General features: G+C 39.0%; 2 protein-coding genes across 3 annotated transcripts in view; one reads left to right on the top strand and one right to left on the bottom strand.

Moving 5' to 3' along the window:
• The window catches only part of LOC143036393 (uncharacterized), a 38,837-nt gene extending 2,077 nt beyond the window's left edge, over window positions 1-36,760 (top strand). The window contains exons 2-3 of one of the 2 annotated variants that reach the window (XM_076203693.1): window positions 12,916-12,957; window positions 33,863-36,760. In XM_076203693.1, coding sequence (XP_076059808.1) covers window positions 12,916-12,957; window positions 33,863-35,910 — 2,090 coding nt within the window. In that variant the 3' untranslated portion in view covers window positions 35,911-36,760. The remainder of the gene's footprint in view (window positions 1-12,915; window positions 12,958-33,862) is intronic. The other variant, XM_076203694.1, reaches the window with a different exon arrangement.
• Window positions 36,761-53,319: 16,559 nt separating this feature from the next.
• EMC5 (ER membrane protein complex subunit 5) lies at window positions 53,320-126,527 on the bottom strand. Its single transcript, XM_076203705.1, has 4 exons — window positions 126,375-126,527; window positions 116,206-116,258; window positions 62,784-62,887; window positions 53,320-54,653 (listed from the first exon to the last, which is right to left on the bottom strand). The coding sequence occupies exons 1-4, from the start codon at window positions 126,451-126,453 to the stop codon at window positions 54,524-54,526; spliced, it is 366 nt and encodes a 121-aa protein (XP_076059820.1). The 5' UTR covers window positions 126,454-126,527; the 3' UTR covers window positions 53,320-54,523.
• Window positions 126,528-142,500: the final 15,973 nt, after the last annotated feature.

Raw genomic sequence — 142,500 nt, 5'->3', positions numbered from 1 at the left:
GGTATGTTTTGTTTATGATTAGATATCCAAATTTAGATAAATCTTGTATTGGTCTTACTTTGCATTTAATTAGTAGAATTACATTGACTGGACAAAGCTGAACTGTTTCCAAACAGCTCTACTCTTGGGTCTTGGAGGAGATTTCTATTACCAGTGGGATAGCTTGGCATTGGTGGCTGGTCTGGTACTGGTGACAGTCATTTGTTCATTTGGTACTTGAATATTTTTGGTGATATACCAGTTAGGTTTCTTATTCTTGGATGCACTATATTGAACAGACAAGATGAAACATAGGTGGTGCTGTGGTGGATAATGCTCCTCACCCCTGGAGATACACCTGCTCTCTTGATGAACCATAGCCTGCTTCATCTTGGGGGGTGGTGCTCTGTGAGGACAACATTTGGTACTTAAGGATCTTCCATATAGATGATGATGTCCTGGCACTGCGGTACAGAGTACAAATAGATTGTGAAGCCTCTCCCAGTAGTTGGGGTGTTCCACACATTCAATTCAGCTCATAAATGTTCTTTGTACTGCTTCTATCCATGATATGTCTCTCACTCAATGTGGTAACCACAGGAGTACCCTAGCCTAGGGAGAACCAGGTATTTCCATAGTGTTAGCACACAGTCCTGCTTCCTGGGTCTGAAAGTTGAAAGTATCCCACCAGTGAGTCTTTACACTGTGTCTGTTATATTTTCATAGTGTAATGTGAAGATATCATCACTTGTATATACTTAGAGGTCCATGACATGGTATTTGGCCTCGAATGTTATGCTGGTTGCAAAGGAAGCTTATTGTGGTCTTCAGTCCCTGCATTTGGCCATATCTGATTAACTCAGATTTATCACTTTTTAGTTGCATGTTGTTGTTTACTGCTCATTCAAGCACTGTGACTAGATCTGTTTGAAGTTGTAATGTTATCATGAAACATGTGCTTTATGAAACTTGTGTCATCGGCAAAGGATGTGGCCTGGGAATGCTGGAGGTCTTGATCTATCTCTTCTTTCATTATTAACAACAGAAGTGGTTCCACCAGTGAGCCTTGAGGAACACATTATACCAGGCTTGGTTTGGATATATTGCCCTGGACTGACACCCACTGAAAATGATTTGAAAGGAAATTGTGGAGGATCCATATCCCCAACTTTCCATAGACAACATAGACTTTAAGTCAATGTAGCAGCAGCCCATGGTCCACTTTATTGAAAGCTTTGGCAAAAGCTAAGTAGATTATGACTGCATTCTTTCCCTCCTTTATTGCCTCCAGTATTTCTTGGTGGTGCTCCAATAACTTCAAGTGACAGGTGTGAATTGTGGACACACCTGGAGGCAGTTGCTGATTACCTGAAGGCTGGGGGGTCTTCTGCAAGAGAGACCAGGGAACAACAGAATAATATTTTATCATAGGTGGAGTAGGAGCCATATTGTAATGAATACAAATATGAAATCCTGTGAATATTGTGTAGCATAATGTGAGCCTTATTCTTCCTGTGTCTTCACAAGTACCATAGGTGTAGGAGTTTAATTACAGCATTGCATTCTTACTTTTGTAATTAAATCAATCTGTTAATTTGCATACATAATGACTTACAGAGAAATTTCTCCAATAGAATTTTTAGTTCCATATATTTGGAGTTTACATCTAGGTTTTGTACACACACACATCTCAACAACAAGGGAGTACCTTTGTTGTATTAATAGGGAAGGGGAAGCTCGTGGTGTAGTGGGAAGGTGAAGAAAAAGGAGGAAGAGAGGGATTACTGAGGAAAATGGAAGGAAATGAGGAAGGGGACGAACGGGCCTCGGATTTTAGAAGGGGTGTAAACAAAAGAGGTGCAGAACACACAGACGAGGAAGAACAAGGAAGCAGAAGTGTCAAAAGCAGAAATATAGATAATAACAACTCAATGGAAAGAGAAGATAGCTGCTTTTATTCATTTAATGAGAGAGGAGGTGACAACCTCCCCCGACTAATTAATCTAGAGGAGAAACTAAAAAAAATTAATGAAGAACGGGAGGTTAGGTTTAACCAGTTAACACTAGTTACCCAAAGAGTTGATAAACTGGAAGAACTAAAGAAGGAGAATCAGCTAACTAAAGAAATAGAAAAATTAAAAAGACAGTTAAAAGAAGTAAAAGATGAGAATGAGGAATTAAAGAACAATAAGAAAGAGAATAAAGGGTTCATAGCAAAAGAAGCACAGGGTTGGAGAAAAGTCAAAGAGAACAACAAAATCATATCTAGAGATATAGTAACACAATATATGAAAGAAACTAAGGACACAGTGATTAAAGTGATGAGAAAAAAAGAGAATATAGTAAGAGACTTAACAGACAAAAAGAAATGTATAATTATATTAGGGATGGAAGAAAAGCATAATCCAAATAGAACCACAAGAGTAAAAGAGGAGAAGGAAAAGGTAAACAAGATATTAGTAGTTCAAGAGGATGAACAAGAAACAGGGAAAGAAATTGAAGAAATATATAGGCTAGAGAAATGCAATACAGATAAGACCAGACCACTTAAGATCAAATTCAGGTCACAAAAGACAGCAGAGAATATCTTAGCAAAAACAGGGAAACTAGCAGACAATGATCAATATAAACAGGTATGGATAAAAAGAGAAATGAATAAAGAAGAAAGAGGATGAGAAAAAGACTAGAAGCTAAGGGAAAAAATGAGAAAAGAACAGTCCGACAAAGAGAAATTATATTGGAGAGTAGTGGATATGAAAGGAAATGGTTCATAGCAGAGAAAAATGGAAAGGAAACAGAAAACACAATGGAAGTAGCAGAAAATTAAAAGTGTCTTACACAAACATAAATGGCTTAATAACAGGCTTGAACGAACTGAATGATTACCTGAAGGAAAAAGAACCAGACATAATGGGAATTGTAGAGACAAAATTGAAAGGTCCACTACCACCCAACAGTGTAGGACATGGTGCATATAATTATTGGATTATAAACAGAGAGTTAACAAAGGGGTGGAGTTATGTTCCCGACTAAGAAGGATATAAATGTGAGGAATGTCACAAATAGAAAAAATAGAGATGATTATGAAAGTGGAGGACAGGGATAGGAAGAGCAGGAAGTTTGTGATAAATTATGTGCCTCCTAAAACGGCTTTGTGGGAAGAGAGAGAACACAAAAATATGTTAGAAGACACAAGGATAACACTAAATAAGATAATGGAAGATAGAGGAAGAATAGTTAAAATGGGTGACTTTGATTGTAAAGAAATCTGCTGGGAAGAGATGACAGTGAAGGATGGAGATGACCTATGGGGAAATGTACTACTTGATATGATTATAGAACATACAATGATGCAATGGATACAAGAGAATACTAGGTATAGAAATGAGGAAGAACCATCGAGACTGGACCTAATAATCACATCAGAACCAAAAATAGAGGACAAGATTGAATATAAGATGCCAATAAGTAAAAGTGACCACATATTGATTGAACTGGAACTAAATGAGGAAAAACACATGGAAAAAAACAAACAATATAGAAAGGGAAGATTGATGTATGAATTTTTTTTTTTTTTAATAGAATAAGAGAATTCTTTCAAAAAAGCAGACTGGGAAAGGATACACAAGGAGTAAACAACAGTAGAAGAGAAATGGAATATTTGGACAAAAATTGATAAAGGAGTGGAAAAGCATGTTCCAAGACAAAAACAAGAAAAAAGATATGTAAAGTGTTGGTACAACTAAAGATGTAGGGAGTTAAAAGACAAAAGGGATAAAGCTTGGATAAAATGAAAAAAAAAAAAAAAAGACAAAAGACCTGAAAAATAGAAAATATATACTGGTTATAGAAATGAATATGTACAAGTGTGCAGGGGAGAAAAGAGAAAATGTGATAAGGATGTCATAGAAAAATGTAAAGATCAACCAAAACTATTTAAAAGATTTGCAAACAACAAACTGAAAAACAAACAAGAATTAAGGAAACTATGACAAGGAGTTGAATGCACAGAGGAAATAGAAATGGCAGAAATTATGAACAAGCATTTTAAATTGGTGTTTACGAGGGAGAACATACACCTAGAGATATCGAGCGGGAGGAGAAAGTCCCCCCTATGAAAGAGATAGAAGTAACAAGGAATGAAATAATGAATCACTTGAGTAATCTCAATCTCAATGTCAGAAAATTGCATGGACCAGATGAAATGGCAAACTGGATTTTGAGAGAATGCAGGAATGAACTAACAGACAAAATACATAGACTAATAAGCAGTTCATTGAAAGAAGGAAAAGTTCCAGAAGATTGGAAAAGAGCAAATATAGTACCAATATATAAAGGGGGAAACAAGGAAGACCATAGTAACTATAGACCGGTCTCTCTTACAAGTACGATAGCTAAAATTTGTGAAAGAATGATCAAAATTAGATGGGTAAGGCATTTGGAAAAAAACCACGTACTAAATCCAAGGCAATTTGGATTTAGACAAGGACGATCATGCGTCACAAACTTAATGTGTTTCTATTCAAGACTAATAGATATAATACAAGAAAGAGATGGATGGGCTGATTGTGCATTTCTAGACCTTAAAAAAGCTTTTGATAAGGTGCCACATAAATTGCTAAAGAAATAAGAAACTAAGAAACTACAGGAGGAATATAGGGCAAACTGCTGAAGTGGATGGAAGACTTCTTGCATGAAAGAAAAATGAGGGTGGTGATAAGAGACAAACACTCAAATTGTGATGAAGTGATGAGTGGATTTTCACAAGGAACAGTTTTGGCCCCAATAATGTTTACTATATATATTAATGATATGGATAAAGAAATTGAAAGTTATATGAGCTTCTTTGCAGATGATGGAAAATTGTTGAAAAAAGTGAACTCTGTAGAAGATAGTGAGTCACTACAGAGTGATCTCAATAAGGTATGGGAATGGAGTAGGAAGTGGGAGATAGAATTCAATCTTAAGAAGTGTAGTATAATGGAATTTGGAAGAAGCAAAAAAAGAATAGTGGGATCATATAAATTGGGAGAGGAAGAAATTAAAAAAGTACGAAATGAGAAGGACCTGGGAGTCATTATTATGAATAATATGTCCCCTGATAAACATATAAATAAATTGTTTAGAGAAACTTATAATTTAGTAAAAACAATCAAAGTTGCATTTATATACCTGGATGAAGAAATGGTGAAGAAAATTCTGATCACATTGATAAGACCAAGATCGGAGTATGCAGCAATGACGTGGTCACCAAGTACAAAAAAAATGTATAACAAAACTTGAAAGAATACAAAGAGCAATTACGAAATTGGCACCAACACTCTCAGAACTATCATATGAAGAGAGGCCAGCAAAACTAGAGCTACAGACAGAGCAAAGAAGAGAAAGAGGAGACCTGATAACTATTTACAAAATCATGAAAGGTGATACACGAATTTAAAAACGATACATGAATTTAAAAACAGTCTAGATAAAACGAGATATGAAGATGGGACACCACGAGCATAATTCCCCTTCCTGTAAAATACAACTAGGTAAATACACACAACATAGAGTGAGAGATTCGATGGTGCAGTTGGTAGAGTTCCCAGATGCCACTACGGGGGTCTGGGTTCGTATCCCACCCAGGGCTGAAATAATTTCAGTATCGCTGTGCTGCGAATAGCTACTCCAACTCCTGTGGGTGGAGAGTTGGGGGTGTGTGGGTAGAAGGTAACAGCATTACTCATAGATCAATCATAAATAAGCTCTGAGCTCTCATCTGGGAGAGAAGTAGCTGTCAATCATGAGTCCCACACATGATCCAAGACCATGAAGAAATCACACACACACACAGAAAGAAGATAATTTACTTAGTTGTATTTTGCAGGAAGGGGAGCTACGCTCGTGGTGTCCTGCCTTTGTATATCGCAGTGTCTAGTTTGCTTTTAAACTCATGAATGGTTTTTGCACACACTATTTCCTTGTCCAGTTTGTTCCAAGTGTCTACCACTCTGTGGAAAACTGTTTTTCTTCAGATCTCTTCTGTAACTATGTTTTTTGATTTTCTTTCCATGTCCTCTTGTGCTTCTCCTGTCCCAGTTAAACAAGTCCTCTCCATCAAGTATTTCTGTGCCTTTCATGATTCTGTAGATGGTCAGTAGGTCACCTTTCTCTCTTCTTTGCTCCAGAGTTGGTAAATCTAGTATAGCCAATCTCTCCTCATATGACAAGTTTGCAAGTGCAGGTGCCATTTTTGTTGCTGCTCTCTAGATTCTTTCTATTTTCTTTATATTAATTTTGGTACTGGGTGACCACAATGTCGCTGCGTATTCTAGTCTAGGCCTTATCAGTGTGACCAATATTTTTTCAATTATTTCTTCATCCAAATATGGTACTTTGTCAAAAGCTTTTTTGTAAATCCAGGAAGGCACAGTTAGCCCATCCATTCCTTTCTTGTACTATGTCTATTAATCTTGAGTAGAAACATATTAAGATTGTGTTGCATGATTTTCCTTGTCTGAACCCAAATTGTCTTGGGTTTATCATATTGTTGTCTTCCAGGTGTTTTACCCATCTATTCTTGATGATTTTCTCACAAATTTTGGCAATAGTGCTTGTTAATGAGACTGGCCTATAGTTAGTTGGTTCTTCCTTGTTTCCTCTTTTATGTATTGGTACAGTGTTAGCATTTTATCCAGTCTTTTGCTATTTTTCCTTCTTTGAGTGAGCAATTTATTATGTTATGTATTTTGTCCGTTAGTTCTTCTTTGTATTTTTTTAGAATCCAATTTGCAATTCCATCCGGGCCATGTGATTTCATGACGTCAAGGTTTGATAGGTGTTCTAATATTTCATTTTGTGCTATTGTTATGTCGCTCATGGGGGAGATTGTCTTTCATTACCTTCGTTCCAATATTGTGTTTTCTCTCAAGTGAAGACAGAATTAAAGTGATTTTTCATGATTTCGGCCATTTCTAAATCTTCTGTGTATTCTATATTTCCTTGGCATAGTTTCACCATTTCTTGCTTGTTTTTAAGTTTACCATTCACGTATCGATAGAATAGTTTGGGTTGCTCTTTGCATTTATCTATAATATCATTTTCATGGTTCCTTTTTTCCTCTCTTCTCACTTTAACATACTCATTTCTATAGTTTATAGACTTGCCATTTTCCATTTTTTTTTTCTTTTTTTCCACCTTTTCTAAGCTCTGTCCCTTCTGTCTTTTGCCTCACTGCATCTCTTGTTGAACCAGCATTTAATGTACACTCTCTCTTGCTTCTGTCTTGGTACGTGTTTATTTACCCCTTCATTGTAATTATCCATCGAGATATTCCATTTCTCTTCCATTTTTGTCTCTTCCATGTAAAATTTTTCCCAGTTTGCATTCTGGAAGAATTTCTTTAGTTTTGCAAAGTCCGTTTTGTTGTACATCAAACTTCCTTTCCTGTGCTTTTCATTTCTCCATGTATATTTCTTCCTTTAGCTCAGTTTCAATGAGTATATTGTGATATATTGGACGGTGTCTTCAGTTTATCATTCAGGTCGGACAATCATGTAATTAAAATCATGTAATTAAAATCTGCCAAACAACATCTGCTGGCAGATACTGTTTTGGCAACTCTGCCCCTCACTGCACAGTCTATAATCCTGCCACTGCCAGAGCAACCAGCGGTCAGTGTCTGTTAGACTTTCATAATGAAGCAAGGTACGTAAGCTTTTTGGTCAGTACAGATTCCCGTGGAAGACGCCCCTGCCTCCCTGCAGATGGAGTTAGTGGACCTGCAGTGCAACGATGAAATGAAGGCGAAGTTCCACACCTCTTCTCTGTTGTCCTTCTGTGGCATCGTCCTCCCTTCTAACAATTTTCAAAAATACATTGCGCATGTTCAACACATTGTAGCCATGTTCAGCAGCACCTACTTTTGCGAACAGCTCTTCTCTAATATGAAGTACATGAAGTCTCACCTTTGCTCCCAACTCTCAGACCACCACCTCAATGACATTCTGTTGTCCTCAACCATAGAGCCAGACATGGAAATACCTCTTCATGGCAAACAGCACCAGCAGTTTCATTGATTTGTAGTGTTTACAATGCAATTCTTGTATAATTTATTCATTGTATTCTATGTATTGTATAAAATAGAGCAATTCTGGGGATTTTGTTTTTCACTATGGCCCGCGGCCTCCTTCCAAAAGTCTCATTTGGTCCTCACTCTGAAAAGGTTGCCTGCCCCTGATCTATAGAATCATGAAAGGCACAGAAATATTTGATAGAGAGGACTTACTAAATTGGGACAAGAGAAACACAAGAGGACATGGAAAGAAACTCAAAAAGGATAGTTAAAGAAGAGATCTGAAGAAAAATTATATGCAAAAACCATACACAAATTAAAGAGCAAACTAGAGACTGCGAGATACAAAGGCAGGACACAATAAGTGTAGCTCCCCTTCCCATAAGATACAACTAGGTAAATTCGTGGCTCCTCCTGGATGACGTGTAATCCCTGCATCTCGTCCACTGCCCTGGGTCAGAAGTAGTGTAGCAAGACACATCATGTCCACAATTAGGCTGCTTCAAAATTTGTAATGCCCTTAATAATTCACCATTCAAAGACAAGCTCGTTTTCGTTTCTTCCTTCCACTAATCCTCAGCTCATCTTTGTTCATTCTTAGTTGTAGATGAAAAAAAAAAATCCTCTTAGTTGTGGTGACATTCTTAAATTCTTTCCAGTCCGGTTCTTCATTTGCCTCACCTTTCAATTGAAATTCAAGTGTTACATGGTCACTTTCTCATAGGGCAAATGTATTTCAATGAGCCAGTGGTATCTAGTTCTTGGGAAGTAGTAAGTCCAGCCATGTAGTAGTGTCATTCCATCTTATGTGAATCACTTCTTCACCCATGGGGTCATGTGCATTTCCACAACAGAATATTACAATTGACTCCTGCCTATTTGTGGTTCACCATTCACGGACTTGACTATTCATGGATTTTTCAGATCCCACTTTCTTTACTTCCTTTGTACCAATTTTATATTGTCCTAATATGCTTTTTTTCCCTCTTATTCCATTATGCTACATTTCCCACCTCTGACTCTATTTCCAAACCTTGTTCAGATATTTCTGAAGTGATTCACAGTCAGTTTCAGTATTCACTTTCCTCAGCAATTTTGTGTCATTTGCAAAGAAGCTCATGTAACATTCCACATCTTCACCCATGTCATTCACATAAATAGCAAACATTATTGGAGCCAATACTGATCCCTGTGGAACTCCACTAATCACCTCTTCCCAAGTTGAACTCTTATCTTTGAGCACTACCCTCATTTTCCTTCCATGCAAGAAATCCTCCATCTAGTTCAGTAGTTTGCCTTGTATCCCTATGGTTTCCAGTTTTAATAATTTTTATATGGTACTATGTTGAAAGCTTTTTGTAAGTCTAGGAAAACACAATCAGCCCATCTGTCCCTTTCTTGTATTATAACTAGTCTTGAGTAGAAACAGATCAAATTTGTGGCACATGATCTTCCCTGTTTAAATCCAAATTGTCTCAGGCTTAGTATATTGTTTTTTTTCCAGATGTATTTTCCATCTATTCTTAATAACCTTTTCACAATTTTTGGCTAATGTGCTTGTAAGGGAAACCAGTATAACTTGTTGGGTGTTCCTTGTTTACTCCTTTATATATTAGTACAATATTGGCATTTTTCCAGTCTGGTATTTTTCATTCTTTGAGTGAGCAACATATATATTTTGTCCATTTGTTCTTCTAACCATTCTTTTAGTATCCAATTTGCAATTCCATCTGGGCCATGTGATTTCCTGACATCAAGGTTCGTTAATTGATCCATTATTTCTTTTTGTATTATTTCCCTCATGGGGGGGATCCCACTTCACACCCTTCATCCCAATGCCATTTCTAAATCTGTGTATTCTATATTTCCATGATGTAGTTTCACCATTTCCTGTTTGTTTTTAAGTTTGATATTCACATATCTTTAGAATAGTTTAGATTGGTCTTTATATTTTTCTATTATGTCTTTTTCATAGTTTGATTTTTCCTCTATAGGCACTTTTACGTATTCCTTTGATTTATGTATATTTGCCACTTTTCGGGTTTATCTTTTTCCATCTTTTTCAAACTTTATCTTTTCTATCTTTCACCTCACTGCACCTTCTGGTAAATCAGCACTTGATATACATTTTTTTCTGTTTCTGTCTTGGTACATATTTATCCACTCCATCAAAATCATTAATTTTTCTTCCATTTGTGTTTCTTCATTATAGAAATTGTCCCAACTCACATTATGAAAAAAAAATCTTAGGTTTCCCAAAGTCCATTTTATCACACATCAGTCTTTTCTATATTTCTAATTTCTCTCTGTATTTCCTCCTTTAGTTCAAACTCTATTAATATGTGACCACTCTTCCCAAGTGATGTCTTGTATTCAATTTTATCCACAATTTCTGGTTCTGATGTAATGTTGAATCTAGTCATGATGGCTCTTCATTATTTCTATATCTGGTATTTTTTTTTTTTTTTTTTACCTATTGTGTCATTGTATGTTTTATAGTCATGTCAATACATTTCCCCATTGATCCTCTCCACCTTTCACTGTCATCTCTTCCCAACAGATTTCTTTTGCAGTTAAAATCTCCCATAAGTACCAGGTTTCTTCCATCCTTCAGCATCTCATTTAATGAATGCCTTGTATCTTCTAACATTTTAGAATACTCACCCTCTCTCCAAGAGCCCGTTTTTGGGGGCACATAAATCACCACAAACTTTCTACTTTTCATGTCACTATCTTCAATTTATCATGATCATTTCCACACTGTTTTTACCATCTGTAACCATTGTCACATTTAAGTTTTTCATAGCCAAAAACATGACTCCTTCACCCTGTTTCTTGTCTCTATTTTTAATCCATTTATTATAATCCATGTCCAACATTATTTGGTGGTGTTGGACCCCTTAATTTCGTCTCCACAATTACCATTATGTCTGGTTTTTCTTCTGACAGGTAATCATTTAGTTCACTTAATCCTGAGATCAGTCCATCTAAGTATAAGCCACTTTTGATTTTTTTCTCTCACCATCTTGTTTTTTATTCCTTTTTTTTTTTCCTTACCTGAATATACCATTTTCTCAGCCTCATGTCTAACACACTCCAGTAGCACTCATTTTTTTTTTATCTATATTTTTTCTTGTTTTTTTCTTTAGCTTTACCTCTTAGTGTCTTCTCTCATTCCTCAACCTTCGTGTCTCTCTTTATCCATATGTTGTGGTAGTGTTGACTCTTTGCTAACTTTCTTGATTTTGCTAATATGTCTTCTACCAGTTGTGACCTTAATTTTCTTTAGATGTCAATTTCTTTTGTGTATTGTCTCATTCTGTACACTTCTATTTCCTTTTCTATTTCTTGATTTCCATATTGTACTTTTAGAAGTGTTCTTGCCATTTCTTTTCCTTTTTCTCTCAAGTACCTAACCAGGCCATGTTTTTTCTTTAGTCTATATACTACAATACACTTTTTTTATCCATTGTATCTCTAACCCAATTTGCTTTTTCTTAGATTACTTGAATAATTGTGTCCTTTGCATTCTACTGCATTAGTTGTACTATTTCTTTAAAAGCTATCTTTTCACTTTCTTGATTTTGTTTCCATTCTTTTCTAATCCTTTGCAAATTTTCCTCTCCTATATTTTCCTCAGTTTTTTCAAACATTGCCTGTATTTGATCATTTACTGTTTTTAAAGTCGCATTATTGGTATTGTTTTTCATCCTTTCATTTTCACATTTTACCTCAATTATTTAATTCACTTAGCTCATAATTATTTCAGCATTCTTTTTCTTTAAATCACACACCTCTTTGTTTATTTTGAGGTAGTCCTTTCTTAGATTCATAATCTCTTTACATCCATGATTTCTCTATCCCATGAACTCTTGCTAAAACTCATCTCTTTTTCTATGTCTATGATTCTACTCAAGTTTTTTCTCTCGTTCACCAAATCCAGAAAAAGGTTCATCTTCATTTAACTTTTGAAGTTGCCATAGTGTTTCAAGACCTTTGTTTACATTAAGCTTTGGTTTTGTGCTGCTAGAGTACTCTGCACTTGTGTTGACGTTTGGCTCAATCTTGCTGCCATTTTTCCATGTGCCGCCCTGATTCTTGCTGCCATTTTTCCATGTTCCACCCTGATTCCCATCCATTTTCTCTCAATAGCCACAAATAGCACTGCACTAGACCATCTCGGGCAACCACAAGAATTCCCCTTCCCACTCAATACAACCCAGGCCTCCTGTTCTCCTTGCACTATTGAGAAATTTCATCTTATGGATGCAGCCTACAGGAGCACTTGTTGACAGCTCAGTGTGTGAGGGGGACCATGTGATCTGGGCTATTGTATGGGTGGGTGTGATGGTTACTGACTGGCTCTGTATCTGAGTGATAGCTTTGTCCATGTCAAAGAATTTTCTGGAGAATTCCCCTAGTGTACCTAGTGTGAATGGAATTGTGCTAGCTTTCTGAAGTGTGTCTGGGTGTAATTGGTAGAGTAGTTGAAAGTATGCCATGAGTGAGACTATGTGTTCCAATGGTATTTTGTTTGTGAGACCCAGTCTGAGTTTTGAGGCTTTCACTGAATTCACTTTTAAGTGTTGAAGTTATTTTGACTGCTTTTTCTTTTGTGTTGTGTGGACCATGATTGTAAGTTTTTGCCAAAGAGTATATAGGGGAAAATGCTCCAAGTGGCTCAAATGCAGCAGAGAATTTTTTATATTATACAAATTCCTAATATTCGTAGGTTTCCTCAAATCAGACTGATTTCCTCAAATCAGACTGAACAACATAACCAGCTAATGTATTATTCTCATCTATTTTGGATGTTATTATGGATATTTTTGTCTTGTCATTTGTAGCATTTCTTCATGTTATCTCTGATTCAATTTCAGAGAGGAAATTGTGCACAGGAATGTTCTTGCCATTGAAGAGAGGTAATGTTGTCTCATCCTTGACTATGTTTTTCTGTTGTCATGGTGTTTTGAGTAGCAGGTGAATTTTCTGAAGAGTTGTTACCAGAAGGAGGGGACATATTTGGTGTATTTGAATTGAGTATAGAGTGGCTTTGTGTATGGTGTCTGTATGTTGAGTCAAAGAGGACATGTTCATTGAGTAATTTATAAGAAAAATGGGTTATGACCATGCTACTCCTTGGTGATAATGAGAACGGAAAAATATCTTACCCAAGATGATGTCTTAGTGTTAGTGGATGAAGGTGATGCAGTGGCGTTAATTGGTGGTAAGGTGCACTGCTGGAAATGGGAAGTAATTAGTATAGTGTATTTAGCTGGAGAGGATAAATTCGGGATAAGTTTGATACTTTTTCAGAAAGGAAAGGAAAATGTCATATCTTGGCCAAAAATTTTTGTATTCTCTAAATTCAAAGTGCATCTCTTAGAAGATCTTTTGCCAAATACAGCTCCTTCAAAGAAGCCACCCTGAGCCTCCACCACGGCCTCCAGGTGGGACCTGAATTTGCAGCATACAGCCTTCACAATGTCCTTCAAGAGATGCCTGAACAGCAGTTTGATCCTGGCTGTCAGTTTGTTCTCTTGGTGTTGCAGTATGATTGGTGTCTTTTTCAACTGTGCCTCACACATAATAGTCCATGGAGTTGCAATTAGGCGAGTTGGGGAGCCAGATGTTGGGACCGGTGAAGTGGTAGAGGTTCTCAGACAGCCACTTCTGTGTTTTCCTGGAGGTGTGACACAGAGCTGAGTCCTGCTGCCACACATATGGTCTTCCCGCACCCACCCTCTCCACCCAGCACTTGACAGCAGTGGACAGCAACTCAACATAGCCATCAGAAGTGAGTCTTGAGTCCATCTTCAAAGGTGTGGGGCACCATGATGTGGCCTTTGCTGGAAACACACACAAAGACCATCACAGTTTAAGGGAACTTGGTCTTCATGAAGCATGGGACTTAGTGTGGACTGTAGGTTAGCCACCTGTTCAGCACATTGTGCAACTGGTCCTGGCAGAAGTTCTTCTCATCTTGTTGAGGAGATTTTGGCTTTCGTAAGGTGGTTCACTTGGGCCTTGTGCCTCTTGTATGAGGAGTAGCGAAGATCCTCGTTCAGTGCTTTCTTCATAGTCACCACTCCCATCTCTCTCGTCAAGGTCCTTATTGCTTTGCCTCAATCTTGCTACACTTTTATTTATTTATTTTATTTTATTTATTTATTTTTTTAAGCTTCTCAACAAATTTCAGTGTGCAGACAGAGTCAGAACACCTGCTATGATCCTTCTGGCTAGACACTGCTTCCACATCTCCGTCACAATTCTCCAGCTCACATCTCACGGCCTTCACGGTATTCAAGGAGCACTGAGCTCCAGCTAAGATTTCTGAATTTTTTAATCTGGCACATCCATGCTCTCTAGCTGTGACACCCACCAGTAGTACACAGAATCAGCTATCCTTTGCACTTTACCACTATTAAAGCCTTCAAATGGTTCTGAAATGACAAAAGATAAAATAATAATCAAATTTATCTCAAACACCCTGTGTGTATATATATATATATATATATATATATATGTGTGTGTGTATTTACCTAGTTGTATTTACCTAGTTGTATTTTACGGTAAGGGGAGCTATGCTCGTGGGGTCCCGTCTTCATATCTCATTTTATCTAAACTATTTTTAAATTCATGTATTGTTTTTGCACACACCACTTTCTCATCTAACTTGTTCCAACTGTCTATTACTCTGTGAGGAAAGCTGTTCTTTTTCAAGTCTCTTCTATAGCTGTCTTTTTTTGTTTTCATTCCGTGTCCTCTTGTATTTCTGTCATCCCATTTTATCAGATTCTCTCTATCAGTAATTTCTATGCCTTTCATGATTCTGTAAATAGCTATCAAATCTCCTCTCTCTCTTCTTTGCTCTAGTGTCTGTAGTTCAAGTTTTTCTAGTCTCTCTTCATATGATAGTTTTGAGAGTGTTGGTGCCAGTTTTGTAATTGCTCTTTGTATTCTTTCAAGTTTTTTTATACATTTTTTTGTACTTGGTGACCATATCGTTGCTGCATATTCCAATCTTGGTCTTATCAGGGTGATTAGGATTTTCTTCACCATTTCTTCATCCAGGTATGTAAATGCAACTTTGATTGTTCTTATTAGATTATAAGTTTCTCCAAAAATCTTATTTATATGTTTCTCAGGTGACATATTATTCATAACAATGACTCCCAGGTCCTTCTCATTTTCTACTTTTTTTATTCCTTCTTCTCCCAGTTTATATGCTCCTGTTATTCTGTTTTTGCTTTTTCCAAATTCCATTATACTACACTTTTTTTTTTATTGAACTCCATCTCCCACTTCCTACTCCATTCCTGTACTATATTTAGATCTCTCTGTAGTGATTCACAATCTTCTTCAGTTTTCACTCTTTTCAGTAGTTTTGCATCATCTGCAAAGAAGCTCATATAGCTTTCAATTCCTTCATCCATATCATTAATATATATAGCAAACATTATTGGGGCCAGAACTGTTCCTTGCGGAACACCGCTTCTTACTTCATCCCATTCTGAGTGCTGGTTTCTTATCACTACTCTCATTTTTCTTTCTTGCAAAAAGTCTTCCATCCAATTTAGTAGTTTTCCCTGTAGTCCTCCTTGAGTTTCTAATTTGTTAAGCAACTTCTTATGTGGTACTTTGTCAAAAGCTTTCTTTAGGTCTAGAAATGCACAGTCCGCCCATCCATCTCTTTCTTGTATTATATCTATTAGCCTTGAATAGAAACATATTAAATTGGTGACGCATGATCGTCCTTGTCTGAATCCAAATTGCCTTGGATTTAACACTTTGTTTTTTTCTAAATATTTTACCCATCTACTTTTGATAATTCTTTCACAAATTTTTGCTATTGTACTTGTTAGAGAGACTGGTCTATAGTTTGTAGGGTCTTCTTTATTTCCTCCTTTATATATAGGTACTATATTTGCTTTTTTCCAATCTTCTGGAACTTTTCCTTCTTTCAAGGAACTGATTAGTATGTTATGTATTTTGTCTGCCAGTTCATTCCTGCATTCTTTCAGAATCCAGTTTGCTATATCATCTGGTCCATGTGATTTTCTGACATCAAGATTACTCAAGTGTGTCAATATTTCATTCTTTGTTACTTCTATTTCTTCCATAGGGGGGGACTTTCTCTTTCCATTCAATCTCTTCAGGTTGTATGTTCTCCCTTGTAAACACTGATTTAAAATGTTTGTTCATAATTTCCGCCATTTCTACTTCCTCAGTGTATTCAACTCCCTCTTGTCTTAATTTCTCCAAGTCTTGTTTATTTTTCAGTTTATTGTTTACAAATCTGTAGAATAGTTTTGGATGATCTTTACACTTTTCTATGACATCTTTTTCATATTTTCTCTTTTCCTCTCTGCACATTTGTACATATTCATTTCTATAACCGGTATATATTTTCCATTTTTCAGGTCTTCTGTCTTTTTTCCATCTGGTCCAGGCTTTGTCTCTTTTGTCTTTTAACTCCCTACAAATTTTGTTGTACCAGCATTTTACAAATTCTTTTGTTTTTGTCTTGGGACATACTTTTCCACTCCTTTTTTGTAAATTGTTGTCAAAATATTCCATTTCTCTTCCACTGTTGTTTCTTCTTTGTATATTTCTTCCCAGTTTTCTTGTTGAAAGAATTCTCTTATTTTATCAAAGTTTGTTTTTTCATACATCATTCTTCCTTTTCTATATTGCTCATTTCTTTTCATATATTTTTCTTCATTAAGTTCCAGTTCAATCAATATGTGGTCACTTTTACTTATTGGTGTTTTATATTCAATCTTGTCCACTATTCTAGGTTCAGATGTAATTATTAGGTCTAGTCTCGATGGTTCTTCATTTCTATACCTGGTGTTCTCCTGTATCCATTGTGTCATTGTGTGGTCAGTAATCATCTCAAGTAGAGCATTTCCCCATGAGCCGTCTCCACCCTTTACTGTCATTTCTTCCCAGCAGATTTCTTTGCAATTAAAGTCGCCCATTATAACTATTCTTCCTCCATCTTCCATTATTTTATTTAATGTTATCTTTGTGTCCTCTAACATACTTTTATGTTCACTCTCCTCCCATGAGGTTGTTTTCGGTGGCACATAATTTATCACAAATTTTCTGCTCTTCTTATCTCTGTCTCCCACTTCTATCATAATCATCTCTATTGTATTCTTTCCATATATGACACCCTTCACGTTTATATCCTTCTTAGTCAGGAACATAACTCCACCCCCTTGTTTTTTCTCTCTGTTTTTAATCCAATGATTATATGCTTTATGTCCTATACTGTTGGGTGGTAGTGGGCCTTTTAATTTTGTTTCTACAATTCCCATTATGTCCGGTTCTTTTTCTTTCAAATAATCATTCAGCTCATTCAATCCTGTTATTAATCCATCTATATTTGTGTAAGACACTCTTAGTTTTCTGTCACTTCCATTGTGTTCTCTGTTTCCCTTTTGTTTTTCTCTTGTATGTCGAACTGCCTTAGTTTCATATTCACTACTCTCCAATAGAATCTCTCTTTCTCTGACTCCGTTCTGCTCTCGTTTTTTTTCTTAGCTTCAAGTCTTTAATGCTTTTCTTCCTCTCTTTCCTCTTTATTCATTTCCCTTTTTATCCATACCTTTTTATATTGTTCACTTGTTGCTAGTTTCCCTGTTTTGGATAAGATATTCTCTGCCGTCGTTTGTGACCTGAATTTGATCTTAATTGGTCTGGTCTTATCCGTACTATACTTTCCGAGCCTGAATTTTTCCTCAATTTCCTTCATAATTTCTGGTTCATCTTCCTGAACTCATTTTAGTAAACTGCTTACTTTTTCATTTTCCTCATTGGTTCTTGAGGTTCTATCTGGGTTATGTTTCTCTTCCATTCTTAATATAATTATACATTTCTTTTTGTCAGCTAAGTCTCTTACTATATTCTCCTTCTGTCTCATCACTTTAATAACTGAGTCTTCAGTTTGTTCTCTCATTTGCTGTTTAATTATATCAGTAAATGCAACTTTACTGTTTTCTTTTATCGACTTCCATCCCTCTCTGTTTTCTTTACTATTTCTCTTCAATTCCTCATTCTCCACCTTTCTTTTAACTGTCTTTTCAGGTTTTCTATTTCATCAGTTAAGTTTTTGTTCGCCTTCTCTAGTTCTTCCAATTTTTCAACTCTTTGTAGAATGTTGTTAACATGACCGAACCTATGCTCCAAGTCCTCGATCATCTTATCGACCTTCTCTTCTAGTCTTGTCAGTCGGGGGGTGTGTGTGTCCCCCCCACCCTCTTTAAATCCCTGGAAAATATTCTCATCACTTTCTACTGTATTGCTCTTATCTATACTTCTAATCTTTACATTTTTATTAGACATTTCATCGTCGTCGGGGGGCCGTTTGTTTACCTTTCGCCTGTCTGCCTGGGCCAAGTCCTCTCCTTCCTCATTTCCTTCCATTTCCCTCAGTAATCCCTCCCCTTCTCCTCTTTCCCTACTTTCCTACTACCCCACGAGCAATTTCCCCCACCCAGTAAATACAATAGGCACTTCTCTTTGCATTGGGATCCACAAACTTCAGTTTTCTTCAGAACGTCTTCTAAGCCGTCCGTTCGTTGAAGTATGTGTGTGTGTGTGTGTATTTACCTAGTTGTATTATACAGGAATTAAACCACTAATAGAAACTTGCTTGGCTCATCTGTTCATCCTCATAGGCCTTCTTTTAACATTCCATAAGCTTCTTGTTTGGTTTTCTTAAGTTTAACACAAAATTTGATGGCGTAACGTTGCTCCATGTTTCCCGGCACCCTTGACAAGTGTTCACAGATCAGGAAATTGAATCAGACTGGTTCCACCACATTCACCGCTGCACTCAGACCTACAAATATAGAAAGTTGCCAGTTAGTCATTTTATAGAATATATGTATGTATACTTCACCATGAAAGAGTATTTTCATCAAATCATATTTAATGTCTCGCCTGACATTTTCTCATTACTTATTGAACATACCTTGTATAGTAAATATTATCGGAGCTAGTACTGACCCCTGTGGGACGCCACTACACATTTCTTCCCATTCTGAATATTTGTCTCCGAGCACCACTCATTTTTCTTCCATGTAGGAAGTCCTCCATCCAATTCAATAGTTTTCCATGTATGCCTCCTATTCTTTCCAGTTTATATAGTAATTTTCTGTGTGGTACTTTATCAAATGCCTTTTGTAGGTCTAGGAATGCACAGTCTGCCCAGCCATCCTTTTCTTGCAATATATCAATCTTGAATAGAAACAAATTAAATAAGTGGTACATGATCTTCCTTGTCTGAATCCAAATTGCCTTGGGTTCAGTATATTATTCTCCTCCAGATATTTTGTCCATCTATCTTTGATGATTCTCTCGCAAATTTTGACTTGACTATCATACTTGTTAGGGACACTGGTCTATAATTTGTTGGGTCTTCCTCATTTCCCCCTTTATACATCGGCACTATATTGGCATTTGTTCAGTCTCCTGGTAGTTTTCCTTCTTTGACAGAGCATTCTATTATTTTGTATATTTTTCCTGTTAGTTCATCTATACATTCCTTTAGTATCCAGTTTGCAACAACGTCTAGTCCATGTGACTTGTTAACGTTGAGCTTTAGTATTTGATTCCTTATTTCATTTTGAGTAATGTTTATTTTCTTCAGTGGAGGAAATCTTACTTCAATTTTTTGATCACAGTTTTGTAGATTTTTTTCTTCTTTGGTGAATACAGATTTGAAATATTTGTTCATAATATCTGCCATTTCTATATCTTCTGTGTATTTTGTGTATTTCCTGTTTATTTTTTAGCTTGCTGTTTACATATCTATAAAATAGTTTGGGTTGATCTTTACATTTATCTATTATGTCCTTTTCATAATTTCTTTTTTCTTCTCTATGTAATTTTACATATTCATTTCTTAGTTTGGTATATATTTTCCATTTCTCAGTTTTTTTTCCTTCCATCTTTTCCAGGCTTTATCTCTTCTGTATTTTGCCTCACTGCACTTTTTATTATACCAGTATTTTATATATACCCTTCCATGTTTTTGTCTAGGCACATACTTATTCACACCCTCATTATAAATTTCCTTCCAAATTGTCCATTTCTCTTCCACCTTTGTTTCTTCATTATTAAAATTCCTCCAATTTGCTTCTCGAAAGAATTTTCCAAGTTTCTCAAAATCTGTTTTGTGTTTTCTGTGTTTTTCATTAATTTCTGTATTTGTTTTTTTCATTTAATTCTAGTTCCATTATTATGTGATCACTTTTTCCAATTGGTGTCTTACATAAGAACATAGGAATGAAGGAGACTGCAAGAGACCACAAGGCCTACACAAGACAGCTCCGTATCCATCACCACCTGTCATCCCCATCCTTAAAGTTGTCTAATAGTTTCTTAAAACAACTGATAGTTTCAGCACTTACTACATGGTTACTAAGTTTATTCCATTCGTCAGCCACCCTATTAGTAAACCAATTCTTGCCTATTTCCTTTTTAAATCTAAATTTGTCCAGTTTATATCCATTACTGCAAGTCCTGCCCTGCCCTGTTGTTTTAATATGATGAACTTGTTTGCATCACCCTTAAAGCCTTTGATCCACTTGAACACCATTATTAGATCACCCCGCACTCTGCATCTTTCCAGAGAGTGTTAGTTAATCACTTCCATACGGTGACGCCTATGTAGGCGGCATGAGGAGCAAGTGGGTACTCGATGATGCCGACGTCGCCATCTTGATTATATTTATTGTAGTCATACCTATGTAATTTCCATTCTCTCTAAACTGGCTTCATCAATTTTCTAGGGTTATCAAAATACACGGGTGAAAGAGAACGAACGATTGAGCACTGACTTTATTTTTTATAATGCGATTATTATGACGCAACATCGCATGACGGGCAGCTAATGCTGCCAGACGTGCGATGTGCCCCTGAGTGAAGAGGTTAAGATGCGTAAGCCTCTCTTTGTAAGGCAAGTTTCTGAGTCCATGTATCATTTTGGTCATTCTTCTCTACTGATTCTAGTGAATTGATGTCCATTGTGTAGGACGGAAACCAAAACTGTACCACATAGTCAAGGATGGGGCTATCGCTAGAGTTTAATAATAACCTCTGCACTTCTATTCGTTACCGTCCTAACAATGAAACCTAATGCTCTGTTAGCTTTATTTCTGGCACTAATGCACTGTTTCCTGGTTTTAAGGTCTGGACTCACTAGAACTCCCAAGTCTCTCTCGCACTCAGCTTTCTCTAAAAGTGTGTTATCTAAACTGTATAGCCCTATGTTTAACTCGCTACACTTAGAGATATTGAAGTTCATTTCCCATTTCACCGACCATGTGAACAATTTGTTAAGATCATCATGCAGAATCTCTGCGTTGTCTCCTTATCTAATTAGGCGTCCTATTTTAGTGTCGTCTGCAAACTAACATCACTATCCCGTCATCTAAGTCGTTTATGTACATAATGAACAACAAGGGACCCAAAACCGAGCCCTGGGGGACCCCACTAGTAACATTGCCCCACCTAGATTTTACTCCATTTATGGTGACCCACTGTTTTCTGTTACTAATCAAAGCTCTAAACCATTCTAACACTTTTCCTCCTATGCCATGGGGTTTGATTTTATTTAGTAGTCTCTGGTGTGGCACCTTGTTGAACACTTTGCTAAAGTCAAGGTTAACATCGTAATTATCATTGTTATCTGACCCCTTATATACTTTAGTGTAAAAGGATAGAAGATTAGTCACACATGACTTACCTTTGGAGAAACCATGCTGTAAATCATGAATTAAATTATGTCTTTCGATGTGTTCTCTGAGTCTATTTACTATTACTGATTCAAGCATTTTTCCTATAACCGATGTCAAACTTATTGGCCTGTAGTTGCATATAGACGATTTATCTCCCTTCTTAAAAACAGGAACAACATTTGCCTGCCTCCAAGCAGTAGGCACAAAACCAGTGTCTACTGATTTATTAAATATTTCAGTTAACTGGTCACAGATTTCAAATTTACTCTCCTTTAGCATTCTTGGAAAATATTTGTCTGGACCCGGGGATTTTGTAGGTCTTTCAATCTGCTTGACTACTTCTACTTAACTATTGCTGATATTAGATAGACTACTTTCTTCATCCCCTCTGAAAATTGGATCGCAGTGAGGTACTTTATCTAACCTCTCATTAGTAAACACCAGTAGAAAATAATTGTTAAACTCCTCACTCATTTTTTCCTCTGATTCTATCATGACATTTTCATCATTTTTAATTGGTCCTATTCTTTATTTTTTGTTCTGTGGAGATGAAAGAAACCCTTTGGGTTGGATCTTGCTTGACTAGCAACCTTAATTTCATAATTATGTTTTGCTGTATGTGTATTCTTTTTAACCAGCTTCTCCATTTCGTTATATCTTGATCTAAGGTGTGTTTCCCCGTTTTTTATTTTTATGGAAAGTCCTCTTTTCATTCTGATCTAATGTTTCAATCTGTTATCCATTTGGGAGTATTACTATTTCTCCGTATTGGCTTCAGGGGGATAAATGTATTTTGTGCATTAATAATTAAATCCGATTGCTATACATTTTATCCAAATCGTTGACCTGTCTGTTGAGCCCTTGCCCCCAAATAACCTGACCCAAGGTATGCATATTACCCTCCATGACCTGACCCCTGGTCATGACCTGAACCCCGGTCACACATCAAGACTCTACAATGTCTGAAACATCTGCAACGTCCGCATGACATTTCATATTCAATTTCAAATAGGTTTTATATTGTCAAAGTTTGCTCTCCTGAAGTTTGGTACTTGGACGTTATTCGTACTTTTTAATTCTCCCCAAATAATGTTAAATCTTATTTCTTGATGATCGCTAGAGCCTAGACTATCTCCCACTTTTACATTACTCATTAGGTGCTCATTATTAGTTAAAACTAAGTCCAGAGTATTTTCTCCCCTCGTATGATAAGCAGTTGCTTGTTTTAGGAAATTATCCAGCACCACATCTAGGAATTTCTTTGTTTCCTGATCTATTAAAGTTTCCCAGTCAGTGTTTCTATTATTAAAATCTCCCATGATCACAATGTTTTTGTACTGGAACGCTCTGTGAATTTCATGAATTAGGGAATCAGTCTGCTCAATGCTGAGGTTAGGAGGTCTATACAAGACGCCAATAATAACTTTCTTATTCTTGCCTATAATCTCTACCCAAATGGATTCTGTACAGTCCTCTTCCTTAATCGAATTGTTGATAATACAGTTTATTGTATTTTTAATGAAAAGTGCCACACCTCCCCCTCTCCTGCCAACCCTATTCTTGTGAAAAAACTTATATCCTTCTATTTCGATTTCCGGAAGGAAATGTTTATCAGCCATGTTGATCCAGGACTCCGTAATAGCTATAATATCGAAATTCTCTATGTATGCTTTACCTCACAGCAAATCAATTTTGTTAGTTATGCTTCTGCTATTTGTATAGTAAACTTTAATTTTATCTTCCCTCCACCTGCTTTGGTGATTCTTTTCACAGTCCCTCTCTAAGTTGTTTCTATTGCCTAAACTATATTCCGATACTTCCCCCCCTACTCCCATGTAATCTACCTGAAAAAAACCTGTAGGATGCCTACTTCTCCCTCAAGGGATTCAGCAAGGAGCCGAAATCCTCTGGGCAACAAGTGCACCCCACCCCTTTTATATAGATGATTCCTACTGTAAAACTGGTCCCAGTTGTCAACAAATGCCCATCCATTGGCCTTACAATGTTTTGCCAGCCTGCAATTCATTGCAATAGCCCTGGAATATCACATGACTCCAACTCTACGCCTTGGAAGGATTCCACATACAACAGGAACACCTCTCCTATTTCTAATCTTGTCTAGTGCTTCCTGGAACCATGCAAACAATTCCTCACTCCCTAACTTATCTATATCATTGCCCCTGGCACTTAAGCAAACTACAGGGTCCTTACCTTCCCCTATTAAACACTCTTCAATCCTATCTCTAACATCTCCTATCCTCGCGCTGGGGAAACACACCTGCATCCTATGTTTCCTGTCTTTATCGTAGAAAGCCCTGTCTAAGTACCTCACTTGACTGTCTCTTACAACCAAAATCTTACCTGTGGGCAGGGATCCAGCGTCTGCCCTTCCCTTCTTCACTTGAATTTCATTTGTTTCTTCTTCCTGCAGATTTGCTAGTACTTGAAACGAGTTCTTGCAATCAAGTGGGGCTGGTGAGGACTTTTTTCCTTTATTCCACTTCTTAATATTTGCTGTTTTCCATCCAAGCTCATAGCTAGTTTTGTCTTCCATATTTTGGGCCTTCGAGCAGAGAACTCGATTCTCCTCTTTAAGACACTTTACAGCATTCTCCAAGGCTTCAATTCTACTAAGTAGAGATTGTACTTCACTGAACACGGTAACTCAACCACTTGCCATATCACTAATTGAAGCAGCTACCTGGTAGACCTGACCTGAGTGACGACTACTGCACAACTGTCTTGTATTCAATTTTATCGACTATTTCAGGTTCTGATGTGAATATCAAATCCAATCTTGAGGGTTCATTGTTATTTCTATATCTGGTGTTTTCTTTGACCCATTTCTTTGGTCATTTCCAGTAATATGTTTCCCCAGTGATCATCTTCACCTTTCACAGTCATCTCATCCCAGTATATTTCTTTCAAGTTGAAATCACCCATAATTATCAGATTTTCTTCTTTAGTATTTCATTTAGTGTATTTCTTGTGTCTTCCAGCATTTTAGAGTGTTCACTTTCATTCCATGCGTGAGTTTTGGGTGGGACATAAATCACTGCATATTTTCTATTTTTCATATCTCTATCCTCAACTCTTATCATAATCAATTCCACATTGTTCTCTCCTTCTGTAATTTTTGTCACATTTAGGCCTTTCTTGGTTAATAACATCACTGCTCCACCCTGCTTTCTCTATTTCTGTACCAACAATTATATACTCCTTGTCCTACACTATTTGGTGGTAATGATCCTTTCAATTTTGTCTCTACAATCCCCATTATATCTGTGTATTTACCTAGTTGTATTTTACGGGAAAGGGAGCTATGCTCGTGAGGTCCCATCTTTATATCTTGTTTTATCTAGACTGTTTTTAAATTCCTGTATCATTTTTGCACACACCACATTTTCATCTAACTTGTTCCAAACATCTATTATCCACTTGGGAAGGCTGTTCTTTTTCAGGTCTCTTCTATAATTGTCTTTTATTTTCTTTCCATGTCCTCTTGTATCTCTACTATCCCATAGATCCTCTCTATCAATAATTTATATGCCTTTCATGATTCTATAGTTATCAAGTCTCCTCTCTTTCTTCTTTCCTCTAATGTCTGTAGCTCAGTTTTTGCCAGTCTCTCCTCATATGATAGTTCTGAGAGTGTTGGTGCCAATTTCGTAATTGCTCTTTGTATTCTTTCAAGTTTTGTTATACATTTTTTTGTACTTGGTGACCACATTGTCGCTGCATACTCCAATCTTGGTCTTACTCAAAGTGACTGGTATTTTCTTTAACATTTCTTCATCCAGGTATGTAAATGCCACTTTGATTGTTCTTATTAGATTATAAGTTTCTCCAAAAATCTTGTTTATGTTTCTCGGGGGACATATTATTCATAATAATGACTCCCAGGTCCTCATTTTCCAATTCTTTAATTTCTTCCTCTCCCAATTTATATGATCCCACTATTCTTTTTTTGCTTCTTCCAAATTCCATTATACTACACTTCTTAAGATTGAATTCAATCTCCCATTTCCTACTCCATAACCATACTTTATTGAGATCACTCTGCAGCGACTCACAATCTTCTACAGTATTCACTTTTTTCAGCAGTTTTGTATCATCTGCAAAGAAGCTCATATAACTTTCAATTTTTTTTATCCATATCATTAATATATATAGCAAACATTATTGGGGCCAAAACTGTTCCTTGTGGAACTCTACTAATCACTTCATCCCAATTAGAATGTTTCTCTCTTATCACGACTCTCATTTTTCTTTCATGCAAGAAGTCTTCCATCCATTTCAGCAGTTTGTCCTGTATTCCTCCTGCAGTTTCTAATTTCTTTAGCAATTTCTTTTGTGGCACCTTATCAAAAGCTTTTTTAAGGTCTAGAAATGCACAATCAGCCCATCCATCTCTTTCTTCTATTACATCTATTAGTCTTGAATAGAAATACATCAAGTTTGTGACACATGATCTTCCTTGTCTAAATCCAAATTGCCTTGGATTTAGTACATTGTTGTTGTTTTTTTCCAAAAGCCTTACCCATCCACTTTTGATAATTCCCTCACAAATTTTAGCTACCGGACTTGTAAGAGAGACCTGTCTATAGTTAGTAGGGTCTTGTTTCCCTCTTTATATATTGGTACTATATTTTCTATTTTCCAATCTTCTGGAACTTTTCCTTCTTTCAATGAACTGGTTATTAGACTATGTATTTTGTCTGTCAGTTCATTCCCGCATTCTCTCAAAATCCAGTTTGCCATTTCATCTGGTCCATGCGATTTTCTAACATTGAGATTACTCAAGTGATTCATTATTTCATTCCTTGTTACTATTATCTCTTTCATAGGGGGGACTTTCTCCTCCCATTCGACATCTCTAAGTTGTATGTTCTCCCTCGTAAACACTGAGTTAAAATGCTTGTTCATGATTTCTGCCATTCTTATTTCCTGTGTTTTCAACTCCTCCTTGTCATAGTTTCCCTAATTCTTGTTTGTTTTTCAGTTTGTCGTTTACAAATGTATAAAATAGTTTTGGTTGATCTTTACATTTTTCTATGACATCCTTTTCGTATTTTCTCTTTTCTTCTCTCCGCACTTGTACATATTGATTTCTATAACTAGTATATATTTTCCATTTTTCAAGTCTTTTGTCTTTTTTCCATTTTATCCAAGCTTTATCCCTTTTGTCTTTTAACTCGCTACATCCTTTGTTGTACCAACATTTTACATAACCTTTTTCTTGTTTTGGTCTTGGAACATACTTTTCCACTCCTTTATCAATTTTTGTGAAAATATTCCATTTCTCTTCTACTGTGGTTTCCTCCTTGTATATCCTTTCCCACTTTTTTTTTTTTTTTTAATTCTCTTATTTTATCAAAATTTGTTTTTCCATATATCAATCTTCCCTTTCTATATTGTTTGTTTTTTTCCCATATATTTTTCCTCATTTAGTTCCAGTTTGATATGTGGTCACTTTTACTTAGTGGTGTCTTATATTCAATCTTGTCCACTATTTTAGGTTCTGATGTGATTATTAGGTCCTGTCTCGATGGTTCTTCCTCATTTGTATATCTAGTATTCTCTTGTATCCATTGTGTCATTGTTCTATAATATAATCATATCAAATAGTACATTTCCCCATAGGTCATCTCCACCCTTCAATATCATCTCTTCCCAGCAGATGTCTTTACAATTAAAGTCACCCATTATAACTATTCTTCCTCCATCTTCCATTATCTTATTTAGTGTTATCCTTGTGTCTTCTAACATATTTTTGTGTTCTCTCTCTTCCCACAAAGCTGTTTCAGGAGGCACATAATTTACCACAAACTTCCTGCTCTTCTTGTCCCTGTCCTCTATTTCCATCATAATCATCTCCACTCTGTTCTTTCCATATGTAACATTCCTCACATTTATATCCTTCTTAGTCAGGAACATAACTCCACCCCCTTTTTTACTTCTGTTTCTAATCAAATAGTTATATGCACCATGTCCTACACTGTTGGGTGGTAATAGACCTTTCAATTTTGTCTCTACAATTCCCATTATGTCTGGTTCTTTTTCCTTTCGGTAATCATTCAGTTCATTCAAGCATATTATTAAGACACAAAGGATTTACAAAGGATTACAAAGGCGGAGCATACCGACAGGTGACCTTTTGATCCATATCTAGGTCGGATGCGAAAAAAAAAAATCATATTAATAATAAAATAATATATAAAAACTATAATAATGTAAATAACAAATAAAATACATAAATAGATGCATAGGTATAGTTAAATAACAAACAAACAGGTAAATAGTAAATAATAATAAATTGACATATAACTAATAATAAATGAAAATCAGACAGACAAAAGATAACAAAACAAAAACAAATAGTATAAGATAAATTATAATCATTACAGCATCTTACTTAGGTATTTATCTAAATGATTCTTAAAGCTTCGAACTGAGCTACAATGCACTACCTGTGCAGGAAGTTTATTCCATTAATTAATTACACGGTTGGCAAAGTTGTTTCTACCCACTTCCAAATTGAATCTATTTCCTGACAGTTTGAGACCATTGTTTCTTGTCTGATTCTCATTCAATGTGAAAATTTGGTCACTTTTGATGTCAATTCCCTTTAAAATCTTAAAGACCTGTATCAAGTCACCTCTGAGTCTATGCTTTTTTAGGGAAAACATATTCATACGTTTTAGTCGATTTTCGTATGATTTATTTTTGATATTTGGAATCAGTTTTGTGGCTCACCTTTGTACTTTTTCCAGTCTGTCAATGTCTTTAATGAGATTCGGTGACCATACGGAAACAGCATATTCCAAATGTGGACGAACTAACGATTTATATAGCTTGTTAATGAGTGATGGACTTTTGAAATCAAAAGATCGCGCAATCAGTCCCAGAATCTTATTTGCTTTCTCAGAGGCTGAAATACACTGCTTGGATGATTTGAGGTCGTTACTGATAATTACGCTGAGATCTTTTTCACTATCCACTTTTGTTAACAAATTTCCAAATAACTTGTAATCGTACTTACTGTTATTCTTACCTATGTGCATTACCTTGCATTTACTTGTTTTAAATTTCATGAGCCACTTTTCAGACCATTGCTGTAATTGCTCTAAATCTTCTTGAATATCTAATTGGTTTGAGTGATCATTTGCCACTCCGCACAGTTTTGTATCATCAGCAAATTTGGAAACAGTAGATTTTAGTCCATGGTCTATATCATTTATATATGCTGTGAATAGAAGTGGCCCAAGAATGGAACACTGAGGAACTCCACTTGTAACACTTTTCCATCCAGAAGTTTTTCCATTTAAAACAACTCTTTGTTTTCAACCATTCAACCAATTACTAGTCCAACTTAATAGGCTACCACTTATTCCGTGTAAAGCTAATTTAGTAATTAGTCTTTCGTGTGGGACGGTATCAAAAGCTTTTGCAAAGTCTAGATATATTAAATCTATATTGTTTCTTTTGTCATAATTGGAGATAATTGTGTTGTAGAATTCGAGTAAGTTTGTCACGCAAGAACATTTCCGTCTGAAACCATGCTGGCTATCATTTATCAAGGGGTTACTTTCTAAATGATGTTCGATAGCATCTCTGATGATAGTTTCCATTATTTTTCCTACGATTGAAGTCAAACTTATAGGCCTATAGTTATTTGGCTTCTTTTTGTCACCTTTTTTGAATATGGGAGTAACGTTAGCTAGCTTCCATTCTCTTGGGACATCTCTGGATATGATGGATTTCTTGAAAATAATTTCTAATAGAACAACAATCTCATTTTTCATTTCCTTTAAGATTCTTGGATGCCAACCGTCAGGCCCTGGTGTTTTATTAACTTTGAGTTTGTCTATACACCTTTTAATTTTTTCTTTTGTTATATTTACCGTAGTAAGTTTACCCTAGACTTTTCACAGGTTTCAGTTTGGAATTCACTTTGAGGTGTTTCGTTTACAAATACTGAGCTAAAATAATTGTTTAAGATATTACACATTCCTTCATTTGAATATTCAAGTTGACCGTCAGCAGATAATAGTGGACCAATGTGATTCCTAACAACCTTTTTATCTCTAATGTAACTATAGACTTCTTTGGGATTCTCTTTGGATTTATCAGCGATGTTCATTTCGTATTGTCGTTTTCTTTTTCTTATTGTCTTTTTTAAATCTCTGTATTGATACATAACTTTCATAGTCATTAGATGCACCCGAGCACTTATATTTCTTACAAGCCCGTCTCTATTTAGCAATACTTTTTTCACTTTTTTCACTTTTAATTTTCTGTTACCTCCATCCTGTTTTCTGTTTCCCTTCCATTTTTCTCTGCTATGAACCATTTCCTTATTTTCATATCCACGACTCTCCAATAGAATTTCTCATTGTCTCACTGTTCTGTTCTAATTTTTTCCTTGGCTTCTATTCTTTTTGTTTTCTCACCCTCTATTTCCTCTTTATTCATCTCTCTTTTTATCCATACCTGTTTATACTGATCACTTTTTGCTAGTTTCCCTGTTTTTGATAAGACATTCTCTGCCATTTGTGACTTGAATTTCACCTTATTTGGTCTGATCCTGTCAATTTTGTATTTTCGCAATCTATATATTTCATCACTTTATTTATTGTTCATCTTCTTGAACTATTTTTCATACCCTGTTTACTTTTTCTTTCTCCTTTACTCTTGTAGTCCTATTTGGATTATGCTTCTCTTCCATTCCTAATATAATTATACATTTTTTATCTGCTAAGTCTTACTATATTCTCCTTCTCTCTCATCACTTTAATAACTGTGTCCTTAATTTGTGCTTTCATCTGTTGTTACACTATTACACTAAATTCAGTTTTGTTATTCTCTTGGACTTTTTTCCAACCAATTACCATTTTTACTATGGACTCTTTATTCTCATTATTATTCCTCTTTAATTCCTCATTCCCATCCTTTACTTCTCTTAACTGTCTTTTTAATTCTTCTATTTCTTTAGTTAGGTTTTGGTTCTCCTTCTTTAGTTCTTCCAGTTTATCAACTCTTTGTGTAACTAGTGTTAGTTGGTTAAACCTAACCTCCCATGCGTTGTTCATTTCTGTTAAGCCCCGTCCACACGGAGCATCACGCATCAGCGACTTGATGCAGTAGTCGTGTTGAAAACTTTACACTAGCGTCCGGACGGGCTGCATCACTGCGAATACCTTGCGCGAGCAACCAGATCTCAGTCATCATTTGGCTTTCACGGGAGGAGGATGTCTGCCGATGCTCTACTCATTAAATCGTTAAACCACCACAGCTTTGGAGTGTACATATTTTTCGTGCCAGCACCAGACTTCTTTGATGCATTGATGGCAGTCATTTCCCTGTGAAACTGTGTTTTCAATGTATGAATTTTTTTTGGTAATGTCTTCATTCCGCACATTACTTTTTGTTAAAGAATATAAGTCAGCTTTCGATGCTTGTACTTTTTTATTTCTCATCTTATATTCTTTGCACTTGATATTCCAAATGACTGGGTACTGCTTTAGTAGCTTAATGAAATGTAATATAATAGTCTTTGTCCACTCGAACGGCTTTGCGGAAGTTGCTTGTGCCATTGTATGAAAGTAGAAGAGCAAAGCAGAGCGCGTGCGTCCTCTCCCTTCAACTGTCACTGACACACTGCGCCGCGATTCGAAATCGGTATGCCCCATGACTGCTTTCATGATGCTGCGATGAATTGAAAGTCACGTTTTTCAACTCATCACTTCAATACATCGCGCATCAAAATGCTCCGTGTGGACGGGGCCTTAGTTTCTCCTCTAGACTTACTAGTCAGGGAGGTTGTCATCCCCTCCCTCATTAAATCCGTAGAAGTAATTATCTCCTCTTTCCATTGAGCTGCTATTATCTATATTTCTACTTTAATATCTCTGCTCACCTGTTCGACCTCGTCTGTGTCATCTGCACATCTTTTGTTGACACCCCTTCTGACATCCAGGGCCTGTTTGTCCCCTTCCTCATTTTCTTCCCTTTTCCTCAATAATGCCTCCCCTTCTCCTTTTTCTTCACATGCCCACTACACCATGAGCTTTCTCCTTCCCTACTAATACAACACAGTTACTCTATCGCTGAAATCCACGAAAGCCGCGTTTTTTACAGAGTTCCAATCTTTGCTGTCAATCCAACTCTGTGTGTGTACATGCTGGACATCGAAGGGGTTGCCAACACAAGTCTAATGTGTTAAATGTATATTCTATAATGTACACTGCTGTTCAGTATACATGAGTCATGTAATGTTCATTGCAGTATAGTACCCTTTCAACTGTACACCACAGTGCAATTTTTATGCTGGGTGACCTTAACCCATTCAACTCCGATGACAAGATGTCTTGTCATTTGGTCAAATAAAACAAAAAATCATAAAACACCAAAATGTTTGATCAAACACCAGAAAAATATGACGTCAATCCTCGCTTCGCTGCGAGCGAAGCGAGGATTGACGTCATATTTTTCTGGTGTTTGATCAAACATTTTGGTGTTTTATGATTTTTTGTTTTATTTGACCAAATGACAAGACATCTTGTCATCGGAGTTGAATGGGTTAATAGAAAATGTCTAGTGTGACTTTTTAAGAAATGGCTCGTAACATACTGCACTGTACATGTGCAATACCAAATAAACTCTCAGGATGTAAAACTACTGTCCTTTATTTGCTCTTTTGGTAAGTAAAACTACATAACTGAATCTTAAAATATGTTTTAATGGTGGTGTAAAAGGTTTGTGAGTATGCACTATAATGAACAATAAGAATGAAGGTTTCATGGGTATATTTCTGGTATTAATAATGGGGGTTGATTGTACCCATGGGAACCTGCCCACTTGCTTGTGAGACCTTGCCATTGACCTTATTGCAATTAAAGTCTAACAAAGGCTACAGTGTTACTTTTTCACAAAGAGGGGGTTGTGTTTGACATTTCCTGGTGTGGCTGGGAGGATAGTAAGGTAAACACAGAAATAGTTGAATTTTTATTTCATAAATTTAATTCTTACCAGGATTACCATCACCACCACTACCATCATCACCACCCACCACAAATACCCTGCTCCCTACAACCCACATGCAACACCAATCCACCAACTTCACCATCCACCACCACCATTCACTACCCACTACCCTCCACCACCACTCGCCACTACCCACCCACCACCACCACTACCCACCCACCACCACCACTACCCACCCACCACCACCACTATCCCACTACCCACCACTTACCACCCACTACCAACACCCATCACCACCTACCACCATCCATCACCACCTACCACCACCACCCACCACCTACCACTGCCACCCACCACCCACCACCTACCACTGCCACCCACCACTGCCACCCACCACCTCCTGTCACCAACCACCACCTATCACCAACCACCACCACCACCACCACCCATCACCACTTACCACCACCACCCACTACCACCCATTACCACCTACCACCACCACTGACCACCCATCACCACCACTTTCTACCACTATTACCACTACAACCCACCATTACTACCACCACCACCCAGTACTACTACCACCACCATCCACAACTACTATCATCACCACCCACCACTACTACCACCACCACCCACCACTACTACCACCACCACCACCCACCACTACTACCACCACCATCCACCACTACTACCACCACCATCTACCACTACTACCACCACCATCTACCACCACCACCATCACCCACTACCACTACCATTATCACCACCACCATCACCCACTACCACTACCATTACCACCACCACTACTGCTACCATCACTACCACCACAACCCATCACCATTACTACTGCCACCCACTACTAATACTACTACCACTACTACCATCTATTACTACTACCACACCACCATCATCTACCACTACTACCAACATTAGCACCACCACCTACCACCTCCCACCACCACTACCATCACCGCCACCACCCACCACTTGTAACTCTTTATGAGAATTTTTTTTATATATGATTATGTGCAAGATAATATGCTAGTTTCCCTTTTCCCTTATGTAATAATTTGTATATTTGCAGACTGGGGAGTAACTGTGCAGAAGTTAAATGCCAGACCAAAGATGGAGGAAAGGATCCGATTATCAAGACAGAAGTATCACAAATGCATTTCCTGTCGAGTTACATTTGCCACTCTTGGTGATCTCAAGAGGCACAAAAAGGCTCATCGTGAAGAAAGACCATACAACTGCTCCCTTTGTGAAGTGAATTTCAAATCATACAGTAATCTGAAACGTCATCTTTCAGTTCATTCTTTGAATTCAGTTCGAAAGATTCGTGAGTGTATTGGTTCCTCTGTTCCTATTATTAAGAGTCCCCATAAGCAGCAAACAGCCTCTTTGAAAAGGAATAGGACTCATAGGTGTAAGTTATGTGATATGGAATTTACAAAAGCCCGAATCCTTAAGCATCACTTGAAGGAGCATATCAAGGGAAAACCTCGACAATGTAGGTACTGCAATGCTGTTTTCTTCACAGCTGAGAATCTCAAGCAGCATCGGAAAGTTCACCTCTCAGAGAGGCACTACAAGTGTAATCTTTGCAATTCACATTTCTTCACTGCTCACCGTTTGAAGTTACACCTAAGGAACCATACTGAAGGGAAGCAGCGCAGTTGTACGCACTGTGAATTAACATTTTCTACTGTTGTTGCTTTAAGAGATCACATGAGGACTCACACCAGGCCATATTTTCGACAATGTCACCAGTGTGGATCAGGATTTACATCTACAAAAGCTTTGAAAGAACATGTGAAGGCACTTCATAAAGAATCACCTTGTATTTGCTCAGACTGTGGGGATACTTTTGGGACAATTCATAAACTTAGGCAACACTTAAAAACACACCAGGTTAAAAAGTCTCATTCTTGTAGACTTTGTAATGATGGCTTTTCTACATCTAAAGGTCTTCAGAAACATATGGTAGGCCACAAAGTGAAGAAAAAGTCCTTTGCATGCACACATTGTGGTGCCAAGTTTGACAAGTACTTAGACCTGCACAGTCATGTCCTAGTCACGGGGAAGGAAAAACATAAATGTACACAATGTAATGAGGGTTTTGTACATTGTATTGACCTGAAGAAGCATATGAAGCATCATGATGAAGCGAGTCATTACAAATGTAATTCCTGCAATGCCTCCTTTGAATATTCCAGTGCTTATAAATTCCATCTAAACTGTCACACAGGTATCAAGCCATACACTGATGAACATTGTGATAATGACTTCCAGCCCATCAGTCTTGTATACCAGACCAAGACTCAGGTAAAAAAGAGACGCTTCAAGTGCAGCCAGTGCGAGTCTTCATATTCCCAGAAGTGTGGGCTTAACCGACACATGAAGATTCATACAGGAGAGAGGCCTTACAGCTGCTCAGAATGTGGATCTTCTTTTCTCCTTCCCCAGACCCTCAAACAGCACATCTTGACCCACAACAGGGTGATGCCATTCTCATGCCAGTATTGTAATGCCTCTTATAGTCGATCCAATCTACTCAAGAATCACATGGCTGTTCATTCAGGGAAGCCACTTCATAAGTGCACATTCTGTGATGCTTCATACCTCCATATTGGTTTCCTGCAAAACCATTTGGCTACTCACTGTACTGAAAAGGCTATTAAGTGCAAGGATTGTGATCTTCCATGTAAGGATCAGAGCCAACTTGAGGAACATATGTTGATACACACTCAACAATTAATCAAAAGTGAAAATGTAAAGAAAAAGGTGCCCCAGGGTGGGTTAGCAGCAATGGAGGGTAAAAATGGGGTTTTGAGGGTATGCCTGAAAGAACTGAATAATAAAGACTATGACATTCATAAGAAGATTCTTCCAAAGGGACTGAATCATAAAACGGAGGAAATTCAGAAGAAAAAGGTTGAATCATATACGAGTAAAAACGGGGATGAATGCATTACAAAGGTTAAAAGAATAAATGGATTAACAAGTATTCCTAATGACAATGGGGAGTTATTTGATGAAAAAGAAATGTTGGTTAATATGATTAGTTCTTATGTTAAACAGACTACAAGAAGAGGTCGCCAAGTCAAGTTACCAAAAAGATTTCAAGACTAGGTTAGTTCATCTGAATAGGGCACAAAGTAAAGGAACAATTATAATTTCTGGACATTACATATAGGCCAGAAAACTAGCTTACATAGAAGTAGAAGGGAAGGCTGTTGTATGAAGTCTACCCTTATTTGATGTTATATGTGCACATTCCTGTTGTCAAGAGTCTAGGAAAATCATGGCTTTACAAAGTTAAAAGTTTACACCAGCTTTGGTTGTCTGATATATGGTATGATTAGATTGTTGTAATCAAATTAAGTTGAATGATGACATGAAATTCAATATGTTAATATTTATGGCCAGTTTTGTCATAGTAGTTACTATTAATATTTCAGTTGTGATTTAAATTTCAAGTGGGATCAGTTCATGTTTATTTCTTCATGTGCTTGAAGAATGAATATACAATGTCAACAGTGTTTCAATGCTTAAAGACTGGCATAAGTAGATCTCAAGGTTTTCAAAGTGGATATATATTTAGTGTAAGTATGATGTACATTAATGTATGAACCTATATTTGAGGAAGGAAATTTATATTTTGTAATTAGTTTTGAGTGATTCAACAAAAGTTATAACATTACTTATAGTTTATTTGAATAGTTTTGAAATATTGTGTTTTATTTTCTGCAATATAATAAGTGAAATATGTTAGTGTATCAGAGAATTTCCTCAGATCTAGTGTTGGCAGTTACCCACACACAATCTTTATGTGTAGGAGGCTGATGTCTTACTTTATGGGATTTGAATTGCAGTACCATTGGTTACATAATATTTGCAGTAATGTGTGGAATATCACTACCTCCCCAGATCTTGGAACTGCTCTGATGTATGGATGGGTTCAATAAATGACTGACTGACATCTTTCCGTTTAATTTGAAAGCTATGAGTATATTATTGCAGAAATAATTTAGTTTGTATTGGGATGGGAGCTGTGTACTTACATGGAAATTGGTAACATTGGTAAATAACTGCAGTGGCCATATTCTTGGTGATATTCTCACTTCCACACATGGTTTCCTAAAGCAAAATTCATAGCTTCTAGAGAGTGGAGCATATCCCACAATTATCATACACTGGGAACTGAGAGACTGTAACTTTATCCCTTGCTCTATGTAACCTCTTCATTAGTGACCTACATACATATACCAAAGGCTTTTTTTCCCCCTTATAAGGGAGGTAGCCAAAAATCGAAGGCATAAAAACCACTCCCACCCATTCCATCCCTGTTGTACTCCACTCCCCTCCACCCTCTTATCTCGGCACCTCCTGGATGATGGGTCACCCCTGCATCTTGTCCACTGCCCTGGGTCAGAAGCAGTGTTGCAAGACATAGCACATCCACAGCAAGGCCACTTCAATAAATTGGCAACCCCTCCCCCCATCTCCGTCCCCTCATGCAGAAATGGGGAAGACGGGGAGAAATCCCTTTGGGCTGCGTTAAATTTTTCTCACATGTACTCCCTCACCCCCTATCCCCCACCCATTCCACCTCATGCATCACAATATCATCCATATACAAACACTCTCCACTCACCCTTGCCTTCTGTCCTCTCCCATCCTTCCTCAATAGACATTCCCCTCTTCCCCAAAGCCCCTTTTACCCTATCCATCCATCTCATCCTAGGTTGACCCCTTGTGTTCACTCCTTCCACACCTCTCTTACTAGTTTTTCTTCACTCATTCTTTCCATGTGTCCAAACCATCCCAATACCATCCCATCCACCCTATCTCCCAACTCCCTTTCCACCCCCGTTCTCCTCCTCACCTCATTTCTCTTTCTATCCAGCCTAGTAACCTCTATCTTACATCTCAGACACCTCTTTGCAAACACATTCAAACTCCTCTCTTATGTTCCATGTTTCTGCCCCATACAGTGCTGTCGGCACAATCACTCCCTCATACAATCTCCTCTTAGCATCCATTCCCAAATGTATATTTCTCATTACACTTTTTAATCCACCAAGGCATATACTTGCTTCTCTCAATCTACATTCTACCTCCACTTCCACTCCTCCTTTTCCTGCCACATTCGCACCCATGTATCCAAAACTATCCACTTCCTCCAGTCTCTCTCCCTTAATACTCACTTCCAGTCTGCTGCCACTTTCACCCCTTGTACATCTCCTCTCCTTACTTTTACCCATATTTATCTTCAACTTCCTTCTTTCACACACTTTCCCAAACTCTGTCACTAACTTCCTCAATTCCTCCTCTGATCCTGCTATAAGTGTAGTGCTGTCTGCAAACAACAGGTGGCTTACCTCACACTTTTCTCCATTTTCTTTAACCATCTCCAATCCCTGACCCACCACCCCATCCATGTATAAGTTGAACAGCCAGAGTGACATAACACATCTCTGACGAAGTACCACCTTTACCTCGAACCACTTACTCTCTCCATTTCCAATCCTGACACATGCTCTACTACTCTTGTAAAAACTCTTGACAGCTCCTAAAAGCTTTCCTCCTATCCCGTATATCTGCAATACCTTCCACAGTGACCCCATGTCTACCCTGTCATAAGCCTTTTCCAAATCCATAAAAGCCCAAAAAACATCCTTACCTTTTCCTATAGCTTTCTCACATATCTGTCCCACCACAAAAATCAGATCTACACAACTACCTGTCCCAAACCCACACCATTCCTCACCAATTACTCCCGCTGTTCCTCTCCCAATCCTCTCAATGAAGACCCTCCCATAAGCCTTCCCAACCACACCCAACAAGCTAATCCCCCTGAAACCACTACACTCACACTTGTCCCCTTTACCCTTGTAAAGTGGAACTATACAGGCACTCCTCCAGTCCTCCGGCACTCTATCCTCTTTTAAACAAACATAACCTCACCAGCCAGTCCACCATCACTGTAACTCCTTTTTTCAGACATTCTGCATGACATCTATCCAGACCAGGTGCCTTACCTGCTCTCATCATCTTAACAACTGCCTTCACTTCATCTTTCCTTATTTCTCCTCCATTTTCCTCACTCATCACTCTCATTTTCCTAGCACTTCCCACTGCAACTACCTTTCCCTCCCTGTCCTCCTTCACATTTAGCAATTCCCTAAAATACTCTGCCCACCTTCCTCTCACTGCCTTCTCTTCCATTATCATCTCTCCATCTGCACCTTTTACCTTTTCTTCTCTACTTGATTCGCCTCCTCTTCCTCTCTTAATTTCTTTCCAAAACATCTTTGTATTACTTTCAAAATTTTCTGTCATACTCTTACCCCATTTCACATCTGCTCTCCTCTTTGCCTCCTTTACCTTGTGCATTACTTCTCTTTTCTTTGTACCTCTCATATGCTTCCCTTATCCTATTTTGTAACCAATCTGTGAAAGCTCCCTTCTTCTCTTCTACAACCTTTTTTGCTTCCTCATCCCATCACTCACTACCCTTCCTTCTATTTCCTCTTGTCCTCCTTATTCCACACACCATTAGTGACCTACCTTCTCCAAATCCAGGCATAATATCAAAGCTTTCACCTATGCACATGATCTAGATAATGTAGCACAGGACAGCAACAACAAAACAGCTGCCAAAAACTCAAGCATGACTAGACAAACTAGAATGGTGGCTGAGACAAAATAGAGTGGCAATTTCACCCTAGAAAACAACCATGAATCAAAAAAATATCTAACAGTCAAATTGAATGGCCATCTAAGATTGAGGAGAAGTCCAAAAATCCTAGGCCTCACTTTTGATTTGAAAGTCCTTGAGCCCCCACATCAAGGACTTGACGGTGAAATATATCAACAATAATAATTGTTGCCTTGAATTTCAGAGTGGAAAACCTGCAGTTCCACAGTAGCTGACATCAGTCCTTGGGCCATCCCACAGGTCTCTGAGAAGAAACATTGGACAGTCTGTGTTGTATTGATGCATTTACGTAGTTTTACCTAGTTGTATTATATGGGGAAGGTATGCTATGCTCGTGGTGACCCATCTTTGTATCTCACAACATCTAGTTTGTTCTTAAATTCTTGTATGGTGTTTGGACACACTATTGTTTCATCCAATTTGTTCCAGACATCCACCATTCTGGATTTTTTTTTTTTCCAGATCTCTTCTATAACTATCCTTTTTGAGAGTGGGTAGAGGAAGAATAAGCGAAGATGGGCTGAAACTCCTTTATTGCTTATACGTTTTGACCGACTCGGTCTTCTTCAGTAAGCTGTTTACAAACAGCTTGAACCTTACAATTATACACTCGAAGATGGGGATAAGGACAGGTCATCCCACTGGCTGTCTGGGGATTCCCATTTCTGTACCATGTATATGTTTCTCAATTGCATTTATTATCAATTTACTTGCTGCCTTCGATAAACATATGAAACTTTCCCCGTCATTGTTATTTTCATAAGAGTTAATATAGGCAGCTTCAACTGTTTTTCTCAGGGTAATGGTAGAGGCAAAACATTCCTGGTTTCAAATTTGGGAGAGAGGGAAAACTGATTTTTAGTCTGATGTTGCTCATGATTAGAAACAAAAGATCAAAACTAATTTTAGTTTGTTTACATTACAGTGTTGTCTTTTTTTTGTTGTTGGATTTACACTAATAATGGCAAATTTTGAAGGTTTCCAACCATCAAAGGTTAGTAGTTCCATTGGGGAATTTAATTAACATAATTTTAGAGACCTATCTATATACCAAGAGTTTTTTCACATTATAAGAGAGGTAGCCAAGTCAAAGGCATGTACCTACTCCCACCCATTCCACCCCCATTCACCACCCTTTCCCCCTCTCATCTTACCTCATCATGGATGATGGGCCATCCTTGTATCCTGCCCACTGGCCTGGGTCAGAAGAAATGTAGCAAGACACTACATTCACAGCTAGGCCACTTCACTTAATCGGTGACCCCCTATATTCCCTCATGCAGAAAAAGAGATGGGGAGAAATCCCTTCTGGCTGCATCAAAATATCATTCAGACATAAGCACCCCCTCCCCTTCCCCACCTTACATAACAGCACCATCTATACACAGTTACTCTCCACTCGTCCCTATCTCCTGCCTTCTCCCTTCCTTGGTCAACAGACAATCCCCATTTGCTCCATGCCCCCTTCACCCCATCCCTCCATCTCATCCTCAGTCACTCCGTCCACCTTTCTCTTCCATACACTTTTTACTAATCTTTTTTCACTCATTCTTTCCATGTGTCCAAACCATCCCAGTACTCTTTCATCAGCCCTGTCATTTCCTTTTCCACTCCTGCTTTCCTCCTTACCTCATTTCTCACTCTAACCTAGTAACCCCTACCATACTTCTCAGACATTTCATCTCAAACACATTTAAACTTTTCCTCTCTGCCTCTCTTAAATTTCGAGTCTCTGCCCCATACAATTGCCGTCAGCACAATCACCCCTTCATACTGTCTTCTCTTTGCATCCATTCTCCCAAAGCATTTACCTGGCTCTCTCATTCTACAATTTACCTCCACCTCTATGCCTACCTTTCCTAGAGATGAAGTATAGTAATGGAGAACACAATGACCCTGAGGGTAAAGGAAGTGACTCAGGTAAGAGTGGATGATATTCCTACAAGATTAGATCTATTAACCAAAGAACCAGACATCATTGGCTCCCTGAATTACCTATGCCCCATAGGAAAAAGTGACCATGTGACAACCGAGTTTCAGCTGGAGGATGAGGAAATGGAGCCAAGGAATGAATTACACAGGCAAGGGAGACTAAATTTCTTAATATTTACAACCTGGGAGTGAACAAACTTATTAAAAATGAATGGAGGGAAAAAGCAGAAACAGGACTGGTTCAACAAAAGAAGATTGCAAAATAAGACCAGGGATGTGGTTCAGGGACAATGGAGGAAGAGAAGAAATAGTAAAACAAAAGAAGCTTACAAACAAGATAGGAATGACTCCACAAAAATTTGCAGAAAGATAGAAATTTGGAAGAGGAGTACTAGATACATGGAAAGATGAACTGAAACTGCTTTACAGATTTATTAATGATGAATTGATAACCTTTTAAGGTTTTACTTGAGTGATTAATCTATAGCAAGGCCACTTTACAACTGGTGGCCCCCCCCCCCTTGTGCAGAAAAAGAGAAGATAGGGGCTGCGTCGCAATATCATTCACATATGACCACCCCCTACAACCCCCCCCATCCCCTGCCCCCTCCCTTCCTGATATCATAGTATCATCTATATACTGTGCAGCCATTCTCCACTCACCTCTATCTCCTGCCTTCTCCCTTGCTCAACAGACATTCCCCTTTTGCTCAATACCCCTTTCACCCCATCCATCTCATCCTCGGTCATCCCCTCAAGTTCTCTCCATTCACCTCTGCCTTCTACACACCTTTTACTAATCTTTCTTCACCAATTCATCCTATGCGTCCAACCCATCCCAATACTCTTTCATCAGCCCTATCTGCCATCTCCTTTTCCATCCCTGCTCTCCCACTTCACCTTGTTTCTCACTCTATCCAACCTTGTATCCCCTAACATACTTCTCAGACATTTCATCTTGCATTTAAACTTTTACTCTCCGCTTCTCTTAAATTCCAAGTCTCTGCCCCATACAGTGTCAGCACAATCACCCCCTTCATATAATATCCTTTTTGTATCCATTCTCAAATGTCTATTTCTCAAGAGTTTTCAATCCCCCAGGGCATTTACTTGCTTCTCTCAGTCTACAATTTATCTCCACTACTCCCTTTCCTGCCACATGCAACCCCAAATACCTGAAGCTATCCACTTCCTCCAGCCTCTTTCTTTAACGATTTACTTCCAACTTGCTGTCATCCTCTCCCCTTGTACATCTCATCACCTTACATTTACCTTCAAATTTGTCCTATCGCATACTTTCCCAAAGTCTGTCACTAACTCCCTTAATCCCCCCCCCCCTCTGGCTCTCCCACAAATAACATTCCTAGATTTGCCTTTAATAGGCAAAGCCAGATGAAAGCACTTGTCAATGGAATGGACAGGGGGGAAGCAAAGCGACTCGGACTCAGGCTCACAGTAGAGTCAAAACATTGCTGATTCCAACTTTTGGAGAATTGGTAATGATAGGAAACAAAAGATAAAAATTAATTAGTTTGTTTACACTACAGTGTTGTCTTTTTTTTTTTTTACACAAATAATGGCAGATTTTGAAGGTTTCACATCCAAAAATGTTGAGTGAATCCACTGAAAAACTTGATCAATGTAATGCAGGGAATGAATTTGAGGAAAAAGGTAAGTTACGAGTTGGTACCATAGAGGTAAGTGAAATTCTATCAGAGTTGAAAAGATTTAGAGATTTAATTTCCTCCCATTAGGCTAGATTGCATGTTCTGGAGCAAAACCTTGAACAAGAAAAGTAAAAAAAACTGGCTCAGAAAACAGAGATTGATAAATTAAGAAGGGAAAATGAAACTGACAAATGAGAGAAACAATCTTCTCAACACCATAGATGAAAAAGAGGATATGTCAACAGCAAATGAGGATAGGAGGGAGTAACTTTAGAGATCATGGAGCAACAGAAAAGAGATAGCATAGAAGAAGGAATAGTCAAGGTTATATATATATAAAATAGAACCTCATGGAAGTTATGCCACAAACAAGAAATGCAAATGATTATGGAAACCACCTCAATAACTCTAGGAAAGGACTTAGATGTAATAGATCAGGTTGATAGCATAAGTTAGGTAAGTATAACAGAAATGGACACATCCAGTGAAAACAAAGTCAAGTCATAAGCCATGGCAAAGTAATCAGTTGTTTCTACCCACTTCCAAATTGAATCTATTTCTGGACAGTTTGAGACCAGTTTCTTGTCTGATTCTCATTCAATGTGAAAATTTTGTCACTTTTGATGTCAATTCCCTTTAGAATTTTAAAGACCTGTATCAAGTCACCTCTGAGTCAACACTTTTTTAGGGAAAACAGATTCATGTGTTTTAGTCGATTTTCGTATGATTTATTTTTGATATTTGGTATCAGTTTTGTGGCTCGCCGTTGTACTTTTTCCAGTCTGTCAATGTCTTTAATGAGATTTGGTGACCATACGGAAACAGCATATTCCAAATGTGGATGAACCAACGATTTATATAGTTTGCTAATGAGTGATTGACTTTTGAAGTCAAAAGATTGTGCAGTCAGTCCTACAATCTTATTTGCTTTCTCAGAGGCTGAAATACACTGCTTGGATGATTTGACCTATGTGCATTACCTTGCATTTACTTGTGTTAAATTTCATCAGCCACTTTTCAGACCATTGCTGTAATTTATCTAAATCTTCTTGAATATCTAATTGGTTTAAGTGATCATTTGCCATTCCACATAGTTTTGTATCATCAGCAAATTTGGAAACGGTAGATTTTAGTCCATGGTCTATATCATTTATATATACTATGAATAGAAGTGGCCCAAGAACGGAACCCTGAGGAACTCCACTTGTAACATTTTTCCATCTAGAAGTTTTTCCATTTAAAACAACTCTGTTTTCAATCATTCAACCAATTACTAGTCCAACTTAATAGGCTACCACTTATTCCGTGTGAAGCTAATTTAGTAAGTAGTCTTTTGTGGGGGACGGTATCAAAAGCTTTTGCAAAGTCTAGATATATTAAATCTATATTGTTTCTTTTGTCATAATTCGAGATAACTGTGTTGTAGAATTCGAGTTAGTCACGCAAGAATGTTTCCATCTGAAACCATGCTGGCTATCATTTATCAAAGGGTTACTTTCTAAATGATGTTCGATAGTATCTCTGATGATAATTTCCATTATTTTTCCTATAATTGAAGTCAAACTTATAGGCCTATAGTTATTTGGTTTCTTTTTTGTCACCTTTTTTGAATATGGGACATTTCTGGATATGATGGATTTCTTGAAAATAATTTCTAATTGAACAACAATCTCATGTTTCATTTCTTATAAGATTCTTGGATGCCAACCATCAGGCCCTGGTGTTTTATCAACTTTGAGTTTCTCTATAACACCTTTTAATTTTTGCTTTTGTTATATTTACCATAGTAAGTTTACCCTAGACTTTTCACAGGTTTCAGTTTGGAGTTCACTTTGCGGTGTTTCGTTTATGAATACCGAGCTAAAATAATTGTTTAAAGTATTACACATTCCTTCATTTGAATATTCAAGTTGACCATCAGCAGATAATAGTGGACCAATGTGATTCCTAACAACCTTTTTATCTCTAATGTAACTATGGAATTCTTTGGGATTCTCTTTGGATTAATCCGCGATATTAATTTTGTATTGTTTTTTTGTTTTTTGTCTTTTTTAAATCTCTGTATTGATACATAACTTTCATAGTCATTAGATGCACCCGAGTACTTATATTTGGATTAGAAAAGATGTTAAGAAGAGGAACGAACATAGACAAAAGCTCTGAGAAGAATGATAGGACAGAAGAAAAACAAAAGATCTGAGAAGAATGATAGGACAGAAGAAAAACAGCAGTTTATTTTGGCATGTTGTCAATCAGAAGGCGAGGAAATGGTTTCTTAAAAATCAGGAGGGCAGCACTGCAAAGGAAACACCTCAAGGAAAATTAGAGAAGCATATGCTAATGTTAATGGTTTCACTATTGAATAGGTTGGAGAGATTTCATGGTGGCATATGTCTCCCCCAATACAAGAGCTTGGAATGAAGCTGAATATCAAGAAATGTTATTGGATATAGCTCTTTTCCTAAAGAGCAATATAGTCTTTATTGGAGATTTTAACTGCAGTGAGGTCAACTGGGAGGAATAGGAAGCAATCAGCAAAGCAAATTCCTGAGGGAAATACCCTGTTCAGTATAGCAATGGAGAACCCAATTACCCATTGGGTAAAGGAAGTGACCCACATAAGAGATGACATTCCCACAAGATTAGATCTGTTACTAACCAAAGAGCCAGACATCATAAGGTCATTAAACTACCTTTGCCCTATAGGAAAAAGTGACCATGTAACAACTGAATTTCAGCTGGAGGATGAGGAAGTAGAGTCGAGGAATGAATCACACAAGCAAGGGACTCAATTTTAGGAAAGCAGATTACTTACAGTTGGATAATTATTTGAAGAAGCAAACTGGGAGGAATTCATGAATACCACTGGAATAAGAAACAAAAGTGAAATCTTTCTTGACATTACAAAGATTACAAAGGCGGAGCATGCCGATAGGAGACCTTTTGGTCCATAACTAGGCCGGATGCAATTTTTTTTATAATAATGATAAATTAATAAATAAATAAAAATTATAATGATATAAATAATAATAAATAGAATAAATGCATAGGTATGGTTAAATAATAATCAAACAGGTAAATAGTAAATAATAATAAATTGACAGACAACTAATAATAAATAAAAAGCAAGCAAATAATAATAAACAGACAAATAATAACGAACAAATAATATAAAATAAATGGCAGGCATTACAGCATCTTGCTTAGGTGTTTATCTGTACATATAAAAATATACAACCTTATGAAGTAGGAACAGACATTTGGGGAGAGGCCAGTGGTATTACAGTGGACCCCTAAAATTTCACATATTTTCGTTAAAGTCAACTGGGGAGTGAACAAATATGTGCCAAAGGGTAATGGAAGGAAGAAGTAGAAACAGGGCTGCTTTACCAAAAAGTGTGAGATTGCAATGAAGGCCAGGGATGTGATTTGGGGAAAATGGAGGAAGAGAAGAAACAATAAAACAAAAGAAGCTTAAATAAGAATTTGCAGGGGGGAAGAAAGAAATTTGAAAGAAGTGTAGTAGATCAATACAAAGATGAACTGAAACCATTTTACAGGTTTATAAATGGTGAATCGAGACATAAGGAAGTGGTGGTGAGGTCTTTGAATAAGTCTCAGCTCAGGTAGAAATGAGTTTCCAACTGGTCTTCACTAAAGAAAGCACTCTTTTGGAGGAAAGTGAGGGGAGCAAAAAAGAAAAAAAGAAAAAAAAAAAATCATGGTTGGAAGATATAAATGTAGAAGTGAGGGAAGGTGTCAATCTCTTGGGATCATTGGATGTGACAAAAGCTTCAGGACCTGATGGGATCTCAAATTGGATAATTAAACAATGTAGGGAACAACTAGTGGACAAAATTCAGTCGTATTACATGTTCATTGAAAGAAGACATTGTGCCGCTTGATTGGAAAAGGGCAAATGTGGTGCCAATTCACAAAGGTAGAAATAAGGCGACACCTCTAAATAATAGGTTGGTATCACTGACCAGATCAATAGTGAAATTATGTGAAAGATTGATGGATCAAATATCTTGAAAAGATGAATTTTCTAACAGTCAATTTGGCTTCAGATCTGGAAGGTTGTGTGTTAAACCTTTTAAGCTTTTACTCAAGAGTGATTGATGCAATGCAAGAGTGAGAGGGGTGGATGGACTGTGTGTACCTCAACATAGAGAAGACATTTGATGAAGTACCTCACAGTTGACTTATGTGGAAATTGGAGCATGTTGGAGGGCTGAGAGGCAAACTACTTGAATGGATGAAATATTTCTTAAAGAGAAGATACAGGAGGATAGTAGTAAAAGATTAGTTGCCAAGATGGAAAGCAGTAATGAGTGGAGTACCACAAGGTTCAGTGCTTGTACCAATAAAGTTTCTTGTCTATGTCAATGACATGAGGGAAGGAACAACAAGCTACGCCAACATGTTTGCAGATGATGCAAAAATATTGAGTGAAAAATGACAGTGAATTATTGCAAAAAGATCTATACAATGTTTTTGCATGAAGCTAAGAATGGGAAATGACCTAAAAAAGAAATGCAAAGTACTGGAAATGAGCAATAGTGGCAAAAGACCATCCTTAAACTATTCCTTGGGAAGTGAACTCATTACAAAAGAAAAAGAGAAGAAAGATTTAAGAGTGTTGGTAAAAGACAACCTGTCACTTGACAGATATATCAGCAGGATTGTGGGAGAGACGTATGGACTACTGCAGAAGATCAAAAATGCCATTTCACTATATAAATGAAGAGATGATGAAAAAACTCGTTGAAACCCTGATCCGTCCAAGACTGGAATATGTGTTAGTATGGTCCCCACACAGAGTGAAGTATATAAGCAAGATTGAAAAAATACAAAGGGTAGTAATCAAACTGGTCCCCAGCCCAACAGATAAACCATATAAAAGACTAAAAGCACTGGGTCTCTCAACTTTGAAAGATCAAAGAGAAAGAGGTGATATGATGACAATATTCAGGTCACTAAAGGGGATATATTGCATTGACAAAAGAGAGATCTGATTAAATATGGGAGGGTTTTAAGAAGTCATGGGAGCAAATTAAGAAAGATCACATGTCTAAAGGATGTGAAAAAAGAAAATTTTCTATAAAGATGCATAAATACATGGAATAGTTTAGGAAGTGATATATCCCAAGCTCAAATAATACACGAGTTCAAATCTAAATATGATAATTAGAAATCAAGGATATGGATTAAGTTGGAACTGAACATGAATTTGAGGCTAGGTATGATAAAAAATTAGAGAATAGGGGATTGGACCTGAATGTTGCTCCTTTTCTGTATACTACAACTGGGTAAATACAAGTGCAGTTTCATTAGCAAATAGCAACTGGCTCCCATCTCACTTTCAAAAACACTTAAAAAACAGAACCTGTTACAAAAGCATAAAAGGAGAAATATTTGGAAGTGTTGATAAAACAAAACCTGTCACCTGAAAGATGTATCAGCAGGATTGTGGGCAAGACACAAACTGCTGCAGAAGATTAGAGTGGCTTTTTACTATATGGATGGAGATGAAAAAAAGTCATTGACACCCTGATAAGTCCAAGACTGGAATAATTGTCAGTGGTACAGTCCCCACACTGAGTGAAGGATATAAAATTGAGAGAGTACAAATGGTAGCAACCAAACTGGTCCCCAGCCTGGCAGAAACCATATAAGGAAAGACTAAAAGCAGTGGGTCTGCCAACTTTGAAAGATTGATGAGAAAGAAGTGAAATGATTACATGATGTCTCTTGATTAAGAATGGGAGGGTTTTAAGGGGTCACAGGAACAAATTAAGAAAGACCATATGTCTAAAGGCTGCAAGGAGATACAGTTTTCCATATGGATGCATATACATAGACATGTTAGAATTGAATAGACACCAAGAAAGATGTATTTTTGCTGTTAATGCTTAATGTTATTCAAATTTACTTAATATGTTATATTTACCTAGATTTATGTTTCAGATTACATACAAGATTAATCAAGCATACCAAAGGAGCAGTAGACCTATCTGAATTTCAACGAGGTCATATTGTGGGTCAACATGAAGGTGAACTTAGTCAGTGCAAAATATCTGGAAATCTGTCAATCTCCCTATCTACTGTTAATAGAGTGATTGTACAATTCACCAGAGAGGGCAAGAAGGGCACAAAACCTCATTCAGGTTGTCCCAGGCCCTCAGAAAGAACCTTGCGTCTTGTCAAAAGAAATGTCAAAGAGGATCCACATTGCGAGGCATCTGACATAGCAGCACAAGCTGATGTCAGTCCCAGAACAGCTGTCAGGTATCTCCACAAGCTGGGTTACTATGGCAGAGCTGCAAGAAGGAAACCACTCCTTTGTCTAGCCAATATCAAGCACAGAAAAGATTGGGCTGTTGAGATGGTGGAGAGACATGTGGCTTTCTGGAGAAGTCACTTTCTCTGATGAGTTACGATTCACATTATTTTCTGACAGTGAGTGTGGGTCTGGAGACTCTGTAGTCAAGAGTTTGACCTCAAAAGACTGCAGTCAACAGTGAAACATAGGGGCATTTCAGTAATGGTGTGGGGTGCAATTTGGAGTGATAATCGATCAGAGCTTGTGGAGTGTCAAGGAAACATCAATTCAGGCAAATTTGTTTCTATATTAAAGGAAGGACTCATTCCAATACTCTCCAGTGGTAGAATGAGTAAAAATGTGTTCCTATTTATGGAAAATGGAGCTCCTTGTCACACGGCTCAAGCAACACAAAACTGGTTGAGCCAAAATGGGATCAGGAAACTTCCATGGCCAAATCAGTCACTGGATGTGAACCGTATTGAACACCTCTGGGGCATATTAGACCGACAACTTTGCAAAAAGAACATAAAGTCATCTTCAAAGCCCGAACTTTTAGGATTACTATGGGAAACATGGCAAGAAATCCCTCAAGATGATATTCGTGAACTAATCACTAGCATGCCCAGAAGGGTCCTTGCATTTAAAAAAGCAAAGGGGATGTCAACCAAGTATTAGTTATTCACATTGTGACCATTTATAAGCACTTCAATTGTGTCAATTGCTTGTTTAATAAATTAAATTATTTCTCTTGGTGTCTATTCAATTCTGTTATGTCTGTGTATACTTAGAATAGCTTAGAAGGTGATATTGCCCAAGCTGGAACAATATAAGAATTTGAGGCTATGCTAAATTGGAGAGTAGGAGATTTACCTTTACCTAGTATTTACCAAGTTGTAATATACGGGAGGGGAGCTATGCTCGTGGTGACCCGTCTTTGTATCTCTTTGCATCAAGTTTTATCTTAAAATCTTGTATAGTGTTTGCACATACTGTTTTGTTGTCTAATTTGTTCCATGTATTAATCGCTCTGTGTGGGAAACTTCCTTTTCAAGTTTTTTCTATAGCTATCTTTTTTCAGTTTTTTTCCGTGTCCTCTCGTTTCACCATTGTCCCACACTAACAGGTCGTTCCTGTCTAAAACATCCATTCCTTTCATTATTCTGTAGTCAGCAAATCTCCTCTTTCTCTTCTTTGTTCCAGAGTTGGTAGATTCAGTTTGGATAGTCTTTGCTCATATGTTAGTTTGGCGAGAGTCAGTGCTAGTTTGGTTGGCGCTCTTTGTAATCTTTCTAGTTTCTTAATATTCTTTTTGGTACTGGGTGTCCAAAGTGATGCTGCGTACTCAAGTTTTGGTCTTATTAGTGTAGTTAGTATTTTCTTTATCATTTCTTCATCCATATAAGTAAATGCCACTTTGATTGACCTCAATAAATTGTAGGTTTCTCCGAATATTTTATTTATATGCTTATCAGGTTTCATGTCCTTTCAAATCATCACTCCAAGATCTTTTTCAGAGTTTGCTTTTTTTATTTTTTCTTCTCCAATTCAGTAATCTTTTGATGGGACTCAATGAGTGTTGCTACTTTCCTGTATGCTACAATTAGGTAAAGACATACTCGTACACACTCAGATCATGAAGTAATCTGTTCAAGACAGGCCACCAAACTCAGTACTCTAACAACAACCTCCAGACACAAGCCCCACAGAAAAAATCCCCTTCCTTTTAACGACAATGGTATGCCCACACTCCACCATCCAGCATTAGAACACTACTAACAGAGAACAGGCCTAGCAACTGATTCAAACTACTCTAGATATAACCACCATACAGAGGACACAGAACACCTTACACTACAATACTCCACACTAACAACCTTGTGATGATAATGCAACACATCTTCCCTGAGTAACCTGTGGAAGCTGTTGCCAGTTACCTGAAATCAGCAGGTATTTTGCAAGAGAGACCAGGGGCAACAGATTGACTGATTGATTGTATAAATAGAAGAACACACTCTCAGGATAATAATTTATGATACTCTCTTATGAATTTTATTTACAAACTGATGATTTTACAGGAATCCATACATACTATATTGACTCCACAATGAATAAAAACTTAAGAAAAAATCATATCAGTGATTTTTCAAGCCAAAGACAACTGTTTGTATTCGGTGGTTTGACAAAAGAAATGCATCAAGTAAACTTATCTTATTATTTAAACATGAAACCTGTACTGACCGAGGGGTCTTTCAAATTGATTATGAAATCAGGATATAACATCACTACTTGAGATGTGACCTCATGTTACAAGTTGGTTCATTTCTGAATTTATATGGAGAAATTAATTCTGTTGTAGCAACATAAGTTGATTTCAAGATCTATTCTGTACAAAGGCAAAAGTTTTATGCTCCCTTTACAATAATCAAAGTTTCTTTCAAATTGTACTTTATTATCAATAAATTGAGAAGACAAAGCATGGGAGAGGAACATCTTTACCCCTTTCATTCCTTTCTGCTTAAAATCATGTGGGAATTGCACCTTGTTTCTTTCTCAGCAATAATACTAATTCATTCCTGGTGTACTACTCTCATGAAATGGGTCATGCATTAGTCTGGACTTTGTTCCCAAACTCCATCTGCCACCCACACATTTTCACTTGTTTGGCATCATGACCATGAGCAAAGTGGCTTTGTTTACCTCATTCTCTCAATTTTTCCTTGGTCTACTCCTTGCTCTTGCTCTTCCCACTACTAATTTTTATATCTTTTGAAGATGTACCTTCATCCATTCTTATTATGAACAATCCACCTCTGGTTGGTTTGTTCCTTTCCCCAGTCCCATTTGTATCCCAGTCTATTCAGAAATGTTCCTTTTTCTTGTTTTGTCATATACCTCTGGAGCATCTTATTTCTGCCGTTTCTGCACGACTTTTCTCTCTTGCATTCATTACTCATTCCTCATTACACATCGGCACAACTGCCTGAATGGTTCAAAAGTACATGAAAATCTAAATACATCTATGTACACCAAATTTTGACTAAATTGAAAGATATTACAAAATATTGTATATTAGAAAGTCTGAGTATCTGTAATTAAATTTCTTGATAGTTCCTTAACTTTTTTGAAGTTCAATTTGGAAAGGCATAATGGAATACAGCAAAACCTCTATGTTTGAATTTATTTTATTCCATGAAGTTTGAAAGAAATTTCAAACTTCATGGGGATGGAATGGGTGGGTGTGGATTTTATGCCTGTTTTTTTGTTATCTCCCTTGTAAAGGGGATAAAGCAGTTGGTATATGTATGAAGTTTGAATACTGGATCATTTTTTTCCTGTAAAAGATGATGTAAATAGTATTAATCCATTCTGAAACTCGAAAGTGGAACTGTTTGTAGACTGACTGGTTTCCTCCTGTTGACAAAACTTGTGCTTGCTGATCATGGTATATTTATTTATTTTATATATATATATATATATATATATATATATATATATATATATATATATATATATATATATATATATATATATGTGTGTGTGTGTGTACATATAGTAAAATTCCTTTTATCCGACCTTTGAGTCGGATAAAAGTTAAATTTGTCCAAACATCTGAGTGGATGTTTAGTTGTTGCTATCGCAACTACCGCCTCATGGTGCTTAGGTCGGCTGTTATCTTCGAGGGCATTTCAGTATTTGTTTACGTTTGGCCCTTCGTGGTTATTTCCCCTCCATTCTGTTGTTTATTATGCTTTATTGTACTGTAAATAAGTGAAAATGTCTGAAACCAGCGATTTTTTTTATCTTTTCATGTACGTCCAAACATCCGACTTTTCCAAACATCCGATCTGGGGTAGGTCCCACCAAGGTCAGACAAAAGGAATTTTATTGTGTATATATATATATATATATATATATATATATATGGGATTTCAACTCACACCCAAGTGAATGCAAAACTGGCATGCTTCTGATCATACCATCAGGGTCATTCAAATAAAGATATTCCACTGTATTAGTTCCATACCTTAATTTTCTACTCAGCAATCAATACAAAATATCTTTTTTATATCTGTTTTAAATTAATTCAAGCAAAGATTGATCACTTTCTATTTTTTAAATATGCATCCTGAATTCTCATTTCATACAAAAGACCATGACTGCAGTAGAAATAGAAGCTGAGAGGATAAGAAATGGATGATGAAGAATGTGAAACATATACACAACTAAATTCATAGTTCACTTCTTTGCAATTTGTTAGGAACACACCTAATCAAAGCAGTTCTCAGAAGTATACCTGAAGCTGGACTCCTTTTTCTCCCTTTTTATCTTGACCTTGTGACCCATACTACTTTATTTACTTTACTGGTGTTATTCTATATGAAATGGCAATGTAATCTTGTTAACTCAAGGCCAAGTTCAATTTGGCTAACTTGTTCTCTTTCCCTTGCATACTTTTCAAGGAATCAATTATTGATGAATTTTGATTGTATTTTCTTTCTCTTTTTGAAATAGATGGTTGCTTTTAGTTCTGGGACAGTCTACTACCCTGTATAACCAGATCTACTATGTCATAAAATATATTTGTTCCTCAATTTACCTGTCTCATTTGTATGAGCACAACTTCTGTTCTGCAACCGATGGTGGCTAACAAAATTTAATTCCTTCTCTCTGCTTCAAACATCCTTAAAACTTATGCCACAATTTATGTCATATCTTTATACCCAGCCTGGTGCCATGCAATATCACTGCTGAAAGAAATCTCTAATTCAAATGAATAATACCTACCATATTTTAAATGAGACTTGGTGATAACCAACTCATAATTTCATCCTGGGTAATGCTGGGCAATTTTATTCAGCACATAGAAAATGAGAACTTCCATCTTACTTCTATATTGTATCTTTGGCTCTCCCCCTCTTTTAATCATTCTAGTTGACCTTTTCTCTCCTCATATTTGCTTCCTGTCCTTTTCACAATTTATGTTTCATTGAGAAGCTCGTGGTTCCTTTTCTCTCAGATCCTCTTCTGAAACTTTTGATGATCTTTGATCCCTACTTGGCTTCCTCCTTCATCTTCTAATACTGTGAATAGCATCTATGAGTCCAGGTTCTCCACATGATCCAGAGAGGCCTTTGACTTGGGTGGTTGATAATTGGGGCTGAGTGCTTTCCCTCGATGACTGAAGACATAAAATGATGGACGACTGCCAGCTGTTTCCCATGATCTGCGAAAAAAAAAAAAAAAAATTAGTATATACATACATACACATACCAATGGCTTTTCCCCTTTACGAGGGAAGTAACCAAAAACAAAGGCACAAAATCCACTCCCACCTATTCCATCATCACACACTGCACTCCCATTCACCACCCTCCTTCCCTCCCTCTATTCTTGGTTCCTCCTGGATGACAGGTCATTCCTGCATCTTACCCACTGCCCTGGGTCAGAAGCAATGTAGCAAGACACAGCACATCCTCATCAAAACTGCTTCATTTAAATCAGTGACACCCCTCATGCAGAAAAAGAGAAGACGGGGAGAAAACTCTTCAGGTTGCATCAAAATATCATTCACACATACTCCCTCACCTCCCCATCCCCCACCCACTCCCTTCCATGTATTACAGCATCATCCATACACAACCATTCTCTACTCACCCCTATCTTCTGCCTTCTTCCTTCCTCAATAAACATTCCCTTCTTCCCCAGTGCTCCTTTTACACCATCCATCCATCTCATCCTTGGTTGCCCTCTCATGTTCACTCTTTCCACCTCTGCCTTCCATATATCTTTTACTAATCTTTCTTCACTCATTCTTTCCATGTGTTCAAACCACCCCCGTACTCTTTCATCAACCCTCCCAACTCCCTTTCCACCCCTGCTCTCCTCACTTCCTCATATCTCACTCTATCCAGCTTAGTAACCCCTATCATACTTCTCAGGTATTTTATCTCAAACTCATTTAAACTCTTACTCTCTTATGTTCCATGTTGGCACAATCACTCCATACAATCTCTTTTTAGCATCCATTCCCAAATATCTATTTCTCATTACACTTTTTAATCTCCCAAGATATTTACTTGCTTCTCTCAATGTACATTCTACCTCCACTTCCACTCTTTTTCCCACCACATTTGCACCCAAGTATCTAAAGCTATCCACTTCCTCCAGTTTCTCCTCCTTAATACTCACTTCCAATTTGAAATATCGATTTTCTGTTCTACAGCCAGGCAACACCTAGTATCCCTCTAATATTGAATGGTGAAGTTCTTTTGTCTCTACTGCAATTTTAAAGGGCCTAGCGAGCAGCCCTTTAAATGTCTATTAAATGTCCGTGACGCATGAGTAAAGGAGGAGTATGCATAAAACCCTAACGAATCACTGCATTCTAAAGTGTGGCAGAAGTGTTTGAAAATAAAGCATGCAGGATATTTTAGGGTGAAGTTTGCCAGCCAAGTGACCATCCTAGACCACAACTTTGGTTACGAGAAATATCATCTTCTCACAAGTATGTTTGGACCGAACCATGCAATGGAAAAAGTACTGAAACGAAAGGAGGAAAGAAGACTAACACCTAGAAAGAGGAAGAGACGTCAGAAAAAGAAAACACCAGGCAGCCCAAGCAAACAATATCAGGCTGGGGCGTTCTAATCAAACCTGGCTACAATGAGTGATGTGGCGCATCATGATACCCTTGCCTTCGAGCATGTAATACCTAATAAATCTTTATTATGGTGGGACCAGGTGCCAGATTATTAGGTATAAACACCATATGCATCCATATGCATAAACAAATATAACTGGAATCTCTTATTATAGTTTCACTTCACTTGGAACATGAAAAATCGGAAGGCAAACTTTGATCGCTGTTTTCTCAAAACCATGGATTTTCACACACAAATGCTATCTCCTCCTTTAGTTTTTGTCTGATTTGGCTGAAATTTTGGGACAAAAGCATTGAATGGTTGTAGAAAATGAATACGAGTCCAAATTTTGAAAATAGGTAAAAAAAATCAATTATTTTTTCACGTCTAGACTAGTAAAAAATAAAAAAAATAAATAAAAAAATAAGATTTTCGAAAAAATTTGTACGGATATATGGTAACATAGATGATGTGATATTACTGTAAAAATCACATTAAAATCGGTAAAGAATTGGTGATTCCAAACGAATTCCAAAATTAAAAAAAAACAAAAAAAAAAACATTCACTCATATCCACACCAAATTTGGATATGATGATTAGCCTAATACTATGCATGTACTGTGTGAGTTAGAAGAAACTAGCGCTATTTCTTAAACATAGGGGGATCTCCCCCTTAATCACCTCCACTGATCCTGCCACAATCAGTGTTGTCAGTAAATACAGTGGTACCCCTATTTACGCATGCCTTTATGTACGAGAAATTCTATTTACATGGTCAAATTATGGGGAAAATGTTGTTGCTATTTACGTGGGAAATTTCTATTTACATGGGCACATTGGTGTCCATTACTGCATGGAAAATCAAATCCCGTGCCGCCATCTTGCTGACGTCTCCATTCATGCACTGTGTTGTGCTCCTCCCGCCATCTTTGTTGTGTGTATGACTGGTCCTTCTTTTGGCATCTATCCCTTGGTATTGTACCGTTTGTGGCTCTAAAATGCCTTCAAAACAAGTGAGAAGTCCTACTGAAGCTGGTGCTCATAAGAAACCAGCATCACAATTGAGAAAAAGAGGGAAGTGATTGCCAAAACTGGTCAAGGTTTATGTGTGTGTAAGCTGGTGAGAGAGTTTGGTATGTCTGAGTCAACAATAAGAACCATTCTTTTAAATAAAGATAAAACTCTGTCAGCTAACGTGTCTAAGGGTATAAGGTATGTGAGCACACATAAAGGGCCAGCACTGTTGGACGAGGTGGAAAGGTTATTGCTGGCATGGATGCAGGAGAAACAGCGTAAGAGTGACAGCTTGAGTGAGGAAATTATCTGTTCAAGGGCTCGCCAAGTGTATGCCGACCTGCAGTGGCAACAGGCTGGTACCAGTTTCCAGCTTACACCACCTTCAGTGCCCTTTACAGCCAGTAGGGGTAGTCTGAAAAGTTTCAGCAATGTACGGGCATCCACAGAGTGACAAGGCATGATGAGGTGGCAAGCGCGGACACGGATGCAGCTGAAGTGTTCGTCAAGGAGTTGTTGTTGTTGTTGTTGTTGTCGTTCCCTAGACTGTTAGTGTTGTGTGAATAGCTGTAGTTTGCAATGTTTGTGAGTGCGTGTATACCTTGTGGTCCAATGTGTTTTAGGTAGATTATCTGTTGTTGTGATTATTGCTGCGTGAGAGCGTGTAGTGTTAGTGTTGGATAGTGTGATGCTGAGTGTTTTGTACAATTTGCTGGTGTTTGTTTTGTGATCAAGTGTATTGATAAAGTTTTGCCAATTTTGTGTTTTTTGTTCATGTATTTTATTGGCAATCACAGTGTTTAGTGTTTGTATTTGGTCTGCTATGTTTTGAGGGATAGGTGTGGGGGTATCGTGTTTAAGTGTGTCACGTTGTCTGATGAGGCCTTGGATTTCTGGTGTGAAGTTGGGGTTGTGTGATTTTCTGTTGCCTCTAGGGATGTATCTCTTGTCTGCGTTTTGTATGATTGTATTAAAAGCGTGCACAGCATTGTTTATGTTTGTGATTGGTGTACTGTTAAGTGTTTCAAAATGTTGTTCTGTCTCTTCATTAAAGGCTTCCCAGTTAGCAATTGCAATGTGTTGTTTAAGAAAGTGTTCAAGTTCATGTTTTTTAGTGTTAATACCGTCAATGTTGTGTTGTAATATGTTGATGTTGTGTGTTTTGTATGTGTTGTATGTTGCCGTTTGGGGTTGAGGTTGGGGTGGTAGTGGGGAAGGTGTAGGATCTGGGTCAGAGGGAAAGGAGAGATCGGGGACAAAGGAAGGGGAGTACTAATCGCAAAGGAAATTGTCAAGGAGTTTGAGATGCTGGTGCGTGGTGAGGGTTACCTGCCACAGCAGGTATTTAATTGTGATGAAACAGGGCTCTTTTGGAAGAGGATGCCTAACAGCACCTACATTACTGCTGAGGAGAAAGCTCTGCCAGGGCATAAGCCTATGAAAGACAGGCTTACAGTGATGTTGTGTGCTAATGCGAGCGGTGACTGTCGGATCACGCCGTTCATAGTGTATCATTCAGAGATGCCATGAGCATTCAAAAGGGGCAATGTCCTGAAGAGCAGACATCCAGTGATGTGGCGTTCCAACCTGACAGCTGTGCCAGGAGTGACTCAAAGGGGAACGTGGCCCTGAGATCAAGAACTTTCTGCAGGGGAATGGACTGCCACTGAAGTGCCTCCTGCTGCTGGATAACATCCCAGCACATCCCCTTGACATGCAGGCACATCTTCCCTAAGACCTGGATTTCATCACAATTAAATTCCTGCCTCTGAACACCACTTCCATTTCACAACCGATGGACCAGCAGGTCATTTATAATTTCAAGAAGCTGTACACGCATGCTCTGTTTGAATGCTGCTTCAATGCTACCACCGACACAGACCTAACCCTGTGAGAATTTTGGAAGTCCCACTTCAACATCTTGCACTGTGTCAAGATGATTAGCAAGAGCTGGGAGCAGGTTACCATCAGGACTCTACAGGCAGCATGGAAGAAGCTTTGGCCATCATTTGACAGGGAGCAGGACTTCAAGGGCTTTAACCTCTTCACTCCGGGGCACATTGCACATCTGGCAGCATTAGCTGACCGACGTGCGATGTTCCGTCATAATAATCGCATTATAAAAAATAAAGTCAGTGCTCAATTGTTCGTTCTCTTTCACCCGTGAATTTTGATAACCATAGAAAATATGATGAAGCCAGTTTAGAGAGAATGGAGGTTACGTAGGTACGACTACAATAAATATAATCAAGATGCCGACATCGGCATCATTGCGTACCCACTTGCTCCTCATGACGCCTACGTAGGCGTCACTGTATGTAAGTGGTTAAGCCTGTTGATCCATCGGTCACCTTGGACATTGTTGCGCTAGGGAGGGACCTGGACCTGGAGATGGAGGATGGGGATGTCAAGGAGTTAGTAGGGGAGCACGAGGATGAACTGACCAAAGAGGAGCTGAAGGAGCTGCATCAGGAGCAGGTTGTCGAACTGGCCCGGGAACAGCAAGAGGTTGGGGGAGACGACGATCGTGTTCAGGGCCCCACCACGGAGGAGATGAAGGCCTGTGTAATGTGGAGGAAGCTCTACGATTTTGTGGAGGTCACACACCCGCACCAGACACTAGTGAGTTGTGTTGCAGGCCAGTTCAATGAACTAAATTCAGATAGCTGCCAAATCCTGCACACCCGAGGCTGGCAAGCAACCATCACAGAGTTCTTCAGCCTCGTGCCAAATGACAGCACCCTGATGAGGATGCCGCTCCAGCTGAAGGAGCACCTTCTCCTTCAGAGGGGGGTCAGTAAGCCCCCACCACCTCCTCACTCCCATCCCCCTATGCCAGCTGCAAGCCTTACCATAGGTAGGTACAAAAGACTGCTTTTTTCATTATATTTTTAACCTTGTAAGTGATCTTTAACATTGATTTTTTATCATTAATGTTGCAGGAACATCATAATTGTACCTATTTATGTCTGTTTGGTGACAGGCTTCATCATATCAGAGGGAAAAAATTTACTTTTTCAAGGTCGGGAATGGATTAACTGAATTAACATTGAATTCGATGGGAAATAGCATTTCCATTTATGTGAATTTCTATTTCAGCAGAGGTGTACAGAATGGATTAATCGTGTAAATTGAGGTACCACTGTAACAACTGGCTTATCTCCCATTTTTCTCCATTTTCTATAACCATCTCCAATCCCCAGCCTTTGCATTTACCTCTTGCACCACCCCATCATGTATAAAATGAACAGCCAAGGTGACAGAACACATCCCTGGCGAAATTCACCTTTACCTCAAACCACTCTCTCCATTTCTAATTCTAACACAGGCTCTACTACTCTCATAAAAACTTTACTAATCTTAACAGCTTTCCTCCTATCCCACATATTTGCAATACCTCCCACAGTGCTTTCCTGTCTACCTTGTCATATGCCTTTTCCAAATCCATAAAGGCCCAAGAAACATCCTTACCTTTTCCTAAAGCTTTCTCACATATCCGCCTAACCTCAAAAATCTGATCCATGTAACCCCTACCTGTACTAAACCCTCACCAATTACTTCCTCTGTTCCTCTCCTAATCCTCTCAAAACCCTCCCATAAGCCTTCCCGACTACACTCAACAAACTGATCCCTCAGAAACTATTACACTTACACTTATCCCCTTTCCCCATGTAAAGTGGAACTATACAGGCACTCCTCCAGTCCTCTGGCACTCTATCCTCTTTTAGACAAACATTAAACAACCACACCAGTCAGTCCACCATCCCTGTACCTCCCTTTTTTAGACACACTGCATGACACCCATCCAACCCAAGTGCCTTACTGCTCTCATCTTTTTAATAATTGATCTCACCTCATCTTTCCTTACTTCTCTTCAATTTTCTTCATTCATCACTGTCATTTTCTTAGTGTTTATTATTATTCAGAGTAAAACAGAATGAATAATACAGCAGTGACTTTTATATTGTGAGTAGTGTGATGCATTGTACATATGGCATCTGATGTTGCAAGAATTTTATTTGTACTTAAGTGGTTAATAAAACAAAAACTGTATGCTGTTTTCTATGTTTTGTTCATGCTGGACAATGTTCCATATCTTACATGTGGCGTGTGCATCTGGGGTAATTTGATGTCAGGCCTATTCTAAAAGGCTTGTCTAACCCAAAAACTGTTGCCAGGCAAGAGGCAATTGGTGTTTTACATAAGAGGACTAAAGCTACCAACTGACTTTTTAGTATGTAGTGGTGGGTGAAGACCCAATAAGAGGTGAGCCAGTGTGACTTATGTTGAGTGTTTTCTCTCCCAGGTTCATGCCTAAAGGTGGGGCCAACAAGTGACCTGTAAGCAGTGGTCCTGTGAAATAGCTCCATATGGGATATTGACTACAAAAGTTTTGTACAGCCAATATCTTATGAACTTTAGTGACATACTATGGCTCAGAGTCACACAGCATTCTTTCAAGTTGGAAGAATATTCTCCACTCCAAAAAGGATAATCACTTTTAACTTTTACTATCAATCCATTTCCTTCCATTCTACTACCCTTCTTCCTCTCCTTTACCACTTCTATGACTCCATCCTTATAGTGCAATATTGTCTACAAAGATAGAAGTGCTAGTTATTTCCACACTTCCAACAAAATGGCTCCCTTTGAGATGGATGACAGAGAGAATCATCTTCCTGCTACCCATCATTAAAACCCATCAATACCCTCACCTCAGGGATTGAAATTATGTCTCTAGGCTAAGCCCCATGTTCTTCCTTATCAACTTTTAATTGTATTGCTCCCTCCTTTTAATATAAAGAGAGCTGACAACTTACAACTACTCCCCTCCTCCTACTACTATAAGCTGGCGGCACAGAACAATCCCACAAGGAAAATTAAACAGATAAATAATGGACATAAACAAGCCAACAGGAAATCAACCACCTATTTAGGAATATCACTTTGGTATGTGCTAAAGTTAAAGTGGTAAGTGCTCAACATTTTGATAGGGGATCAAAGATAAAATATTTAGAAAGCTTATTACAATAAATGAACGCATTTAATGATGAACAGAAAACTGAAAGGAAAACAAAAAGCTAAAAGAGATTACGGTTACGTTAAGATATTAATGAGATGATAGTGTTACCAAGACCTAGTCAAATGTAAGGAATACAACAGAATTGGTGGAGGAATAAAGGGAATGAAAGAAAACTCATGAAAACGAACATGTTAACTGAAAGAGGTTACAGAACAATAAAAGGAAGAAAAGGAATATGTGCAGAAGTGGTGACAATACTAAAAAATTAGGGAAATGGTTGTTAGAAATGAAGTGGATAAAAGAAAATGCCAGTGTAAGGATGGAAAGAAGAGCAGATTTCATCAAGAATAGTAAGAGGGAATGCCAAAGAAATCATATCAATTGTTGTTGGAAACAACTCCAATATACAAGATGAAACAAATGTGTTTAGGTTAGGCAGATACAAAAAGGGAGGGACACTGCCACTAAAAATTAAATTAAAGTCACAAACCATTGTAAAGAAGATAACAAAATATGGGAACTAGAAGATGAGGAAAAATTTAAACATATTTGGATATGGAGAAATGCAACTGAGGAATCAGAGAACAAAAACAAGATTGCTAGTACTGTACATGAAGGCTGGGAAAAGAACAATCTATGAACTATATCAACAAGGCAAATACATAATATACTTACTTATTCTGTAATTGTACAGTTGCTCGAATTTCTTTGAAGTCACCAGCAATATACAGAATGCCATACATAGCAAGGACCAGACTCAAAAGACCTTGAACCATTATCTGTAAAAATATAGAAACACAAGAACATACATTTTATGAAACACTTCATGAGAACATATTTAGAGCATCTGCATAGCAAGTATTTTGTATTTCTTGTAAATAATGTTAAATACTGTACATTTATATTTCAACACTGGTATTAGAATTTGACATTTCTTCTAGCACAAACTACTAAAGAATTTAATAAAAATTGTGACAAGAAACTAGTGTTAAACATATGGGTAATATACAGCACATTTAAGGACATTTGTTCATGTACTTACAGTACTATTTTAAAGGAAATTCACATTGAATTCCATTAACCTCTTCAATACAAGTCAAATTCTCGCAGACAGCATTGGCTGCCTAATGTATGATGATGTATCAATACTTGCATTACAAAATATAAAGTTACAGTTGTAATACTCGTGCTCTTTAACTCTGATTGTTAATAACCACAGAAAATATGATCATGCCAGTTCACAAAATATGGAGGTCACTTTAACCATTTTGGTATGATGATGCCTATGTAGGTGTCTTGCGGTGTGAGTGGGTACATGAGGATGCTGGCATTGGCGTCTTGATTATATATATATTTTTTGTAGGTGTACCTTTTTCTGCACAGACACCAGCTCTTTTTCTGCACAGACACCAGCTAGCGAATACCTGTGAATTTTATATCTCCGAATAGTGTTAAGTGATTGTGTTGTGTTTTTGTAATTGTATACATATAGCGCTATACAGTTACAGATATAATATAAAGTGCAGGGTTCTATTTAATTTCAAAACAGTTTTCTGTTACCGTACTCCAAAGGTAGGAGAAATAGTATAAGGTAAGCAGAGTAAGCTTCGCGTATTTAGTTTATTAGAGACCGCTTTGATTTTTGTTGTTGTTGATTTGTATTTTCTCTTTGCCGTTTTTATTGCTAAAGGGGGAGCGAAATGGCTTGTGAAGGTTGCGTGAACCTAGAGGTCCGTCTCAGGATGTGTGAGGAGGAAATTCGGCTTCTCAGGAGTGCGCTCCGTGAGAAGAGTGAACCCTCCCCACAACCCAAAGAGCGTTCCACTTCTTCACCTACTGTCACTGCCATGAGCGAGTGGCGCTCCGTGGGGTCCCGTTTGTCGAGCCCGCGTTCGGTAGACGTGTGCCCTGTGGAACAACCGCTGGCTCTAGTCAATCGTTTTGCTCTACTGGAGGATGAAGTGGCTGAAAACCAGGAGTTCTTGGTGGTGGGGGACTCCATGGTTCGAGGCTATGACGACATCCTGCAGCGAAAGACTAAGCGACGTTGCAAGCTTGTATGTCAACCGGGCCGTGGGATCGTTGATTGTACCCGGTCCATCAGGGAGCAAGGACGGAAGAACACGGTTACGATTGTTCATACGGGAAGTAACGATGTAGGTAGGGTGAGATCAGAGGAGCTTGTTCGGAATTACAAGGTCCTCCTTCAGGAGATGAAGGAACGTGGGAGCCGTCACGTAGTCTGTGGGATCCTCCCGAGGATCTACGCAGGTTCGTGTTGGAACAGTAGAGCCATAGGGATCAATGATAGGATATCGCAGTTGTGCACACAATTGGGATACCACTTTCTTGATCCTTGGTATCTCTTTTCTAGGCGCCATGACCTTTACGCTTCTGATGGGATCCACCTTACCCGCAGAGGCAAAGATGTTCTTACAAACCTCATTGTGGGAGTTTGTAATGAACTAGCTCCTTTTTTAGGGTAGAAGGCCAAAGGGAAGGGGAAATAGAATGTACTTGGAAAAACAGTGTAGAGTATAGCATTAATGTAGAACAATGTACCAGTATAGGACAAAATATAATTTTAGGATTTAATGTCGCTAGAGGACGAAATGTCACATTAGGATATAATGGCATAGGCCAAAATGTCACAATGGGATGTAATGACAGTGGAGGACAAAAGATCACGATGGGAAGTAATGATAGTGGAGAACAAAATATCACGATAGGATGTAATGATAATGGAGGAGAAAATATCACGGTAGGATATAATGTCATTGAAGGCCAAAATGTAATTTTAGGAAGGGATACCGGACAGAATGTCAATGAAGGCCAAAATATCATGATAGGATGTAATGTCGCTAGAGGACGATATGACACATTAGGATGTAATGTCATAGGACAAAATGTCACAATGGGATGTAATGACAGTGGAGGACAAAAGATCACGATGGGAAATAATGATAGTGGAGAACAAAATATCACGATAGGATGTAATGATAATGGAGGAGAAAATATCACGGTAGGATATAATGTCAGTGAAGGACAAAATATAATTTTAGGAAGAGATACCGGACAGAATGTCAATGAAGGCCAAAATATCAAGATAGGATGTAATGACAGTGGAAGACAAAAGATCACGATGGGATGTAATTATAGTGGAGGAAAAAATATCACGGTAGGATATAATGTCACTGGAGGACAAAATATAATTTTAGAAAGGGATGCCGGACATAATGTCACTGAACGACTGGCGTGAATCACGGTGACGTAGGGGGACAAAATGTACAAAATAGATCGGATGACCGTAATCGACCAGATGTCCGTGATGGGGGAAATTTTAATTTTGATAGGAGAAATGTTAATGAGGCATTGAATGTCAATGAAGGACCAAATAATAATAATATAGAGCAAGGCATAAATAAAAAACAAAATGATAATATAAGACATGATATTGAAACTCAAAATGTGGCAAAAAGGAATAATCACGAGTTTCTTAAAACTATGTACTTTAATGCTCGTAGTATTAGGAACAAATTTCAAGAAATACAGGCGTATGTCAAAAGCGAAAATCTCGATATGATAGGAATAACTGAGACATGGTTAAATGGTACAGAGTTCGAAGCTGAATTTAATATTGCGGGATTTAAACACTTTCATCAGGATAGAAACCACAAGAAAGGTGGGGGTGTTCTATTGTACGTTAAAAACAATGTTCATGCTTGTGTTTTAGAGAAAGTGAAACAGGATGCATATGACAGTTTGTGGGTTGAGTTAACCCTAACAAATGGACAAAAAATTAATATAGGTGTAATATATAGGCCAAAGACATTATCATTAGCAGACGACAAACTGTTATTTCAAGAACTGTCTAGTTTCTGCAACCGGGATTTATTGATAATGGGTGATTTCAATTTTACTGACATTGATTGGATGACCCTTGAACATGGCCATATAGGTAGTCGCTTGATTGATTTTCTTGGTGACAATTACTTAATTCAGCATGTAAAAGAGCCCACAAGATATGGAAACTTGCTCGATTTATTGATCACTAGCCGCGAAAGCATGGTAACTGATGTAGAAGTCGGTGAATCTGTTGCAAATAGCGATCACAATTTAGTCAGATTCAAACTCCTAAACAATTTTAGAATAGATACTTGTGCTTCTAAAATACCCGATTTCAGTAAAGCTCAGTTCATAGAACTACGTCAGGAGCTTCAGCTTACAGATTGGGAGGCAAAATTAAACGAAAGGCCTGTAGATCAGATGTGGGAAATATTTCAAAATACGCTCACTAAAATGATTCAAACTTACATTCCTTTTAAGGACAGACGTCCCCCAAATCAGGCTCGCCCAAAGTGGCTCGACAAAGAAACTGAAAAAAGTATTGCTAAAAAGAGACAGGCTTATAAGAAATATAAGTGCTCGGGTGCATCTAATGACTATGAAAGTTATGTATCAATACAGAGAGATTTAAAAAAGACAATAAGAAAAAGAAAACGACAATACGAAATGAACATCGCTGATAAATCCAAAGAGAATCCCAAAGAATTCTATAGTTACATTAGAGATAAAAAGGTTGTTAGGAATCACATTGGTCCACTATTATCTGCTGACGGTCAACTTGAATATTCAAATGAAGGAATGTGTAATATCTTAAACAATTATTTTAGCTCGGTATTCGTAAACGAAACACCTCAAAGTGAATTCCAAACTGAAACCTGTGAAAAGTCTGGGGTAAACTTACTCACTACGGTAAATATAACAAAAGAAAAAATTAAAAGGTGTATAGACAAACTCAAAGTTAATAAAACACCAGGGCCTGACGGTTGGCATCCAAGAATCTTAAAGGAAATGAAAAATGAGATTGTTGTTCCATTAGAAATTATTTTCAAGAAATCCATCATATCCGGAGATGTCCCAAGAGAATGGAAGCTAGCTAACGTTACTCCCATATTCAAAAAAGGTGACAAAAAGAAACCAAATAACTATAGGCCTATAAGTTTGACTTCGATCGTAGGAAAAATAATGGAAACTATCATCAGAGATGATATCGAATATCATTTAGAAAGTAACCGTTTGATAAATGATAGCCAGCATGGTTTCAGACGGAAACGTTCTTGCGTGACTAACTTACTCGAATTCTACAACACAGTTATCTCCAATTATGACAAAAGAAACAATATAGATTTAATATATCTAGACTTTGCAAAAGCTTTTGATACCGTCCCACACGAAAGACTACTTACTAAATTAGCTTTGCATGGAATAAGTGGTAGCCTATTAGGTTGGACTAGTAATTGGTTGAAAGGTCGAAAACAGAGAGTTGTTTTAAATGGAAAAACTTCTGGATGGAAAAATGTTGCAAGTGGAGTTCCTCAGGGTTCCGTTCTTGGGCCACTTCTATTCATAGTATATATAAATGATATAGACAATGGACTAAAATCAACTGTTTCCAAATTCGCTGATGATACAAAACTGTGCGGAGTGGCAAATGATCACTCAAACCAATTAGATATTCAAGAAGATTTAGATCAATTACAGCAATGGTCTGAAAAGTGGCTAATGAAATTTAACACAAGTAAATGCAAGGTAATGCACATAGGTAAAAATAACAGTAAGTACGATTACAAGTTATTTGGAAATTCGTTAACAAAAGTGGATAGTGAAAAAGATCTCGGCGTAATTATCAGTAACGACCTCAAATCATCCAAGCAGTGTATTTCAGCCTCTGAGAAAGCAAATAAGATTCTGGGATTGACTGCGCGATCTTTTGATTTCAAAAGTCCATCACTCATTAACAAGCTATATAAATCGTTAGTTCGTCCACATTTGGAATATGCTGTTTCCGTATGGTCACCGAATCTCATTAAAGACATTGACAGACTGGAAAAAGTACAACGGCGAGCCACAAAACTGATTCCAAATATCAAAAATAAATCATACGAAAATCGACTTAAGCACATGAATCTTTTTTCCCTAAAAAAGCGTAGACTCAGAGGTGACTTGATACAGGTCTTTAAGATTTTAAAGGGAATTGACAACATCAAAAGTGACCAAATTTTCACACTGAATGAGAATCAGACAAGAAACAATGGTCTCAAACTGTCCGGGAATAGATTAAATTTGGAAGTAGGTAGAAACAACTTTGCCAACCGTGTAGTTAATGAATGGAATAAACTTCCTGCACAGGTAGTGCAATGTAGTTCAGTTCGAAGCTTTAAGAATCATTTAGATAAATACCTAAGTAAGATGCTGTAATGATTATAATTTATGTTATATTATTTGTTTTTGTTTTGTTATAACTTGTCTGTCTGATTTTCATTTATTATTGGTTATATGTCAATTTATAATCATTTACTATTTACCTTTTTGTTTGTTATTCAACTATACCTATGCATTTATTTATGTATTTTATTTGTTATTTTTACATTATTATAGTTTTAATTTATTATTATGATTTTTTTTTTTTTTTTTTTTTTTTTTTTGCATCCGACCTAGATATGGATCAAAAGGTCTCCTGTCGGCATGCTCCGCCTTTGTAATCCTTTGTAATGAGTTTTCCCTGGATTTTGTGAACTGGTTTGATCACATTTTCTGTGTTTATTATTACTCAGAGTAAAAGAGAATGAGTAATACAGCAGTGACTTTGTATTTTATAAAGTGAGTAGTGTGATGCAAATTACAAGAGCTGGGCATGTTACTGCCGGACAGGTAGTGCGTTAGTAACACAGTAATGTAAGTGCCCAGCTCTAATTATGTTATGTCTTGGAATAGGGAATATTAATGTTGTAGTTTAGGCTTTTTTTTTTTTAGAATATTTGTAAGAAGTAAATACTTCTCTATTTCATTTCTTTTTTTCATAAAAATTATTCTAAAAGAAATTAAAATTGGTAATGGATTGATGGTAATGCACTATCTGTTTGGTGGTAACATGCCCAGCTCTGCAAATTACATATGGCAGCTGATGTTGTGCGCAAAAATTTAAGTCATACTGAAGTGGTTAAGCAACATACACCATGCCTCTATGACAATGAGAAGTGCTAGAGTTGTGTAATTTCTTATGATTAAAGTGGACTGCTGTGAATTATTGGTTTGGTGATCTGCAGGATAACTGAAGCCTTATTAAAATAATAGTATCAATACAAAATAATTTTTTCACATGCTTTTTGTTACCTGGCATTTGAAAACTCAAAACATATTTGGAAAACAATAAAAACTGCTACCCAACAACCAATTCATTAATCTATATTTTTAGATTTACATTACCGGGTACTACTGCCGATTCTTCACACTCACAAGAAATCCACCATGAACAACCTCTAGGTAAAGTTCTGACAGGTTTTAGGTTGTAATGAAATCATTCATTTCAGAGAAACACATAACTTGAACTTGTATCAGAATTCTGTTTGAGGCAATATGATTTGCTATGTAAATTTCTGATTCTTCTGAAGGAGAGAGATGCAGTCCTCCAGATGAAACAAGTTTTCCAAGATATGTCATATTCAATAACAAATGAATATTAATTATTGCCTTATGCTTCAGTGACTGGAAAAAAAACACACACACACTGGACCTGAGACTGAAAAAATGGTACATCAGAAAAATGGATTGTGGATGCTCTTAAATTTGTGTATGGTTTTTGCACACACTATTGTTTTGTCCACTTTGTTCTAGATGTCCACCACTCTGTGCCAAAAACTTTTTTTCAGGTCTCTTCTATTACTCTTTTTTTTTTAGTTTCCTTCCATGTCCTCTCTATCAAGGGTTTTTGTGCTTTTCATGATTCTGTAGATGGTCAGTAGGTCGCCTCTCTTCTTTGTTCCAAAGTTGGTAATTTCAATTTAGCCAGTCTCTCATCATATGACAAGTTTGAAAGTGTTGGGGCCATTTTTGTAGTTGCCCTCTGGATTCTTTCAATTTTCTTCACATTCTTTTTGGTACTGGGTGACCATAGTGTTGCAGCATACTCGTCTTGGCCTTATTTGTGTGACTAATATTTTTTTTAGCCATTTCTTTGTTTAAATAAGTAAAAGCCACCTTTATTGATCTTAGCAAGTTGTAGGATTCTCTGACAATTTTGTTTATTTGTTTATCAGGGGACAAGTCATTTTAGATTACTCCCAGGATTTTACAGATCCCACTTTCTTCACTTCCTTTGTTCCAATTGTATATTGTCCTGATATTCTTTTTTTACTTTTTCCAAACTCCATTATGCTACATTTCTTAATGTTGAAGTCTACTTCCCACTTTTGACTCCATTTCCAAACCTTGTTTAGGTCTCTCTGTAGTGATTCACAATCCATTTTGGTTTTCATTTTCCCCAACAATTTAGCATCATCTGCAAAGATGCTCATGTAACATTCCATATCTTCATCCATGTCACTCACATAAATAGCAAACATTATTGGAGCCAATACTGATCACTGTGGAACTCCATTAACTACCTTCTCCCAATTTGATTTTTTATTCTGAGCATTACTCTCATTTTTCTATGCAGGAAATCCTTCATCCAGTTTAGTAGGTTATCTTGCATTCTTCCTATGTTTTCCATTTCTTTTTAATAATGTTTTGTGTGATACTTTGTCAAAGGGTTTTTGTAAGTCTAGGAAAGCACAATCAGCCCATCCATCCCTTTCTTGTATTATGTCTATTAGTCTTGATTAGAAACATTAAATTTGTAGCACATGATCTTCCCTGTCTGAATCTAAATTGTCTCGAGTTTATCATTTTCTTCCAGGTGTTTTACCCATCTATTCTTGATGATTTTTTTTTTCACAAATTTTGGCTACAGTGTTTGTAATGGAGACCTGTCTGTAATTAGTTGGTTCTTGTTTCCTTCTTTTTATATTGGTACAATGTTGGCATTTTTCCAGTCTTTTGGTATTTTTCTTTGGGTGAGCAACTTATTATGTTGTATATTATGTCCATTGGTTCATTGCATTCTTTTAGTATCCAGTTTGCAATTCCGTCCGGTCAATGTGATTTCCTAACGTCAAGGTTTGTTAACTGATCCATTATTTCTTTTTGGGTTATTATTATTTCCCTCTTGTGGGAGATCGCACTTCACTTCCTTCGTCCCAATGCTGTACTTTTTTCTCTAGTGAAAACAGACTTCGGCCATTTCTAGATCTTCTGTATTTCCGTGGCGTAGTTTCACCATTTCACTATTTTCATTATCATCATCATTATATCATAATGATTATCATTAGTGTTAGTGTCATTATTATTACCATCATTAGCCTAGTGTAGGCCTTATGGTTTCTTGCAGTCTCCTTCATTCTTATGTTCTTATGTTATTAGGTGTGGGCCAACTTAATGTGCGGGCGGTCCTGTTAAATATTATCAAGAGTTTTTGACAAATGTGTCCTGATACTGCTTACTATGATTTACCTTTACAGATAAGTCAGACGACGCTGAAAAAAGTGAAAAGAGCTATTGTTCCTTAGTTTTTCTGTTTTCGAAGTGGGAGTGAGGTGGTGGCACCGCAAACTTCGAACAAACTCGAAGAAAGACGACCCAGGTCTCCAAACAAAACATGTTCTGCATCCTAATGCCGGTGTAGTTGGGAAGAATCCGAGGTCCTCTTTTTCTCCCCAGTTTTCTTCCAGCTCATTGTCCAGCAATTTGCGTCTCCAAGCAGTATGGAACTCCAGTCTATCTTAATGACCTTCTTTGATATTCCTTTCATTTTCGTCCAATTATCAAAAGGCACTGATTAGTTCTTCCTTCCTCTGCCTCTCGCACTCGTCTGCTCATCATGTTCTCCTAATAAATGTATACTCTCTCTATTTTAAGCTCAGCGGTTATGGCATCCGTGTTTACCGTAGTTATTTATCACACATATACGTGTGCGTGTATTTACCTATTTGTAATATACAGACTTGGTTGGAGTTGTGCGTATGGGTTCCTATAGATTTATTCATTCATACTTTGCCTTAACTTCATTTACAGTGTCCGCCTAGATTATTTCTTCCACAAATTGACATATTTATGCGCGCGCGGCTATGTCTATAGTATTTTCGCCCAATTCTAATCACGTCTGTGTACTTATGTTTCTATGTAATTTTAGTGTTAATATTTTTCACACAGTTCTGAGCACGCACGTATATGGGTATGTTTTACATACAACACGTGGGTTTTTACGCTCGATCACGCGTTCCTTTTGTGTAATGCGATCATCAGCGTGTGGATAATTTGTTTACAAACGCGAACAAATGAATGTCTTTGTATGCTTCTAATGGCATTTACCTAATTCCATTTTCCAGGATTCCGAGCACTCATGCACTTCCGCCTCCTGCTCAATTTCAAAACATGTAAGGTTACTGACGTCTGGAGGGAGCAGTGACAGTCTACAGCAACAGCAGTAGGGCTCCCGCTTTTGTTGGTTTAATCCCCAGATTGGGATTTTTCATGCAATTAGTGACAACCTGGGGATTTTGGCTTTTTAGGCGATGCGCAAAACATTTTTTTTTTGTAACAAGCACCTGGCTGCGCCAGCCACGGCTACGCCGTGGGTGCTTGGCCTGCGGCCCCCGCGAGTTCGGTCTTTGGAAAGTTGGCTAGTGGCCTAACTTCCGCCACCCATTCGATAACTTTGTTTTCGATATATTACTTCTTAAATGATCCAGAGCCGATCACAGTGCCAAGATGTCTTTCCTCCTCTTTTGTTATTTTCATTTCACTGTTTTTAAAGAGGTTTCTACTGATGATGATGATGATGATGATGATGATGATGACGACGACAAAGACGACGACGAAGACGACGACGACGACGCCGTGGGTGCTTGTCCTGCGGCGCTGCTCGCTTCGCTCCCGGGAGCTTCGCGCCCTAGGGCTACGCCCTCTTGCTATACATTTGTGTTTTATTAGTCATCTTTAACTTCTTCTTCAACTTAAAGCCGCCGGCACTACTTCTTAGTAGAAGATTCTCCCTCGTCGTCGTCGCTGCACCTCTTGTTGCTCTCAGTGGTGGTATCTCTGTTCTCTTTTAGCATCTTTTTGACCTCTTCTATTTTTTGGTCAACTTCCTCTATTTTCTCTTCCAACTCCTCCTTGATAGAGATAGAGAAACTGGAGGCAGGGTCGACCTCTTCTTCTCTTTCGTAGCACAAATCGTACGACGCGGGCAGCAACATATCTACGGCTTCCTCTTCTGAGATCATGTACACTTCTTTGGGTATCTCGACAATGCTTTGGTCAGGCTCTTCTTCGGCCAAAGCAACTTCTTGGTCGTCAGAAACTACGACCGCTTCAGGAGGTTTATCTTCTTCTGAAAGACTCTCAACGAAAAGTTCTTTATACACGCAATTGCGTGGTAGTTTCATCCTGAAATCGTCGTTCACTTTTTCCCAACCTGTGTATATGATGAGAGAATTCCAGCTTGTTACTCTTGAGCAGGCGACATAAAGTTGTCCGTGGGCAAAGCATTGTGCAGAATCAAGCAATATTCCACACCTGTCAAATGTCTGCCCCTGAGATTTGTTTATCGTCATCGCATAACTAAGCTTAACAGGGAATTGTTTCCGCTTGAATGGTATAGTGGTATCAGTAGACTCCAGAGTAATTCTCGGGAGTAAAACCTGTTCACCCCTGTGTGTACCGCCTAAGATCTTTCCGACTATGATATTTTTTTTAAGATTAGTCACTATTACTCTGGACCCATTACACAACTTGGGAGGGCATATATTCCTCATAACCATGATGACACTTCCTACTTTCAGTCTCAGCATGTGAAGAGAGAGAGAGGGGCTCGTTATGGCATTGAAAACCGATGTCTGAATGTCCGTTACTTCTTCCATTGCAGTGTCAACACTCATGTACACTTTCTCTGGTTCTTCAGACTTATCGTAGACCATCAAGTTTATCCTGTCGACATAATCGCTTGTGGGGGGAAATGATAGCCCTCTTCTCGAAATATGAAGCATTCAGGTGATTTTCCTCTAAATTATCATAGACTTTGTCCACTAACTCTTTACGGGTCTCAACGACAATCCCAAACTTCTCGGGAAGTTTTACGGGTTCACTCTCCCCTCTCCCCAGAGCCAATAGATTTTTCGCAAATATCTTGTTCTTCGCGTCATCTGCCTTGAGTCTCACGTTACGTGTTAGTTCCAACTTTAAAAGGTCGTCCCAGAAATAACTGGACTTTATACAGTATTCGAGCTCATCATTCATTCCTCCCCCTCTTATAACTGGGAGGATTTGACGAAAATCTCCCGCACAGACAAATACTATCCCCCCCATAAACCTTCCTGGAACGCCCAAAATGTCCCGAAGGGAAACATCAAGAGTAGCTAACGTGTTCTTGTTTGCCACCACAACTTCATCCCAGACTATTAGAGACGTCATTGATAGGAGCTTCGCCAACTCGTTTTTCTTGATGCTACAGGCGCACACTTCGTTATAATCCATTAACGGGATCTTGAACATGTTATGTGCAGTTCTTCCTTCATGCAAAACAGTAGAGGCGATACCCGATGAAGCGACAGCCAAGGCAATTTTTCCCTGAGAACGAACAGTATCCAGTAAAATGTTGAGCACGAAAGACTTTCCCGTCCCACCTGGAGCATCCAGGAATATCCCATTGTGCCTGTACTTTTGGGCGTTCTCGATGCGAAATAGCACAGTATCGTAACAGAGTCTCTGTTTGCTATAGGCCTTTTTTCGGCGTATGATGTTTGATGTTTTCTCGCCACATCTTGAAAGTGGTAGCCCATATTGGGTGATAGAGCCCCCTCCGCAGTTCCACACATGTTCCTGGATATCGTCTAGAGCGTCAAGGTAAATTTCATCGTTGTATTCCGTCGCTTTTTGGCGCTGCAGGAAGTCACTGGCGAACAAATCTTTGGTCTCTTCCCAGATACCTGACTGGTCCTCTAATTCCGAAGGTCCCCCGGAGGAGAAGCCTTCCAGGTCCCCCGGAGGAGGAGCCTTCCAGGTCCCCCGTAGGAGAAGCCTTCCAGGTCCCCCGTCAAAGTTTTAATCGCCAATCTTTCCTTACCCCCACCGCTCTCCGTGTCCCCTTTTTGCCACGGATTGGCCGGAAGGACGAAAGAAACACATGCCTTGTCTCAGTGGACTGGAGGAGCCTTCCAGGTCCCCCGGAGGAGGAGCCTTCGAGGTCCCCCGGAGGAGGAGCCTTCGAGGTCCCCCGGAGGAGGAGCCTTCGAGGTCCCCCGGAGGAGGAGCCTTCGAGGTCCCCCGGAGGAGGAGCCTTCGAGGTCCCCCGGAGGAGGAGCCTTCGAGGTCCCCCGGAGGAGCCTTCGAGGTCCCCCGGAGGAGGAGCCTTCGAGGTCCCCCGTAGGAGAAGCCTTCCAGGTCCCCCGGAGGAGGAGCCTTCCAGGTCCCCCGTAGGAGGAGCCTTCCAGGTCCCCCGTCAAAGTTTTAATCGCCAATCTTTCCTTACCCCCATCGCTCTCCGTGTCCCCTTTTTGCCACGGATTGGCCGGAAGGACGAAAAAAACGCATGCCTTATCTCATTGGACTTTTTTATTTTTAGTTATTCATTGATATGCATAGTGCTTGATGATTAGTTACTGCAGAGTATTATCTGTATAATGATAAAAACAAAATTCTAAAGTACTCAACAACCAAGTTTTTCCTATTATTTTATCATAATATGATTTTTTGTACTGTATAATGTTTTTATATTTATGCTTATCCACTTCATTTAACATAAAGAGAAAATAACACTATCGATGTGTATTTAAGATTACTATATAACAGTATTCTGTTAATGAAGTTAGAAACATGTAGGCCTCCCTTTGCTTTCATTGGTGCAGTGGTCCTGCGTGGCATTTTTTCAATACATTTCTTGCATATTTTCTTTAAGTCTTAATTTGACCTCATTCAGTTTTGCAATCAGTTCTGCTAGAATTGTTAGAGTTTTTGTTTTCAGTTTCCGTTTCACTATTCCCAACATGTTTTCAATTGGGTTCATATCTGGTAAATTGTCTGGCCAGTCAAGAAACGGAATATTTTTTTTTTAAAAAGGTATCTTTGGATGGACTTTACGGTGTGAGTGCTGAATCTTGCAAAAAGTGGTCTCTTTCTCCATTTGGGAACCAGTCACGTATTATAAGTATGACCTCTTTCTGCAGAACCTTCTTATACTGATCCTGTTGCATATTTTCTTCAACAATGTTAAGTGGACACCTATGCCACTAATGACCGACCATACCATGACAGATCTAGGGTGTTAAACTGTCTGTTCCTCACATCCTGGCTTGAATTCTTCACCAGGACGTCTTCTAACAAACTGGGACTTGTCTGACATTACTTGGAAAGTGAGATTATTTCTAAAACATACTTGTGAATCAAGAACTTTGTTGACTGGTATTTGTCAAGATTTTACATAATACGGAATTATTGAATATTTTCTTTCTAAATAGTAGAGACTTTAATTTTTTCCAGTCATCAACAATGAATCTTGCTTATATCTTCGTCCTTTCCTTTGTCTTTTCTTCATCACAGGGGGTCAACTTCGGTGTTTGTCTTGGCCGATGGCACTTCAACCTGAACTCACTTTCTCTACTTGTAAGAGTTAGCGTTAAAATGCTTATATTTTCCCGTTAAATTGTTCAATTGGGTTTTTGTTCAGTAGCTTCTTTTCAAAAATTCTGTCATCTCTTTGAGTAGTTTTCCTTTTCTGACCATATTTACTCTTTGCCTTGGAGTTGAGATTTGGCACATTGTCACGCTTATCAACAATAGCAGCAATTCGAATGTAGGAAAAAATGGCAAAGGAATAAATGGCACCGGGAAAATGGCACATTTTTCAGCACAGGAAAAAATGGCACACAGAAATATTTGCATGTTATGGCATGATTTACAGTAATTAATTATTGGTATCAATTGGTAGCCTGTCAGGTTGGACTAGTAATTGGTTGAATGGTCGAAAACAGTTGTTTTAAATGGAAAAACTTCTAGATGGAAAAATGTTACAAGTGGAGTTCCTCAGGGTTCCGTTCTTGGGCCACTTCTATTCATAGTATATATAAATGATATAGACCATGGACTAAAATCTACTGTTTCCAAATTTGCTGATGATACAAAACTGTGCGGAATGGCAAATGATCACTTCAACCAATTAGATATTCAAGAAGATTTAGATCAATTACAGCAATGGTCTGAAAAGTGGCTCATGAAATTTAACACAAGTAAATGCAAGGTAATGCACATAGGTAAAAATAACTAAGTACGATTACAAGTTATTTGGAAATTCGTTAACAAAAGTGGACAGTGAAAAAGATCTCGGCGTAATTATCAGTAACGACCTCAAATCATCCAAGCAGTGTATTTCAGCCTCTGAGAAAGCAAATAAGATTCTAGGACTGATTGCGCGATCTTTTGATTTCAAAAGTCCATCACTCATTAACAAGCTATATAAATCGTTAGTTCGTCCACATTTGGAATATGCCGTTTCCGTATGGTCACCAAATCTCATTAAAGACACTGACAGACTGGAAAAAGTACAACGGCGAGCCACAAAACTGATTCCAAATATCAAAAATAAATCATACGAAAATCGACTAAAACATATGAATCTGTTTTCCCTAAAAAAGCGTAGACTCAGAGGTGACTTGATACAGGTCTTTAAGATTCTAAAGGGAATTGACATCAAAAGTGACAAAATTTTCACACTGAATGAGAATCAGACAAGAAACAATGGTCTCAAACTGTCCGGAAATAGATTCAATTTGGAAGTAGGTAGAAACAACTTTGCAAACCGTGTAGTTAATTAATGGAATAAACTTCCTGCATAGGTAGTGCAATGTAGTTCAGTTCGAAGCTAAGGGGACCCCCCCCACCCCCAGATTTAAGAAAAATTCGAAAAAAATTGTTTTATTGCATAAATACATAGTAGGGATCTTGCTCTAGATGCTGGTAAAGTGTTTTTATCGTATCGCCATTTTTAAAGGGTTTAAACGGCCTACCCTCCCTCCCCCCGGCAGCCACATGCTGCGCACGACCATTGTTTACATACGTTTTGACCATATTTTACTCTATTTTTTTTTGCGTTTGATGCACTCATAAAGTTTTCTCTTACGTCCGGCATGCACGTGAGTATGTGGTGTGAGGAAGTTCAGCCTGCACGACTGGCAGTGGCCTGATCCTTACAAAGTAAAGGACATGTACACGCTAGCTTGCCGCGTTCACTAATTTGCCGGGTGAAATTCGCATCTATTTTTCAGTGAAGAGATATTTGAAGATATTAGCCATGCCTAAGCTATCCAAACAAAAGGCACACTTGCAGAAGATAAGAACGTCTACATTAGCAACTCAAGGGGAGAAAGAAAGAACCCCAGCATCAACTTTGTTATCACCACCTCCGCCACCACCACTAGTACTCCCTCCAGCAGCTCTCTCCCTGCCATCTACATCCACATCCTCAGCACCTGATCCTCTGTCCTCTACACCTATATCAGACACGTTGTCTCTACGCAAACAACTGTTTGCTAACAAGTGGCTACAAGGATGCCTCCTTGTTGCAACACCTTGGGTTTAGAGTCTCAATCCTCACAGTGATGTCCTTGATGCAGCAAGAGCCTGTTCCAACACCAGAAAGGAAACCCAAGAAAAGAGAGCTGAATCCCAGCAATCAGACTACCTTGCTGGATCATTCTAGACCAAGAACTCAAACTTTGCGACAAAGAGTGAGGTGGCGCCTTATGAGACCCTCACTTTGAGTGAATAATATCCTACACTGTAGGAGGGTACAAAGTGCCTGAGTTACTTGAAAGATGGAAAATCATCATGAAAATACAATGGAACCCGTTTTCAATGGGTCTTAGGAGGTCCAATGTAAAATTTAGTCAAAAAAAAAAAAAAAAAAAAAAAAAAAAAAAAATAACACTCGTTTCTGAAAAATGTAAGTTTTTGATACACAAAGTCTATCTCCTCCCTCAATTTTCTACCGATTTTTGCATATGAGGTCTCTATTAATAGCTAGATAAATGACAAAAAATGAAAGAGTTTTTTTTGCATATGTTAAATAGAAAATTTCAAATAACGTGTCAAAGTCAAAATTTTGCGTTTTTTTCGATAATTATTTTTTTTTTCCCCTCGGCGTTAAACAAAGATATTAAAAAAAAACTTTCTACTTTTTTTTTAAATATATGTAGAAGATTCTTTTGCTGTAAAATGGAACACATCGAATAAAAATTGTAAGAGGAGATAGGATTTGAAAGAAGCCCAAAAATATGGTATTTTTTACGTTTTGTATTAAAGAATAAAAAACTACTGGTCAGATCTGAATAAAACCGAAGCTGTGAAGGTTTCCTCAGACCTAGATATCACACAGAAAAAAATCAGCAAGATCCTTCAGAGAAAAAAAAAAAAAAAAAATGGGTGGGGGGTCCCCTTAAGAATCATTTAAACACCTAAGATGTTGTAATGATTATAATTTATTTTATATTATTTGTTTTTGTTTTGTTATCATTTGTCTGTGATTTCCTTTTATTATTAGTTATATGTCAATTTATTATTATTTACTATTTACCTGTTTGTTTATTATCTAACTATACCTATGCATTTATGTATTTTATTTGTTATTTACATTATTATAGTTTTTATTTATTATTTTATTATTATGATTTTTTTCGCATCCGACCTAGATATGGACCAAAAGGTCTCCTGTCGGCATGCTCCGCCTTTGTAATCCTTTGTAATATTTCGCCATCATTAAACTACACTAAACAATCGGAACACTTTCGAACATTCGTCATTTTTCCTACATTCACCATACTGACTAGCAATTCTGTTAACACTTGGTCTTGACACATTTTTTTTTTTTTTAATATTTCTCTGTAAGAATAGGTTGTTTCTTTCCATACGGTTGCAATCTATCCTTTTCTCCTAGATGGTAATCAGATTTTTTCCCCATTTCCATGTCATTTTTTCACTGAATAACAAAGATACTCGTAATTGATATGAATGAAAATTATACAACTTGCATGTAGTACCTATAAAATGCCCAAATTTTCACAAAATTGAAAAATGTAAGGTAAATAATGTTACCGAGCCTCATACTTTTGCTGCCAGTGTAGTACTAAAGGTTGATTCACACTATCGGTCCGGTCGCGCTCCACTCCCGCTCCACTCTCGGTCCAATATTGTCTCATTAATTTCAATGGAAGCATTCACACTGGCGCTCTCGCTCCAGTTTCGCTCCGGTCACGGTTCCGTCAAAAGATATTTTTACTGGAGCGAGACCGGAGTGTGACTGGACCGTGAGCGCCAGTGTGAACTCAGTTGCCACGGTCCTGCTCCTCCTGCTCCACTCCAGTCGAGATTCAGCCTTCATATAAGCAAGTTGTGTTACCTTCTGTCCTACCAAACCATGGATAATCCAAAGGAAACACCACAATGGGATCATGAGAAAGTTAGAAAAAGGATAAAAATAATTTTCTTTTTATTTATCACTGATACAATGACAATCCGTACAGCGAGGATATTCATAAGCACCAACTGAATAAAATATAACCTACAAAACTTACTTTAGTTTTGTGGATTTAGATGAAATGCTAATAGAATTAGTCAAAAGGTAAACCAGAGCTGTATGACCTGACTTCGCTGCACTACAGTGATAATGTTTGCATACTTATCATATTGCCAAGGTACTGAGAGAAAAAAATACACATTATTAACCGAAGAAAGAAATTCCATATGTATAATAACAACCTATTATCCACTGCGGAAATGCATCTCCTTAGCTCACTCAACAAATATTCCTACACAATTTTTTTTTACTTATATTTTATCATTTTGCCAAGGCATTGAACCAGTTGGGGAGCTGAAATAATCTTTCAGTGTTTCTCTCGCGCCAAAAGCCTCCTTTGTAGCATTTCCCCCTCTTCCTCTCATTGGACGTACTGTGTTTGATGGAGGCATGACAACAGTATCTGGTAATGCAACAGCATTTGGGTGTATCAGATTGTGAAGTATGCATGTTGTTGTAATGATTGCATTAGCGTTAGAAGGCATAGCTTTAAGTTTCCTTAAATATATTCTGAAGGTTTGCACTAGAATACCAAATGTGCACTCAACTATCCTCCTGGCTCTAGATAATCTATAATTAAAAATCCTCTTCTCTACCTTATGTTCAGTCTGTGAACCTGGGTAGGGCCTCATCAAATTTCTCTTCAGCGGGAAAGCCTCATCTCCCACTATAACGTATGGTGCAAGCACATCAGTGCCAGGAAGTGCAGCATCCTCTTGTACATTTCAAGTCATCCTCAATTTTGGATAGTATTTTCTCAAATGTTCCTTTGTTCATTCTGAAATAGCTGTGGAATTTACTCTCATCATCAATAAGACGAGGATACAGAGTATGAAATTCTCCTTCAGTCTTCCTATCTTGCAACATAGGATGAACCCACAATCTCTTTCTTTTTTTATTTTTTTTTCTTCTTCTTCTTCATCAAGTGCAATAGCGATTATTGCCAACTCGGCGTCAGAAAAGTCACACATCCTTCGTAACTGATGGTAAGACTTCTACTGGTGTCGAGGGAGGGGGGATGACGGGAACGAGAGCGGACCGATAGTGTGAATACCTCAGAACCGAGAGCGGAGCGCGACCGGACCGATAGTGTGAATCAACCCTGAATACCTCAGAACTGAGAGTGGAGCGCGACCGGACCGATAGTATGAATCAACCCTAAAGGTGCAGGGCTCAATATTTCTTGTTCAAACATGCCACGAGAGAGTCTTGTCTGAGCTGATGCTGTGCTGCATGATATATCACGTTTTTTAGCGTCAGGTAGTCGAGCTTTGCCCCATATGAGTACATTTAACTTATGTACACTTTACATGAATATATGACAAAAGAACATACGTTTCAGTAAGTGGCTCTAATAATCTGGCCACCCTCTGTAAGTACATCTGTGTCAATATTTGTAAACTAGCTGTTTTTTGTCCAATATAGGGCTTTTTCAGCACGATCTTGGGAATTATGGTTCTGCCTTTGTGGGAGCCCTGTGGTGGAGCGGAGGGAGGGAGAGGCATTGTAGGTAGTTTGGAATTTATGACATACAGAAAGAAATTTGCAGTGACAGGTGCTTAAGAATTGCACTCTAAAGGACAGATAAAGAAATATATATATATATATAAGAATGGAGGAGAATGCAAGAGACCACATGGCCTACCCTTGGCAGTTCCATACCCATTACCACCGGTCATCCAGATTTACAAAGTTATCTAATCTCTTAAAATAACCAATCACTTTAGCGCTCACTACATGGTTAGCAAGTCTATTACATTCGTTAACAATTCCATTAGTAAACCAGTTCTTGCCCATTTCCTTCTTAAACCTAAATCTGCCTGCCCTGCTCTCCTGATTGGATGACCTTGCCGGCGACATCCTTGTTGAAGCCCTTACCCAAGGAAGCAGATTGTGTCAGAATAATACGAAGCACTCCATCAGGTCCGTCAGCCTTCCTTGTGCAAATAATATGGACGCTTCGAGTGAGAGAGAGAGAGAGAGAGAGAGAGAGAGAAATGAACTTGTGGTGAGGTAGCTGGGAAAGGAGGAAATAAATAAACAATACACAAATAAATAATTGAATATCCCGACCTCAGGATTCTCGAGGAATTGAAAACCCGAAAGCGGCCGTCTCAGTGGGAGAGACAAATACGAGGATGTGAAATTGTTCGAGAAGTCATTGGTTAGGTGACACAAATCGAGCGGGAAGCTTGAAATGGCGCCGGTTCTGTGCTTCTTGCAGATCAATAAGGATCTGGTGTGTGATGAAGGACAGATCCTGTGTGATTCTTGGCAAATGTAAAAAGTTTATCTTTCTTGATCCGATGCTTTACTCCGGTCGCTCTCGGGCCTGCTCCATCACCCCCCCCCCCCCAAGCCTCTCCACAGTTTCCGGTCTTATGCAGCTTCTTTTCAATTAACAAAATATTGTGTGTGTGTGTGTGTGTGTGTGTGTGTGTGTGTGTGTGTGTGTGTGTGCGCGCGCGCGCTCTAACATGTAACAGGAGACCTTTAGGTTCATAACAAGGTCGGATGTAAAAAGAACGGCTGTCTTCTAATGAAAAAAAAATCTGTATTCCATTCGCTGACGACGTGGTTGACCAAATTGTTTATATAACTACCTCTACATTAAATTTACATCCTGTATTTCTTGTCCGGTTAGTATTTAGGCCCCTTTCACTAGTTGCCTATCATTATTTCAAATTGAGCCTTTCACACTACGTCACTGCGGTTGCGCAACAGGCTATGGCTGTTGCCAGCTCCGGTAACAAGTGACCGTCACTGGCAGTTGTCGTCACCGACAGTCTCATTTTCTTGACCAGCAAAGCCAACAGAAGTACCTCCTCCATTGATGCCATTCTTTCGACTGATGAGATGATGAGAAAGGATTCCACAACTGTGACAGTCACTGGTTGCTTGCAGTTGCCCGAGACTTTCACACTAGGCAACTAGTGACGGTCACTAGTTGCCTAGTGTGAAAGGGGCCTGAAAAATAATTTTCAATTTTCATGTTAACAATTACCTTTAAAGTATTAAAGGCTTGTATTAAGTAGCAATGGGACGATATTTTTTAACGGTTGCGAGACGAGTCCCGCCGCTCTCTACACTTCCAATGTACTTTGTTCATAAGGTATTTGATTTCCAAACCAATTGCAAGACCTGACAATAACCGTGAATTATAATCATTGCAAATAATAGAATCGGACTCGCAATGGAATCGGAAATTTTGAGAAGTATCGGGACTCGTATTGGAATCGTCCATTATTTTTTGTATCGCCCTATCGTATTAGCCGGCCACCTTCCCCTAATGTATGTATGTGTATATATATATATATATATATATATATTTGACATGACAGTATGAAATATTTTCGCCGGTTTTCGTACTCTGTTTCTTATATTTGGTACGAGTTTTGTGGTTTGCCTCAGTCCTATTTCCAACCTAACGTTTTCTTTAATAACGAGATTTGGGAGCCATAGGGAAACATATCCCTAGCATGAGCTGATCATTGACCTTTATCACTGGTTGATGCTAGCTCGACTTTTGACATCAATAAAAAATCACATTGCCAATCTCCCATTTCCTTTCCCCGAGTTTGTATTCTCAGGTGTAGCAATCTTCTCTTTTGTGTCTGAGACATGGGGCCCCACGGCCGTATCTTTAATCGTAATATGGGGCTCCACAGCACCATTCCTTGTAACATCGGCATTCAAGAAAGCAAATGGTTCTGCAATCCCTCTATGTAGAACAGGGTATCTCAACCTTTCCCACTCCATTCCCCCTTCATGAATTCTCAACATTCGCGTGACTCCTTCATTTCTCTCCCAAATCTTACTTCAAATATATATACATATAATATATGTATACACACATTATACACACACACACACACACACATATATATATATATATATATATATATAATATTGTAGAGAATCCCCTCGCTTTATTACAAAGTTGACAATCATAATTATCTTGTACCACTTTTACCAGTGCAAAGTTAAGTATTTTATCAAAATTCTTCACATCATATAGATCTTGAATGTGACACGAAAAAAGTTAATTTCTCCTCTCTACTTTTTCGTGTAATGTATCGAAAACATATTCTTATATATACAGTATATATTGGTTTACGGATTCTTTTCTTGGTATATATGGTTTGATTTTTTTTTTTGAGAGAGAGGTCGTCTAAGAAGACTCAAACAAGCACTCACACGACACAAAATGCGCCGCTTGTCTGGGTGTATTAGGGTACTTCCGAAAGTAATGCCCCCTATTCTTTTCTTCGTAATTAAAAAAATTGAAGAGCTACGAACACGGGGGTGGAGTGGCATCATTAAAACGATGGGTCACTTTAACTCTGGATTCTGTGCGCTCTGAATAATTCGTCGTGATTTTCTACTAGCCATGTGGCAAATCAACCTTATTACATGCCTCTTTCTTATTTCCCATTTATGTGATAGATAGATGGGATAGGTGGGATGGATGGGGTGGGTAATCGTTGTTATAATCCTCAAAAAATTACTCGTAGTACTGTACTACTCAGTTTCCTTTACTAGAAAAAAAATCCAAATAGCCCATAGATGGGAAATAAGAGAGGCAGGCAGGCAGGCAGGCAGGAAGGTTGATTTGGCACGACGTCTGCCACACCCTGAAGGGCCTCTTGAGCGCATTCATCCGAATGTCTTATATGCTTATTGATCTAATTATTCATTTACCTAGATACATATTCAATTATGCATTTATTCGTTTAACTGTGCATCTACTTTTATGATCACTGATACATTTACGTCTATTCAACAGATTTATTCGTTCCCTTACTTTCTTGTTTCCTGATTCACCTATTCATATATTCACCATTCTATAACCGGTCTCAATTCTGAATCGACAGGCTGCCAGTCGATAATTATGATCTTTTATCGGCGAAAACCGGACAACGATTGTCAGTCTCTCTCTCTCACGCATGGCTTTCGGTATATACTCGAATGACCTCCTGGAATAGCTAGGAAGGTAAAATAGTACATACTATAAATTATGATAGGTATGATAACACTGGTCAACAAACAATTTGTCCCAAGAGAGAGGGCACCTCTTTTCCAGACATTTTCGCGTTCTAAATCCAAAAACATTCCAAAAAAATGTTGTATCACCCATAGTTTTTTGTGTTCCAGTACACCTCTGTTTTTTTTTCTTTTTGTAATGATCTTCATTGTGTTTCCAAGAAAATTTCCTAACTTGAGGATGGTCTAGAAACACAATGATGATCTCAATAGAAAAAAATAAAGAAATGTACTGGAACACAAAAAACTATGGGTGGATACAACATTTTTGGAATGTTTTTGGATTTAGAACGCGAAAATACCTGGAAAAGAGGTGCCCTCTCTCTCTCGGGACAAATTGTTTGTTGACTAGTGTAGTTTTTGTGTTCCAGTACACTTCTTTAATTTTTTCTTTTGTGATCATCATTGCGTTTCCAAGTAAATTTCCTCACTTGAGGATGGTCTGCTATTCTGCAGTGATGTCCAGTCTTTATGAAAGACCTTGATCGTGAGTATAACACAATTGCGTGACATATGTTTATTGACTATTCCAAAGTAATCTTGAAGGCAGTACTACTAATGGAAATAAGTTTCCCTCTGTCTCATGCAGCTAATATGAAGAAAACATATAAGAGTACAAAACTTTGAAAAAAAAGTATGAGGAATTCAAATGAAATATCTGTGTTGACCAATCGTGGTGGCACTTTTACTTGGAGTCCAGATGGTCACACTAAGTTTTGTTGTTTTCTTTGTGAGTGAGACAGTCAGAAAAAAATATCATTATATCAAGAAAGTGTGGTCAAAGTGATAATTGGTTCCATGAGAGAAGAATGTCACTGGTACTCCACTTGTTGATCCTGAGAAAAAAATTCTGTCTTTGTATATCAAGCTACGGTTAATGAAGAAGTTTGTCAAAGGTATGGATAAAATTGGCGAGGGATTAAAATATTTGAGAAATATATTTCCCACAGTAAGTGACGCCAAAATAAAAAAAGGTACTTTTGTATGACTACAGATTACGGAACTGATGTAAGATCAAATGTTCGTTGATGTGTTTACTGTTGGTAAAAGCATAGACTTCACATAAAAACCTAGGATACAATATCAGCCTATAAATCCACCTCTTGAACTTCCACTTGGTGCAGTCAATTGACGAGCATGGCGAGAGGTTTCACATACAGGACATTTTGAATATGGAAACTCAGTACTAAGGAAAGTGAAACCCTTCTTTGTTAGCTGATTACTGTTGAACATATAGAAGAGACGTTCCAGAAGCTAAATGTAGCCGAAAAGCTAATATCGCTACATTTAAAAGGTCAGTGCATTAGTAATATCACCCTGTTACAAGATATATCACACCAAACCATGCCTGATAGACAAATTCTGAAAACATATTTGAATTTCACATAATAAACACCATTAAACTTACCTAGTTTAGTTTTTGAAAAAAAAAATCTTTTTGTTGACCAGTGTAATTGGAGAAAATTAGACAGGACCCTGTGCATATATGCACACATACTTGTACATATGCGCGTGCATGCACACGCACACACACACGCAGGGATCAGTACTGGCCCCGATCATGTTTGCCATATACATAAATGACATGGATGAAGGAGTAATGTTACATGAATTTCTTCGCAGATGACGCAAAAATACTAAACTAAAAACGGAGGAAGACTGCAACTCATTACAACAAGACTTGAACAAGATCTAGAAATGGACTCAAAAGTGGGAAGTGAAATTCAACATTAAGAAATGTACTATAATGGGATTTGGAAAAAGTAAAAACAGAATATCGAAAGATTACAAAATTGGTGAAGAAGAGGTCAAAAAAGTAAACTCGGAAAAGGACCTTGGAGTGATAATCAGCAAAGACATGACACCGGACAAGCATATTGATAAAATAGTCGGAGAAACCTACAATTCATTGTGGTCAATAAAAGTGGCATTTGTCTATTTGGATGAGGAAATGATAAAAAAAATACACTAATAAGACCAAAACTCGAGTACGCAGCAACACTATGGACACCCAGTACCAAAAAAGAATATAAAAAATTAGAAAGAATACAAAGAGCAACAACAAAACTGGCACCAACTCTTTCCAAAATGACATATGGACGAAGACTGTCCAAAATTGGAATTACCAACTCTGGAACAAAGAAGGGAAAGAGGAGACCTGCTATCTATAGAATTATGAAAGGAATGGAAATCTTAGATAAGAATGATTTATTGAAGTAGGACAATGGAAATACAAGAGGACACGAAAAGAAACTCAAAAAAGATAGAAGGGATCTGAAAAAAACTTCCCACACAGAGTGATAGATACTTGGAACAAATTAGACAAGGAAGCAGTGTGTGCAAACACTATTCAAGATTTTAAGAAAAAAATTGATGCTGAGAGATGCAAAGACGGGTCACTACGAGCATAGCTCCCTTCCCGTATAATACAACTAGGTAAATACATGGCACAGTGGTAGCGCCCGCGGCCGCCACTACGGCGGTCCGGGTTCGAGAATCTCGCCCAGGGCTGAAATAATTTCAGAATCGCTGCGCTGCGAGTTATTACTCCAACTCTCGTGGGCGGGGAGTTGGGTGTATGTGTACGTGTAAGGTCACAGCATTACCCATAGATCGGTCATATATGAGCTCTGAGCTCTCTTCCGGGAGGGAAATAGCTATGGATCACGAGTCCAACACATGATCCAAGACCATGGTGAATCACACACACACACACGTGTGTACAAAGGACAACCAACCCTTCCGACGCAGGGCCCATACCATACATGGGGTCAGGCCTGGCGAACATCATCACTTAAAGAAAAACACAAATAATAATTAATATGCTACTCCATCCTATTGGTGCGGATTGGTTCCCCGACATTTCTGGGGACAGCCGCACCACACTTACACTGAAAATGCGGGTGTTAACCAAAGTTAAACGAGTGGCAGCTTCTGGTCGATATCACAATACGCTGTTGAGTCACGGGTGGGATCGCTCCAGTCTTTAATAATTTCTCAGGGCCTGGTTCAACGGAAGGTTCGTCGATGCCCTTTGATGACTGGATGGACGAGTACCCAAACTCGTGGTGGGTGAGGTGGGGGGGATGTCGAACTTCCACGTCTTGTCCCACTGACTGATCCACTAGTTCCCGCGGCCCGTTGCCAAGAAACTGTCGGGTGCATTTGAACTGAAGAGAGTCTTAATCGATCGAGACCCCCTTCGCCGTGGAAGAAGAAATCCCGTTCATTGACGAAGGAGTCACGCACAGCTGAATAAAGTCACTGGGCGGCAGGAGGACAAATGCTACACGGTACGTTAACTGATCTATTCTCGTCTCGGAATACCGCCCCCCCCCATCCTCGGCATTAGTCCACACTGAGCACTTGGGGCGCGGCGCCCTCGCTCTTCCCTCGCCCTGATGCACTCCACTCAAACTACGAAACCTTCCGTTTCACGTCAAAGTACTTATGTAGAAATCATGTTTGATGATACTGTGTGTGTGTGTACATAATTGTGTATACATTCATACAGTAAGTCAGCCATTCAGAGTCCTATGTTGATAAATACCCATCCTAATCTGTTCCAGAAGCCGCACGACTAAGTCAGCCTCTGCCACGTTACTACTGCATACTTCTCTATTTCGTCTTCTCATCATCCGCCTATCAGAATCCATTTCCGCTCCTCTATCGCCTCCACAATATCTTTCACTCCAGTCTGCTCTCTAATCCAATTTGCCCACGCTCTGTCTTTCAATGTCATTCTCAGCATTGATCTCTACATTTATTTCTGTTACTAATTAGCTGTCCCCATCGCAGTCTTCATTTTCCAAGTTTCACATTCACACACCGTAAATAGCATTATACAATAATTGTAAACTTTGCGCTTCAGGAAAAGTGTTCTATGAAGTACATTCCAATCATATATGCACAAGTACAGTACATATAGTTACAACAAATCCTTCGTTAACTAAACAGAAAATGAGAAAATATTTTCTTTACTGATCGATTTTTTCTGTGTCCTTGAGGAGGGTTGCTTCCACAGTTCCCTACTTAAAGGACGACTGTTACGGTTTCTGAAGGGTAAAAAGAGGCCGCAACCAACCTGATTGCAACATCGACAGTCCTCTTAACACTGCACGCAATAAAACTATATGCAATATTTTGTGGCACGAGTGACACCAAGTGTCACTCATTGACCACGCAACCGCTGTGGCTGCCACACGCTGAATCACACCAAGTGTCATTTACCACGAACTCCCCGCTGCGACACGCTCAATTAATGTCATCACATCCAAGACCAACAGATAACGTGTGTCGATACTGTATATGGCTTTCTACCCATGTGCGTGTTTGAGCATGTACGTACGTGTTTACCTAATTATAATGTCGAAGACAAGCTATGCACGTTGGGGGTTTCATTCGACCTAGATATGGACCAAAAGGTCTCCTGTCGGCATGCTCCGCCTTTGTAATCCTTTGTCTTCATCGATCAAACTTGCCCTGAAATTCATTTGTGACCTGGATTATTTCATCATACTAGGTATGTTACAAATTGTTGTATGATGTCTCTTTGAAGTGTCTGTTTATCGGTTTCTTCTCATTACCTTTCGTTGCTCTCCCACTCCAAATTAGGAGAGCTGTCAAATATGCCCAATCCTTTCAATTTGTGTACATGTGCGTGTGTTTTTTATATTTTTTTTTATCTATTTCTGGTATATGTGCTTGGAGCTGCGTTCATGGGGGTCTGGTCTGTGTGTGTGTGTGTGTGTGTGTGTGTGTGTATGTGTGTGTGTGTGTGTGTGTGTGTGTGTATGTGTGTGTGCGTGCGCGATGAGAACATTAGCTGCGTAGAATTGACGCGCGTCCTTTCTTAGGCTTCTCCTGAATGTGCCCCTGGGATGACTAACATCCGAACGGCAGCCATAACCAAAAACAAAGGTGCCAGCCACCGAGTGGACATAGGGGAGGTCTAGGTGAGAACGTGGGTATGGGAAAGGGTGTGAAAGCAAAAGCATCTTGTAGTCGGCTGGCAGTATTGTACTGACATTTTCAGATATAAACTTTATGGATGATTGCAATACAAGCATCTCTTTAATCGGAGGAACCTTTTAAAATTATTGTGGTCAACTACACCCCCTCCCTCTCTCCCCAACACTGTCTTTCCTCATTTTCGATATTGAATGTGCCTTTTCAGGCATTTGGTTAGGATAAAGCACACGCTCTTCTCTATCCTCTCCGGAGCTGTGATATAAGGGCAATTTATATATATATATATATATATATATATATATATATATATATATATATATGTATAGATATATGTGTATATATATGTATATATATGTATGTGTATATATATATATATATTTGTCTATATATATATATATATATATATATATATACAGTATATATATACATATATAATTCTGGACCAAGAACTTTCCTGTCAGCATGCACTCTTTGTACGGTGCACTGCAAACTGCCCATCTTCCCTTTCTTAACTAATGGGTATACCACAGCCGAATGGAATAGCCTGGCAACAGCCAAATGTGTGAGTACAGTGCTACCAGTACGGATGGAGTTGAAAGATAAATATTTTCTGATTTAATGAGAATTACTCCTTCACATCACCGTCTTCTCAGTTGGGGAGCATCGTACAATAATCAAAACAAGTTTAATCGAGTATCTCCGGTATCAGAAGGGTTGTTATTGGTAATACTAAGCCTTCACTTCACAATGCATTTATGAAACCGTTCTAAATACAAGGCATTTTTAGCTGAAGGATCCATAACTCCAAAAGCCTTATATTCATTTCGCAGTACATCTTGAGAAAACATACCCTGATAGGGTTGCGTTCCTGATCGTAGTCAATACCAGTGACAAATATACGAAACAAATCGTGCAAAAACAGTTTAAAGATGTTGAGCCTATTCTGAAACACACACACACACAATTATATATATATATATATATATATATATATATATATATATACATATAAGAAGGAAAAAAATATATGCACATATGTAATAATTTCCAAGATTTTAAAGGAAGCCGATAATATAAAAACTGAAAATATTTTCGTACTGAATACTAACCAGATGGGAACTAATAGCCTCAAGCCACAAGGAAGTACATTCGCCCTAGAAGTAGGTAGAAACAATTTTGCAAACTGCGTCACCAGTGACTAGAATCAATTTCCAGCCGATACTCGCATAGTCTGAAGTTTCAACAGAGAAACTCCATTTTTTTCATCACCGACCTCGTTATAGATCGATGTATCTTGTCCTCATACATTATTGTCACTCATTGTAAGTGATATCCACTCCTTGGTTGCCGTAGGGAGTCTCACACTGAATAAAATAGCCTGGCGGCAACCAGAAAAAAATATATAATCTCTGACACCAGAAGGATTAGCAGCTCAGCTAATTCAGTTTAGAGATAAATATCATCCCAGTGTAAGGTGAGGATCTTACGCTCTACGCTTCTCTGAATAAAACAGCCTGGCATTTACACTAACAAAATCTACACATCATGGCAGCAAAATGGGTTTCAAAGTGCACCTGCAGAGCCCAGGTAATCATTACAGGGTGTTCTAAAAAATGTAATTCCAAAATTACTCATAAATGTGCTCTCAATGAGTGAGCACATTTTTGGAAATACCCTACATATACGCACTTATGTATATAAGCATACGTTTTTATGTATATTATGTACTCTATGAATGCATTTGCAAGTACTTTTGTGAGTATCTTTTTTGGGGGCACTTCGAGCACTACCTCTGAGATGGAACAGAACGACGAGATGCACAATTCCACGGACCGGTAAAGCGCTACCCTTCCATAAATCAATAATAAAGACTCAAGCAACTTATGAATCAACAGTGCACGTGATTTGAGTCGTTGTTTGGTTAACTTCTCTTTCTCTCTCTGGTTTTTGGAATGAATCAAAATGCTTCAGGAGGGAATCTAAATAATTTTATTAGAATACAAATGTAGCGTCTCATAACAATCCTTGTACCGCCCCCCCCCCAAAAAAAAATGCACACTCTTCAGATTAATACATTTGCAACAGAGGAAGGGAATGAAGAGCAAGATTTACATGAAACCATGCAAAACATAATACACACACACACATGTGTGTTAAAAAATGAGGGGGCAAGTCATTGTTGCCAACTGTCTTGGAGTAATGGAGTAATACCTAATTTCTCAGAGCCCATGACGGAGCCTGAGAATTACTGCCCACCTTCAACTGGCAGGGACAAACAACAGGTGCCTACATGTGCTGGTCCTATCGAGTCAGGCGTCGGAGACAATCATCTCTCTCCCGCTCGTTTTCAAATCCTATCAACAACCTTGTCTCCATCCGGAGGCACAGTCCCTGGGGGTTGGCATTCAGTCTCCGGACCGTGCCCAAAATCTCTCTTATTTTCTTCATTTGTTCACATAGGGCAGTGGTCACCAACCTGCGGCTCTTTCAGGCCAAATGTGTGGATCCAGAAGCTTCTTACAAAATAATTATTCCATCAAAATTAGGGCGTCATATACTGTAATTTGTAAAACAGTCCAGGCAAAATTATATACCGGTATACATATATATATATATATATATATATATATATATATATAATATATATATATGTGTGTGTGTATGTGTATATATATAATATATATATATATATATATATATATATATATATATATATATATATGAGGAAGGAGGAAGAGAAAGACAATTATTTACAGGTCTCCACCGACCCGCGTTCCTTGCCCAGTTGGTGGGATTGTGGTGTCGCGTCAGAGTACTATGTATATCGTCAGCGTCATCCAAGATCACCATTTCTCTGAAGAAGCTGCAAGCAAAACCGGTCAGGAATAAACTCGGCCCTAGACCCGTGCCTTTCTCGTCCTCCTTCATCAGACATGTATGTATATACGTATATATATATATATATATATATATATATATATATACATATATATATATACATATATATATACATACAAATATATATATACACATAAATACAAAAAAGGTGGGGGTGCAGGTTTGCTGGAAACAAAAAATGGGGTGTCATATAAGATTTTGGGAACTACTGATCTAGATCCACTCACTGGTGAACATTGTCGCATTCAGAAACTTTAGACCACCTGGCGAAATGATTACACTGAGCTTGGAGACCACTCCATTTCTTAACATGTTAGTAACATGTCGGATCTACCAGTCGACTACTTAGTAATTCTATAAGAGAGCAAGTCCAACACATTGGTCCTCCCACCGATCATCACACATGACTTCTCTTAATACAATGTTAGTCGCTTTTCTCACGGTTTTTTTTTTGTGTCTTGCAAGTGTTTCGCGACCTTTCTTTGCCCATTATGCCCCACCTAATCATCTTTAAAATCCTGATGTCTGTCCCCCATGTTGTGGTGATATACAATTCTTATCATTATATTAATGAACTCCCCTTCAGCTGAAAAAGCACATAAACCTTGGTTTAAAACCACTTCAAAAGAACAAGGCATCAATGGAAAATAAAAAACAAAACATAAGACAGTTAACGTTTTTGGCAAGATATCAAAAAACATTAAGTGGAATTAATAATACATTAAAAGCAAATTCACTGGTAATAAAAAGTGGGAACATTTGATTTTATGGAGATATTTGTTGATTATCTCATACGAAAATGCTCAATGAACACAAACTAATTTAATCATTTATATTGTTAAAGTAAAGGTAGGTATCAAATTCAAAATAGCGAACACATCTCAAGATAAGTAGAATGAAGTTAGTGAGACTTTTGTACTTCCTGCTTTTAAGAAAGAGATTTTATGTTTGGCAATAATTTAGTCAGCTTCAGTCTCAAATCTCCTCGTGTAGTGATATCCATTGATTTTTTTCTTCAATAGCAAATAAATAAATAAAATATAAAAGAATTGAACAAGATAAAAATAGTGACCCAGACTTCCTCATTTGCCCCTTGCCCCCCCCCCCCTTAAAAATCATGTCGCCCACCTGAAAAACAGAAGCACTGCTCTAGAGCACTTACAAAGATATTTACAAGAAACAAGAGAGAGGCAGAGAGAAAAAGACAACTGTTGCCTGGAGAAATAAGGCAACACAATTTCAAGAGACAATAAGCCTAACGTGTCCGAACCTTATGGTGATACTTCAGGACCGCCTCTACACCGAGACATTGTCTAGAAACGAAGTGGAATCTGTTTCGAGGACAAAACACGACAACACCAAGCGCATGCCACTGATATAAACAGATGAAGTCACGGTGCCTCTCAAGCGTTCAATGGCACTCGACCCCCTAGTGCCTCTCCATTGTCCAGACGATGGCTCCCGAGGGCAATCCCGAGGTGCTGATCACTTTGAACTTGTGCTCCGCCAGGATGTTAAGGAGGTCCGTCGGGTACATGTACGGCTGCAGAAGGACACTATTGCCGAGGCAGTCTACCTTCCCAAAGGTCCCGGGCTTCTTGACCACCTCACAACCCTCGATGAGGAAGCCCAGGCGCTCCAGGATGACGTTGTAGGCGTCTTGTTGACTGTTGAAAGCGGATTCTAAGCCCTCCACTTCCATGCCGGCATGGGCAGGGGTACCCCTCACCAAAATGTATTTCATCCTGCCGCGCCTCCTTCGGGAGTTCCTGCTCTCTGCTCAAAGTGCGGTTCCACTGTTCTTTCGGTGTTCTTCTCAGAGGAGATAATTCCTGCGGGGAGGAGGTTGTTTCCTGTTCTCGCAGAGTGGTGCACGTGCAGTCCGTCGTGAGCAGGGAAGGCGTCGCGGGAGAGGACGAGTCTTCAACGGACAGGGGCTCACGGCAGACTAGGCCAGCAGTCACGAACTGTTCTCACGAGACTCACACAAATGTTTAGACAGGCACTCGCCACCTCTCACCCTCCCTCCCACTCCGTATAGACACCGGGGGAAGGGGGGCACGCACACCCTGTCGCCTTCAAAGGCTTCCGGACTTGTTCAGATAAATAAGTTTGTAAGTACAGACCTAACACATATGCGGAAATGTGTACCGGCTGTGACGAACTACACTCTTTATGTAGACTACAGTTACCACTCCAAGTGTTGATACGTCTCCTGTACTTGGGAAAAAAATCTTCGTATGCACAAGTTCGTGTTCATTGTAAATAAATTTCATTTACCAGAAAATAAATCAAACGGCAGCACAAATAATACCTGCACTTTAGAGTTAGGAAGGGCAGCATAATTTTAGAGGACTACAGTGCCGTGCTTGTTCGTGTTCGTTTTGGGAATTACATCCATCCGCCAAAATGTTAGCAAACAAACGAACACGGACTCGTTCGTTCGTGTTCGAGTGGCGTGTCAGCAGATATCTTGTGAGGAGCAAATTTCGCAAGTGTGATTTACATACATATTGAAGCAGTGACCGATCATTAAATCATCGATCTCCCCCGACCTCTTCCAAACCTTCACAGACTCCTCCAGTCTCGACTGCACGTACATTCCCTTGGTGTACGTATAGTGCGCCTTATACAAGGTGAATACTTTCATAAACGTTTTGAACGTTGACAAACTCTTCCAAATTTCGATTTACGCACTCCTCTACCTCATTACGTAAAGAGTGCGTTCTACACAACTTGTGCTTTCATTCTGAAAGAAAAGTAACTTTGACGGTATACAGAATTTTCAGCATTAAGTCGTGCGCGCGTGCGAACATAAACATTATATGTTTGTGTATATGTATATATATATATATATATATATATATATATATATATATATATATATGTATAATATTACACACACAAACACGCACGAAGATGCAGACTGAGGAAGAGTCGGAGAAGATGCGTTCTCATCTGCCTTCAAATCTATTAAATTTTATATATATATATATATATATATATATATATATATATATATGTGTGTGTGTGTGTGTGTGTGTGTAGGTGTGTGTGCAAGCAATCACATCACCGTGAAACGAAAATGCAAAATAACCATAGAGGAGAAACTTATAATATATATATATATATACATATATATATATATATATATATATATATATATATATATATATATATATATATATATATATGGGGGAGGAGGGTAACAAATGTCGATCACGAGTCCAACACGTGACCCAAGACCGTGGTAAATCACAATTCCGCAAAATATAGTGAGTGCAAATCTGCGCTGAATATGACTGAAGGACCCTCCATTTTTTTAAGTGCCGGTGTGTGTGTGTGTGTGTGTGTGTGTGTGTAGGGGGGAAGGGTGATGGAGGAGGAGGAGGAACAGGAGGGAATGAGATGGAGTGAAAGAGGAATAGGGAAGTGGGGAAGGAGAAGAACGGAGGGTGGGAGGTGGGAGAAGGAAGTAGGACATGGGAGTGGGGGTTTGAAAACGCCCCACCCCAGCACAACAAACACCATTACCTTCAGTGCCACTCCACCGAAGCTGTACAACCCCTGCCCCCCACCCCCATAGGTGCTGCTCTATCTTGCTTTGTCATCCGTTGTAATTGTCCAGCACGCCTTTTCCCTACCTCCGAACCACCCCAACCACACAACCTTGGGATACAAGCACGAAGAACAACGGAGGATTAGGTGGACGGGGGTGAGGGGGAGTAAGTGCTGAAAATATATACAACCGCACGGCGGGGGGAGGGGGAGGGAAGTGTTGGAGTAAGATGGGGAGGAAAGGGGGAGGAAGGGGAGTACGGGGGGAATAAATGGAGGAGGGAAGGAAATGAGGGGTTGGGAGGAATTGGAAGGAGAGGGAAGAGTAGGAAGCAGATAGTGGGGAGGGGAAGGGAGGGAGTGGGAAGGAGTGGTAAAAGAGCGTTACAGGAGAAGTGATCGGGATAAGAATGGAGAAGCGGGAAGTGGAAGAGGAGGGGGGGCAGGAAGAGGAAAGTGGAGATGAAAGTGAAAAGAAACAATGGAATGAAAAGGGCAGACGAGGTTGTCAAAGGGAAAGGGAAGAGGAGAGAAGGCAAGGGACAGGAAGGACGGGAGGAGGCGGGAAGAGAACATAGTACAAGTGAACGGTGAGGGGGACGGCTTAGGGTGATTTCGGCCCAGGGTTTTTCTGGGCCGATATCACCGGTGATATATTATTCTTTTAATAATATATTTTCTTTCAATTATAAATAAATAATAATAGTAGTCCTCCAAATGTTGCTATCATTATTTATCATTGAAAGAAAATATATTAAAATAATTTAAAAAAATTACTTATTATCCTTTCAAGTAACGATATTTTTTGCACATACTGTGTGAAAATGTAATGAAATTTATTAAACAAATGATCTAAATTGAAATTATACAACTTTCATGTGTGGACTAAGGTAAATGGTGTTATTGTTGCACAAAAAGTTGCCTAACATTGATAACATATTATAACAAGGAGTCTAGGGTTGGGTTGTTCAAAAACTAATTCTGGCGTTAGTTTATCTTGATGTTAAATGTCATGGTAACGCTCTGTGTTACCATGATGTTTAATGTCAAGATAGATTTAACGCCAAGATAGTGCAAAAATTTGTTTTGAACAACCCAGCCCAGAAGTTCAACATCATTAGTGAGCATGCAGGAGGGGAGCGCATCGAATGTAGGATGTTTCGGCCACTGACGTTTCGGCCAGAACTCTGCAGGGTAGGACGTTTCGGCCAGTCCTCCAAATGTTGCTATTATTATTTACTTATTATTGAAAGAAAATATATTATTAAAAGAATTTGAAAAATTACTTATATATCATTTCAAGTAACAATATTTTTGGACATACTGTATGAAAACGAAATGAATTTTATGAAACAAATTATCTAAATTGAAATTATACAGTGCACTAAGCCTTCAAGCTTAAAAGGTTATTTTCGCTGGGCCGAAATCACCGGCGATTTCGGCCCAGAAAAACCCTGGGCCGAAATCACCTGATCCCAGGGGGACAAGTAAAATGGGTAGGGGAAAGGGGGGTAACGAGGAGGGATGAGGAAAGACGGCTGGGGAAGGGGAAGGGGACGGGAGGGGGAGAGTGGCTCCCCCTTTTTTTATAATGTCACTCCCACGGGCTTTCTTTGAGCCCGTACCATGGTGGGTGTTTATGGAAGACACACACCTTGCAAGAGATAATTCCGGAGATAGGATGATATAATATGGTGTTTCATGCTGGGCTGCTCGAGTGTGGTTAAATAGACAGGGTGTCACCTCCAACCATGTCATTTTAACATTCCGAGTAACTCTGTGGCATCGACTACTCATGATAACGCAGCCTTTGGTTCGCATCCTATCAGAATTTGTTTGTTTGTGTGTGTGCGCGCGTATACAGAGCGGGCGAGTAACAAGACAAAGACTATGCCGGTCACTGTCCTCGACCCCCCACTACTTCTACCTTTATTCCCTTATACGACCGGCTGAGCGCCTCTACCCTTAAAAGTGCAGTAAAAAGAGAGAGATAATTTGCTTAGCTCTTTTTGGATCCTCCCTCTCCGCCTCATTCGAGCTTCCTTCGGAATCTTGTCTTCCCGAACCCGGACACGAGCACCCCACCCCCGGCCCTGGCCGATGTGTCCTAAGGCCACATTCAACTTATATTCATTATGGCTATCGACCAGGCGATTCTATTCAGAAAAATACATAAAAAGTCAATAGGCTGAACGTAATCAATTTTTTTTTAAATACAAAAAGAGTGTCTTCACGTGACAAGGGCTGTGGAATCGGAACACGAAACCTTCGACTCAGACTCATCTTTAGATAATTAAGTGATTATGGCCTATATATCTCATAAAGCCTATGCATATGCTCCTAACTTGAACAGGCCTATTTCATTATAACTGGTTTATGTAAAAGAATAAAGATATTGTGGCTTTTTATGTCATACCTGTTTATTCTATAATATTTTCTAACAGAATTACTGACAGAATTTTTGAATGGATATAGAAGAAATAACAATAAAAATAAAAATGCTATAATGTAAGACTAGAGTTTTTACATATACATCTTTGCAATAAGAAACAAGTACAGAACAAAAATAAAACTATTTTATACCAGAAGTTGAAATATAATCTTTTACAGGCTACACATACATACACACACATACCAAAGGCTTCCCTTACAAGGGAGGTAGGCAAAATCAAGGGCATAAAAACCACTTCCACCCATTCCATCTCCACACTCCACTCCCATCCACCCCTCCTCCCTCCCTCGTTTCTTGGTTCCTCCTGGATGATGGGTCATCCCTGCATCTCACCCACTGCCCTGGGTCAGAAGCAGTGTCACAAGACACTGCACATCCACAGCAAGGCCGCTTCGTTAAATCGGCGACCCCCCTCTCCGTCCCCTCGTGCAGCATCAATTTATTTTTCATACATACTCCATTACCCCCCATTCCTCACCCACTCATGCATCACAGCATCATCTATATGCAACCATTCTCCATTCACCCCTATCTTGTCTTCTCCCATCCTTCCTCAACAGACATTCCCATCTTTCCCAATGCCCCTTTTACCCCATCCATCTCAACCTTGGTTGCCCTTAATGTTCACTCCTTCCACCTCTGCCTTCCACACCTCTTTTACTAACTTTTTGCCACTCATTCTTTCCATGTGTCCAAACCATCCCCATACTCTTTCATCAACCCTATCTTCCAAAGACATAAACAAAAAATTCTCTAATGTAAGATTTTTACATATATAATTTTGCAAATACAAAATAACTACAGAAAATAAAGTGACTATAAAAATATTGAGATGATTTTTTAAAGGAAATAGTAAATATACAGAAGAAATCGGAAGAAAAAATGAGTGAGGAGTTTAACAATTATTTTCTATCGGTGTTTACTAATGAGAGGTTAGATAAAGTACCTGACTGCGAACCGATTTTCAGAGGGGATGAAGAAAGTAGCCTAACTAATATCAGCATTAGTAAAGAAGAAGTTATCAAGCAGATTGACAGACTTAAAGCTACAAAATCTCCGGGTCCGGACGAAATTTTTCCAAGAATGCTTAAAGAGTGTAAATTTGAAATCTGCGACCAGTTAACTGAAATATTCAATAAATCGGTAGACACTGGTTCTGTTCCAACTGCTTGGAGGCAGGCAAACGTTCCTGTTTTTAAGAAGGGAGATAGATCGACCATATGCAACTACAGGCCAATCAGTTTGACATCGGTTATAGGAAAAATGCTTGAATCAATAATAGTAAATAGACTCAGAGAACACATTGAAGGGCATAATTTAATTCGTGATTCACAGCATGGTTTCTCCAAAGGTAAGTCATGCGTGACTAATCTTCTATCCTTTTACACTAAGGTATATAAGGCGTCAGACAACAATGAAAATTACGATGTTATTTACCTTGACTTTAGCAAAGCGTTCGACAAAGTGCCACACCAGAGACTACTAAATAAAATCAAAGCCCATGGCATAGGAGGAAAAGTGTTAGAATGGATTAGAGCTTGGATTAGTAACAGAAAACAGCGGGTCACCATAAATGGAATAAAATCTAGGTGGGGCAATGTTACTAGCGGGGTCCCCCAGGGCTCGGTTTTGGGTCCCTTATTGTTCATTATGTATATAAACGACTTAGACGATGGGTTAAATAGTGATGTTAGTAAGTTTGCGGACGACACTAAAATAGGATGCCTAATTAGGTCAGGAGAAGACGCCCAGATTCTGCAGGATGATCTTAATAAACTGTTAACATGGTCGGTGAAATGGCAAATGAACTTCAATATCTCTAAGTGTAGCGTGTTAAACGTAGGGCTACACAACCCCGAAAATAGATACAACTTAGATGACACGTTTTTAGAAAAATCTGAGTGCGAGAGGGACTTGGGAGTTCTGGTGAGTCCGGACCTTAAAACCAGGAAGCAGTGCATTAGCGCCAGAAATAAAGCAAACAGAGCATTAGGCTTCATTGCTAGGACGGTAACGAATAGAAGTGCAGAGGTAATTATTAAACTTTATCTAGCGATAGTTAGACCCATCCTTGACTATGCGGTACAGTTTTGGTCTCCGTCCTACAGAATGGACATCAATTCACTAGAATCAGTACAGAGAAGAATGACCAAAATGATACAAGGTCTCGGAAATTTGCCTTACGAAGAGAGGCTTAGGCACCTAAACTTACACTCTCTGGAAAGACGCAGAGTGCGGGGTGATCTAATAGAAGTGTTTAAGTGGATCAAAGGCTATAACAAGGGTGATGCAAACAAGGTCATCATAATAAAACAACAGGGCAGGACTCGCAGTAATGGGTATAAACTGGACAAATTTAGATTTAAGAAGGAAATAGGCAAGAATTGGTTTACAAATAGGGTGGTCGATGAATGGAATAAACTTAGTAACGACGTAGTAAGCGCTGAAACTATCAGTTGTTTTAAAAAACGATTAGACAACTTTATGGATGGGGACGACAGGTGGTGATGGATACGGAGCTGCCTAGTGTAGGCCTTATGGTCTTTTGCAGTCTCCTTTATTTCTTATGTTCTTATGTAAGACTTACATATGCTTTGTACATATAAAAAACTCTTTAATATGACTTTTTACATTATAAGCTTACAAGTTACAACCATAATCAAAACTTTCAAAAGTTACAGCCAAAATGATTTTTATGTTTTAATAAAGAAATCAGAAATGCTCGTAGAAATAAAAATGAAGCTCAATTGGAGTTAACGTTTTTCTTAAACTAATACTCTATTTTTAAAAACAAAATGGCTTCTGCTAGATCCTCCTTCATAGCCCTTAAGTCTGATTTAATTATCTTTGGAGCAGAAAAGTCTTTCAACAGTGACTTGGGTGGGTGGTATTGCTGTTACAGTTCTGGCTACATCCTGAATAGTCTCTGGATAAAGATTGATGTCTTCTACAGTAAGTTTTGATGACCAGTCATACTGTTCCATTTTCTTTAAGGAGTCAAGAACATCTGAGGAGGTTTCTTCAAAGTTACTGATACTGAGAGCATCTTTTAGTTCAGCTTCCGGTAGTCTCTGTGGTCCTTTCATGTGATACGCTATTTCACACAGTGCCTGTTTTCCTTGATCAATTTGCTCATGGCTTAATAAAATTTGGTTCATTGAATCAATGTAAATAGCATCTAACAAAATTTTATTGTCCAACAAGGCTCTTTTGTTTTCAGTGAAAGAACACTACCATCAGCAATTAATCCTCCTTTTTTTCAGGCTAAATATCAGCTTTTTCCACTCCAACAAGCATTTACCAGGGGTTAAATCCTCAGATTGCAAATTCTTGGTGACAATATAAGACTGTTACAGCATACTTTCTAGTTCTTTGCCTATTGCCCAGTGGTTTTCAGTTAATGAAACATTCTGGTTATCTAAATCCTCCTGGAAAGTTTTTAGTTCAGATAAACATTTGATAATCAAATATGTGCTACCCCAGCATGTTGCTTGATCTAAAATAGCCCCTTTTCTAATACATCTCTTCAGGATAGCATCTGTTTTTGGTGTTCTAGGTACAACTGCTACTTGCCTCAGCTTTCCAATGAGAGTAATGACTATCAAAGTTATGTATTAATGCAGAGAGATTTAAAAAAGACAATAATAAAAAAAAAAAATTATTTTATCTTGGTATTCGTAAACGAAACACCTCAAAGTGAACTTCAAACTGAAACCTGTGAAAAGTCTATGGTAAACTTACTCACTATGGTAAATATAACAAAAGAAAAAATTAAAAGGGGTATAGAGAAACTCAAAGTTAATAAAACACCAGGGCCTGACAGTTGGCATCCAAGAATCTTGAAGGAAATAAAAAATGAGATTGTAGTGGAGTGGAAGGAGGTTTCCTCAAGGATAATGTGGATGAAGGTGAAACTGGGAAAGGAGATGTGGGTTTTTGTAAGTGCATATGGGCCTGGCAGTGAGAAGAATGTAGAAGAAAGGGAGGCCTTTTGGATAGATTTAAATGAGTGCATAGAGGGTTTAGGGAGAAGTGTAAATGTAATAATACTGGGAGACCTAAATGCTAGGGTAGGAAAGGAGACAATTGATGGAGTGGTTGGGAAATGTGGAGTTCCAAGAAAGAATCATAGTGGAGAGTTGATGGTGGAAATGTGTCTAGAAAGAGAGTTGATGATAGCAAATACAGTGTTTCGGAAGAAAGTCAAGCATAAGTACACATGGGAGAGGGTGGTGGAGGGAAGGGTGGTAGATAGAGCTTTAATGGACTATGTAGTGTTAAATAGGATTATGATAGGAAGAGTTAGGGATGTACATGTGCTAAGGGGAGAGGGTGGGGAAATATCAGATCATTTTCTGGAAGGTAAGTTGAGAGTGGAGGACAGATGGAGGAAGAGGAAAGGTGACAAAAGGTATGGAGGTGCTTAGGGTGAACTCTTTAAACGAAGAGGAAAAGGAGAATGTACAAGAGGAAGCTGAAGGAGGAGTGGGAGGGAGTGAAGGATAGAGTAGAGGTAGGTGTGGAGGAGGAATGGGGATGGTTCAAGGAGGGAGTCACAAAGTGTGCAAAGATGGTGTGTGGAACAAGAAGGTCAGGAGGAAATAGAAGGAAGGGTAGTGAATGGTGGGATGAGGAAATGAAGAAGGTTGTAGAAGAGAAGAAGCGAGCTTACACAGATTGGTTACAAAATAGGACGAGGGAGTCATATGAGACGTACAGGGAAAAGAAAAGAGAAGTAAAGCAAAAGGTAAAGGAGGCAAAGAAGAGAGCAGATGTAAAATGGGGTAAGAGTATGACAGAAAATTTTGAATGTAATAAAAAGATGTTTTGGAAAGAAATTAAGAGAGGAAGAGGAGGCGAATCAAGTAGAGAAGAAAAGGTAAAAGGTGTAGATGGAGAGATGATAATGGAGGAGAAGGCAGTAAGGGGAAGATGGGCAGAATATTTTAGGGAGTTGCTTAATGTGAAGGAGGATAGGGAGGGAAAGATAGCTGCAGTGGGAAATGCTAAGAAAATGACCGTGATGAGTGAGGAAAATGGAGGAGAAATAAGGAAGGATGAAGTGAAGGCAGCAGTTAAGATGATGAAAGCAGGTAAGGCACCTGGTATGGATGGATGCCATGCAGAATGTCTTAAAAAAGGAGGTATAGTGATGGTGGACTGGCTGGTGAGGTTATTTAATGTTTGCTGGAGAGAAGGTAGAGTGCCAGAGGACTGGAGGAGTGCTTGTATAGTTCCACTTTACAAGAGAAAGGGGGACAAGTGTGAATGTAGTAGTTTCAGAGGGATTAGCTTGTTAAGTGTAGTTGGGAAGGCTTATGGGAGGATCTTGATTGAGAGGATTAGGAGAGGAACAGAGGGAGTAATTGGCGAGGAACAGTGTGGGTTTAGGACAGGTAGAGGTTGTGTAGATCAGATTTTTGTGGTAAGACAGATATGTGAGAAAGCTATAGGAAAGGGGAAGGATGTTTTCTGGGCCTTTATGGATCTGGAAAAGGCTTACGATAGGGTAGACAGAATGGCACTGTGGGAGGTTATGCGGATATACGGGATAGGAGGAAAGCTTCTCGGAGCTGTCAAGAGTTTTTATGAGAGTAGCAGAGCTTGTGTCAGGATTAGAAATGGAGAGAGTGAATGGTTTGAGGTAAAGGTGGGACTTCATCAGGGATGCGTTATGTCACCCTGGCTGTTCAACTTATACATGGATGGGGTGGTGCGAAAGGTGAATGCAAGGGTAGTGGGTCAGGGATTGGAGATGGTTAAGGAAAATGGAGAAAAGTGGGAGGTGAGCCAGCTGTTGTTTGCTGACGACATTGCGCTTGTGGCAGGATCGGAGGAGGGATTGAGGAAGTTGGTGACAGAGTTTGGGAGAGTGTGTGATAGAAGAAAGCTGAAGATAAATGTGGGTAAAAGTAAGGTGATGAGATGTACAAGGGGTGAAAGTGGCAGTAATCTGGAAGTGAGCATTAAGGGAGAGCAACTGGAGGAAGTGGATAGTTTTAGATATTTGGGTGCAAATGTGGCAGGAAAAGGTGGAGTGAAGGTGGAGGTAGAATGTAGATTGAGAGAAGCGAGTAAATGCCTTGGTGGTTTAAAAAGTGTAATGAGGAATAGAAATTTGGGAATGGATGCGAAGAGGAGACTGTATGAAGGAGTGATTGTGCCAACAGCACTGTATGGAGCAGAAACATGGAACATAAGAGAGGAAGAGAGAAGGAACTTGAATGTGTTTGAGATGAAGTGTCTGAGAAGTATGATGGGGGTTACTAGGCTTGATAGAGTCAGAAATGAGGAGGTGAGGAGAACAGGGGTGGAAAGGGAGCTGGGAGAGAGGGTTGATGAAAGAGTATTAGGATGGTTTGGACACATGGAAAGAATGAGTGAAGAAAGACTAGTAAAGGAGGTATGGAAGGCAGATGTGGAGGGAGTGAACATGAGGGTACGTCCTAGGATGAGATGGATGGATGGGGTGAAGGGGGCTTTGGGGAAGAGGGGAATGTCTGTTGAGGAAGGACGGGAGAGGACAGAAGACAGGGGTGAATGGAGAATGGTTGTATATGGAAAATGTTGTGATGCATGAGGTGGAATGGACGGGGGAATGGGGGGTGAGGTAGTGTGTGTGAGCAAAAATTTTGACACAGCCCGAAGGGATTTCTTCCCGTCCTCTCCTTTATATGGGGGGACGGAGAGGGGGGGGTCGCCGATTTAATGAAGTGGCCTTGCTGTGGATGTGCTGTGTCCTGCGACACTGCTTCTGACCCAGTGCAGTGGACAGGGTGCAGGGATGACCCGTCATCTAGGAGGTGCTAAGATGGGAGGGAGGGTGGAGGGGTGTGGAGTGTTTTCAGGGATGGAATGGGTGGGAATGATTTTATGCCTTGTCCTTTGGCTACCTCCCTGGTAAGGGGGAAAAAGCCTTGGAATATGTATATGTATGTATGTTGTTCCATTAGAAATTATTTTCAAGAAATCCATCATATCCGGAGATGTCCCAAGAGAATGGAAGCTAGCTAATGTTACTCCCATAATCAAAAAAGGTGACAAAAAGAATCCAAATAACTACAGGCCTATAAGTTTGACTTCAATTGTAGGAAAAATTATGGAAATTATCATCAGAGATGCTATCAAACATCATTTAGAAAGTAACTTTGATAAATGATAGCCAGCATGGTTTCAGATGGAAATGTTCTTGCATGACTTACTCAAATTCTACAACACAGTTATCTCAAATTATGACAAAAGAAATATAGATTTAATATATCTAGACTTTGCAAAAGCTTTTGATACTGTAGCCTATTAAGTTGGACTAGTAATTGGTTGAACAATCAAAAACAGAGAGCTGTTTTAAATGGAAAGACTTCTGGATGGAAAAATGTTATGAGTGGAGTTCCTTAGGGTTCTGTACTTGGGTCACTTCTATTCACAGTATATATAAATGATATGGACCACAGACTAAATCTATTGTTTCCACATTCGCTGACGATACAAAACTGTACAGAATGGTAAATGATCACTTAAACCAATTAGATATTCAAAAAGATTTAGATAAATTGCAGCAATGGTCTGAAAAGTGGCAAATAAAATTCAACAAAAGTAAATGCAAGGTAATGCACATAGGTAATAATAACAGTAAGCATGATTACAAGTTATTTGGAAATTCATTAACAAAAGTGGATAGTGAAAAGGATCTCGGCGTAATTATCAGTAATGATATCAAATCATCTAAACATTGTATTTCAGCTTCTGAGAAAGCAAATAAGATTCTAGGACTGATTGTATGATCTTTTGACTTCAAAAGTCCATCACACATTAACAAGCTATATAAATCATTAGTTTGTCTACATTTGGAATATGCTGTTTCTGTATGGTCTCCGAATCTCATTAAAGACATTGACAGATTGGAAAAAGTACAATGGCAAGCCACAAAACTGATTCCAAATATCAACAATAAATCATATGAAATCCGACCCATATGTCCAAAGTGCGGGCTACGGCCCAAGGGACACACCCATTTGCTTTCTCTCTCTCATCCCAACAGAGGCCTGGGAGTTGGTTTAATCCTTGCCCCCTGAGCTCCAACAGGATTACTATGAGGTCTGGAAGCTTCTGAAGTACATGTACCAGCTGATGCCAGCAAAATTTTGAAGTAGTTTCTTCAACACTGCTCCGTGGGGCCAGCCAAATGACTTATATGCCGCCCAGCCACATGAGCCACAGCTGGCTGCATGACCATCACAAAGACCATTTGAGGAAACTCATGTGCAGCTCACCAACCTATACAGACCCTGTTAGGTCCCCCAAAGATAACTAACCAGTGCTGGGATCTGCCACGTGAGGCATCACAAAGCCCTTCTGAAGAAATGCACATGCAGCTCACCAGCATAAGACCAACCTTGTGAGGCCCCCAAAGATGACTGACCAGTGTTAGGGTCTGCCATGTGAAGACATCACAAAGCCCTTTTGAAGGAACTCATGTATGATACCAGCCTCATATCCTCTGTCCATGTGAGTCAGCAACTTGAGAATGCTTTGCATCCGATTTCTCTATGCATCAAACTTTGACCTCACGCCAATTAGGAACAGCCTGTGTATATAAAGGATGGACCAATGCTGAAGATTCAGACTGACCAGGGACATGACTTGAAATACAGTCATCACCTCCCTCGCTGTCTCATCCCCCCCCCCACACACACCCCTGGCACCCAATATTCATTGCCAAATAAACCCAAATCTCTCTCCATCAGAGTTTGCCTTCAACCAGCCTAATATACTTCTTCCACCAACTTCTGAAGATATTCACTAGTGTGATGTGCCTGAGTGTCCTTCACTGCCACTGTCCATGTCCACCTTATCATTCTCATCAACAAATCTGACATTAATGGCAAAATAGTTGACTCTGTGGCATGTGCATGCATCCATTTTAATAAAGACAAAGCATAGTTGAGTCACTCCATGTCAATTCAACAATTCATTTTTGCCACCAACTCAGATTTTCTTGCAAATTACTGTACTTATAGACCTTAATGAGATGGTATGTGTCTCACCTCTGTAGGTCAAATGGTTTCTGAGATATGACCCCTCAAATTTGGGTCAAAAAGGTAATTTTTGCAAAAAGTGAAAAAGTTCAGTCAGATATCTCCAACACTTTTAAACATACAGATATCATTCTGATACCAGTTTAAAGTTAATAATATTCCCTATATCTTTTATTAATGCATATATTCCTTACATGGTCAAATAAAAAAGTTTACCTTCAATTTGACCTTTGACCTTGAAAAGGCCACTTGACATACAAATATTTTTTTTATAACTTCCCCTAAAAATTTGTACATATAGCAGTGTTCATAAAGAATTTTCTTTGAGAAATGTTTATTTTAGGAGCTACAGATTTTTATGTGATCACAACTTAGCTGAAAAAGTGATGATTTTGGTTTTGACGTGTAGTGTTAAATACACTATTGTAATCACCATCTACAGTACTTATACCAGTACCCTTGCTTTTTTATATCTGTATGCTTTAATAAAATACTGCTCTACATATTATATTAAAATAGTATTTAGGAAGACACACTGAAATTGGATAATAAGCAATTTACTATGTATTTACCTAGTTGTATTTTATGGGAAGAGAGCTATGCTCATAGTGACCCGCTTTTGTATCTTTCCGCATCCAGATTTTTCTTAAAGTCATGTATAGTTTTAGCATTCACTGTTTCCTCATTTAGTTTGTTCCAGATATCTAACACTCTGTGTGGGAAGATATTCTTTTTCAGATCTCTTCTGTAACTGTCCTTAAGTTTCTTCTCATGTCCTCTTGTTTTTCTTCTGTCCCACTTTAGTAAGTAATCTCTATCAAGAATTTCCATTCCTTTCATAAGTCTGTAGATGGTTAGCAAATCGCCTCTCTCTTCTTTATTCCAGGGTTGGTAGATTTAGTTTATCCAATCTTTGTCCGTATGTCAAATTGGAGAGTGTTGGCGCTATCTTCTTTGTTGCTCTTTGAATTCTTTCTAGTTTCTTTATATTTTCTTTGGAACCATGTGACCATAGTGTCGCAGCATATTCCAATTTTGGTCTTATCAGTGTAACTGGTATTTTCTTAACCATTTCTTCATCCATGTAATCAAAGACTACTTTCATTGATCTTAACAAGTCGAAAGTTTCTCTGACTAATTTGTTGACATGTTTGTCTTGTGTCATGTCATTTGAGATAGGTATTCCTTGGTCTCTTTCGGAGTTTACTTTTTTTACTTTCTTTGTACCAATTTTATATTGACATGATAATTTATTTTTGCTTTTTCCAAACTCTGTTATGCTACATTTCTTTATGTTGAAGTTCACTTTGCATTTCTGACTCTATTTCCAGGCTTTATCTAGGTCTTCTTGAAAAGATTTGCAGTCTTCCTCTGTACTTACTCTCTTGAGTAGTTTCACATCATCTGCAAAGAAGTTCATATAACATTCCACACCTTCATCCATATCATTTATATAAATAGCATACATTATCATAGCCAATACAGAGCCTCAAGGGACTCCACTTATCATATCTTCCCAATCTGAGTTCTTGTCTCGTACCACCCTCATTTTTCTTCCTTTCAAGAAAATTAATTAATATGCGATAAGACTATAATTCTGAAATGAGCCCTAAAGATTCAAATCATGGTTTGAATTCACTTAAAATATATACCAGTATATTGTGTATATATGTTTCAATATTACTCTATTTGTGGACATCTGTCATAGTGGTAGCTTTCATCAAGAAGTTAATCAGGTGGTTCAGGATACACAAATGAGTTGGTAGGGCCTTGTGAGTGAAGAAAGCTCAACCAAACTTCACTGCTCTCATGCTTGACCTCCAGGACACATTTGAGATACCAGTGTTCATCATAGATAGCTAAACAGAACGCTTTTATAGATGCCAATGGAATTATGTTGCTTTGAAGAATAGAGGTTCTTTCCAATCTTGTGATAGTTGAAGTCGAATATATGCTAACTTCCAAGACTTCCTCACTGACAGCCTTGATGTAATGGATCTTCTGTGTACATTAGGTACATAATTATATTCTAAGCTTTCAGTTTGCTAAGTTATTATTTATTTAATTAGTTTGTTAAAAAAAACCATCTTGAATCTTATAAACCCATAAATTATAAATCTTTCTTTGTTCATCATTAGAGTGGCACTTCCCACTTAAACCCTTTCCCTTACAGGGGCAAGAAAAATTACTTCTTAGTAGTAGTAGTAGTTCACTAAATTACTAAGTGACTATGTGACTTTAATAACTAAATGGCTAGGTAACCAGGTTACCTGGAATGGTTCTTGCATTGTCAAAGCACTTCACCAACTTTTTTCAGTGAGTTTCATGTTTTTCTGGTGTTGTGAAGGTGATAGTAACTGAAGGAAGAGCTTTAACTACAAAACTGAAGAGTGCTTTAGGGTCTAGAATAGGTTCAGCATTAACTTCCGTTTTCTGAAGGCTTGTTCTGGCGGCTAGCCTCTTCACAGTTCCACTGATGCCATTGCAGGGTCCTTTACCATGGCTTGTTGCAAAGAAATACCATTCTGCTTCAATATCAAAATCATTCTTGTGATAGCAAAGGTTATCAAAGTTCTTGCAATTCTTATATTGAGCAGCACACCCATCACTGAAGTAAAATATTTTTGTGATTTTATAAGATGACTAAAATAAATTTATTAGCCTTGTTTGAAAAAGGTGAATTGCAATGACATCATGCTGATTACAGTCAGAAATTGCTACAAAACTTTGGTGCTGTAACTCGTTTTTACTGTAGTAAAACAAATGGATGTAGTGATGCTTGGCAATTATTCCAATGAAATGACTGGGCTGCATCTTGCACAATAAAAGAATAATTCTCTGAAAAGTCTCTCACAATTACAAATTCACCTTCACTTAGTTCCTGCTTCTTTTCTTGTAAATGGCTACTTTGAGCTGTGGCAATGAAATCATGTTGCAGGAGATCTGTTAATTGTAAGGAGATATGGAATAAAATCTTCTGCTCTTCATTACGAAGGATTTGTGGGAAAGCCCTATTCCAGCCATGGTGTTCCTCAGGGAGAATGGACTGCTCAGCAGTCTAGGGAATGACAGCAACAACAAAAACAACTGGATAAACATGATTCACAGCCTAATTGTATGTTCATTAAAAGAATGTGTATTACCACAGTACTGAAACAGGTCTAATATGGTACCAATTCATAAAAAAGTTAGAAGACTAAATGAAAACCTATTGAACTGGATGAAGGATTTCTTGGAATATATGGGTAAGATATTAGGATGGAAGCCACTGACCAATGGAGTCTCACAATGGCCAGTATTGGTACCCATAATGCTCTTCATAATGATGGATGGAATAACAAGCTACACTAACATGTTTGCATGTAATGCACTTAAGGGGGAAAGTGAAATATTTACAAAAGCAGAGGAGAAGGATCTATGAATGTTGGTCAAGGATAACTTGTCATCGGACAAATACATCAGAACAACTGAGCAAACCATATAGATTGTCAATGAACACTTAAAGTTTTTTCACTATGTGGATGGAAGGATTGGGTGGGGGGTTACCAAGGAGCCTAATCTGCTGCAGATTAGAATAGGAAGCAATGATGTGGTCTCTGAATAAAATGAATGATGTAAACACGATTAAAAAAAAAAAAAAAAAAATACAAAGAGGTTGAGCTGTTCCTCAACCTAGCAGATAAACTTTTTTATCTCATTACTCAACCCAAGCATCATTCATCTTACTACAGCAGAAGGTTCCCGTCAGCTGGATTAAATAAAAAAATAATCAAATAAATAAATATACAAAATAAAAAAAAATAAAAGACAGAAAGGAGGAGAAGGAAAAAAAGATGCATGGAAAAATGGTTCGGTAGATTTGGGTCTTTGTGCCCTAATCTTCTGCAGCTAGTTAAGGATTGGCATTTGTGGGAGGGTGAGGGTGAGGTGGGGGAGGGGAGTGGTCAGTCGGAAAATGGTGCGCCCAAAGGCTGTTGTTAACAGCGAGCGAGGGCGTTTCAAGATCTGTGCAGGCCTGGCGGTGATAACTCAATTTACCAACAAAGTGGGGAAGGGAGATCTAGGAGCAGGGATGGGATTTTCTCTTTTTTTTTCTTGAAAGAGAGAGAAAGAGAGAGAGAGAGAGAGAGAGAGAGAGAGAGAAAGGTGGAATGAAATGAAAGGTGTAGCAAGAGAATTTTTTTCTTTTCCCAAAGGAACAAGGCTAATCAAGGTCAGGCGACGTGTGGGAAGTTTCATAATGAAAAGTGCCTGCCATCAGGCAATTTTATTCAGCTGAGGGGGAAACCCCGCACGGTCACAGAGTTGACGAATATAATGTGTTTAATACGTTTAATTTTCATTTCATTTACTTATTTTCTGTTTCTCCTTCTGGCCTACTTGTTGGCCTTGAATCCTTTGGTGGCTCCGGCTGTGGGGGTTGGTGGTCTCAGGTCGTCCTCCCACTGAGACCTGAGCGAGGGGACGCGCCACTGTCCCCCGCTGACGTTGTCTCTTCGAGGAGGATCTGGAGGAGGACCCCCGCCCCGGTGCCAGTAGTTGCTCCTCGGCGCTGCCGGTCTGTCGTAGTTCCTTGTGGCGCCGAATCTGTTGGTAGTCACGTCCCTCGCTGCTGATGTTGCTGTGCGCGAGCCAGAGGTGGAGGTCTCCTTGTCTCCTCCAGCGGCGGCGTCCTTTCGGCTCGGGATCACCTCCTAGGCGTGGTCTGGAGGACCCGCGCGTACGTCTGGGGTCCTTCCCAGACGTAGGGCCTGGGGACGATGATGGCGGGCCCTTGGTGAGAAGAGGAGGAGGGACACGCTGGCGAAGGAGCTTGTCTGGTGGGTGGCCTCGTCCTGCCCGACCCAGGGTGTCCCCAAGTGCCCCGGGCAACTATCTGGGCGTAGGACGGAGGCGGCGGCGATGAAGTGGCATGCGTCGTCACGTGTGCCTCCGAAGTGGTCAGGTCTGACAACATGGGCGTAGGAGGAGGAGTAGAGTCCACAGCCTCGATGTGGTGGAAGGACCTTGGCTACTTGATGACGTCGTCCCGGGCCCATTCGTCTTCAGTTGGGCCCTCGCAAGACAGTGACAAATCGACTTCCTTCACACAAGTGTCCTTGTCGAGTTCCTCTTCTTTGGCTGGACCCTGCTCAAATGGTGCATGTGTTTGGGAGTACATGGTACTGTAGTCCTTTCAAATTGATTCAAAGCGGTTGGCACCCTGAGCAACTCTAAAGAACTGAGGACAACCTTCAAACATGAAACTCTGAAAGCGGCTGAGCAGTGCATTGGAGTGTTTTCAAGTTTGAGGTGCTGTGTGGTATCATGTAAGACATTGAAGAATAAAGAGATGAGTCATACTGCCAGACTGGCAGGGGGCCTGGACTAATATAGGACTCTGGAACAGCAGAACAGAACGGGTTATCTCAAAGCAAATGACCTCTGACGTGCTTACCAAACCCTGAAGAAGGTGGTGAGGAGCATCCATCAGGAATTGTGTAGTTGCAGCCAAAGCTGTCACCTTTGCCCTATGCACTTGGACTGTTGGGCCAGGTTACAATCACTGCTGGGAATTAGCATGAAGTGTAGGATTCAAATCCACAATGAGCGAATATGAGACCAGCATGCTTCTGATTACGCCACCAGCCAGTACAAAAGGTGAGGAACCAGGGGGTGTGTAGCTGCAGCTGAAGTTGTCACCTTTGCCCTATGCCCTTCTTGGACTGTTGGGGCAGGTAAGTAACATTCACTGCTGGTAATTGGGAAGAATTGCAGGATTCAAACCCACAACTAGTATAAGACCAGCATGCTTTCAACTATGCTACCAGTGCACAAGCCCTGAAGAAACAACTCAAAATCTATGATTCATGTGAACACTGTTTTATCAACTGATGAGCAGCAACTAATGGCTGACATGGATGGATGCAGAGCTTGTGCTGAGTACACTGAGCAGTTACACATGACCAACCCTCAAAGTGGCTGGCTTCCCCTGGCTGGCGTTCAGCTCACAAAAGATGATTCACTCCCAGATGAAAGAAACTCTCATGCTTGCTGGAAGCTGGAAGTGAGGTCTTGATCTGTGGGTTGTTTGCAGTGTTGTCTGCCATTTGGCAGTCAGGTACTATTCCCTCCGAGTAGAAAAAGGGGTTGGTTAACTCAGTCTGGAAGGGGGACCAGCAGGACTACAAAAATTACCCCATAGTATTACATTACTCAGTGTACCAGGCAAGGTGCTCACCCCATCAGTTGCTGGCATGGATTTTCTCCAGTCTGTTAAAGATCTAGAAGTCTGAGCATCTGGTTTCACACTTGAAGTCCTCAACTGATCAAACCTCAGTGCTTCATATTCTTATAGAGCATGGATATGTTTATTGAGGTTGTTTGTAGCCTACACTGATCTCAAGAATACATTTGGTTAAGTGTAGTTTAGAATGCTATAGGATCTTCTGCAGATACATGGGATTCCTGTGAGGATTATTGACTACATGTCTGGCCTACACTCTGGGACAATATTGTGAAGTGGGCTGGAGTTGTTTCTGGTTTCTTTTCTATTAATTCATTTGTAAAGCAGGACTATGTTCTTGCATCAACACTTTAAAACATGCAAAGCCTGGGTACTGGACTAAGTTGTTGATCAATGTCATTGTGGAGCATCCACTAAAGAAAATAAGTACAGAGAAAGACTGTGAATCACTTCAGAGAGATCTGGACAAAGTCTGGAAATGGAGCCAAAAGTGGGAAGTGAACTTCAACATCAAGAAATGCAGTATAATAGAGTTTGAAAAAAGTAAGAATAGAATATCAGGGCAATATAAGGTTGGTACAAAAGAAGTAAAAAAGGTAGCTCGGAAAAGGACCTGGGAGTAATTATTAACAAAGACATGTCACCAGACAAGCATATAAACAAAATGGTCAGAGAAACCTACAATTTACTAAGAACAATAAAGGTGACCTTTAACTACATGGATGAGGAAATGGTAAAGAAAATATTAGTCACGCTGATACGACCAAGATTGGAGTACACTGCAACACTATGGACACCTAACACAAAATAGAATATAAAGAAATTAGAATGAATCCAAAGAGCAATGACAAAGGTAGTACCAACACTTTCAAAATTGACATACGAACAAAGATTGTCCAAACTGGAACTAACAACCCTGAAACAAAGAAGAGAAAGAGGAGATCTACTGGCCATTTACAGAATCATGAAAGGAATGGAAGTCCTTGATAGAGAAGATTTATTAAAGTGGGACAGAAGAAAAACAAGAGGACATAAAAAGAAACTCAAAAAGTATAGTTATAGAAAAGATCTGAAAAAGAATAGTTTTCCACACAGAGTGATAGATATCTGGAATAAATTGGTTGAAAAAATAGTATGTGCAAAAACCATACAAGAATTTAAGAACAAACTAGATGCTGAAAGATACAAAGAAGGGTCACTATGAGCATAGCTCCCTTCTCATATAATACAACTAGGTAAAAACTGGCACGTCACTGACCTTATCATTGCCAACAATACTGCACCACTCACAGAGTCATACACTTAAACAATCAATACCCACCTGCACGTCATTTACCATTTACTAAGCTAGCACAATCAGATATTAATATTAATTTATTATCAACAACTGAACTGGTTGATGATGTACTCACATCTGCAGGAAGCCATGTGAAATCTTGTTCAGTGATTCGTAGATAAGACCGATCTGTTGAAATTAAAACCAAAATATTACTGTCAATAAAATATTACCATTGAAGATTCTACTAAATTATTCATACAACAATCATTGTATGGGTACATACACCCATACAGTACATAATTATATGCATGCGATGATTATTCATCATGACAATTTGAGGACGGGGGGAAATGGAAACATATGAGAAACTGAGTTTTTATTACCAACATTTAGACTGGTCTTTTCAAAGTAACTACATTTGAAAGACAGATATACAGATGTTACATGGGTTGTTTGTTCCTCCCTCTTCATCTCCAATAGTTGATCGCTAATGTTGCTGCTGGGAGAGACCATGTGATGAATTCACCTTGGTTGTTATAAATTTCTACACTTCTAGGGTTTTTCTCATCTTCTTGCTGAGTCCTTGGTGTAGTATTTCTATGTTTTCTTCCAATCAGGTAGGTGTCCTGTTTTGTCTATGTGTGTGACAAGTGAGTTGCTAGTTCTGTGTGATCTGACATAATTTTTGAGCTATTGTGTCCATTTTGTGATCCCTTATCCATTTTCATCGTAAAGTCAACTCGCCGTTAACACAATTTTGATCTTACATGACTTAAAATTTATTAATATACATTCTGATAACACAAAATGTCCGATGTTACGTGAGTTGAATTTCCCGCCTACTGTAGTTGAATATCTCGCCACCAGAGTGCGGGAGAGACGCTCTGACTCCCGCACACCCGCTCTCTGCCTCTTGTCCTCAGTGTGAAGCCAGCCCTCACAGCGTGTGGAACTCATAAACTATTTTCTCAAAGTTTTGTGTTACATAAATTTGTGTACTATGGCACCCAAGTGTCTTGGTACCCCAAAGGAGAGTGCAGCAAAGAGGTCAAGAAAACTTGTGACCATAGAAAAGAAGTTAGAAGTGTTGGATCATTATGATTGGGGTGAAAGAACTTCTGTTATTGTTTATGCTACTGGACTGAATGAGAGCACTTTGCGGACCATCAGGGCAAATGCTGACAAGATCAGAGCCAGTTCTGTTGCTGGTACATCAGCCTCCTCTTCACAATGTTCCCGAGCAAGATCCATGAAGATGGAGAGGATGGAGAAGTTATTGGCACAATGGATCCAAAACCAAAAAAAGCATAATGTCCCTATCAGCATGGCCATCATATAAGCTAAAGCTTTAAGTCTCTACCAGGATGTGCAAGATGAGAATGAGGAAGACAACGACAAAGCCAAGACCTTCAATGCCAATTCTGGGTGGTTCTCTAGGTTCAAGAAACGATATGGCTTCCATAATCTTAAAATGACTGGGGAAGCTGCATCTGCCAATGTGAAAGTAGCCAAAACATATCTGGCTACCCTCCAGACCATCATCGAGGAAGGTGGCTACACTTCCAATCAATTTTTAATATAGATGAGACAGGTCTATATTGGAAAAAACTGTCTAACCAGACCTATATCTTGGTTGAGGAGATGACTGCACCTGGATTTAAGGCCTCCAAGGAATGTTCAGTGCCAATGCAGAAGGAGACTGCAAGCTGAAACCTGCCCTTGTCTATCATTTGGAAAATCCACGAGGATTGAAGGTGTGTATGTATGGATGTTGATTATTAGTTTTACCAAGATTGTAAATGCTCGTTTTTTTCGTGCCCCAAAACAAAAAAAGAAAATTGTGTCACCAACTCACAATATACAGCACACTAAACTAATTTTGTTTGTTCTTGTGTCTTCACAGAGCTACGTCAAGACCTTCCTACCCTGCTACTGGTATTCCAACAAAAAAGGATGGATGACACGGAACATATTCAAGGACTACTTTGGGAAATTGGAGAAAGAGTTAGAACTTTACTGCGAGAAGGAAGAGATTCCATTCAAGATTCTCTTGAAATTGGATAATGCTCCTAGCCATCCCCCGTCAATAGAAAATCTCTCCAACAACATCCAGCTCACTTTCTTGCCACCAAACACCACTTCCATTCTGCAGCCATGTGACCAAGGAATTATTAAAATCTTCAAGTTGTATTATCTACGTTCAACCCTGACTGACATGGTTGACAGGACACAAAAGGACAAGATGACCGTGAAGGAATATTGGAAGCAGTTTACCATCAAAGATGCTCTCCGCTTCATTAAAGAATCTTGGGAGAAAATGCAAAGAAAATGCCTAAACGGGGTTTGGAAACATCTGTGTCCTCAGTAGGTGTACAATTTCGTCGGCTTTGACATCCAAGAAAATGTCTCTAAAGCTAACAAGGAAAGTCTTGACAAGGCCAGGGAAGCCGGGTTTGACCAACTTGAGCAGGACATTGATGAACTGCTAGAATCGCACACAGTGGAGCTGACTAATGAAGAACTGTCAGAGATGGAGATAATACAGAATACAGAGTTAGAGGCAGCTGCATCTCGGCCTATATCAGAAACCCCAGAGCCCGAGAGAATCTTGACCAAAAGTGATCTCGAAAAAGCACTCTCATTTATACGAGAAGGACTGGATATCTTGGAAGCCAAAGATCCAAATATTAACAGAAGTGCAACAGTGGCCAGAAAAGTTATGTTGGAGCTGAACTGTTACAAAGTGATGTTAGATCAAAAGCAGAAAAAGATGACACAGATGAAACTCCACCATTTCTTTAAAAAAAAAGACAGTCAAGGAAGAGGAGGCAGGGCAAGGCGAGGAGGGAGAGGGAGGTGAGGAGGCAGGGCGAGGCGAGGAGGGAGAGCAGAGTGAGGAGGCAGAGTGGGGTGAGGAAGGAGAGGGGAGTGAGGTTGGGGACGGGAGCACGGCAAGCGACAGTGATGGTAATGATGCGTCATAATGTTTAGATGCATAACATTTTTTATTTTACCGCACAATAAATACCAATATAGTAAGAATGTGTGTTTTTATTGTTTCTGTAACTTTCAAAGTTATTAATAGTGTGTTTGTTTAGGATTTTTAGTAATAAAGTCCCAAAATAGACGGACTTTCCCATTGTCCAGGAATGTAACCCCCACTATTACCATTATTTCTTATGGAGAAATTATGTTCCGTTAACACGATTTCCATTAACACAACATCTCCAGGAATGTAACCCTTGTGTTAATGGGGAGTTGACTGTATTTCATTGTGGTTCATTAATTGGTTTGTTATTGTTGGTTTGATTGGTGGGTTGGAAACTTTAACATTCATTGCACTCACTCCACTGTGAACGCACGGCCAGTCAACAAGTGCAAACCCAACACTTATGCTTTGAATTATCCTCCAAACTTACTAAAAGATTTAATTTAAAAACTCATAAAAGATATTTCATTGTGGTTCATTAATTGGTTTGTTGTTGTAGGTTTGGTTGGTGGGTTGGAAACTTTAACATTCATTGCACTCAGTCCACTGTGAGCTGTCAGACAGTAAACACACCTCATTCTCATATAGGCCTACCTGTACAAACCCAACACTTATGCTTTGAATTTTCCTCCAAACTTACTATGATGAACTTTGTGAAGTAGTGAAAGATATGGAGGGTAAGGGTAAGATTGAAGTATTAATTGATGATGATGGAGTAATACAGATGATTTCCTTTGTTACAAAAGAAATGATCAACCTGTATGGTCAGTTCCCAGAACTAATTCTTATGGATGGCACATATAAAGTTAATAAGTACAACTACCCACTCTACATTATCCTTATCCAAGATAATTTAGGGTGAGGACATGCAGTTTTCTATGCTTTTGTGTGAAGTGAAACAGGAGACATGATAAGAGCAATACTGTCTTCACTTAAAAACGTGTGAAGATACATGAAAGAACTGCACTGTGATGTTTGACAAAGACCAAAACAAGACTGATGCTGTACAGAATTCTCTGCCTGCTGCCAGTGTTCTTCTCTGCTATTTTCATGTTCTAAAATATTTCAAGAAGAAAGTTTCTGAGTTACTGTTGCCTGTTGATAAGAAAAATGAAGTCTTTGCTCAACTTAAGGTTCTGGTTTATGCCAAAGGTGTTGAAGCTTTTGATTCTATAATGACCAATTTGGCAGAGATGTACGAGGAGTTGCATCAATATATATCAAAGAACTGGCAGAACTACAAGCAAATGTGGGTGACATATCTCTGATAGGGTACTATTACCTTTGGCAATGATATAAATAATAGAATTGAATCAGAAAACAGCAAACTTAAACATCTTCTGTGTGCATCTTCCTCTATGTTTGAGTGCATTCGTCAACTGTGTTTTCACAATGCCATTCTAGATGATGAACATTACTAGCAGTTCCTCAGTAAATACACAACAGTTCAGTATGGTAATAAGGATGAAGACCTAAGTCCCTTGTATTTTCTAAGAAGGTAGCAAAACAACCAGTATCAAATATATCAGAAGAGGAGACTGTGGATGATCCAAGCATGATTACGGAAGACATTTGGTGCATCTGTACCAGGGAAGATTCACCTCGAGAAGTGAGCTGTGAACTGTTGACATAGTGGGCAGATTGTGCCAAAGACTGTGGCAGATGGTTTCATACTACTTACATCAGTCACTCCAGTGATGACAGTGTACAAGGAAATATTTGCAATACATGTTGAGTTTTAACCTTTTATTGAATAAATCAAGACGCTACAGTACCAGTATCTTTTAAAGGTGGTGGTGGTGGTGTGAATGCCTTGGCTTCTGCACCTCTAGTCTGTTTTGGGTTTGGCTTCGCTAAATTTCGGACTTTGGTTGCTCTGTATTTCCGGAGGTTATGTATTGTTTGTCAGTTTGCTTCCAGGTTTTCTGCTTTAGCATTGAACATTAATAGTTTCTTGAGGATTGCATCTTTGTTTTCCAGATGGTTGTTGAAGCAGTTAGTTTTGGGCTCCGATCAATGATAGCTCATTGCACTCTAGTAAGAAATGCTTGAGGTTTTCTTCACTCTGCCCATATACAGGACAGCTTGTGTCTTGGTTTGTGTGTTGGTTTCAAGTAAGTTTCAGTGTGTTTGTCCTGGCACAGAATGGAATGGCAGAGTCCAGGTTATTTTCATAAATTTCGTCTTCCGTTTTTATTTCCGATTTCCATCACCTGTAGTGTCATAAGGAGGGTTTACTTGCCAGTTTGGCTTTCCATGTCTGTGTCAATATCATTTATCCGGGATTTGATTTTTTTTTTTTAATAATTTTGAGACCCTCTAGGTTTAAGTTCAGCTTTTGCAAGTACGATCGAAGTTGCTTGGCCAAGTAATTTCTCGTCTTTCAGGTCTTGAAAAATGAGCTTGACTAGGATGTTCCCCCATCTCCAATGATGCATCTGGTGTATGAGAGCTTGTTTTGCATATCTTTAGTATAAGCTGAGGAAATTCTGTTCTCTGCTCTCAGGGCTGCTGCTGGTTTGTAGTGTGGTGCTCTGAATATTATTTTGTATGCCTTGTTCTCTACTGTCTACAGCCTGTTGAGTTCACTTTTTGTGAAAAAGATTGCTCCAGTTGAGTGGAGTAGACTAGGGATGGCGACATTTTTCCAGAACACTTTGCCGATGCTGATCCTGTTGCAGCTTCTTACCATTATTGAGGCTGTTTGATTAGCAAATGAATTTGCTTTGCTGAAGATGTCATTTGTGTTCTTTGAGGTGACAGCAGCACTAGACACAGAGAAGGACAAACTATTTAGGGCCAAGAACCTAGTATTAGCTTGTGTCCCTGAGCTTGACACAGACAACATGGAAATTGGGAAGGCAGAGGAAATCTGTCACAGAGCACATGGCTGAGGTAAGATGAGTTCAAGATTGTTGACCCCACCAGACTCTACGAGAGGAGGAATCCTGGACAAAAGGAACAGCAGCAAAACAACCAGGAACCAGGACTCCTTCGAGGAAGGTTTGCAACAGAAGAAATGGTAGGCACAGTTGCCAGAGCTTCACCCAAACTGGAAACTTGTGGAAGTAGTACTGCCAAGAAGATTAGGATCTTCAGAGATAAAACAAAGGCAGATAGGGAAGAGAGAAAGAAACTGATAGAACTGGCCATAAAGAAGAATGAGGAAGAGGATAAAAATGAAGATTTCAAGTGGGTTGTGGATTACAAGGAGAACAAAGTGGTAAGAGTACCTTGAGGAAGCTCCATACGGAAATTTCGGCAACGCAAATACAGGTAGAAAAAACACGGACTTAAAATGTATATACACCAATCTAGATGGACTTCGGAACAAGACAGCTGAACTAGAATCTCTCATAGATGATGAGAACCCAGACATAATTTGCCTAACTGAAACAAAGAGCAATAAAGACATGCTGAACCAAAATCTGTATGATACAGACAAGTACACTATAATAAGGAGAGATAGAACTGGCCAAAATGCACCAGGAGGAGTGTCAATACTAATAAAGAAAAACCTCACAGTGGATGACACCTCAGTGGCTGAATTAAATAATCACAAAGTACAAGAAATTGTATGGTGTGAATTGAAAATCAAAAGTGGAAAGAATATAATCATAGGAACAGTGTATAGACCCCCATCCTCCTCAGTGGAAAACAATGACCAGGACTGTGATGTAGTCAAAAAGTGTGAGGAAATATCAGGAGACAAACAAATCCTAGTGTGTGGTGACTTTAACCTGGGTAACATCATCTGGGAAGATAATAGAGTTCAGGAGGGAACGTCGAATTAGGGCCAAGCCTCAAGATTTCTGGAGACTATAAACAACTGCTTCTGGACACAAAATGTTACTGAGTGGACACACATGAGGAACACTAGCAACCCATCAAGACTGGATTTAATTTTTTCCAAAACTGACTATGAAGTAGAGGCTTTAAGGTACTTGGCACCACAGGGAAGGAGTAAGCATGCTGCCTTGTGCTTCAAAATTGCTATTGATACAGCACCAGAGGAGCAGACCAGCAGACAATCCAAACTGAACTATCACAAGTGTCACATCCTAGGCCCTGTATTTGAGTTGATACATTGAATCATAACCCATGACTCGAGTAGTTCCTGCAATCCAGAATCCTAGGTCGACATTTAGCCTCTTACAATCAATTTAACTTCACTGGGATAAAGAAAGATGGTGGAGTGCAATCACTAAAATTTACTGTCTACATAATTATACGAGTTAATCTTACTAAGTAATTGGTGGGAACAGAGTGTGGGCATGGTAATCAGCCTCTTAAAGTGGTCGTGCACCATACAACACTAGTGCCATGACACAGGTGCCAATATATGTCTATGTAACCTATCCTATTTCTATTTACCCAGCTCCACACAATTTACCAGTATCTTTATTTTTGTGTGAAGAGGGCTAACACTATAGTCAGTAATACTTATCTAAAACATATAAGCAATGGGGTATGGAAGTGTGGGTCCTATTTTGATTCTTTATTTGATTTACATGCCCTCTGACCTCTGCTGGGAGAAGGCCCTGATTTTGTACTCCTCCGCTGCCAACCTTCAAGTCTTCTACATTGTCTTCATGCGTAATATCTGCGTCCATATAGGTCGCAGTGAAAAATGAGTCCTTTGTTCCTCCACTGCCATCGTCTTCCATGTGTAATACATTTCCACCATGATCACAATGGAAACATAACATATATCCCCCTTCACTGGAGAAAAATGTTCAGACCTGTGAAACAAGGCCTGAACATTTTGTGTCAGGGTGCGACAAGGCGTCAGCTACCACATTAGACTTTCCTGGAATATGTTGAATACTTAGATTATACCCTTGGAGTGCTAATGCCCATCTAGCTAATCTGCCATTTTTTGTCTTACGGAGGGAGTGAACATGAGGGGACGTCCTAGGATGAGGTGGATGGATGGGGTGAAGGGGGCTTTGGGGAAGAGGGGAATGTCTGTTGAGGAAGGACGGGAGAGGACAGAAGACAGGGGTGAATGGAGAATGGTTGTATATGGATGATGTTGTGATTGCATGAGGTGGAATGGGCGGGTGGATGGGGGGTGAGGTAGTATGTGTGAGCAAAATTTGATGCAGCCCAAAGGGATTTCTCCCCGTCCTCTCATTTTATGCAATGGGGGGACGGAGAGGGGGGGTCGCCAATTTAATGAAGCGGCTTTGCTGTGGATGTGCTGTGTCTTGCGACACTGCTTCTGACCCAGGGCAGTGGACAAGGTGCAGGGATGACCTGTCATTCAGGAGGTGCTAAGATAAGAGGGAGGGTGGAGGGGTGTAGAGTGTATTCAGGGATGGAATGGGTGGGAATGATTTTATGCCTTTTTCTTTCTGGCTACCCCCCTTGTAAGGGGGAAAAAGCCTTGGTATATGTATGTATGTATGTCTTTGAAGCCTACTAGGTGGAGGTCTAAGCAGCTGATGATCAGTTATGTCATCAATAGAAAAAGTGTAGTGGAGCCATTGCATCCTTGTCTGATACCACTGGTGACTTGTATTTTGCATGTATCCTTGTTATTTATCATTATCTTGGTATCATCTCCTTGGTATATGTTGGCTATTAATATATGATGTCTGGATGGATGTTTTAATTTTTTAGTGCTTTTAATAGGGTTTCCCTTCTTACACTGTCTAAGGACTTGGTGAAATCTATTGAGATGACGATCAGTTTTTTTCTATTCTTGTAACTTTCTGTGATGTATTGTAGCATGAAGATGTTGTCAGTTATTTTGTGTTTCAAGTAGGTTTTGATTTTAGTGGTGTTTTTCTAATTTTTCTTTGATAATACCCATTAGTATTTTGTAAGATGTGTCTAGTAGGGCTATTGGTCTGAAGTCCTTGGTTTGTGGGTTTTGTGTTTTTGGGATGAGCTTTGTTTTTGAGGTCTTCCAGTTTTGAGGTACTCTGTTTTGCCTGACTAATGAATTGTAGCCTGCAATGAGTTTTACTTGACTTTGATGTCTTTATTTCTTCAAACATTTCAATGCTTAAGCCATTTGGACCTGCTGCTTTACCATTTTTAATTTTTCTTATTTGTTTGGTTAGCTCTTCTGCTGTGATGTCCCCTGAGCTCACAGGGTTGGTACATACTTCTGTGATGTTGAAGGCATAGTCATAGTGCTTAGAATTTCTGGGATATTGACTGTATGGTCAATGTGGGTATGGCAGGTTTTTCTATTTCCTCTTGGTGTTGTTTTTGGTATTAGTTGTGCACACCTATGCGACATAACATTAGAAAATTAAATATGAATTTTGTGAATTATAATACATGAACATAATATGCAATTTTCTTGGAAAAAATATATAACAAAAAACCTTGCTACAAGCAAATCTACTAATGAACAAAGCCACTTTCTTCTGTCCAGTCAAGTCACTTTCAATTAGATGATGGTTTCCACATTGTGGACCAGGTGTTCTTTAACTCCAGGTGACGTTAATAAGCGCTGTTACAAAGACAATAGGGCTTCCTTGGACTTTATGAGAGAACACAGGGTTCTGCCATTGTCTGTAAATTGTTCGAGGTACAACATCAGCATCCATGACGATAACGATGACTCGGGTGATCTTTAGAATTTGAGGTACCGAATTACTAAATTTAGGTTAGGTCATGTAGGTTAAGTAGGTTAGGTTAGAATAGACAAATTTACCATCCTTTCATTTCTTTGACCTTGCCATTTATCAAAACAAACATGGCGTATCATTCAACCGCTGCAACTTTGTTCATTAGTAAATTGGTTTTAGCAACTTTTTTGTTATTGATTTCTGCCAAGAAAATTATATATTAAGTTTATATATTATATTTTACAAAATGATTAATTTTCTATTGCTATATCACGTAGGTGTGCACAACTAAATATCTACTTTATTTTTGTAATTGGATTCAATTTCTGGGCTCCAGGTATCTTCACCGAGGTGAAAAATAGTGATATTAGTATTTTCGCCAACCGGAGAAAATAACTTTGGCCTTAATGATACTTAATCATTTTAGATTTAGTACAATTTCCGTCACAAACCTACCAAACCCAAGATTGCATTTGAGTGCAGTGTTCAAAGTACTGCGATGGAAAAAAAATTATGGTCTTATGAACTGGCAGTAGGTACAGGGAGTGTACCCAGAAGGATAGAAGATAATGTACATCCTCTAAATCCCTTAATACTCCTGTGTGCCAAATTAAGCCGCAAGGTAGGCAGATGGCCTTCCACTTTATTTAGAATAATTCATTCAGAATATTGTGAAAAACGAATTTTAATAATGTACCCATGAACAAAATTTTATACAGAACTTACGTTGGGCTGCTGAATATGCTGTGTGAAGCATCGATAATATGCCGGCAAGAAAAATTCCTTTTGACCACAACGCTGACATGTTTACAATTTTGGCACTCAGGAGCCTGACATGTAGAGCCAAACATTACATTTGTCAACAACAAATAATGTAAAAAATCTTTATTCAGGTTAGGGAGTGGCATAAAAACCAACATAACAGAATTTGTCGTGTATTAGCATATGACTATTACTTTGATTAATTATCAAATAACATAAAATAACCTAATGCACAAAAGTTTAATCATATCGTACGACAATATTAAATATAATGAATAAAATTTCCTCCACTGAATACCCTAAATATAATTGGAAAAACGAATATTATGTATATCAACACATAATACGGTATAAACACTATGAGAATTAGTAGATTAAGCCTAGGATTCAGATTTTCTAAATTACCACCCTAGTATGATGATCGAAGTAATTTATTGTGGTCAAGACATTCAAAGACAATTCTTATTCTGTATACATTTATGATATGAAAATATAGTATGATACTAAATACTTAATTAAGATATTTTATTCTTGTACAACATGAATTCAGACAGAAACGTTCTTGTGTGACTTACTCGAATTCTACAACACAGTCATCTCGAATAATGACAAAAGAAACAATATAGTTATAATAATAATACCGGGTAATAATGATAACAACAATAATAATAATAATAATAATAATAATAATAATAATAATAATAATAATAATAATAATAATAATAATAATAATAATAATAATAATAATAATAATAATTAATTAATAATAATAATAATAATAATAATAATAATGATAATAATAATAATAATAATAATAATAATAATAATAATAATTGATAATAATAATAACTAACTAATAATAATAACTAATAATAATAACTAATAATAATAACTAATAATAATAACTAATAATGATAATAATAATATCAATAATAGTAATAATAATAATGATAATAATAATAATAATAATGATAATAATATTAATTAATAATAATGATAATGATAATGATAATGATATTAATAATAATAATGATAATAATAATAATAGTAATAATAATAATAATAATAATAATAATAATAATAATAATAATAATAATAATAATAATAATAATAATAATAATAATAATAATAATAATAACTAGCGGAACCCGTGTAAATTACACGAAAGAGAAGAGGGTAAATCATTGGATCAAGATGGCAAGAGAGGTAGGATATCCTCTCCCTCTGTTGTCCTTCAGGGTACACTATAATGTCACGCTGGACAGGAGGTGCTCCATCATCACCGACAAATATTGCTGCAATTTCATCATTTGTTGGATTATTATCGAGAACTTCGGCAGCTTCGAGAACTTCGACACCATGGAAGGTCGTTGCTTTTGATGTAAGCGTGACATACTTTCGAGAACTTCGGCACCTTCGAGAGCTTCGGCACCTTCGAGAACTTCGGCACCTTCGAGAACTTCGGCACCTTCGAGAACTTTGGCGACTTCAAGAACTTCAGTGCCTTCGAGAACTTCGGCACCTTCGAGAACTTCGACGCCTTCGCGAACTTCGGCCCCTTCGAGAACTTTGGCACCTTCGAGAATTTCGACACATTCGAGAACTTCGGCACCTTCGACAATTTCGGCACTTTCGAGAACTTCGAGAACCTCGACACCTTCGAGAACTTCGGCACGTTCGAGAACTTCGGCACCTTCGAGAACTTTGGCACCTTCGAGAACTTCGGCAGCTTCGAGAACTTCGACACCATGGAAGGTCGTTGCTTTTGATGTAAGAGTGACACACAAAATAACACACACGCTATCGTATAATAATAATAATAATAATGATAATAATAATAATAATAATAATAATAATAATAATAATAATAATAATAATAATAATAATAATAATAATAATAATAATAATAACAATAATAATAACAACAACAACAACAACAACAATAATAATAATAACAAAAACAACAAAAACAACAACAACAATAATAATGATAATAATAATAAAGTCTACGGAACAAACATGCCTTATTTCAACAATTCGAGAAGCGTGACACACAAAATAACACACACGCTATCGTATTAATATATATGATAATAATAATAATAATAATAATAATGATGATGATGATGATGATGATGATGATGATGATGATGATGATGATGATGATGATGACGGTGATGATTATGATGATGATGATAATGATAAAAATAATAATGAAAAATAATAATAATGAATACTAATACTACTACTACTAATAATAACAATAATAATAATGATAATAATAATAATAATAATAATAATAATAATAATAATAATAATAATAATAATAAGAAGAAGAAGAAGAAGAAGAAGAAGAAGAAGAAGAAGAAGATTTGATTTGATAAATTTATTACGCCTAATGGCGGCAAGCAATTTACAAACTGAAGTAGTTACAGAGAGATGAATGTCGCGCAGGACATGGTGGAATCTAAATAAATCAATAATTACCAAGATGTGGAAATCTCATGAGAAGAAGAAGAAGAAGAAAAAAAAGAAGAAGTTTATTTGGCAATGAATCAATATACATGAATTGTAGATAATGAAAAGAACACATAGTTCGAAATAACAATTACAATTACCGAGGATAATACAAAAAAACATGTAAGCTTATTTCCATTGTGATCCTCATTAGATTCTTTCTACACTAAGTTACACAGACAACATACGTAGGGGTTAAGGGGACCAGAGACAGTCAATAGTAATACCAATCAGCACACATATGACACATAAACATAATTATAGATTTGCTAATACTACTAAAATGTTCGTAACACGTAGGATATTGAGACCAAAACTTGAGCACCATCACAATAAGGAACATTGCATTATGCATCAGGAACAACAAAATATTACTAAAAGGTACCAAAACAGTATGAGTGAGTACCAGATCAGTGTAGTACCATTAGTGATATACTACATTATTCTACTGCTGTAGCAGCAAGTGTAGGACAATAAAGGGGAGGTCCATCCCAGGGTAAAAGCAAATATCAAGTACCACGGGATAGAAGGTAGCAGGCCATCAACAATATCAACATGTTATATTGAATGCTACATGTCAGCTTGGGTCACAGATTAATTAATTACAAAATTTACCTGTACCTTAGGACGGAGTGGGCAATTACACATTAGTTTGAGCACGAGGAAGTTATACATTATAATCTGAAGCACCAGGAGTAGGGTACAGGGCACCAGTACTCGTATGAGTAAAACAACAAGGAGATCGAGTGAAAGGTTCATTTACCATGTTGCCTGGTACCCTTATTCACCAGACTTATATTATGATCAGATCATAACTGTTCTCGGACCATACCTGAGACTTATACCATACTATGACAAGCAAAACAATGGTGGAAACAAGTTTTAAACATCAAACTTTGTTATACTAAGCTAAACCTCTGAAGGACAAAAGAGGAGATCAGAACAGTTATGAGTGAACGCAGATTTGGATGGTATTACTCATGGAGTCTGGTACCCCTCACTAGGCTAGTAGTATATAAAATCAAGGTTGTTCTCGATCCATAGCTGAGACATATGGTAATCCTTGACTTTTTCTTGAAAGTAACCTTGCTATCTGACTGATCAATGGACATAAGTAGTGAGTTCCATAGTTGAACACCTGTGAAGTGAAAGCTGTTTTTGGTGAAGGAACCTGCATGAGTTACAATAAAAGACCTTTGACTTTCCGGGTTCGGTTCTCAGCAGATAACGTAAAATTACAGCTCACATATGAAGGAGCAATATTATGAACGACATTGTAAACATGATTTAGTTTCAGCTGCTGGACTCAATATTTTACAGGTAACATTCCTATTCTGCTAAATTCTTCTATACCAATATAACTACAATGAGGTAAATCTAACACGAATCTAATTATCTTATTTTGTGCAACTTGTAGCCGAGACTGTTTTTTTTTCTGCTCAGACTACTGTACCACGGGCTACAAGCGTAACCAAAGTGATGCTGTATCATGGCAGAGACCAGAAGCTTCTTTGTTTCCATATAAAAATTTCTGGCTTTCCTTATGTGAGCACTTGGATACAATCTTATCTGTTAAGGCATTCACTGAGAGGGACTGATCTAAGGGTATTCCAAGATAAGTTACCTCTTGTTTTGAATCCAAGACATTATCCCCACATCTGACCTGTACACGCGGTGCTTCCTAAGGTTGGGTTTTGATGCGAAGACAATACTTTCCGTTTTACCAAGGTGTAAAGACAGTCCTGGACTGATGACAGTTCAACACTCGGGGCCTCCTCTACTTCAACTGGGTCCCTATCTGAGACAAATAGTGCGGAGTCATCTGCATAGAGCAGTAACTTACAGTTCACCGCACCTGGCATGTCGTTCGTTAATATAGACCAGGAACAGAAGCGGCCCCAGAATTGAACTTTGTGTAACATCATAAGTTATCTCTCTGTCACCTGAGCAGGTTCCATTTACCTGTGCAAGTTTTTTTGCGACCTGTGACGTAGGACTTGAACCAGCCAATATTCGCCACTCCTAATGCCTGATTTTTTAAATAAAATATCATGGTCCACTGTGTCAAATGCCTTTTGTACATCCAACAAAACTAAATCCGTTTAGTTACCTCTGTCGCATTCCTGTTTTATCAGATCGTAAAGGTATAAGCTGGTGTCTGTTGAGTAGTTTGATCTAAAAACATATTGCATGTCATATAGTAGATTACGTTCTCTGGGATAGGTATCTAACTGATTGTATACGATACGTTCCAAAATTTTGGAAATAATACCTAGAATTGAAACAGGCCTGTAGTTTCCTGCCTCAGTTTTTGCGTTTTTCTTATAAAGAGGTGTTACCCGAGCCCTTTTCGTGTCGCTTGGAATAAATCCTGAACCGATAGACAAATTTGTTATGTGAGTTATTGGAGGAGTTATAATTGTGACTCCATCCTTAACAAACCTCGCAGGAATATCGTCTAACCCTGTAGCCTTATTGGCACTTATGTTAGCCAGTAATTTAAACACTTCTTCTTGAGTGGTCTTATGTAGTTGGAAACACTTTGTGAACTTATCTTTATAGTACTCCTGCATGTACTCCAGCCCAAACTTCACAGAATCCGTTGGGAGGGATTTTATTAGTTTAGTGGCTATGGTTGTGAAAAAGGAGCTGAAGTGGTTAGCTATGGTGTTCTTATCAAAGTTAAGCTCGCCGTTTATCATGAGTCCTATCCTGTCTGCTTTGTTGCTAGGCTTAGAGTGAGCTTCTAGGTTCTTCAGAGTTTGCCAAAGCTTCTTTGGATCGTGTTTGTTCTGGTTCATCATGTTAGTACAATAGATAGATAGATAGATAGATAGACTTTATTTGGCAATAAATCAATGTACATGAAGTGCAAATAATGACAAGAACACATAGTTCGAAATAATAAATGTAAATTGCCGAGGATAACACAAAAAGCATGAACGCTTATTTCCATTGTGGTCCTCATCAGGTAATTTTTCTACATTAAGTCACACGGACAAACATACATAGAGGGTTGAGGGGACCAGAGACACTCATGAGTAATACCAATCAGTAAACATATGACACATAAACATTGTTATAGTTTTGCTAATATTACTGAAATGTTTGCACACATAGGAACATAGAGTCCAAATATTTGAGCACCATCCAAAAGGAACATTGCATTAGGCAAAGGAACAACAAAATAATGTTAAACTGTAACAAAACAGTATGAGTGAGTACTATATCGGAGTAGTACCATTAATAATATACTGCATTTTTCTACATCTGTATCAACATGTATGAGTGAGTACTATATCAGAGTAGGACCATTAATGATATACTACAATATTCTACATCTGTAACAACATGTAGTTATAGTGAATCCTACACTGCAGCTAGGGTTACCTATTAATTAAATCTAACATTTTACCTGAATCTCAGGACGGAGTGGGCAATTACTATGAGTAGTACATTATAACCTGAAGCACCAGAGGTAGGGTACAGGGGACCAGTACTCGAATGAGTAAAACAACAAGGAGAATGAGGAAAGAGGTCAGATCATAACTGTTCTCGGAACCTACCTGAGACATATGCCATATTATGACTGGCAAAACAAAGGTGGAAACCAATTTGTAAACATCAATCATTGTTATGCTGAACTAAACTTCTGAAAAAAGGGGGGGAGGGGAGGTCAGAAACAGTTATGAGTGAACGCAGATATGGATGGTATTACTCATGGAATCAGGTATCCCTCACTAAGCTAGTAGTACACAAAATCAAGGCTGTTCTCTGTCCATAGCTGAGACATATAGTAACCCTTGACTTTTTTCTTGAAGGTAACCTTGCTATTTGTCTTCTTAATGGACACAGGTAGTGAGTTCCATAGTTGAGCACCTGTGAAGTGAAAACTGTTTTTGGTGAAGGGACCTGCATGAGGTACAATAAGAGACTCTTGACTGTTCCGGGTTCGGTTCTCAGCCGATAATGTAAAATTACAGCTCACATATGAGGGAGCAGAATTATGAATGACATTGTAAACCTGGTTTAGTTTCAGCTGCTGGACACGATATTTTACTGGTAACATTCCTACCTTGCTAAATTCTTCAATACCAATATGACTACGTTGAGGTAGGTTTAGTATGAATCTAATTATCTTATTCTGTGTAACCTGTAGCCGGGACTGTTTTTTTCTGCTCAGACTACTGTACCAAGAGCTACAAGCGTAATCGAAGTGATGTTGTAACAGGGCTGAGACCAGAAGCTTCTTTGTTTCCAGATCAAAATTTCTGGCTTTTCTGTACAAAAGTTTGACTTTATGTGAACACTTGGAAACAATCTTATCTGTTATAGCATTCCCTGAGTGGGACTGATCTAAGGGTATTCCAAGATAGGTTACTTCTTTTTTTGACTCCAAGACATTAACCCCACATCTGACCTGTACATCGCTGCGTTTCCTAAGGTTGGGTTTGGATGCGAAGACAATACTTTCCGTTTTACCGAGGTGTAAGGACAGCCTATTATCTATGAGCCAGTCCTGGACCAATGACAGTTCGACACTCAGTTTCTCCTCTACCTCAACTGGGTCCCTACCTGAGACAACTAGAGCGGAGTCGTCTGCAAATAGCAGTAACTTACAGTTCACCGCACCTGGCATGTCGTTAATATAGATCAGGAACAGTAGCGGTCCTAGAATTGAACCTTGTGGTACACCACAAGCTATCTCTCTGTTATCTGAGCGGGCTTCATTTACCTGTACTAGTTGATTGCGACCTGTAAGGTAGGACTTGAGCCAGCCAATATTCGCCACTCCTAATGCCTGAAGTTTTTTTAATAGAATATCATAGTCCACTGTATCAAATGCCTTTTGAAGATCCAGCAAGACTAAAGCCGTGTAATTACCTCTGTCGCATTCCTGTTTTATCAGATCGTAAAGGTATATTAAGCTGGTGTCTGTTGAGTAGTTCGTTCTAAAACCAGATTGCATACCGTATAGTAGATTACGTTCCCTGAGGTAGGTATCTAAATGATTGTTCCAAGACCTTCGAAATAATACCTAGAATTGAAACAGGCCTGTAGTTACCTGCCTCAGTTTTTGCATTTTTCTTGTAAAGAGGTGTTACCCGAGCCCTTTTCATGTCGCTTGGGATAAATCCTGAACCAATAGACAAATTTATTATGTGGGTTATTGGGGGAGTAATAATTGAGGTTCCATCCTTAACAAACCTCGCAGGAATATCGTCTAACCCTGTAGCCTTATTGGCACTTATGCTAGCCAGTAATTTAAACACTTCTTTTTGAGTGGTCTTATGCAGTTTGAGACACTTTGAGGACTTGTCCTTATAATACTCCTGAACGTACCTCAGCCCAAACTTCCCAGAACCTGTAGGGAGGGATTTAACTAGTTTTGTGGCAATGGTTGTGAAAAAGGTGTTGAAGTGATTGGCTATGGTGTTCCTATCAGAGTTGAGCTCACCGTTTATCAAGAGTCCTATCCTGTCTACTTTGTTACTAGGCTTTGTGTGAACTTCTAGGGTCTTCAGTGTTTGCCAAAGCTTCCTTGGATCGTGTTTGTTCTGGTGCACCATCTTAGTACAATAATCAGCTTTGGCTTTATCCTTCCAATAATTCACCTGATTCCTATAGTACAGAAAGCCATGATTAAATCCGGTGACGTCACAGTATAATCACATGATGTTACTAGGTATTAAACATATGGAAGTCAGCTTGTGGGTCATGAGACGTCACAAACTGCCATAGCACACTATTGGATGAGGACGCTCGCCACGGGCTTCGAGGACTTCCCGCGGGAAGACTTGGGGTGAGTTGGATACATACCGAGGGTCTAGGCCCGTCTTAGCGGGAGACGCTCAGGGAACGTCTTCACCCAGGACGAAGCCTCTTGACTAACGCCCACGGACGAGGTCGCCCGGAAACGACCTCGGCCTCGCATATATGTTGTTATACGTTCTACAATCGATTTTGTGACTTCACTACACCCTCCGGGGATCGGAATCCACCTTGCCCTACTAATTTGATTCTCTTTACCATATCATTGTACCAGACTCCCTTTCGGACTCTCGCTTACCCCGAGGATCTTCACGAAACTAGTGAGAGTGGTAGGCGTACGCTGGACGGAAGCAAGCGTCTCCACACTCATGTACCTAGACGGCTAGTTGATGCATTTGCCCACCGGGGAGGGTGCATCGGCCGACATCTTGGTGGCTCTGAGAGTGTTGGCGGACGTGGAGTTCAGGGTGGACTGGGACGGGTCTGCCCTCGCTCCCACACAGAGACTTTATTGGCTCGGGATTGAGGGGGACACAGTCGGCGCTCTTCGGGTGCTCCACTGCGCCAAGAGAGCGTGCTTCTCTCACACGTTCTCCCGCCTTCGGTGTGTGTGTGTGTGGGGGGGGATGTTGGGTTGCCTCAACTTCGCGACCCTGACCCTTCCACTGAGCCGCTTGGGGCGCCGACGGCTGGTATGGGAGGTCGACAGGAGCATACTGCTCCTCCCGCGCGACCTGCCCGGGCCGGTACCCTCAGCACTCCACAGCTTGTTGCGTCCCTGGCTTCGGTTGGGGGGGCCCTACGCCGGTCGGTCCCATAGTCCCCGCCCCCACCTCGAATGGCAGGAGCGGCGGACGCCTCGGACATGGGGTGGGGCTTCCAGTCGAGCTGGAGACATCAAGCTTGCCGGGGATGGTCGGAAGATAGAAGGTCACTACACATCAACCTTCGGGAGCTGATAGTGGTGAAAGAATGACTCGAGCGACACCCCGAATTCTGCATGAGCGTCCGCTTGGACATAGACAATGTGACGGCAGTACAGTGCGTGCAGAGGCAAGGTACGGCCCGACCAGGTCCACTCCTAGCCCTGTCGGAAGACATCTTCGCCGAGGCATCACGCAGGGCCATATCACTCTCGGCGAAGTATGTTCCGGGCCGGGAGAACGACTGGGCGGACGCTCTATCCAGGTTTCAGGAGACCTCCGTGGTGTGGCAACTACGCCCACAAGTGTTCGAGTCGCTCTCCCTCCGCTACGGCACCCCAGAGGTGGACCTGTTTGCCTCCCCAAACACGACCCAGCTCCCCCTCTACCTCACCTGCATCCAAAGGACACGCACAGGAGGCCCAGACGCCTTCACGGAGGACTGGAATAGCTGGAAGTACGTATTAATTTTCCTCCTCCAGCGACACCGGTCCTCCTGAAGGTGATGCAGACCCTCAGGTCCTTCAAGGGTCAGGTCCTCCTGATAGCTCCCTACTGGCCAACCCAGCCGTGGTTCGGGGAGCTAATGAGATGGGGCCCTTCTCCCCTTCTACTGGGGTCAGCCTGCCTAGCCAACAGCCTTACCGCGCCTCTCCAAGCGTCACTCCAACTTGATACTTGGAGTTTCTACGGGGAGCTCTCAGCCAACTCTTCTCTACAGAGGCAGCAGACAAGATGCTCAGAGCTCACCTTCCGTCCTCAGTGCGGCAGTGTGGGTCCTGCTGACGGAGATCCCGGAACTGCCTTCGGAGACACGCGATGGTGACCATCTCCGCCAGCACGGTTCTGGACTTCCTGACTTGGCTGGCTGACTCCACCAACAGGGCACCGGCGACTATCTTGCCTCACTATACACCCCTCACTGATCCGCTACGCTTTGGCATAAACATCCGAGTGCCACAGAGGGCGCGAACCCTCCTAATGAAGGGGATCAGCGCCTCGAGAGAGCCGAGACATCAACCGGTCCTGGCCTGGTCCTTGCATCGTCTTCTACAGTACCTGGCGTTCGAAAGGGCCATTCCATTATGGAGGAAAAACACTTCCCTCAACGTGTCGTCTTTCTGCTCGCCTTGACTACGGACTACAGGGCTTCACAGCTGGCGGCAATCACTCGCCACCCGTCCTTCTCCAAACTGGAGGAGGACAACTCGGCCCTAACCCTCTCTCCATCACTAACATTCTTGGCCAGGAACGGCCGAGCGGACGACATGATTGGCCCTCTCAGAATACAATCCTTCCGGGAGGGAGGACGCCCACAACCGCTGCGCCCGGTCCGTGCGTTCGAAGACTACGTGGAGCACACGGAAGAGATTTCTGAGGATCATCTCTTCTACAACTCGAAATTTAGGATTCCACTAACCCCGAGGTCCCGGGCGCACCTGCTTTGCCGCATTTTGGAGAGAGCCGACCCGGGCCATGCCCCGCACGCCCACAGCATCAGGGACTTCGTGGCATCGCTGGCGTTTCTCCGCACCCACTCTGTGGAGCGGGTGCGGGACCTAGGGGCTGGACATCGACGACTCCCTTGGGGACACGGTGTCTCTACCACTCGGTCGCCCCTGTCCCATGTGTCGCCATGGAAACGGCTCCACCCCTCTCATCTCATAAAAAAAGGGGGTGGAGGGTACAAAGGGCGACCGAGGAGTGTGGGAGGGGCCCAGGAATCGCTGAACAGGATACAATTGTCGTATAATTTACGCATTGTGTGAATAGTGCAATGTTGTGCATGTCACATTCTTCCGTGTGGGTACTTGTCGTTTCTTTTCTCCCCTCTACCGAGTGATAAAATGAATAAGTCTCCCATAGGAAAGACACACGTAATAACGGTTTGAATCAGGGTTCACCTCTCCTCCCACCTGTCCTCGTCTCATGCATAGCTTCGCTGTGCAGGTTTCTTTCATCCGATAATATTTCTTTGTCGCGGCTCGTGCCGCTTAAATTGTTTTTATCGGCTTAAGAAACCTGCACAGATTTAGGGTCCCTCCCTCCTCCCACAGGCGAAGCCTTCATTTCTAATTGAAGTGACGACTTAGGCGAGCCGGCTAAGAAGGGAGGGGTAGGGAGGGGGAGGTGGGGTCGACAATGCGCATGCCTGCACAGAGCCGGGAATTTAAAATTTCTGATGATTCTGGCGGAAAATTCCAACCACACTCAACCTTCGGGAAGTGGCCATATGACCACGAGTGTGGTATGGGATTATCGGTATAGCTTCGCTGTGTAGGTTTCTTTCTCCCGATAAAAACAATTTAAGCGGCACGAGCCGCGACAAAGAAATAATTTAGTACTAGCGACCAGTCTATGGTTTCGTCCTCTGTTTTATTCGTATCTCTTTGAGAGGCGCTACTCTGTCAATAATAGTAATAAATGTTTACTTAAAATTAGAACAAGCCTTATAAACATCAGAACAATTTAGTACTAGCGACCAGTCTGTCCGACCCAGTTCATCTACAAAATGTTCCCGTGAATAATGCTTCATGGAACAAAGCTTCACTGTGTTGTGCTTATTGTAAGTCGTCTTCCTAGTTTTCCTAACACAATATATGAGGTTGTGGTTACTAAGACAATAGTCACAAGCACAAGCCTGCGTTATCTTACTACAATCGGATACCAGGATAAGATCTCTGACGGACTAGGAGGTGCCTGTTATTCTAGTAGACTTGTCAATCAGTTGTATCAGGCCATGAGCTTTTTAGCAAGTCCCTCATTGCCTTGACAAGGTTATTGTTTGTCCTTGCCAGATTCGTATTAAAATCACCTAGGATAACTATTTCTTGGCCATACATATTGACCCGATTGAAACAGGTAGTTTTTAATGTGCTATAGAAAGACATCTCTTTCGGTGGTCTGTAACTGACCACACATAAGATGGGATGCGATTTAGGTAACAGTATTTCTATCCACACAGCTTCGAGGCCCTCAAAACTCATAAGGTCTGCACGGGGGATGAATGCTTACTTTACCTTACCGGGGTGCCGTATCGACTTGGACGTTGGCCACCATGGAGCTCCATTCCTGTGTGCACATGGCTCCTCTTAACAAGATGGCATATGTTATTTTTTCTCATACAGATGTCCTTAATCCGTCTACATATTTTATGCGTGGTCTCCCTCTTGCCCTCTTTCCTTCTATTTTTCCTGTTAGGCATGTATGTTCTAATTGTTATGGGAAAGGTGGGGGGGGGAACACGGGTCTTTATCTGAATATCGAGTTTATTCCTGACCGGTTTCGCTCACAATAGCTTTTTCAGAGGAGTGGAATAAACTCGATATTCGGATAAAGACCCGTGTTTCCCCGCCTCACCTTTCCCATGATTTGTCCCAATGTTTTTACGTTCTAGCTGTTGTTTTCTCATGACGGGTCTTACAATGTGTGACTGTTTTTTCCTGATAGTTGTTATTATGTCCCTCTGTGTTCCTATTTGCTGCAGTATTTATTCGTTTGTTTTAAATTTTGCCCATTAAATTTTCAGCATCCTTCTCCAAATCCACATTTCTACCGCTTTTATCCTGTCCTGCATTTGTTTACTAATTGTCCAAGTTTCACATCCATATAATAATACTGACCAAGTGTAACATTTTACAAATCTTTTTCTTGTTCTCATGTTAATTCTGTTAATTACTAAGTATTTAATTTTGTTGAAATTATTTTTCGTTATGGCTATCCTTCTCTATATCTCTGTCGCTTTTCCCATCCCAAGTTAACATGCTTCCTGGGTAATTGAAATGGTCCACCTGTATCAATATTCTTCCTTCTACTTGAATTCTTACCCTTGGACATTCTTGTTTTTTCGTCATTACCATCACTTCTGTTTTCTTTTTATTCATTTTTAGACCTCTGTCTCTACTTGCTCCTACTAGTGCTGTAACTAATTCTTATAGCTGAGCTTCCGATTCTGTGAGTAACACAGTATCGTCTGCGTATCTAATATTATTGAGATTTCTTCCTCCTATTGTTACTACTTTTAGATGGTAAATATCTCTCATGATTATCTCACTGTATAAATTAAACAGGTCTGGCGACATTACACATCCCTGTCTTACGCCTCTTTCAATCTTTTGCCAATCAGACAGTTCTCTTATTTTCACTGCTGCTCCTTACTTCCAATAGAGATTTGCGATTAACCTTAAATCCTTCACATCCACCCCTATTTCCTTCAACATCTCTATTAATTCATTGTGTCTTACTTTGTCAAATGCCTTTTCGTAGTCCACGAAACAGGGGGACCACGTGAAGGTAGCATGCAAGCATTTAGGAGGCAGAAGCTATATATTTTTGGGACTTAAGATTAAAACTTAGCCTAGGACGCATGCACTTCAATTACCATCGGTTGAGTGCAATATCATTGCAAATGAAAGTAAATACCCCTCCTCCGGCCCTCTTTCTATCATTACGCACAACACGATAACCCGGTATTGCAATTTCTGAGTCGGAGCTGGTACTGTCTAGCCTGGTTTCGGTGACACCGATGACTGCTGCCCTGGTGCGCCGCGCTAGTAGATGGAACTCGTCTATCTTTGGTAGAAGGCTTCTAGCATTCAAGTGCACGAAGTGGAGGCCTCGCTTGTTGAAGCAGTTTGAAGTCATCCCTGGGTGTTGACTGGGGCGAGGCATAGCGATCGAGGTCAACAGGTCATCCTCACCATCGGACATGGAGGGGCCTGGTAGTTCTTTGAGTGTACACCCATTGCAAGTGAAGTGGAAAATGTCCTCATTCACCATGGCGGCATTGTAGGTTTCGAGAGAAATTCCACAGCACTTGATATGAGTCCACTCCCCACAGGAGTTGCAGCTGATGGCTCTACTGTTGCGGCGGACTCCTTTTAGACAGCTTACCATGGGTGTTTTGGGACTCTCGTTGCAATCGGGCTAGGACAGGGATGTATATCACCACAGAGAAGGAGGGCATAGGATACCAGAAGCTTGGAAGTGTTGATTTTTCTCTTAGGTTTTATATGAGAACTTTCCCTTTGTTTATCTAATCGAACCTGACGCCACTTTCTGACTTCTTTTGTTGAGGCAGGCGAGAGAAGGAATTGGCACATAGTGTGGTGGTTAAAAGAGATCCTTAAGATTTTGTCTCTTGCCAAAACGTTAAAGGGGAGTGGAGGGTGACCAGGAATGCCCACTGCAACGCATGAAGGCTACTTGCAGTTACGTTGATCAGCAAGACCGCTCCCAACAGGGCTAAAAGCATACCGGTCATCCCCGTCGCCATGCCGTAAACACGATTACAAGTTATTTGGAAATTCCTTAACAAAAGTGGACAGTGAAAAGGATCTTGGCGTAATTATCAGTAACGATCTCAAATCACCTAAACAGTATATGCCTCTGAGAAAGCAAATAAGATTCTGGGACTGATTGTGCGATCTTTTGACTTCAAAAAGCCCATCTCTCATTAACAAACCATATAAATCGTTAGTTCGTCCTCATTTGGAATATGCTGTTTTCGTATGGTCACCGAATCTCATTAAAAGCATTGACAGATTGGAAAAAGTATAACGGCGGGCCACAAAACTGATTCCAATTATAAAATTAAATCATACGAAAATCGACTAAAACATGGATCTGTTTTCCGTAAAAAAAAAGAAAGAAAAAAAAAGTAGACTCAGAGGTGACTTAATACAGGTCTTTAAGATTCTAAAGGGAATTGACATCAAAAGTGACAAAATTTTCACACTGAATGAGAATCCGACAAAAAATAAAGGTTTCAAACTATCAGGAAATAGATTTAATTTGGAAGTGGGTAGAAACAACTTGGCCAACCATGTAGTTAATGAATGGAATGAACTTCCTGCAGAAGCAGTGCAATGTAGTTCAGTTCGAAGTTTTAAGATTAATTTAGATAAACACCTAAGCAAGATGCTGTAATGCCTGCCATTTGTTTTATATTATGTATTTATTCATTTGTTTGTTATTATAAGTCTTTTTATTTATTATTTCCTTGGTTAACATATATTACTATTTATCTGTCAATTTATCATCATTTACCATTTACCTGTTTGTTTATTATTTGACTTTACCTATTTATTTACTTATTTTATTTATTGTTATTTTATATTATTATATTCTTTATTTATTTGTTTATTCATCATTATTATTATTCTATTTTTTGCATTCGACATAGTTATGGACCAAAAGGTCTCCTGTTGGCATGATCTTCCTTTGTAATCCTTTGTAATAGAAAACACATTTAATTTACCCTCAATTACAGAAAACGTAAACTTCCTTAGGAAAGACTTACGTAGAGATGCTTTTGTTATGATTATATAGTGTGCATCCGGGCTATTGCATTATGCTCGGTTAACTCACTTATCTGGTAAGGACACCGATCAATGACATACGACTTTGATAGAGCGGTCCAGTGACTCCAGTTACAGTAATGGTCTAATGGACAGATAGAGTGTGTCGAACATAAAGAGCTTGTAGTGTCATTCACTATTATTGTCATGGATGTTTCATATTTTTGTGTGGTGATATTTTATATATTACGTATTTTGTATATTGGTATTTTGTATATCACTTGTCTTATATATTGATATTTTCGTGTAATAATATTTGCACTGAAATTTTATCATTCATTTGTAAGGGGTCCTTTTCTTTCCTATTATTTCACACTATCAACACCTTACCAACTAACTACAGCGTCTGGGTGAGTCTCTTTGTTATACTTAGTGGGACACTATGTATTATCGTAGTTCATTGCCAATTCATCTTATAATCAATACGTGTATTTGGTTGTTTGTTTGTTTAATTTCATTTTTTTTTTTCAGGATCATGTCTGTTTTTGCAAGATCCACTTTTTACCCCTACTACTTATA

Source organism: Oratosquilla oratoria, chromosome 20 (genome assembly GCF_046742065.1).
Source record: "Oratosquilla oratoria isolate Oo_2021 chromosome 20, ASM4674206v1, whole genome shotgun sequence".
NCBI lineage: Eukaryota > Metazoa > Arthropoda > Malacostraca > Stomatopoda > Squillidae > Oratosquilla > Oratosquilla oratoria.
The sequence above is the reverse complement of the archived record's forward strand: the minus strand, read 5'-3'. Positions and strand labels throughout refer to the sequence as shown.

Coding starts and splice junctions, on each gene's coding strand:
- EMC5 (XM_076203705.1), bottom strand. CDS start 126,453: ATGTCAGCGTTGTGGTCAAAAGGAATTTTTCTTGCCGGCATATTATCG. Junction 116,259..126,374: donor AGCATATTCAGCAGCCCAAC/GTAAGTTCTGTA, acceptor TAATTTCAACAG/ATCGGTCTTATCTACGAATC. Junction 62,888..116,205: donor TCACATGGCTTCCTGCAGAT/GTGAGTACATCA, acceptor ATATTTTTACAG/ATAATGGTTCAAGGTCTTTT.